We start from the raw sequence: 125,544 nt of genomic DNA on the forward strand, positions 1-125,544 counted from the left end.
GAGTGTAACTGCTGGACCAAGCACCTATCCCCACCTCAGCCGACAGTTTTCTGGAGAAATTCTAACAATTCCTGACATAGCACTGCTCCCGCACATCTGAGTTTGCTCCCCCCCACCCCCCCGCCCCCGACCTCCACCCCACCCTCTGGCTTCTGCAACTCTGGCTTGGACATCTTTGGGGCAACCTTAGAGGGATGGAGGCTAATTTCTGGGAAGGAAAGGCCATGTTCTCAAATACCACAGCAGATTGGAAAGCAGCTGCTAGATCAAGAACCCGTCTCCACCAGAGCCCATGGTTTCCTGAAGAATTCTAAGAAGTCTGCTTGCGCCTGGATGCTGGTGCTTCTTGGGGAGCACGTGGTGACTGGTAACCTGACTAGCCTTAAATTTGTGGGCCTGTGGAGGGCCTGTCCTCTCAGGAGTTCAGGTAATCTAAGAAACACTTTAAATGCGAATAATATGTGTGCCTGTCCTACATGACCCTCAAGTTATTGGGAGAATTTGGCTTGTTCACAGGTGCACACACACATACAAATGGCACAGATACTGTGTTCTGAGTGGCAGCTTTTACCTTTCTGGGGATCATTCAGTAGCACGGCTTTCAAGTAAGGCTTTTGTGAACCTGGTTCCACCTAATTTAGTTATATTTTTATTGAATTTATTGGAGTGACATTGGTTAATAAAATTGTTTCATGTGTACAATTCTACAATTCATTATCTGTATATTGTGTTGTGTGTTCACCACCCCAAGACAAGTCTCCTTCCATCACCATTTATTTTCCCTATACTCTCTTCTACCTCCTTTCTTTTGGGTAATCATCATACTATTGTCTGTTATTTTTATTAACTACAAATGTAATATATACATACATTTTTCTTGTATAAAGTTAGAATGCAAAATGAAAAAAACCCTCCAAAACCCAACCCCAAACCTTCCTTCTATTCCTCTTCTTAAAGGAAGTGTTCGGAAGTGGGTGTTGCCCTAGCAGGGAGCTCTGTTGGTTGGAGCATCACCTCATATACCAGAAAGGTTGCTGGTTAGGTCTCTGGTCGAGGCATATACAGGAGGCAAGCAATTTATACTTCTCTCTCACATTGATGTTTCTCTCATTCTCTTTCACTCACTTACTCTCTAAAACCAATAAACATCCTTGGATGAGGATAAAAAAAAGTGGGTGTTTATCCTGACAAACTGTTTTCTATGAATTTACAGACATACCAAAATATATCCTTTTCGTTCTAGCTGGTTTGGCTTAGTGGTTAGAGCACCGGCCTGCAGACCGCAGGGTATCAGGTTCAATTCCAGTCAAGGGCACATACCTTGCTTGCGGGCTCGGTTCCTGGCCCCATCAGGGTACAGGAGAAAACCAATCTCTCACACCTATGTTTCTATCTCCTTCCCTCCTACTCTCTAAAAATCAATGGAAAAAATATCCTTGGGTGAGGATTAACAAGAAATATATCCTTTTCATATATATGGTATTATTAGTGTATGCAAATTTTGTTATTCACCTAACATGTAGGTACCTGTAGATTTATCTTATTCTTTTGAACTGCTCTATAATTTTCCAATGTATGGGTGAAATAGATTAATTAGCTCTAACCGTACTGATAGGTTTGTGGGTTGTGTAGTCTTTTGTTGTTACAAAGAGTGCTAAGTGAATGCATGTCTTTTATTTAGAACACCAGAACTATAGGGTGTCCCCCAAAAATGTATACACACGCCCTAGCTGGTTTGGCTCACTGGATAGAGTGCTGGCCTGCAGACTGAAGGATCACGGGTTTGATTCCAATCAAGGGCATGCACCTTGGTTGTAGGCCAGTGATGGGCAACCTTTTGAGCATGGAGTGTCAAACTTCGCCAAAAAACTGAGCATAACTCGGGCAGTGTGTCACTTTGAGGAAAAAACTAACTCCAAGACTCTAGTCGCAAATGTTTCATCCTCAGGAGCAGCAAATGTTTCATCCTCGGCATGCGGCCGCGTGTCATCAGAAATGGCTACGCATGTCAGTGCTGACACGCGTGTCATAGGTTCGCCATCACTGTTGTAGGCTCAATCCCCAGCCCTAGTCAGGGCGCATGCGGGAGGCCACCAATCAATGTGTCTCTCTCACATTGATGTTTCTCTCTCTGTCTCTTCCCCCTCCCTTCTATTCTAAAAATCAATGAAAAAATACCCTCGGGTGAGGATTAACAACAAAGAAATGTATACACACTTTAACAGCTGATAGCTCCATTGATGTTTCTTTCTTTTCAGATTTAACCCATTGGAATTAATAATGGCAGCCAGACTCAGCTTTGAACAAAGGAAATTCATCCTAAAATGCTACTGGAAGTTTGAAAATGCAGTTGAAGTACAAAGACAATTTATGAGGGATTTTCAAACAGGTCCACCTACGAGACTTACCGTCACTTGAAGCCAATGGGACTAGTTTTCAGAATGTTCACAAAAAGCATTCCGGAAGACCACAGACATCAACAAGCCCCACAGAGCAAGAAAGGGTACTGGAAAAGAATCACCAAAGTCCAAGAAAATCTGTGCGGCAAACAAGTCGTGATGTAGAAATTTCAAAATTGTCCATCGTATTTTAAAGCACTACCATTGGAAAAGTGACTTCCAAGATTAGTCCATGCAATCAATGAAGATGATCAGACCTAAGAGTGGAGTATTGCAACTGGTACTTGGCAAGATGTGTAGAAGATACACACTTTCCAACAAAGACTGAATGAAATAATGAGGCTACATTTAAATAGTTCAATTAACCACTACAACTGCACCTACTGGGGACCTGATAATCCACATGTTATGGTGGAACATTGCCAGGGCTGACCAGCAGACCCTGAGCAATGGATGAACAGATTACTCTGACAGGTTTCTGTGAAAGAGAGGGCTAAGGGACTCTTTTACTTCAGTAGTAAAAGCAGTCCTGTTCACCTGCCTCGTTGGCTTTTTGTTGTAATAACAGCTTGAACTCAAATTAACCTCTAGATACAATCAGCAGGGCAAGTATCCTTGAGAAAGTATATGTTTCTACAAGGTCAGGTCTTTAAAAACTAAACATCCCATTTACCATTGCAACAACAAAAATAGGATACCTTGAAATAAACTTAACCAAGGAGATAAATGACATGTATTCAGAAAAACTACAGGACATTGAAATAAATAGAGGAAGATACAAACAAATGTAAGAATATACCATGTTCAAGGAATAGAAGAATTAACATAATCAAAATGTCCATACTACCCAAAGCAATCTATAGATTCAAATCAATCCCTATTAACCTTTTGCACTCGGATGTCGAGTGTGACTCGACACGGTTAGCATTGGTAGCAGCTAGAGAAAAAAGCAAGCGAGTGCAAAGGGCTAAAATACCAATGGCATATTTCAACAGCATTTTTGGAGAACAAATACTACAAATATATATGGAACCAAGAAAGACCCCAAATAGTCTCAGCAATCTTGAGAAAGAAGTACAAAGTAGGAGGGATGATATCAAATTATACTACAAAACCATTGTAATCAAAACAGCTTGGTACTAGCACAAGAACAGGAATATAGATCAGTAGAACATAACAGAGACCCCAGAAATCGACCCAAGCCATTATGCTCAATATTTGAAAAGGGAGGCAAGAACATACAATAAAGACAGTCTCTTCAATAAAGGGTTGGAAAATGAAATGTATTTTAATAAACACTGCCTTTATAATTATTCAAAGTATATATACATTTTTTGGGGGACACCCTGTGTATCTGCAAGGTAACTTTATATAAGTAGATTTATTGGGCCAAAGAATATCCCTCTTTTAAATTTCTAGAGCTATTGATCATTAATATCCATAAAAATTGTGTCAATTTACACCCTCACAAAGTGTATGAGGTTCTGTTTTGCTACAGTCTATCACAGAATGTCAGTAAACTGATGTGTGCAAAAAAGAAGCGCCTCATGTTTATTTGGGTGAAAACATTTTGGAAATAGTACATGTCTCTATCTTGTTAAGCTGAAGTATACTCAACTGTAATTTAACCTTTTCTTAATGATTCAGGTTCTTTATTAGAAACTATATTTTTGTAGGTTATAAAGTCTGATGATTGTGTTTATTAAAATTACTAGTGGCCCGGTGCACAAAATTCGTGCACAGGGGGTGGCAGGGGGTGTTCCTCAGCCCGGCCTGCACCCTCTCCAATCTGGGACCCCTCGAAGGATGTCCTACTGCCAGTTTATAGGGATCAGGCCTAAATGGGCTGTCGGACATCCCTCTCACAATCCGGGACTGCTGGCTCCTAACTGCTCACCTGCCTGCCTGATTGCCCCTAACCACTCTGCCTGCCAGCCTGCTCGCCCCCAACTGCCCCCTGCTGCCAGCCTGATCGCCCCCAAATGCCCCCCACCAGCCTGATCACCCCCAACTGCCCCCCGTGCCAGTGTGCTCACCCCCAACTGCCTCCCCTGCTGGCCTGCTCACCCCCACCTTCCCTCCCCACTGGCCTGCTTGCCCCCAACTGCCCCACCCCCCACCAGCCTGATCACCCACAACTGCCGTCCCATCCTGGCCTGATCACCCACAATTGCCCTCCCCTCTTGGCCTCTAACCGCCTCTACCTCGGCCCCGCCACCATGGCTTTGTCCAGAAGAACGTCCGGAAGGTCTCCTGGAAGGTCTCCCAGTCTAATTAGCATATTATCCTTTTATTAGTAGAGGCCTGGTGCACGGGTGGGGGCCGGCTGGTTTGCCCTGAAGGGTGTCCCGAATCAGGGTGGGGGTCCTGCTGGGGTGCCTGGCCAGCTTGGATATGGGGCTGATGGCTGTTTGCAGGCTGACCACAGCCTCTACAGGGTGGGGGTCCCCACTGGGGTGCCTGGCCAGCCTGGGTGAAGGGCTGATGGCTGTTTGCAGGCTAGCCATAGCCCCCGGCGACCCAAGCTCCCAGCCCTTCCTTTTTTGCTTTTTTTTTTTAGCACCTCCTTGAGCGGAGGCCACGGCCGGCTGGAAGCAGGTATCTGGGATTTATTTATCTTCTATAATTGAAACTTTGTAGCCTTGAACGGAGGCCAGGGCCGGCCAGAATAGGCGGGAAGCTTGGCTTCCTCCATCACCGGGGGCAACCCAAGCCGCCTGCTCACTCCAGCTCCGTGGCTGCCGCCATCTTGGTTGGGTTAATTTGCACACTCGCTCCTGATTGGCTGGTGGGCATGGCTTGTGGGTGTAGTGGAGGTACGGTCAATTTGCATGTTTATCTTTTATTAGATAGGATTCTTAAAATAAGAATAGATTTAGGGTGGGGTCCTGAAGGTTTCTCCTATGAGTAAAACACATGAGCTTTGGTATCTGCCCTAAACTTTTCATTTCCCACTTTCATGCTTTAGAACCTTTCCTTTAGATTATTGAAATAGTCTCCTCCTTTATTGTATTTGATAAACTTGCACTGAACATTTATCCCATCTTAGATGCAAAGGTACAAAGATGAATCTCAAGGAGCTCATATATAAGTGGTAAAAAACAGAAGTTAGTAATTAATATAGTGTGATAGGTGTTGGTGTAGATAAGATGTTATGGGAAGAACCCCACAGGGAACTGGCCTTGGTTTGGTAATTAGGGAAGTGAAGGAATTCAACTCTTTGGTGAAGTGACAGATGCTTTCATTTGAACCAAGTATCAAAGGATGCATAAAAGCTAGCTAGCTAGTGGGAAAAAGAGAGTATGTATAAGCATTCCAAGCAAAATAAATAGTGGAGGGAATTCAGGTGCTCAAATGTGAAGAGACTTCTATACCATGTGAGAAGTTTGGAAATATTCTTAAAGAGATAGTTGGTCATTTAACTCTATATTCCATCGTTCCATACTATGAGAGAGCTTTTTGAAACAATGTTATTAAACCTGAATTTGGATTTCACCTGTATTTCTAGCTGTATCACTAGATTTCTCCATGCACTGACTGTGCCAGCTAAACAGAATGCTTGCTGCTTCCCAGACATGCTGCTCCATCAGGACTGCAAGTCCTTCTTCCCTTATCAGATCCATACAGATCTGCCTGCAAGGCTCAAATGCCACCTCCACCAAGGTGCTTCCCTGAACTTTTTCTTCTCTCACCCCTCTAGGTCAGTGATTTTCAACTGATGTGCCACAAGAATTTTTAAGATATGCAATACCTGACCATTGAGTCAGGGGCACTGACCTCTTTTCCTTAGACTGTCAGATTTAAAAAATGACAACAGCCGTGTATCATCTAGCGGAGTAATCGGATACTCAGACATATTCTCTGAGACACTGAGTCAATATCCTATGTTGCTTCCTTAGGGTTTTTAGAGGTGGCAGGGAGGATAGTTGGAAACTGATAGGACAGGGGTACCAGGTTCTATTTGTCAATTTAGAGTAGCCCTTTGTATGTATCTCTTACTACCCTATAACGTATATACTTATGGTTCCTTTTTAAAGTGCTGTGTATTAACCTGTGAGCTTAATCAAAACCATGGCTATGACGCCCTAGCCAGTTTGGCTCAGTGGATAGAGCATCAGTCTTCGGACTGAAGGGTTTCAGCTTCCCTTCTTTCTGGTCAAGGGCACATGTCTCAGGTTGCAGGTTCAATCCCTGGCCCCAGTTGGGAGGCAGCCAGTCAATGCGTCTCTCTCGCATCAATGTTTCCCTCTCATCTCTCCCCCTCCCTGCCACACACTCTCTAAAAATCAATGAAAGAATATCCTCAGGTAAGGATTAACAACAAACATGGCTATGACTAGAAAGAGGTATGAGAGATTTCTGGGGTGCTAATAACATTATCTTGCCTTACTTGGGTGCTAGTTACTTGGGAGATGTTCACTTTGAAAAATTTATCATGATGTAGTAGTCTCTTAATTTTACATGACCTCCCATTTATTTTAGAATCCCTTGCTTAATCTTGCTTTACATAATTTACAGCCAGCCTATCCTGACTGGCAGTTTTCTTATAGATGGCTTCTATGCTGCTTGTCTTGGTTCTTCCTTTCCCTCTATGGACAGGCCTCCTCATTTGAAATCAGTAAAACATATCTTTAAAAATGTACTGCTATCAATCCTATTTCCCATTCCTCTGATTCTGAGGGTTCAGAGCCCACAGCAAATCCCTAACGTCTTTTATTAGTGACAGCTTCCTTCCTAGCTCTGGACTCTCAGGACTCCCCCTCCTTCCTACAAGAAGTGGATGGTTCTCTATATACATGTATGTGTCAACTGTCTTTGACCTCAGCTTTATTTTCCCCAAAAATTGAAGTCACAGCCATGACTTCTATATTGCCGCAGGCTCTGTCCTGCAATGCTGAAAAATATTGCTCAGTCTTTACAGTTGACAAGAATATTCTTTCCTAGGAAATGTAGTATATTGGCTTTTGAGGGGAAATCAGTGTTTAAATTTGAATTAAGAAGAAACAACTTCTTTGGATATGAGTCTGAGGAGATAGGGAAGAAGAAAGGGAAGAATATAGTTATTTCAGGGTTGTGATTGATTTTAAGATATTTCTTCATTATTTTAGAAAGAGCCAAGAACAATACGTAGTAACTGCTAAACTACAATTTTCATGATTCAGAGAATGCAAGAGGTCTTTCTTTTAATATAACCATATGATATTTGTAGTCATCTGAAATCTTTAGTTTCAGGGAAATGGAAAACTTTTCTTTGAGGGATCTACAAGTTCGAACCTGCCCCCCTCTAACCAAGCCAAAAATGGTTGACATTCACAGCCCAGTAGAATATGTTACAACTATCTATCCATACTGATCAATTTTAGAAGGTGCTGCTGTCATGTGATGTGGTTTCTTCTTTATGTGGCATATTAACTAACAAAAGGGAAGGAACGCGAAATTAACTGACTGCCATGCTGTGTGTGGCCTGGTGAATAAACAAAAAGTAATGTGGGAGCCCTAACTGGTTTGGCTCAGTGGATAGAGCGTTGGCCTGCGGACTGGGGGGTCCCAGGTTCGATTCCGGTCAAGGGCATGTACCTTGGTTGCAGGCACATCCCCAGTAGAAGGTGTGCAGGAGGCAGCTGATCGATGTTTCTCTCTCATCGATGTTTCTAACTCTCTATCTCTCTCCCTTCCTCTCTGTAAAAAAAATCAATAAAATATATATATTTTTTAAAAAGGTAATGTGGGAGTATTCAGTCAACAATATTTATAAACAAGTCCTATACAATATGACTACATAGCAAAAGACTAGATCAGCGATTTTTAACCTTTTTCATCTTATGGCACACAAACTACTAAAATTCTATAGCACACACAAAAATATATTTTGTCGATCTGACCAAAAAAATCGGTATTAATTTGATTCATTCACACTGAACAGCTATTGTTGTGTTGACTGTTGTCTTTTTTTACTTGACAACCTAAGAAAAGAGATCAGTGCTCTAACTAGTCAGGTATTGCATGTTTTAAAAGTTCTTGCAGCACACCAGTGTGCTGAGGCTAGATTGTTGAAAAATCCCTGGTCTAGATTGTCTTATTTTAGGAAAGTCTAAGAAACAGAGTCCAGAATGGGAAGTGGGGTGGGTTGGGGGATGAGGAACCTGATTCAATCTAGCACAGTAGGCCTCGGCCACCATCCATGCAAGTAGCCAGCAGAAACAATCAAGCCCAGGCACGGACCACAAGTAGCCAAAACCAGCTTTCAAGCCTTCCCCAGAGGGGCCAGAGTAAGTGGCTGTGAAGCTACATCCACTTACCTACTCAGCTGACTCTAGCTCCCACCTCTTCTGTTCTTGTAAGCACAGAGCTGGCTGACAGTGGGAGCACCATAGAGCCTGCATATAGTAAATGTGCAAAGTTTCTTCTACCATAGCTGCTGCTAACACCACCACTGTTACATTATGTGAACACACACTGCCCTTAACCACAGGGTTCATGACAGCTACTTTGGCTTCACTCTAATGATAAGGACTAACGTTGACTGAGGTCTTATTTGCCAGGCAGTGTACCAAGCATTTTTTTTTTTTTTACTTACAACACAACAACGATGCCAAGAGGCATGGACTACTATTACTAACTACTCCTTACCGATAAGGAAACTGAGACTCAGGTTGTTACTCACTCAGTCATTCAGTCAGGTGGAGAGCTGAAATTTGAAGCTAGAAGTTCTGAGTTCAGACAGAGCCCCACTCTTACCACTATCTGGTACGGCCTCTCCACCTGGCCTGCTAACATTTTATTACCAACTTTCCTCTATTAACGGAGCCCTCTCAACTCCCCAGGCACAGTGATTCATCACAATTCTCTGGGTATGACACTCTAAGATTCAGAGGTTCTCATTTGTTGAAATCAGACCCAGGACCTACTGTGTCAGGGAGTGAGAATGATGGCACCCTTCTGCTGCTCAGAGGGAGAGAGCTAGGAATGGCAGTCCACCCCAGGTCTCATGAGGATGAAACTTACAGGTAGCCCTGTTCTAGGAAGAACCAGAAGCATCAAAATGTCCCCATTCTTGGCTGGCTTGACAATCCATTTTCCCACCTTGACCTCTATGCACTGTGGTTTACTTTGAACTTCTGTGGGTATATCTTTGATTTTCAAATTTCTATTTCCTGTTAATTCTATCTGTTCCAAGAGATGACAAATATGAAATTTACATTCATTAGAAGATAAAAGCAAGCTTTGAAATGCAAGAAAAATAACATCTGAGTAAACAGTCATAACATTTACATTCAAGTTCTATTGCAAGAAACATTTAAGGACTATAAGTTTCATTAAACGGTTCCATATTTTTGTTGAAATATATAAAAATATTTTCTAAAAATATGACATAAAAGACAATGTAAAATTCATATTATACAGAAACATTTAAGTTCATCCTCAAATGTTCCTTTTTAATAATCTAACTGCAACTTTCAGGTCTAGAGGGAAAGAGTCATTTTAAACCTCCTTCTGTGACCACTGTTTACACATTTAAACTATGGGGAAGAGTCTATTAGAACTTAGCTTTTCAACTATTTAAAATAAAAGCAAGACACAAATCAGGATGCAGTCAGATGTGATATGAGAGCCAAGACAGTTCTTAAAACCACGAGTTGCATTAGGTAGAAACCAGAGTCTAGAAACTCCAGTTTTCTTCTTCCGTCATTCCTATTGGTAATTCCAGAAGTCCATATCATGCTCCCTTAAGTTTCTTATTGTTATCTTCACGTTATACACAGATCTCACAGTGCATTATACTCCACACATTTTGATGGATCTGTAGGAAAGTGCTTCTGGCAAATCGTCATTAACCTCTTCAATCCCTAAGAAAATAAAGGTTGGTTATGATACAGTTAAACTTTTCTTAATTGTCCTTTACTCACTCCTGTTTACCAATATCCCCATTAAAATGTGGCAGTGTGGCTCGGTTGGTTGAGCATCTCTCCAAGCACTGAATGGTTGCTGGTTCGATCCCGAGTCAGGGCACATACCCAGATTGTGTGTTCGATCCCCAGTCAGGGTATGGGAGGCAACCAATTGATGTTTCTCTTAAACATCGTTGTCTGCCTCTCTCTCTCTCTTCCCATACTCCTCCCTTTAAAAACAATTTTAAAAAATAATATTTAAAAACAGAATTAATCAAAATAATTTTTAATAAATAAAATAAAATATAGCAGTCCCCAGCAATTACCACTCAGATGTATAATTAGAGAGATGTTTATTCATGTATGTATACCCAGAGATATGTACAAGATGGTCATAGCAGGATTGTTCACAATAATAGCAAAAGAACCGGAAATAACCCAAATGTCCATCATAGGAGAATAGATGAAAAAGTATGCTCACAAATGGAACATTTTACAGCAGTCAAAATGAATTAACTAGACATACATGAAACAGCTCAGCCCTTCTCCACCAGGTTCCAGTAGAGAATTAAGCCCCACTGCCTGGCATAAAGCATCCATTGTACGTAATGAGACAGCTCCTTTCCTGTGTTATCTAAAGGGTGCTACATATGTACCATCTTTAAAAAACATAATAGGCATGCCCAGCTGGTGGGGCTTAGTGGTTGAGCATCAACCCATGAACCAAGAGATTGCTGGTTTGATTCCCAGTCAGGACACGTGCCCAAGTTTCAGGCTCAATCTCCAGTAGGAGACATGCAGGAGGTAGCCAATCAATTATGTTTCTATCACTCTGTGCTTCTCCCTTCCTCTCTCTCTAAGATCAATAAAAACATTTTAAAAGAAAATAGGCAGTCAAATCATCATCTGTGTTTGTGGTCCAGATGGGGAATTCTGGTTGAAAACAACTGATGGACGTAAGTCTTAGAAATAATACTGAATGTAAACAGCAAGTGGCACCCTAGCCGGTTTGGCTCAATTGATAGAGCATCGGCCTGCGGATTAAAGGGTCCCAGGTTCGATTCCGGACAAGGGCACATCCCTGGGTTGCAGGTTCGATCCCCAGTGTGGGGCATGCCAGAGGCAGCTGATCAATGACTCTCATCATTGATGTTTCTATCTCTCCCTCTCCCTTCCTCTCTGAAATCAATTAAAAAAATACTTTAAAAAAAACACACAACAGCAAGTGGCAAAGGCTGCATACAATATAATAGCATTTTAATAAAACTCAAAAACAAGAAAAAATAATATATTGCTTTATAACATGGCAGGATTATTTTTGAAAAAGCAAGACAAGCCAGGCTGGTGTGACTCAGTGGTTAAGTGTAGACCTATGAACCAGGAGGCCATAGTTCCATTCCCGGTCAGGACACATGCCTGGGTTGCAGGCTCAATTCCCAGTAGGGAATGTGCAGAAGGCAGCCAATCAATGATTCTCATCATTGATGTTTCTCTCTCTCTCTCTCTCTCTCTCCTTCTCCCTTCCTCTCCATAATCAATAAAAATATATAAAAAAAGAAAAAGCAAACATAAATTCAAGATAATGGTTACTTCTGGAGTACAGAAGGAAAATACAGATCCATGAACATCAAAATGCTCTATTTCTTAAACTAGGCCTTTATTTACTTATTTCTTTATTTTTAAAATCCCCACGCAAGGACATGCTTAGAGAGAGGAAAGGGAAGGGGAGGGAAACAGAGAAAGAGATACATCAGTTGGTTGCCTTCTGTACACACCCTGACCAGGGATCAAACCCACAACCTAGGTATGTTCCCTGAACGGGATTCGACCTTTCGGTGCACAGGACTATGCTCAACCAACTGAGCTGAGCCACTCCAGCAGGGCAAGGCCTTTAGATAAGTTTTGTTTACTTTTAACTTACATAATACATTTAATAGTGTAAAAACTGAGTACAACATTCCCAATGTGGTCTGGCCAATCTTGCAGAATTCAGTACTATGCTACTGCACGGCCTTTGTTCTATACCTTTGGCATCTGTGTTATCATGGCCTTCAGTTCTTTTTAGACAACTACAATACACACCACAAATTCCCATGACCTCACAAATTTCCAGTGCTTTCTATTTCTTCTGCAATTAGGCCAGTTATTCTCTAGTCTATAACTTTATAGTGATAATTATACCTGATGACAAGCACCGTCATTCTTAAAATTCATTCAGTCTCTTGCAACTCATCCTTCAGTCTGTGATCTTTTAAAACCCTTAGTTGGCATTCCATTTTCAGTTATTCCTCTTAACTTTCTCATCTACCAGTTCTAAGTCATGCAAATTAGAATAGTTCTGGGAAGACTTCTGCAACCAGCAATGAATCCTATTAACTATTTTATCTACCAGCCTCCAAATGTTCTTATTTGCAAGGAGAACCACTGTCAAATGTCTTACTGAAATCTATGTATCTACAGCAATATTGATTAGTCACTAAAAAAAAATAACATCTACCAAGGACAGCAGCACTTAATTTTAATTACCTTCAATGCCATTTTTGGCACAAATTATTTTAAGGTTTCTCAGTTTAGTTCACAAAAATTAAAATCACCCAATTTCTATCACAATAACAAGACTAATGAAATCCATAGGTTGACTATGTTCAGGCCTATATTAGATATTGAATAGCCTGATACTTATTTAGTATTATCCCCAAATTAATTTTCTGTTCTTAAAAGAAGAAAGAGCTTCATGACCTAGTAGAAAAGCAGAGTATCTATCTATATATATAAAAGCCTAAGTGAATGTTAAGACCGGTTGACTGGTTGCTATGACGCACACTGACCAGAGGGCACACGCTCAATGCAGGAGCCACCCCCTGGTGGTCAGTGTGCTCCCACAGCCAACCTCCCATGGCCGTCCAACCTCCCGTGGTCCCTACCCCCCAGCCGACCAGCCCCAGTTGTCCCTGATCAGGGTGGCCAGCCAACCTCCCGCAGTCCCTCCCTACTGCCGACCAACCTCCCATGGTCCCTCCCCCTGGTCTGGGCAAGGCGGCCCCAATAGGCTCGCTCCAATGGCCGGCCAGGCTGAGGGATCCCACCTGTGCACAAATTCATACACCAGGCCTCTAGTCTATATATATAAAAGCCTAAGCGACCGTCCAACCAGTAGCTATGATGCGCAATGACCACCAGGGGGCAGATGCTCAATGCAGGAGCTGCCCAGCTGCGGTGACATGGCAGCTGTGGTTCTCGGGTGATGCACCCGTAATGAGAGGAGGGAGCCCAATTCCAGGGTGCATCACCCGAGAACTGCGCTCTCGTATTCCGGGGCCCCTCGGGGAATGTTGGAGAGCTGGTTTTGGCCCGATCCCCGCAGGCCAGACCGAGGGACCCCACCGGTGCACAAATCCGTGCACCGGGCCTCTAGTGTGGCTATAACTTCACAACCCAGCACCAGAAGAGCATATCTGGAATCTAAGGAGGAAAGGTAAAAGAAACACCTTGAAATCATTTTTAAAAATGCTAATATATGTGAATAACAGGTACCTGAAACATCATCCAACATTTAGAACTCTTAATTACTCTGTAATTACCTAAGTATTCAAACAACTCTTAAGCTCAAAATAATAAAACAAATCATAACAAAAATTCCTGAAAAATCTCTTTGGTCCCATAGTAAGGAGATAACACAAATATAAATTATTTCTATGTATTGTTCTGTAGAGTATTCATTCAACTGCAAATATTCAGTGAGCACCCACCATAAGACTCTGGGGGTATAATAGTGAACTATATTCTTAACTTGTGGAACCAACACTAAATTATTATGTATAATAATGTAACATAAGCTATCATTAGGCTTTACAGTGGCCATATCATATTACTAATTTTATATTTATAGCCCCTAAATTCCCCAATTTTTCCTCTTATACAATGCTCCTATCATATATATGCTTGAGAAACGAGGTTATTGGATCCAAATTTATTTATGCAATCTGTCCTTTTCTTCAGTCTGTCAAGAATTTTTACGACGACAATTTCTTTTCTACCTTAGCACACACCTTATCCCTTTTAGCTTCTTGCTGTCTACAAATCTGATAAATATACCTCTCTGTATAATTATCTGAATCAGTCATTAAAATGTTGACCGGGACAGTACTGAGGTCACTAAGAACTAATGGTGTATGTAACTAGCATGCACCAAAGTAGACATGGCTTCCCTCACTTAACAAGCTATGAGTCATCTGACTATATTGTCTGTCATGTCTATATATGTCCACAAAAATATCATTTGGTTTAGGTCAAACACATTCCCAAAGTTCAGATATAGTATGTTTGCCATTTTCCCTAACCATGTTGGGGACAAAAAGAATTTTTTTTAATGAGAAGGTAGTAGTTAAAATGGATGAACAAGTAAGTGGGTAATGGTCACTTAACATTTGAGATCTTGCTCTCCATCATATGTCATCAGTTTGGCTCAAATAAACAAATAAGTAAATAAATACTAGGTATACTTTTTAAAAAACAGTTTCTGGGGATGTACCATTATTTAAAAAAGAAATGCTCTTTAATTAAGACAATTTATCTAATTATATGAACTCTTACACTATTGCTCTGACCAGTGTATAGCTGAACAAACTAAGCAAATTTAATCATTGGAATTGTTTTCTATTGGTAAAGCCCAAAACCTTTTTTTCCTAACTAAAAGCTTTATGCCTTTAATTCAGTCACTGGTGGTAATTTGAATAAATGAAAATGTCCTAAAATTTTCATAAGTATATTTGAACCCTACAAATTCTACAGTTTACATCAGGAAATAAGATTGAAATCATTTTTTTAAAAAATATAATTTTATAGATTTCAGAGAGGAAGGAAGAGGGAGAGCGAGATAGAAACATCAATGATGACAGAGAATGATTGATCAGCTGTCTCCTGCACACCCACTACTGAGGATCAAGCCTGCAACCCAGGCATGTGCCATTGACTGGAATCAAACCCAGGACCCTTTAGTCAGCAGGCCTACACTCTATTCACTGAGCCAAAAAAGCTTTTAAAATGCTAATATATGTGAACTAGAGGCCCAGTGCACGAAATTCGTGCACAGGTGTGTGTGTCCCTCAGCCCAGCCTGCATGCACCCTCTCCAATCTGGGACATCCCTCTCACAATCCAGGACTGCTGGCTCCCAACTGCTCGCCTGCCTGCCTTCCTGATTGCCCCTAACTACTTCTGCCTGCCAGCCTGATCACCCCATAACCACTCACCTGCGAGCCTGATTGATGCCTAACTGCTTCCCTGCCAGCCTGTTTGCCCCTAACTGCCCTCCCCTGCAGGCCTGGTCACCCCTAACTGCCCTCCCCTGCAGGCTTGACCACCCCTAACTGCCCTCCCTTGCAGGCCTGGTCCCTCCCAACTGCCCTCCCCTGCTGGCCTGATTGCCGACAACTGCCCTCCCTTGCAGACGTGGTTCCTCCCAACGGCCCTCCCTTGCTGGCCATCTTGTGGCAGCCATCTTGTGTCCACATGGGGGCAGTCATCTTTGACCACATGGGGGCAGCCATCTTGTGTGTTGGAGTGACGGTCAATTTGCATATTATTCTTTTCTTAGATAGGATAGAGGCCTGGTGCATGGATGGGGGCTGGCTGGTTTGCCCTGAAGGGTGTCCCAGATCAGGGTTGGGGTTCCCTTGGGGCATGGGGCGGCCTGGGTGAGGGGCCTGTGGTGGTTTGCAGGCTGGCCACACCCCCTGGCCACCCAAGCAGAGGCCCTTGTATCTGGCATTTATTTATCTTCTTTAATTGAAACTTTGTAGCCTTCAGAGGAGCCAAGCCTCTTGCTCGCTCGTGGCCGCAGCCATTTTTGTTGGGATTTATTTATCTTCTATAATTGAAACTTTGTAGCCTTAGGTGGAGTTCAGGGCCGGCCAGGGCAGGTGGAAAGCTTGGCTTCCTCCATTGCCGGGGAAACCCAAGCCTCCTGCTCTCTCTGTGGCCGCAGCCATCTTGGTTGGGTTAATTTGCATGCTCACTCCTGATTGGCTGGTGGGCGTGGCTGGTGGGTGTAGCAGAGGTATGGTCAATTTGCATATTATTCTTTTATTAGATAGGATAAGACCTAACACAAATGAACATTTATCACTTGGAATTAAAATACAAACAAAAAAGATAATCCATTAATATGATAATAATTGTTCTCTGGCACAAATTTGAAAGCACTTTATGCATTTTAAGTGAATTTTAAATTTTAAGTAAACTTTCAGAATATCATCTTCAAGTTTTAGAATTAACATCCAGCAAAAGCCATTACACAGATACAACCTGGGATTCTTGACAACCTGGCAAATGCTAAGAATAGAGTTGATTTTTCCCACTACAAAGAAAAACTGAACCAGTTAACAATGCACATGAGTTCATGTGAGGTATATACAACTAAGAAAATAAACTATAAACACTTTAAAGTTATTTGTGTAGGGAAGTATTGTTGTTATATGTTACTTAAAAATTATGTTCATTAAAGCCAAATTTATACTATTCAGACCCTTTATCCTAGTAGATGTTAAATCTACCTTAAAAATATCAAGATTGCAAAATACTCTAAATTTACTGCTCATCACTAAACTTCTAAAGCAAACTGCAATAGTCTTATTTCAATGCTAAGGTAACTAAAAGCATAACCCTGTACCCTGTATGCATCATATATGAAACTTTGAAAGTTTTTATTTTATTCAGTAAAGATGTTTTAATCACAAGTATTTATAAGACATGAACTTAAGCCCTGGCTGGTTTGGCTCAGTGGATGGAGCATCGGCCTGCGGACTGAAGGGTCCCGGGTTCAATTCCAGTCAAGGACACATGCCCGGGTTTCGGGTTCAATCACCAGTCCAGGGCGTGCAAGAGGCAGCGGATCAATGATTCTCTCTTATCATTGATGTTTCTATCTCTCTTCCTCTCATTTCCTCTCTAAAATCAATAAAAATATTTTTAAAAAAAGAAATGAACTTAAATCCTATCATGCTATATCCTATTTGCTATAATTCCTCTGCTCTCAAAATATACAGTTTTGGAATTAGAGAATGTTAACCTCCAGAGAAATGTCCTTTCCATCCAAACTGCTTACCTGAATATATTTCCGCTGTGTTTCATCATTTAAAACATGTGCAACATGCTTGGAGAAAATCTTTTCCCTACCCGTTCTGGCATGGATACCAACCATAGTGACACCAATGGGCCAAGGGGCATTTCCAATGGCCATCTGAAGATAAGCATCATTAGCCTAGAAAGAAAAATTAAGAAGAGATCAGAAAAGCAGAAATAATGCATTGGTCCAAATTTTTATTTCAAGTACTTCACAATTCTTGATGCTGTAATTTTCATCCATTTCTTAAGCATGTTGAAAATATTACCATCCTCCTTATTCAAACAAAATAAATTAAAATATGGAATAACTGACTGTCCTGCCCAGGCCACAAATGTCCATGGAAAAACAGAAACCAAAGCTAATCTTGCGAGTAAAAAGACAAACATTCCTCTGCAGCCTCTGTGCACTGACAGTTGATGCATTTCAGACCTGGAATTATCAGGTCGGTAATTTGATGGACTGACAGAAACTCTAGTGTGGATCTCCTTTCAACCTAGTCTTCTCCCCGCGTGGTCACACAGAAGACAGAGGCTGACTAGTTTTCCATAATCCAACCTGAAACCATGTCCACTCCCTGAACAGCAGTCAGACCTCTGAGAGCAGTGGGAGCTCTGCACGCTGGGACTGTTATACGGGGTATGAGGCCCACGGCAGATGTATAAACAGAGATTAAACACTGGCCCAGGAGTCAAATAGCTAAAGGATGAGATTGGCCCTCCAAACCTCCCACCTGGCAAGAACCTTAAAATAAAAGCTACAAAATATAAAGACAGAAACCAATGAAGACAAATGGCTACTTTTCTAAACCAAGCCTGGCGATTTGTGAAGAGGGAAAAGAAGAAAGCAGTTAAATTCTAAAAGACTCTGAGGGTCTCAGAGAAGCCTACATAGCCAGGCCTCAAAGAGATTTTAATTTAAAAACATCAAACACCTATGTGTTTGATATTCGCTGTTGATTTTTTTAAAAATCAGGTACTACAAATAGATTAACTGAAAGATCATTTCTACCCTAAAGATAAATTTGAATTTGCTCTTTTCAAATTTTTTTACTTTTTTCGCCCAGTCTCAGTCCGAACACACTCCATCATCTGGTTTCCAGAACTCAGATTGCGCAGTGGTCTTGTCATCATTGACCAGGGCTAAGAGTTACAGCAGAAGAGGTCTCCCTAAGTCTCCCTCATCTCTAGCTTAACGGGTTGCTCATTTCTCTGTCCCGCTCCCCGGTTCGCCTGACCTGTTATAATCCTCTTAGGCTCTGGGCAAGCGTCGCTGCCAATTATATAAGGGGCCCAGTTATATAAGGAAAATACTGTGGGTTCATCTGGGGGCTGCATTGGGGACCTGGGGACACCCCTGCCCTACGACCCTCGCTGCAGCATCCCCATACCAACCTCCTGCTCCCACTTTGCGACCCCTGCCACCCACTATTGGCCTAACTTCTCAATTTTTTTAAAGCTTAATTTTAAAAAGGCGTACACACATTTTTAACACTGATTCCCATGTATGTTAATTTTAATACTTGATATTAATTGAAAATTTCCAATATTTAGTTTCCCTAAATTTCCAAAGAAAACTGCCAAATAGGTTATTTCTTGGTTCTTTCTGTAGTTTACACAAAATAAACTTGCACTTGATTCTCATATGTGAGAATGAGAAATGTAACAAGAGGAAAGGCAAGTGATCTAAACTCTTTCTGCAGTGATGTGACCTCACCATCCGTTCCAATGCAGTCCTTAGTAAGCAGCATGCAATTAACAGAAACTACCCAAGAATAAACTTTATAGCCATAAAACAAAAACATTTTCTTTGATGAAACTAACTGGCTCTCCTATAGAGGGAATAAAAACAATACCTTAGGTTTATTAGCATGAGGCTCTGATCAAGGAGACCACCCAATCACCCAGGAAGGCCAGCGGTCCCTTCTCAGAAATAAGCAATGTCGTTCCCACATTTCTGTCAGGGCCTGTCTCCTGTTCTGGAGCTGTCACTCTAACTGCACTGAAATTCTTACCTGCTACTCGCTTTACTGGTGCACTAGGCCCTTCTCTTCTTGGTCCCCTCCACCAGCTGACAGCCTTCCACTCTCTCCTTTCTAAACTCTGCCCCAGCAGCACTTGGACACCAGAGCTCTTCCCCCTGCCACCTCCTCCCAGAGCCCATCCAGGAGGAAAGACACTGAAACAAGGGGAAAGTCTTCCCCTCCAGGGGTCTGCTACTGCTGCAGTCCTGAAACGGAGGAGATGAGCGCTAGGAGCCTGACTTGGAACATTTCTTCTCATAGAAGGGTGGTCAAATTCCACTGTATCATCAACACTTCAGCTATATTACGAATTAAGTCGATATTTATAGCTACATAGCATTGTTTCTATGGGAAAATTTGTTCCAAGCTATAACCAACAATCTACAAGTTTCTAAATTCTGTCCCATTCATGAAATGTACCTTGCCCACATCCAGTACATGATCTTAAGAATTTTTACACCTATTTTAAAAATGACAAAAAAATACAGTGTGGTCTGAAAGTTTAACATTGAATGCCCCACAATAAAGCTCACAATACATAAGAAAATAAAAGGTTTTTGTTTTTGGTAGGTTTTGTTGTTAATCCTCACCCGAGGCTATTTTTCCATTGATATTTTAGAGAGACTCAAAGGGAGGGGTGAGGGGAGGGAGGGAGGGAGGGAGGGAGGGAGGGAGGGAGGGAGGGAGAGAGGGAGAGAGGGAGAGGGGGAGAGAGGGAGAGGGGGAGAGAGAGAGAGAGAGAGAGAGAGAGAGAGAGAGAGAGAGACATCGATTAGTTACCTCCTGCACGTGCCAGGACCAGGGCTGGGGAACAAACCTACAGTGGAGATATGTACCCTTGACTGGGAATCGAACCCGAGACCCTTCGTTGTGCGGGCCAATACTCTACCACTGAGCCACACTGACCAGGGCAAAAGATTTTTGTTTTTTAACTACTAATTCATTTTACATTTCTTCTTCAGTTTCCTATGTAAAACTCTCCCACACTAAATGAAATATAATGTACACAACGTAGATAGACAAATAACCATACTTCCAATGCACAGCATGATAATGTACCTTCACATATTCTCTCTGTAACATGAATTTAATAATATCTGTTATGGATTCTTTAATATCAGCAGGAAGATTCTGGAAAAGAAAAAAAAACATAATTAAATTTGGAAGCTACTCTGTAGTTACAGACTGCATTTATTCTAATTTTATATTTTCTATTTTTAAAAATCAGTTAATAAAAGCATTTTTTGAGAAAGCTTACCCTTTTCCGTAACTTTCTGAAAAGGGGTCTGAGATAGGACTCAGTCTGTTTCTGAGTAGCACTGTTCAGTTTACCCTGCACACTGCGCTTCACATAATCTTCTCTGGCATTCAATTCTTTAGCCCAAACACCAAGAAGAAACTAATGAAAGAATGGGTAAAATTAGACTACAATGCCATCCAGTTGTTGAACAAGTTTACAGTTCCCTAACACAAAAAAACAGTTAACTGTCATCCTTAGAATAAATTTCTCAACTGATTATAATACCATCCACTAATATGTAATGAATGAACTATACCTGCTTATTCTGTCATATGTTTTGAAGAAGCGCTTTTGGCAATTCATAAACTTTCCTATTCTCTATATATTCCTAGCTCAAAGATAATCCATTTTCCCCTAAAAATATTACCTGAGTAACTATCTGATGGAAATAAACTTTTATTTGCATTTTTATTACATAAAGTTTACCTAGATCATCAGCCATATTACCATATGTGCTGTGATATTTAATGAATCCCCCAAGTGTGTTGTTGTAGTATTTGGACTTTCTCCTTTTACAGTAGAGGCAATAATTCAATTAAAAATTCCCACTAAAGTGCCTAACTAAAAGAGCAGGAAAGAAATAAAAGGAACAGAAATAAAAGAAACTATGACCCATACCCTCCCCTGTCCCACCCCGGAAAACTACCGCAAGCAATGCCCCTTGGGTTTACCTATATACAGAGCACCCTTCTAGAGGCAGTTAAACAGTGAAGGCTGAGGAGAACATACTCCCCTAGTGGCAATCCCTGTGTAATCCTATATAAGGACAGGCTGTCACTCTCAGAGAAAATTTAGTTCATATTACCCTGTCCCCATGCCCTATCTGGCTCCCTATGATTTCCTCAATCAATGCAGAATCTTGATGACTAATATGTTGTCTTTAAATTGTAAATGCAAGTAAAAGCATATCTTGCATTTAAATATCATGGCCTGAACACAAATAATTTATGACTAAATGCTGAAATGAACCTGGGATTTGCACACACTCTACCTAAAATATTAAAGACAGAAATGCTGAGAAGATGGAATGAGCATATCATAGGAAGAATAAATAGCTATATGTAGAAATGAGAAATGAAATCCCTAAAAGGTTACTGATGTGTTTGCTTTTATCACTACCAATGTCTTCTTACCTCCTTCCTTTTGTTACTGTCATCCCCTCTCATAAAAGGTTCTAGAACTCTACCCTCACTACACTCCTTCCTAGAGAGCTGTAAAAAATGTAGAACTGCCCAAACATCTTGTTCATCCCACGGCTGTAATTCTTTTCTTTGTGTTTACGTTAATAAGTCAGTTTTTTTTTAAACTGCCAAGAGGAAAGAAATATACTGTCTTTGATTAACCTCTATATCCAAGTACATAGCAATATCATAAACAATGTACATGCCAGAAATGTTTATTGAGATTTCCTTTCCCAGACTTTAACTCTTAACAATCCAAAAACAAAAATATTTAACTAACCAAAATGTCCTCCTTTCTTAGCTTAAAAGTACATACCTTAAGGAATTTGGTTATGATGTCCATGTCTTTATGATCATCACCTTTTCCTAAAGATTCTCCCAATGCCTGAAGAAAAATAATGCTCCTGCTCATTAGTAAAGAGCAACAAATGAATATATGTTATCAACACCAGTCTAAATATGGCTTTTTATTACACAGACTGTCCAATTTCTACTTAAAAACCTAATGGAATTTCTAAATAAAAATTTAAAAAAAAACACTAATTTGCCACTTAAATTTTGAAAGCATGTTCTCTTTTATGAATCAAAAGACTGAAGAAGGGGTAAGGGGAGTGACTGCTAATGCATATGAGATTTCTTTTCAGGGCAACAAAATTGTTCTAAAATTAGATTGTGATAATTGTACCATTCCATGAATATATTAAAAACCACTGAACTGTACACTTTAAAATGGTAAATTGTGTGAGATGCAAATTTCTCAATAAAACTGTTAAAAGGAAGAAAAAACAACACACTCAGAACTGGTTGCTCACATCAGTTATTCCAATAAAATTTAGAGTTCATAGATAGGTGCTGTGGTGGTGGTTGGGAGAGTACAATTAAAAGGACATCCTCCTCAACTATGACATCAGCATGTGCAAGAGCAAGGAATGAAAGGGGAAAAAAAACACTTCACACTTTATTAAGTATTAAGAGCTTTAAACTAAGCCATAGTTTGTTGAGGTATATATTTAAATAATATAACACTGCTCTTTAATTATGATTACATATATCACTCCACATTCAACACACTGACAAAAATCAGAAAACAAAAGATTGCCCAGTGTTGACAGGGATTAGGAACGTGTGACACACCCTACTGGTAGGGTACAGACTAATACAGCCATCTAGAGAGCAACTTAGCATTACTTAGACAAGTTAATTGTACATAAACCCAGCAATCCCACTTTTGAGTCCATAGGGGTGATGTACAAGATTATTCTTCACAAAGCTGGGATCTGGGAGCAATCTAGTTGTCCATATTATGAGGGAACACAAGTAAAAGGCAGTGAATACCACAAGATGTAAAGTATTAGCAGTTAACAGCAAAGGTTTAGACATACATAAGGCATCAAGGATGGATTTTAAAAACAGTTCAAAGTGTGAAAAGGAAAAAGCAGAAAGAAGAATTTTACAGTACAATACCATTTATGGAAATAAAAAACACATGCTCACAAAACACTACTAATTATAAAAGACTAACAACAAATAAAATAATGCACATCAAACATATTCGAATGACTACTTTTAACGGCAGAAAGTAGGGAAATGTGAGTAGAGAATAAGAAAAAAGAGACTGAATGAATGAAAGCATGATAGTATGCTCTGAACAGAGTAATCTGATGAACTCAACCATTTGTTGCAGGGAATGAAAGGTATAACGGGAGATGAGGTAAGGTGGATGTAGAAATTACCTCTAACTCTTCAATTGTGGTGTTTTCTTCATGAACTTTCAAGTCATTCTGTGTGTCTTCCTCTCCAGGTTCTTGACCACCCACAAGTTCATTGAGGTATTGCTGATCAATCTTATCCAAAGCTGCTTTCAGATCATTCCTCAATCCCTGAGAAAGGTGAAAAATTATACCTAGTTTGAAATTTCAGCGATCTTTCACTTGATTTTTCACTAATACTAAGTATAATTTATCTCAGATTACCAGTCAAGAGGGCAGAGTAGGTAAACACTGTACTTGCCTCCTCCCGTGACCATATCAAAATTACAATTTAAATGGTACAACAACCATTACTGAGAACCACCTGAAGGCTACTATTAACTCCAAAACCTTCGAAATGTCAACAGTATAAAACTAGTGTCTCCTCTATATCATAGGCTAGCAACTACATTTCTAACACCAGCAAATTCCACATTCTATTAACACCCAGTTTGTGACTATTTAATAAAAATGAAAGCCTTAAACCCTGGCTGTTGTCACTCAGTGGTTAGAGCGTTGGCCCGAGCACCGAAGGGTCGTGGGTGCAATTCCCGGTCTAGGGCACATATCTGGGTTGCAGGCTCAATTCCCAGCCCCAGTCAGGGTATGTGCAGGAGACAACCAATTGATGTCTCTCTCTCACATTGATGTTTCTCTTTCTCTCCCTCTCCCTCCTTCCCTTTCACTCTCTAAAAATCAATGGAAAAAATATCCAGGGGTGAGGATTAACAAAACAAAAACAAACAAAAAAGAAAGAAAAAACGCTTTAATCTGGACCCTTAACTTACACCATATACAAAAATTAACTCAAAAGGGATCAAAAACCTAAATCCAAGAGCTAAAACTATAAAATGCTTAGAAAACATAGAGGGAAAGCTTCATGACATTGGATTTGGAAATGATTGCTTATATACAACAGCAAAAGCGCAAGCAACAACTACAACAAAAAATAGAAAAGTTAAAAAGTTTTATGCATCAAAGACACTATCAATAGAATGAAATGATAACCCAAGGAAAGGGAGTAAATATTTGCAAATCATATATCTGATAAGGATTGATATCCAGAACACACAGAAACTCCTACAATTTAAAAACAGAAAACAACCAACAGGATTAAAAATGGGCAAAGGACTTGAATAGAACAAGACATGCAAATGGCCCATAAGCAAATGAAAAGATGCTCAACATCACCAATAAGTAGAGACCACAATGAAATATCACTTCACACCCATTAAGATGGCTATTATAAAAACAAACAAAAAACACAGAAAATAACAAGTGGTGGCTAGGTGTGGGAACCATGCCAGGTCCCCAGATAGTCAAGGCCGGTGGGAGCACAGAGGCCTTGTTATTAATACGCCAGAATAGCCAAAGGCCAATCTGAGCATAATCCTAAATGGGATGTTCAAGGACTCTGAGCCTGGGAATCCTATTCAGACCAAGATACCCTGAGCAGCTGCAAGGCCATAGCACTCCAATGGTACACTGTGCCCTTCAGTAGCCAATGTGATTGATGTAACTATTGGCACAAAGCCTTCTTTGTCTAAATAGTATAAAAGTAGGTTACTGACCAGCTAGTAGGCTGGAGTATGGAGAGAGAGCAGCTAGGCTGGAGTGTGTGAAGAAGTCTGCTAGAGAAAGCAGCTGGGCAGGAGAGACAGGAGAAGCTGCTGAGCCAGAGAGCTCAGGTACCACTATGATGTGAGGCGGTGAGTCTAGGAGGCAGCGTGTGGCTGCTCAGATAATAGCTGTGGTTACAGAAACTGATGCTACTTTATGGGAGATCTACCAGCTGGTGTTCGGCTGCCTGCCTAAATGGACTTTCCTGTGAGGACTGTTCTTGTCTGATGGCTACTGGCTTCTGCAATCGAGACTCATTCTTATATACCCACAACCTCTCATGGCTTCTCCGTCTAAGACCGCCTGGCATTCAAGGAGGTTCAGCCCTAGGCAGGGGGGCTCAGACCCAACACCTGTATCTACTGAGCAGAGGATAAAGGAGGAATTTGGACTAAGTTCCCAACAGTTAGTACAGTGGTAAGGGTTCAAGTAGGAACCAGCCCTGGCATAGTCGAATGGGAGAATTTAGAAGACTGTATGGACTCAAAGCCACTCAGAGCACCAGAGCTTGTGCCAGGCTCTAGCACTGCTCTGACACTAGCATATAAATAAATGGGACACTTTGCACTGCTGGAAATGTAAAATGGTGGAGCTGCTGTGGGAAACTGTTGGCTATACCTCAGAAAGTTAAACATACCCACACCAAGATACATTATAATTAAAATGTCTAAAAATAAACACAAGGAGAGATCTTAAAAGGAGCAAGAGGGGAAAAAAAACTTGTTATATACAATGAAACATGCATAAGACAATCAGCAGATTTTTCAGCAGGAACTTTGCAGGCCAAAAGGCAGTGGCACAATATGTTCAAAGTACTGAAAGAAAAAATTTCCAACCAAGAATACTCTGCCTGGCAAAATTATACTTCAGAATTGAAAGGAAGATAAAGAGTTTTCCAAACAAGCAAAAATTAAAGGAGTTCATCTCCACTGAACTGGCCTTAAAAGAAATTGTTAAAGGGATTTTTCAAACTGAAAAGAAAGGGAGCTAATTAATAAGAAAACAAAATGAAAGTATAAATCTCATTGGTAAAGGTACATACAGAGTAGGTAGTGAATTAATCATGTACAAAGCTAGTATGAAGGTTAAGACAAAAGCAATAAAAATAATTATAATTACAGTAATTAGTTTAGGGATACACAAGATAAAAAGATGTAAAATGTGACATCAAAAACATAAAACATGGGCTGGGTGAAGTAAAAATGTAGAACTTAAGAACTTGTTCAAACTTGTTCTTACCAACTTAAAACAGACTGTTCCAGCCCTAGCCGGTTTGGCTCAGCGGATAGAGTGTCAGCCCGTGGACTGAAGAGTCCTGGGTTCCTTTCCTGTCAAGGGCACATAACTTGGTTGCAGGCTTGATCTCTGGCCCTGGTTGGGCTTGTGTGGGAGGCAACTAATCAATTTGTCTTTCTCATATCGATGTTTCTTTCCTTCTGTCTCTCTCCCTACATACAATGGAATATGTTTTAGCCTTTTTTTTAAAAAGGGAAATTCTTCCCTGGCCAATTGCTCAGTGGTTAGAACACTGGCCCACAGATGGAAGGGTTGTGGGTTTGATTCCTGGTCAAGGGCATGTACCTGGATTGTGGGTTTGCTCCCCAGCCCCAGTCGGGGCGTGTGCAGGAGGCAATGAATCAATGTGTCTCTCTCGAACATCAATGTTGTTTTTTTTTCTCTCTGTCTCCACCTTCCTCCCTTCTACTCTATTTCAATGGGAAAAAAAAAAATCCTCGGGTGAGGATTTTAAAAAAAGGAAATTCTGACACATGCTACAACATGGATGAACCTTAAAGGTTTTATGTTAAGGTAGAAGACTGGTCCAGTAGAGCCTTCAGATGACCTTAACCACTCACCTAACTGCAATCTCATGCAAGATCCTGAGACAAACACTGCCCAGCTTAGCCCAATCAAACCACAGAACTGTGGGAGATAATAATAAATTATCTTAAGTTACTAGGTTTCAGGAGGATTTGTGACAGTCATAGATGACTGAAAAGATTTTATAATAATAAATTGTTTTAAGCTACTAAGTTTTTGGTGGTTTGTTACATAGCCATAAATAACTACACCTGTTTCTTTTTTTTTTTTACACCTGTTTCTAAGTAATTGATAGAGCAAGTAGATAAGTTAATAAAGCTTCAGAATCTCTGAACAACACTATTGTAAATGACATTTATCCCAAAGCATAAAAAAGAAAATAAAAGACTCTTTTCAAAAGCCCATGGAATATTAACCAAAAGAGACCATATGCTGAGCCATAAAACAATATCAGAACTCTAAATGTAAAAGCTAAAACTGTTAAGCTTTAAAAAAAAACACACACAAAAAAAACAGAAGACTATTTCTTCAAGACCTTGGGACAGGCAGAGGTTTCTTAAGTAAAATACCAAAAACAATAACCATAAAACCAAAAGCTGATAAAGTGGACTTCACCAAAATTTAAAACTCCCCCACAAAAGAAACGAATAAGAGAACAGGTAAACCGTAGACTAGGACAAAATAGTCACAAAATATATATCTATATCTCACAAAGGACTTATATCCAGAATAAATGAAGAACTTCTACAATTCAAAAATAAAAAGACAACCTAAATAAAACATGAACAAAAACTTTTAATACACACTGCACAGAGAAAAATATAGCCTATAGAAGTCCATGAAAAGATGCTCATAATCTTTAGTTACTAGGGAAATGTGAAAACAACCACAATGAGATACTACTACACATACAAGAAAATTGTTAAAATTTAAAAGACTAACAATAAAAATGCTGATGGCATTTGGAAATATTTGGCATTTCTTATAAAGTTAAGCATACATTTACTCTTACTATCAGCAATTCCACTTCTCCATATTAATCCAAGAGAAATAACATAGGTTCAAAAAAGGTTTGTATAAGAATGTTCAGAGCAGTTTCATTCATTACAGCCCAATGTTGAAAACATATTAGGGTATATTCATAAGACTGAATACCATCAGCAATGAAAAGGAACAAACTACTGATAGCCGCAATAACACGGATGAATCTAAAAAACGTTATGCCGATCAAAAGAAGCCAGACACTATAACTTCATCTATAAGAAATAACAGAACAAGCAAAATTAATCCATGGTGATAGAATTTTAAAAAGTGGTTGCCCATGAGTAGAAAAGACGGAATAGGGGATTGGCCAAGAAGGGGCCCCGGAGAACTTCCTTGGGTGATGAAAATGTTCTGTATCTTCACAAGGTTGGTGGTTACAAACTTGGATGTATTTGTCAAAATGCACTGAACATACATAAAGTAGGTACTTTAAAAAAAATTTTGTTTAACTTATATTCACCAGCAGTCACCTGGCAACTTTTTCATTTTTTCCTCTAATAATGCAATTGGTCAGACATCAGACTCCACACTATTCTAGTTTATGTGGTACAGTGATATTCTTCTAGCTTTGGTCTGACTTCTTACCTTGTTAACTTCTGGTGTCAGGATCTCTATTTTTCTTAAACGCTGAAAAGCATCATAATCAGTTTCTCCAAATAGTCTGATTGGTTCTCCTCTTTCTCTTAATCTTCTGATAACCTATTTTTTTAAATCAAAAGATAGTAGTAATTCCTTGTTATTAGTAATAGCAATTCCTATTTTAGGTGACCAAACACTTATTTTGAAATGCCAGTTGGAAAAGTTATGTTTATTTTTTCTTTAATTTTCCATGAAAAAATATACTGAGTCATTGTCACACCTTAAACAGTCCTAATGGGTTATGTTTTTTGGTTGGTTCAGTAAAGTAAGAATTCGTATAATCGAATACATAAAAAAAAAATATTAAGATGGTAGCAAGTGATAATATTCATATAGAGAAGGAAAATAAAGGTTGGAGTCAGTTGATAACTCAGCTGATGACCACAGCCAATGTCAGCATTGCAATACTACTTTTAAACCAAACACTGTCCCTTAGGAGAGAAAGTGGGTATGATCAGGATGGGGCACATGCGGGGCTATTGAGGGGCTGATAATACTATTCTATTTCTTGACTTAGATGATAGTTATACAGGTGTTTAATAATTATCCATTATATTAAACACATGTGTTTTATACACTATATACATGCTATAGTTAATAAAAAGGAGAAACAAAAATTATAATTAATAAGTTTATCCAAATAAAAAATAAATACCAAGAACTTTACCTAGGAACACACTTAGAAACCACTGGTAGGGCTCCCAATGGATTAACTGAAGCTTGATATTAAAAAGAAACTTAAGAGGTCATCTATTGCTTTCTCTAATCAATGCAGAATTAACCCCCCAAAACAACTGTCAGGTCACTGTCTGACAAATGACAGGAATCACATCTCTTCATGAAATAGCCCACCCCATTTCTGGATACGTTTTGCTTCTCAAAATAAACTAAAATCTACCCCCCTTAAACTTCTACCCATTTATCTTAGCTCTACTTTATGGAACCACAGAGAATACTCAATTCCTTTTCAAAATTAGAGCTGTGGTCAATAAACTCTTTTAAAAGTATTTAGGCTAATTATTCAAAATACCTTCCTCTAATTTTCACATGACAGCTTCCAGAGTTAGCCATCCTTTTCTCTGAAAGTTTCATTTTGTTCAAAGTTCACTTTTGTTTTGTACCTTCTGAATAGTCTGAATTCTTTATATCACATAAATATCCTTAAAAAATATTTTTAAAGAAAATGATCATTGATCTTGACTAGGGTATGGGCAAACACTACAGGTGGGAGTATAAACTGGTATAACTGGGACAGAGCACTCTGGTAATATGTATCAAAGTCTTAGAAATGTACATATACTCCAGATATCACACTTCCAGAAGGTTTTCCAAAGGAAATAATCATACATTATATGCATGCAATCATGTTTATAGAAGGATATCCCTCTTAGTATGTTTCATAAGAGGGAAATGCTGAAGTAATCTAAATGACCATAAATAAAGAACTGGCTTTAAAAATATGGGAAAGTATATGGTCATAAAAAATTATACATATATATATTTTGGCCTAGAAAGATATATTTAAAGAAAGTAAGTTATAAAATAGTACATTAGTTAAAATAATTTAAGTATAAATATTTAGAATATATACATTTAAAACAGTGTTTAGCCCTAACCAGTTTGGCTCAGTGGGTAGAGCACCAGCCTGTGGATTGAAGGGTCCCAGGTTCGATTCCGGCCAAGGGCACATGCCCGGGTGGTAGACTCGATCCCCCCCAGTCCACAGCAGGGGGTGTGCGAGGCAGCTAATCAATGATTCTCTCTCATCGTTGATGTTTCTGTCTCTCCCTCTCCCTTCCTCTCTGAAATCAATTAAAATATATTTTTTTAAAAGTGTTTAGTTTTTAAAGTTTAGAATGATAGATACTTTAAAAAGTTTAACATAATAGTATCAAGAAAAGCAGAGGTAATTTACTAGTAGAACTCCATGAAGAAAACTGGCTAGCTGCACAGTAACTGAGTTCAGTAAGTCATTTTATATGGGAAATAATGACAAAAAAATATTGGTAGAACTAAAGATAAATGTAAATGTTGTACAGTTTTTTGGTGTGTGTGTGTGTGTGTGTTTTGTTTTTATGAAACTCTATATAGAAACTTACCTCTTGCCTAGAAAGGGTCATTGGTAATTTTTCCTCTGCCAGTTCAAGTTCTAATACTGGATTCGATGAAGTTAATGGTGTCTGGTCATCCTCTTTTGGCTGTATCTATATTAACAGAAAAAAAAAAAAATTCAGCTTTTAAAATATAGTTAATATTTATCATTCTTTTAGATTAGCTGTTCAAGACAGTTAAACATGTTTTAAATATTGAAGGTCTTCTAAATGTCCCTCCGAGGAAAGAGCTCATAATAAATATCCAGCTTTTAAGAGTTTACTAGTATCAAACTTGTCAATTTCAGAGACAGCACACATAGAAAGCATGCACATTGGAGACAGCATTCTTGCTACAGAAAAGTGACATTAAGTGTAAAACAGCTGAAACTTAGACTCACTTTCTCCTTCGACTCTAAAGAATTTCCTTTTTTTTTCCCCCCCCGAAAAACAATCAACCTGCTTCACCTCTGTGAGAAAATCATCCTACAGGGCTGCCTGATTCTTGCCCTGGGTTTAAAATGAAAGTCAAAAGGCAGGAACTGCTTTCTAACAAACCCGTGAAGCCTCAAGAGCCAGCTTTTTCCTACCCTACTTTCTGAAAGGTATTATTCCAAGTGCACAGAAATCACTGTTGGACATGTAGAAAAATTGCCAATGCTACACAGAACTTTTCCACAAAACTGAACTACAAACCTTGTGAGAAAATGAAAAACAGCACCTCTCTACTCATACCACACAAAGAAAAGAGTGAACATTCTTGTTGACATGAACCTGCAGGGAAAAAAATCTCTTCATATATTTTCTTGAGTCTGCCGCCCAAGTCATAGTTTGGGAAAATTGAGTTCAGCAATTTATAAGCCCCATTGTGTGGTCTGTAAAAAGATATTGAAACATGGTTTCCCAACTGACCATAAGACAAATCTAAAATGCCAAAAGAAGATAAAAAACACACACAAAAGAAGATCAACTTTAAGGAAAAATTCATTCAACTAAGAAAGTCTAAATGGTTAAAATTAAATTATATAACTTATGATTCTATAGTTTATGATTAACAGTTAAGTTTATCAGTATTAGGATTGTAACAGAAAATTGAGATAAAAACTAAACTTTCATATTTTCACAAACCAAATCAGCATCAAGCCTTAAAAAAATGGGAACTGGTTTCTATAAAGGAATGAAAGTAATACATGCAATATTTTCATTATTACCAAGAAGGAAATACTAAAAATGTTTAAGAAAGACTCTGTGCTTTCTTTTTAAGCATAAAAACGGGTCATTTCTCAAAAAATCTTGGGATGAAAAGTAGTTTTAATTAAAGAATGGCAGCTGGACTCAACATTACAAGCAGTACTTTACAGTAATTATTTTGCTTCAGTGCTTTCCTCTATGTATGCAAGGAAGTACCGCACCATCACTGAAGCAACCTAAGCAAAGCAAAACTGCCACCAATGTTTTAAATTCTTTTCCTACCTTATCAAAAAGTTGAAAGGTTGAAATTTATGGATCTTGGAAAACAACAAGTCAGCAGACTATACCCAGGGTAAGTAATTCTTATTCAAAATCAAACTGGAGTTAGACATAGTTAGGGCAAGCAAAAGATGAGAATTCTTTCTGAATATGTATCCAATGGTTACAACACAAAACATTATTTTAATTTCCTAAATTAGAAGCAAATTAAATCAATATATTCATGGAAAATATCAAAATACCAATATAAATTTTCATATTTTAGAAACCTATCAGAAATATAACTACATTTTTAAAACTTGCCCTCTCCCAACACTACAAAATAAAACCAAATGCACATACATACCATTTGCATTATTCATGCGTCCCTCTAGAAATGCTATGCCAGATAAATTAATTTCCAGAACTTTTAACATGACATGCACAAGAGTATTCTTTTATATTGGTGTTTCACAAGCAAAAAGTTGATTTCAAACTTATGATTTAGCAAAAGAGAGCCTTCTGAAATTTGGTTTAAAAATTATTAAACTAGATATAGTCTTTTAAAAATAATTTAAACATAACTTCACTCATAACCTTTAACCCCTCCCAATAAAAAAACCCCAATGTTATTCAACTAGGTAATCTCAAAGATAATTTCAGTCATGCTTCTAAAATGTACAGTCTTCCAGACAACTCATTTGTTTTGAACAAATATTTCAATATTACATTTTCTATCTAATAGACTGAGCAGTGTTTGAAATGTATTTCCTTATTACACAAAAGCATATAAACGTTATACGGCAATATACTTCAGGCAGAGGTGCTTCGGACAAAAGGAATTATTAACAATGTAAATGTAAAAACTGGTTTAAAATATTCATGAGAAAGCAGGGAAAATACCACTGCTAATACCATTGTTATTGAATGAATAAAATGTTTTTAGCCCTTTAAAAATGGACTTTTATTGGGAGAGGTGGAGTGAGGGAGTGGTGAGGAGATGAAAATGAGGCAGTATCAGATCCAGGACTTAATTTAAAAAAAAAAAAAAGGAAAGAAAATCAAGCTTTGATCTCAAGCCACTTCATGCTGTCCACAGAAGGCCAAACCATTCCAAGCCAAAAGTCATGCATGTATTTTTCTGAATTCAAGATAAAAAAATAAAGAAAAACAAAAACAAAAATTCATACCTCTCCAGATGGCTTCTCATTTATAGGCTAATGTATAACATTGATAAATTGAACAGAGATCAATAATTTTGTCACTTTAACAACAGCTGTATAAATTTAAAATCAGAAATAAGACAATGTAACATAAAAGCAGGGATTCATACCTTGTAGCCACATCTTTCGTAATATGCTTCCTCTTCTTTTTTTGTAAGTTCACTACGCTTGAAATATTTTTTATTTTCCTATCGAAGAAGAAGTGAGTTAATAATATACCCTTGCATAAAATTTAATGTTCCCTAATCAACAACCTGAAAACACTCTTCAGTTTTTCAAGAAATGGTAAAGGTTTTTGGTTGCATAGAAATTACATTGATTTTCTGAACACACCACCTGTCCTCAACCTCTAGTCTAAATTTGAAGTACATATTTTTCTTGCAGTATCATTTTAACAGGCATATCCAATAGCAAAGAGAAGAAAATAATAATCTTTCCCAAATGTTCACACTTTTGATTTAACTTCCCAATATTTGAGTTCAGTGATAATCTCTACAAATGTATTTATTATGAACCACATAAAATAGAATGGTTTAATTTTTTCTATCAGAAGTAATCAAACAGAAATTATGGTATCTATAGCTAACATCTTACATCTCATTACCAAGAGAACTCCAAGAGTGTGTCCAAATTCTTTTCATCATCTAAAAATCCTACTGTATCAATTAACTGTATTTTATTAAGTCTTAAAATTGAATTAACCAACTCTTAAAATAATCTAGGCATTTTAAAGGCATTTGTTTAAAGGCATTTGTTTTCATATGATTTGATGTCAAAAGAGACAAGCTCTAAATCTATTATAATGGTGAAAAAAAAATTAGTTCTTTCTATACTAGTACTATATATAAAACTATCCTTGTTGTTAAATCTACAGTCACTAATTTGGAGGCTTGTTACTATCTACAGCTCTTATTCCACTGATGACTTGGCTCAAAGATGTTGCCTTGCCTTGGTCAGTGTGGCTCAGTTGGTTGAGTGCTGTCCCATGCAACACAGGAGGGCGGGTTCGATTCCCGGTCAGGGCACATCCCCAGGTTGCAGGTTTGAACCCCGGTTAGGAGGCAGCCAATCGATGTTTCTCTCTCACATTGATGTTTCTCTCTCTTCCTCCCTCTCTAAAATCAATAAAAACGTTTTTTTAAAAGCTACTGTCCTACTTTATTAGTAATTATAATAGTATCTCAATACTACCTCAGGTATTTAGCTCCTCATAATCCACAGCTCATTCACTCAGGCAATGACCATAATGGATGCTAAGACCATTACAAGAAAGGCTGATGGTGAACAATGGAAAGACCAGGCTGCCAATACTTGAACCCACTGATCAAGTTTGACATCAAGAAAACATTATGCACCTCCCTATGTGATACACATAGGAAGTATACAGCACCACTGACACAGCATTTTTTAAAAATTCTTTATTGTTTAAAATATTACATGTCTCCCTTTTCCCCCATTGACCTCTCCCTGCCCACTCCCACCCCCCAGCACAGGCCCTCATCCCCCTACTGTCTGTGTCCATTGGTTATGCTTATATGCATGCATACAAGACCTTTGGTTGATCTCTTACCCACTCTCCCACCCTCTTCTGCCCTCCCTTTAAGGTTTGATGGTCTGTTCGATGCTTCTCTGTCTCTGGATCTCTTTTTATTCATCAGTTTATGTTGTTCATCATATTCCACAAATGAGTGAGATCATGTGATACTTATCTTTCTCGGACTGGCTTATTTCATTTAGCATAATGCTCTCCAGTTCCATCCACGCTGTTGCAAATGGTAAGAATTCCTTCTTCTTACAGCAGTGTAGTATTCGTTGTGTAGATGTACCACAGGTTTTTAATCCACCTATCTGCTCATGGGCACTTAGGCTGTTTCCAAATCTTAGCTATTGTAAATTGTGCTGCTATGAACATAGGAGAGGAGTGCATATATCCTTTCTGATTGGTGTTTCTGATTTCTTGGGATATATTCCTAGAAGTGGGATTACTGAGTCAAATAGGAGTTTCATTTTTAATTTTTTGCGGAAACTCCATACTGTTTTCCAGTCGCTGCACGAGTCTGCATTCCCACAAGAGTGTACGAGGGTTCCTTTTTCTCCACATCCTCCCCAGCACTTGTTGTTTGTTGAGGATACCCATTCTGACAGGTGTGAGATGGTACCTCATTGTCATTTTAATTTGTATCTCTTGGATTAGTGACTTTGAGCATGTTTTCATGTCTCTTGGCTTTCTGTATGTCCACTTTTGAAAAGTGTCTATTTCGTTCCTTTGCCCATTTTTTTAATTGGTTTATCTTCCTTTTGTTAAGTTGTATGAGTTTCCTATAAATTTTGGAGATTAACCCCTTATCGGATGTAACTGGCAAATATGTTCTCCCATACATTGGGCTCCCGTTTCATTTTCTTGATGGTTTCTTTTGCTGTGCAGAAGCTTTGTATTTTGATGTAGTCCCATTTGTTTATTTTCTCCATTGTCCTTGAAGATATATTGTTAAACATATTGCTATGAGATATGTCTGATATTTTGCTGTCTATGGATTCTTCTAAGATTTTTATGGTTTCCCATCTTATGTTTAAGTCTTTTATCCATTTTGAGTTTATTTTTGTGTGTGGTGTAAGTTGGTGGTCTAGTTTTATTTTTTTGCACATATCTGTCCAATTTTCCCAACACCATTTACTGAAGAGATTGTCTTGACTCCATTGTATGCTCTTGCCTCCTTTGCCAAATATTAATTGAGCATATTGGCTTGGGTCAATTTCTGAGTTCTCGGTTCCAATGGTCTATATGTCTGTTCTTATGCCAGTACCATGCAGTTTTAAGAACAGTGGCTTTGTAATATAGCATGATATCTGTTAAGATACAGCATTCTTGCCAAAAAGGTAAATATGAATCTAATAAAATATTTAGGTCTAACTCCCAGTTTACCAGAAATGTAGGGAATAAAGGACGAAACTAAATAACACCAAAGGAAACAATGAAACACTGAAAAGTTTTACAAACTAGCCCCACTTTCTCCAACAAGTTAATGGCATCAAGAAGGGGTGGATGGAGCTGGGGGGAATAAAAATGTTCTCAATGAAAAGAAACCAAGAGTCATAATAAACAAACACAATGACTGCAGAGTGTGGATCTGATTCAAACAAACCAACTATAAAAAGATATATATGCATATATTTTAATTCAATAGGAGATATTTGAACATGAAAAGAGTATCTGATAATATTACAGACCTAATTTCAACTTTGTTTAGGTGTCACTTTGTTTATGTAAAAACATTTTTTTAAGTGACTTTAGAGAGAGGAAGGGAGAGAGAGGGAGAGAAGCACTGAGGATCATCAATCGGTTGCCTTCTGCATGTGCCCCGACCAGGGATCGAACCCGCAACCCGGCATGTGCCCTGACTGAGAATCAAATCCACCAACCTTTGGTGCATGGGACAACGATCCAAACGAGCCACACCAGCCAGGGCTATATAAAAACATATTCTTATTTTCTAGAGTTACCAATCTTTAGGTGAAGGGGTAGACAGGGGCTCATTATGATTATGTTTTTGTGTATGTTTAAAACTTTTGTAATAAAGTTTCTTAAGTCCATAAACTCAATAAACATTTACCCATACCAAGCACAGCTTTATAGATTTAACGATGAAGAAGATATTACCTGGGGTAAGGAACTGATGGTATCATCTGAATATCATACTACCCTGAGAAAGGTAGAGCAAATATTAATCCCACAGTAGAGGTAAGAAACCTGAGCATTAATTAGAAAGATTAGATGCCCTATACTGTTTGGCTCAGCGGATAGACTGTTGGCCTGCAGACTGAAGGGTCCAGAGTTCGATTCCAGTCAAGGGCACATACCTCAGTTGCAGGCTCCTCCCGGGCCCAGGCCGTGGTCGAGGCTTGTGCAGGAGGTAACCAATCGATGTGTTTCGCTCACATCGATATTTTTCTTTGTCTTTCCCTCTCTCTTCCACTCTCTCTAAAAAAAGTCAATGGAAAAATATTCTCGGGTGAGAATTAAAAAAAAGAAAGATCAGGTGACATTCCCAGAATTTGTAAGCCTCATAAGTAACAGAGGCAGGACTAGAACTCTGGTCCTTAAATCCTTTGTACTGTACAGGATTCCATGCTACAGTTCTTCACTCCCCAAGTGATATTTCAGCATCATAAACTGCTCCTTTTGAGTATGTAGCAGGTAATTTACATATTTCAAATAAATAAGTTGACAAACACATATGGTATCCCCTCAGAAAGAGCAGATATAAAGGAAGAAAGTAAAAGGACCCTCCAGGCCAGAGTCCATGGTTTAATCTATAACTACTGCGGGTCCAGTGCACAAATTCGTGGACCTTGAAAGGAACCGTGGGCCACGAGGCTGTGGTGGGTACAGGGGCGAGTCTCGGCCCATCCTCCACGCCCCTGCCCGGCCCCCACCCAGCCCCTCCTGCTGTGGCCCCTGGTCCCGCTGCTGCCACTCCCACACATGGATGGCGCAGAGTGATTGGGGCTGGCGCCAGCAGCAGGTGTGAACAGGGCCTGCGCCCTCAGCAGGTACGAGCGGCGGCTGCTGTCCTGATCGCCCCTCAGGAGCAGGGGGAGATGGAGAAGCCCCCAGGAGTGATCGGGGCCAGTAGCCACCACTCGCACCCGCTGCCAGTGCCTGTTGCCGGTCCCAATCGCTCGGTGCTGTCAGTGGGTGTGAGCAGGGCTGGCACTGGCAGTGGGTGCGGGCAGGGCCGTCGCCAGCAGTGGGTGCAAGCGGGGCCAGTGCCAGCAGCAGGTGCAAGCACCAGGCAGGACTGTGGCATGCAGGAGCAAAGAATTTTCAGTAACCACCAGAGGCTTGCCCCAATGACAGCAACGAGTGCCCCACCTTGGTCTGGCGCCCCTGCTCACTTGCTCCACCATCCTGCCACGGCCAACGCCCGCCATGTTCTGCACTCTGCCACATGCTGCCGACGCCTGCCATGTTCTACATGTGCCCCCTGGTGGTCAGCGCACATCATAGCGACTGGTTGTTCGGTTGTTCTGCCATTCTGTCTATCTGCATATTAGGGTTTTATATATATATAGACTAGAGGACCAGTGCACGAAATTCTTGCTCAGGGGGAGGGGGGCCCTCACCCCAGCCTGCACCCTTTCCAATCCGGGACTCCTCAGGGGATGTCCGACTGCCTCTCGCAATCCAGAACCGCTGGCTCCTAACCGCTTGCCTGCCTGCCTGCCTGATTGCCCCTAACCACCTCTGCCTGCTTGCCTAATTGCCCCTAACTGCTCCCCTGCTGGCCTGATTGCCCCTAACTGCCTCTGCCTCACCCCACACCTGGGACCCAGGATTCCCTCCTCCAGCTGGTCGCAGGCATCTGGGATGTAGGCTTCCCTCCCTCTGGCCGGCCGCAGGCTCCCAGGACCTGGGCCAGTTTCACCTGGCCCAGCGCAGCCACAGGAGACCGTGGGCAGGTGGCCTCACCCAGGCTGCAGCCGCAGGTACCCGGGACTGCGGGGTGGGCGGCTTATCCCTCTCCCAGGCCGCAGATGCAGGTACAGCCACTGGCACCCGAGACTGCGGGGTGGGCGGCTTGTCCCTCTCCTGGGCCAGGCCGTAGGCACAGGCACAGCCACAGGTGCTCAGGACGGCGGGGCGGGCAGCTTGTCCCTCTCCCGGGCCACAGCCCCAGACGCTGGAGCCTGGGACCACAGGGTGGGTGGCTTGTCCCTCTCCCAGGTCACAGCCCCAGCCACTGGCACCTGGGACCGCGGGGCAGGTGGCTTGTTCCTCTCCCGGGCTGCAGCCTGGCTAGTCCCCATTCCTCTCTCCTGAGCTCATTTGTGCCTGGCTGGTCCCCATTCCTCTCTCCCCAGTGTTGAGTGTCTGAGCTGTTACAGTGTGATGGTGTGACAACCATTTTCATATTAGCTCTTTATTATATAGGATGATATCTTTATTTTATTTTAATTTCTTTATTTATTAAGATATTACATATGTGTCCTCATCCCCCCATTACTCCCAACCCTTCCCACTCATGCCCTCACCCCGCTGTTTTCTGTGTCCATTGGTTAGGCTTATATGTGTGCATACAAGTCCTTTGGTTGATCTCTCTCCCTTACCCCCACCCTCCCCTATCTTCCCTCTGAGGTTTGACAGTCTGATCGCTGCTTCTCTGTCTCTGGATCTGTTTTTGTTCATCAGTTTATGATGTTCATTATATTCCACAAATGAGTGAGATCATGTGATATTTATCTTTCTCTGACTGGCTTATTTCACTTAGCATAATGCTCTCCAGTTCCATCCATGCTGTTGCAAATGGTAAGAATTCCTTCTTTTTTATAGCAGCGTAGTATTCCATTGTGTAGATGTACCACTGTTTTTTAATCCACTCATCTGCTGATGGGCACTTATGCTGTTTCCAAATCTTAGCTATGGTGAATTGTGCCGCTATGAACATAGGGGTGCATGTATCCTTTCTGATTGGTGTTTCTGATTTCTTGGGATATATTCCTAGAAGTGGGATCACAGGGTCAAATGGGAGTTCCATTTTTAGTTTTTTGAGGAAACTCTATACTGTTCTCCACAGTGGCTGCACCAGTCTGCATTCCCACCAGCAGTGCAAAAGGGTTCCTTTGTGTCCGCATCCTCGCCAACACTTGTCGTTTGTTTATTTGTTGTAGATGATACTGCGGTATCATCTCACATCTGACAGGTGTGAGATGATACCGCAGTGTCATTTTGATTTGCATCTCTTGGATAATTAGTGACTTTGAGCATGTTTCCATATGTCTCTTGGCCTTCCTTCTGTCTTCTTTCGAAAAGTATCTATTTAAGTCCGTTGCCCATTTTTTGATTGGATTGTTTATCTTCCTTTTGTTAAGTTGTATGAGTTCCCTGTAAATGTTGGAGATTAAACCCTTATTGGTGATAACCTTTACTTCCATGTCTCAATTTCATTGACACACTTAACAAAATCTTAAGCCTAGAATATCAATTCTCAAAATGTGGTTCACAGGCTTCTGAGTGTCCCCTAGATCTTTTCAGAGATTCCGTGAGGTCAAATTTATTTTCATAATATATACTATATGTGCCACTTTTTCACTGTGTGCACACTTGTATTAATGGTACTAAAGCAATGGTGAGGAAAACTACTGGAATCTGAGCATACATAAAGGCTAAGTACCTTATTTATGTAGCAGTGGTCACTGTATTCCTCACCACCATACACTGCCAGGAAAATAGAGAGGCCAGTTTCTCTTTTGTCTTGATAAAGTACAATTTTGCTAAATCTCAACCCTTGAGGAGTACATAGCCTTTAAATATTAAATATGATGAAATAAGATATGAAACATACAAAACACTTCTGCTACATAATGAAGTGGGATCATTGTCTCAAAGAAAAGCACTTGTGCAATTGATTATTCAGATTTGCATACTGGACATTTTCTCAAAACTGAACAAAGCAAGCCTGTCAGTCACTTTAAGGAAAACAATGACAGTACTTATCAGCTATGATAAAATTCCATCTTTCAAGCGAAAATTAGAATGGTAGAAAACATGTATCCATCACTGTAAACTTGATGGTTTCCCAATACTTAACTGTTTTTCTGATGAACTAAAAATAGTATTAGCAAATGTGATTTATTTTATATCATCTAATGAAATAACATCAACATTTAGAAGATCTGCTGAACTCAGCAAACCATAATGTCACAAAGGCAAGATGTTACAAAATCATGCACAGGCAGAATATCTATGAGCAGAATAGATCAGAACAGATATAGAACAGAATATATCAATGGATTTTATATATAAAAAGTCATTAATATGTGTCAGAATCCAGTCTTAACTAATCTTTAAGAAACTTACCATTTGTCTATTTTTGGTGAAATATTAAAGGAGAACCACAATTATTTGAAAAGGATATTAAAATACTCCCTTTTCCAATTACTTATCTGTATGAGGATGAAATTTTATTACATAATTGAACAAAAACAGCATATTGCAGCAGGTTGAATGGAGAAACACAAAGGAGAATCCAACTATCTTCTAATATGCCAGAGATAAAGAGATCTGCAAAATTGTCAAATATACCACTCTTCTCTCTAAATTTCTTTTGTTTTGGAAAATATAGTCAATTTTCATAAAAATGTATTATTTATGTTAACTTATGATGGATTTCTATTGTATTTCTACATGGACTATATATCTAAACATTTTTAATTTTCCCAGTTTTAATTTCTAATAGAGTCATTATTAATAAATACACCCTACATAAACAAAAGTTCTCCAGAACTATCAATAAAAAGTCTGTGAAGGGGTCCTGAGACCAGTAAGTGAGAACACTGTCCTTGAAGACTCTTCTTATTGGCATTCTCCCCACCTGCACCTAGTGAGCCTTTTAAATGCAGGGAGCCCGCTTGGGCCTCAATGGGGTTCACTGATCCTGGTGTAATTCACTGTTCAGTTTTCTGTCCTATTGTCTACACTGATCGTTACCCATTCTCTATTCTCTCAAACCTCTTATCCCTTCATTTCTCCCCTCATTTTCAGCAAATGACTAAGCCAATCTAAAAAGAAATGAAAAGCCATGAAACAAGAATTTCTCCAAATTCCTCCCAGCACCAAACCTTACCTGGATCTATAGCAATCCCTTCAACATTTCAGAATGGAAGGGGAAACCATCCTCCTAACTAAGGCCAATCCTTTCCAAATGTATCCTATCAATTCCTCCTGCCTTTCTCAGGGAAGTCTCATAGAAGACTATTGCAAGTAAAGTGGTAAACAAGTGTGAGGAAAGGCAAGTTCAAGGAACTGAAAAAGTTCAAAAGTTCAGTAGAGCTAGGAGGTAACAGCGTGGAGATTTTCACCAGCATAGAAATTACTAGTTCTTTTTTTCTTCTTCTATTTTTTGCTTTTAAGAATTACTAGTTCTTGACCTTTTTTGAGTCAAAGATTCCTTTAGTAATATCATACATAGGAGAAAAGGAAGAGGGTGCATTTATATTATATACCTACATGTTAAATTTTTTTTATAAAATTTCAAATTTCAAGAAGCTGATGGATATTATGAAGTCCATCCAAAGGCTGCATTTAAGAAACCCTGAAATAGATGATAACTGAAATCTAGAGGTGGATATAAGATTAATATAAGAGAATATTCAGTGTGGAGAGAAAGTGGCCTAGGCCTGAACTTTAAAGAAAACCAACATTTACGGGACAAAAAAAAATCACAATTTAAAAAAAAAAAAAAGAAGAAGAAGAAGTCTTTCAAGAAGATCAAGAATAAGCAGCCTGATAGGTCAAAGGAAAAATAGGAAGCTATGGTAGAAGAAATGCCACGGGAAGAATGAAGGAGGAGGACCAGCCAAGAGTGTCAAATGCTGTTGTTAGTCAGAAAAAGGGAGGTCACTATTGTCACAGTAACACTGTGGGGGCAGAAACCAGTTTGTATCTGGTGAAGGAATGAGTGAGAATTAAAATTTATTTTAGGAATAAAAATAGCCCTAGCAGGTTTGGCTCAGTGGATAGAGCATCAGCCTGCGGACTGAAAGGTCCCAGCTTTGATTCCGGCCAAGGGCGCACGCCTGGGTTGTAGGCTCGATTCCCAGTGGGGGGCGGGCAGGAGGCATCTAACCAGTGATTCTCTCTCATCATTGATGTTTCTCTCTCTCCCTCTCTGAAATCATGTAAAATATATATATTTTTAAAAAGATTAGCCGAAACCGGTTTGGCTCAGTGGATAGAGCGTCGGCCTGCGGACTGAAAGGTCCCAGGTTCGATTCCGGTCAAGGGCATGTACCTTGGTTGCGGGCACATCCCCAGTAGGGGGTGTGCAGGAGGCAGCTGATCGATGTTTCTCTCTCATCGATGTTTCTAACTCTCTATCCCTCTCCCTTCCTCTCTGTAAAAAATCAATAAAATATATTTTAAAAAAAAAAAGATTAGCAATCAAGAAAAAAGATGCTGATTAAAAAAACACACACAACAACAAACCTTTTTAAAAATGGGAGAGACATTTTTATGTTTCAGTGCTGATGGAGATAAGCCAGTAGAGAAACTAAAGATACAGGAAGAAAGGGGATAAGGTTCATGATGATGCAAAAAAAGATGAGCTGGGATCCAATGTGTAGGTAAAAGGTTTGACCCCAAACTGTAGCTGATATCTCATTCTATTCAACAGAGAAAAAGAGGAGAGATTTCTGGCCTTTTGGCTTCTTCTTCTTCTTTTTTTTTTTTTTCTGTAAAATTGAATGCATGCATGGTCTTTAAATAAAGAATCAAGCATTACTGTCTTTTTAATCCTCTGAGGCAGAGTATAGTACCATGCATACGAGAAACATCCAATAAATATAATTCTACACAAATCCTCATAACTAATAACTAATGAAACTTCTAATTATGTCCCAACAGCCTAGTTTTCCACATAAATGAGATGTTGTATTAAGTGAAGATTCACCAAACCCGGGGCTCCTAAGCATTGGTATTCGAGCAATTACCTCATAGTAGTTACACCAGACAGAATGTTTTAGGACAGGTGATAGGCGGCTTAGGAGGCTTATCTTAGGAGCTTCTGCAGTTTAACAAAGGGGCAGTCACAAGGTGTTTACTATTTCAACTGTCAGACTAACAATAAAAAGCTAAGACATCACTTGAAATGACCAAGAATACAGGTGTTTTCCAGCTAAAGATAGAGCAATGAAAACAATTCAGTGATCTCCAATCAGCATTTTTAAATGAAACAGAATGGATTAAAATAATAAAACAAATTATAGAATCACATGTAGTTAAGGTAAGAATTATCTCATGAAACTTTTTTCATATATATCAGAACAAAATATAAAAAAATATTTCTTACTGTGGCTGGAGCAGTGAAAACGTATGAAAGTTACTGACATTATGATGCAGAAAGATAAAGGCTATAGAGTAACAGTTTCTATACAGTTATAAATTATACAGCTATAAATCAAAAGACTATTCCCATGCATACAAGAAAAGATGTCTAGTTACACATATTCTCTTATACAGGCATGCCTCGAAGATACTGCTGGTTAGGTTCCAGAACACTGCAATAAAATGAGTCCTGCAATAAAGCGAGTTGTAACTTTTTTGCTGGAGGATCTTCGCCTTACATTGTAAAAAATGCAACATCTGTGGGGCGCAGTAACGTGAAGCACAATAAAATGAGGTATGCTTGTATTATTCAAGAGCACTCACTTACCTGATCCTGCATATACACACATTATAAACCTGGGGGGAGAGTTCAGCTTTTTGTGATTCAATTTTCCCTCTAAAGTACTTAAATTTAAACATCCTGACTTTCCTAACATCAACTATTTATTCCAACATCTAAATTACTTTTTTTAAATACTCTCAAATCACTTATCTGAAGAAAAAGGTCCCTGAAGATATTAAGTTACAAATATGGACAAGCTTTCCTCCTCTATCTACTAAATAATATTCTATTTAATGAGCTCTGTATTGCTAAGTATTTTTCAAGTTTCACTGATTATGAAATCAGCCATCCACCAAACAATTCCAACTTACACTACATCTTAATATATTAATATTACATTACATCCGAGGACCTAAGCAGATATTCTCAAAGTGTGGTTCTCAGACCCTGGGATCCTGAAGATCCTTTGAGAGAGTCTTCAATACTAAGGTACTGTTTCCCTGTACCCTCCGTGGTCGTTTGTACTGAGGGTGAAAGGCAATGGTAAGTCTCCTGGTGCCTTGGCAAGTATTCCTAAAGGACTTCTCATTTATAAGGAAGTATGATGGTTGTCTGATGAGAAAGCACTTGTGTGATTAAACTGCAAGCTAAACCAGCTGCTTTTATCATGGAATATCATTTTCACAGGAAAGAATACCTACAAACTATAGTAATTCAGACTTAACTTCCAAAAAGTGAACAAAGTGAACCTGCCACTTCTGGGAAACAACTGATAGTATTTGCTGCCCATGATAAAATTCCAACTTGCAAGCGAAAACTAAAATTGTGGAGGTCTTAGACCTGCCGTCATGAGCTTGACAGTGTTCCAATACATAAAGAAATTTCTCGTGCCGAAACCGGTTTGGCTCAGTGGATAGAGCATCAGTCTGCGGACTGAAAGGTCCCAGGTTCGATTCCGGTCAAGGGCATGTACCTTGGTTGCGTGCACATCCCCAGTAGGGGGTGTGCAGGAGGCAGCTGATCGATGTTTCTCTCTCATCGATGTTTCTAGCACTCTGTCCCTCTCCCTTCCTCTCTGTAAAAAATCAATAAAATATATTTTAAAAACAAAGAAATTTCTCGTGATGTCGCTGTTGATATTAAATATGTAATTTTTAAAATATGGTGTAATGAAATATATCAACATCTGGAAGATCTGCATGACTCTGAACCAATACTTTTCAAATCATCAATGAATTAATATATAAATGTCTTTAAAGATTCTCAGCTTTAATTTCTAAATATCGATAAACACTTAAACAAAAGCCCTTTGGGATCCTCACTAATTTGGAAGAGTGTAAAGGGGTCCTCAAACCAAAAGCTTTGAGAACCGATGATCTAAGTTACTGTTATGCAATAAAGTCATGGAGCTGAACTTAAGTTCCTAATTCTTCCTCCTCTTTCTCCACTGTTTCTCCAACAGTTTTAGCCTCCCTTTCAGTGAAGAGCCGACCGACAGACTTTTCTATGTGTATTGCGGGTGGGGGTGATGGAGAATGTAATAAATAACCGGTTTTACGAGTCGGAAGGAATCAAATACTTTAAAAAGCCAATTCCGAGTCTGCCCTTTCTCTAGGTTTCAGTGGGGCACACGCCCTTGGTAAAACCATACAGGTGAAGGACCAGAAGGACCGGGGCAGAATTCCCAAGAACACCGACAGGTGGGCGTGCGTACAAGGCACCGAGAACCTGCGCGGGAATAAGGGGCAACGGTGGGGGGATTTTTGCCAAAATCCTGGGTTTTCCTGCAACTCCCCCACTTTCTCCGGAGGCTGCCGAGTAAGGAGTGGAGGGGAGAACCAGAGCAGGAAGAGGGTTGGGGGGCGGGCAGGGTCTCGCTAACCCCGGCCTCCCGCAGCCCTCTCAGTACCAGTCCTGACTCCGGGGCTCCCCTCTGGCCGCCCCCTACACACCCCGCGCCGCGACCCCAGGCTCCTCACCACCAACAGGTTCCTGTCCTCCACCAGCTGCCGCTTCCGGAGGATCTCCGACTTCAGAATGTCCATGTCGTTGCCCGGTTTAAGCTCGAGGTGCTCTCTCCGGCTCCTCCGGCCAAGCCTCACCCGGCCGGGCGCAGCGGGTACGCGGAAACCGCAGCCCAAACACTGGAGCCCTGCACTGACAGCAGCCGCTTCCGGCGGAAGCTGAGGTGAGCGACGGGAGGAGAGAGAGCACCCAGGGCGCCCGTTGTTGACAGAGCGCTGTGGAGGAGCGGCCCCTAGCGGCGCCATTGGGCAGCGCGCCTGCGGTGGTCACTTAGTACAAATGAACACGAGTCTTCTGAATTGTGAGGAGGTCTACCCGCTTCATTTTAAGGATGATATTATACCTGCTAGTTCAGGCCCAAAAACCTCCTAGCAGAAGACCCCAATTATGTTAAATAAGACCATATCCTTACTTATTATACCAGAGGTTCACATCAGAGTTTCTGAAGTTACCTGCTTGCCAAAATTAATGTACTAGTGAGTGAGGAAAAATCTGAACACTGTTTCCAGCTCATTAATATAAAGTAAAAGGGCAGTGTTCATTGCTAGCCTGTTAAATTCCATCTAAAGTTAACCAATTACATCCATTGAAATCTTTTTCAGAAGTAAAGTTGTCTTTCCCACCCTAACTGCCTCACAGGAATACTGTGAAAAATCATAGGATGACAGATGTTAGAGCAAGTTCTGAACTAGGAAGTGTAGCCCTCACGTAAAGTCTGATCATAATGACCCTTATCCTCTGTTGTGGCTCACATCACCCCTCCCACCTGCAGTCTTCTCCAACCCCCTCCCCACACCCCCACCCAAATCTTTCCCTAGTTCAAGGAGCTCTCCACCAGACCCTGAACTGGATCCTTCCCTTCCAACTCCGCTTTTGCCTGTTGCCCATGTCCTCTTTGTCTCCATACCAGCGATTTTCATCTCCTGGCACACATAAACTAATTACTAAAATTCGCCAGCACACCAAAAATATGTTTTTCTAATCTGACAAAGAAAAAGGTATAATTTTGATTCATTCACACCAGATGACTATTGTTATATTGTTTTTTAAAATTTGACAATCCAAGGGAAAAGATATCAGTGCCCCTGACTAAATAGTCAGATACTGCATGTTCTAAAAATTCTTGTGGCACCTTGGTTGAAAATCACTGCTCCATATTCCTACACTATGCTTGTCATTGTTCTTATCTGGTTTCCAAGCATAAAATTTGGAAGGCCCTAGAGCAGTGGTTCTCAACCTTCCTAATGCCGCGACCCTTTAATACAGTTCCTCATGTTGTGGTGACCCCCAACCATAAAATTATTTTCGTTGCTACTTCATGACTGTAATTTCGCTACTGTTAATGAATCGTAATGTAAATATCTGTGTTTTCCGATGGTCTTAGGCTCTACAGCAGTGGTTCTTGCAACCCACAGGTTGAGAACCGCTAGCACCCAGTCACCACAACATGAGGAACTGTATTAAAGGGTCGCGGCATTAGGAAGGTTGAGAACCACTGGCCTAGAGGAATTTCTGTAGACACCCTATGATAATTGAGAATGGAGGAGAAGACTAAAAAAAAAAAATTCAGGAACATAAAATTCTGCATATAAAGGGTGTCCCAAAAAATGTATACACACTTTAACAGCTGATTTTAAAATTTTGAAAGTGAAATATATTTTAATAAACATGCCTTTATAATTATTCAAAGTGTATGTATACATTTTGGGGGGACACTACATATACTAACATATATATGTGTGTGTGTATATATATATATATATATCCAGTCTCACTGACTGAAGCAAATAAGGGTTGATAGGCTGATAATGATTAATCTTAAATGCTAGGCTAAGAAAAAAAATTAGACTGAAAATCTTAAAATATAATAACATAATTACTAGAATTTTTTGCAAATGTAAATAAACTTCTTTTAGACTTACTGAGAAACGTCTCATAAGTAAATTCTATTAAGTTAGAATATGTGAGAATATTATATCCTTACTCTAATTACAACTTTGTATAATAATAAATATTCTTTTTTAATAATTAACCTCTATACTTTTTAAAAAATATGTTTTTATTGATTTCAGAGAGAAGAAGGGAGAGTGAGAAAGAGATATAAATATCAATGATGAGAGGGAGTCATTGATTGGCTGCCTCTTGGCACGGCCCCTACTGGAGATCAAGCCCACAACTCGGGAATGTGCCCTGACCAGGAACCAAACCGTGACCTCCTGGTTCATGGGTCAACACTCAATAATCTTAATGATGCACTTTAGCTATCAAAAGCACATAAAAATTGTAAATATGTATATGTATGTATTTTAAGGAAACAGGATTAATATATTTTTTAAATAATATCACCTAAACTACATGCCTAAACTTGTGATTGATGACCTAATATGAATAATGTATTACTCAAGAATTATGAACAGTGACTTTGTTGTATTGAGTAACATGATATTATTATTAATATACTGTTTTAGACATTTGTTTAAAATTCTAAAAAAAAAAGATGATGTAGTATCGTAACACTAGGACCTGGTCGGCAAACTCATTAGTTAACAGAGCCAAATATCAAGAGTACAACGATGGAAATTTCTTTTGAGAGCCAAATTTTTTAAACTTAAACTTCTTCTAATGCCACTTCTTCAAAATAGACTCGCCCAGGCCATGGTATTTTGTGGAAGAGCCACACTCAAGGGGCCAAAGAGACGCATGTGGCTCGCGAGCTGCAGTTTGCCGACCACTGCACTAGGTGGTGGTAACTGATTTTAGAAATTAAACTGTCAAAATATTTCTAACATGTATTTTTTGAACTAAAAAACCATTTAGTGCTGCTTACATTTCAGAAGGAAAGGAGGGAAAAATTTGCAAGGCTCTACAGCAGGCGTCCTCAAACTACGGCCCGCGGGCCACATGCGGGTGTTTTTGCTGTTTTGTTTTTTTACTTCAAAATAAGATATGTGCAGTGTGCATAGGAATTTGTTCATAGTTTTTTTTAAACTATAGTCCGGCCCTCCAACGGTCTGAGGGACAGTGAACTGGCCCCCTGTTTAAAAAGTTTGAGGACCCCTGCTCTACAGTACCATTTCTACCCATGTGGGCTGTTCACTCCCACTCCAACCTTTTCCTTTGAATGCTATAATCCAATAATTCTCAAATTTGTTGGTCTCGTGCCCTTTACACTCTTAAAATTTTTTGAGCATCCCAAGAGCTTTCCCTAATGTGAGTCATAAGAAAATAATGATCAATGTTTTTCTTGTTAGAATTTAAGACTGAGAAATTTAAGAAGATATATTGAGTCATTTAAAAATAACAATAATATACCCAATGCTTGTTAATATAAATACTTTTGATAAGAAAATAACTATTTGACAAAACAAAACATGAGTAAGAAGAATTACTTTGTTTTAAATCCCTTTTAATGTCTAGATTATTAGTATATAGCACGATCCTCATATTTATTTATAGATTCAATCTGTTGAAATATAACATATCAGCCCTGGCCAGTGTGGCTTAAGACACATGCTGGGGTTTCAGGCTTGATCTGAAGTAGTGGACCTGCAGGAGGCAGCCCATCAATGTTTCTATCTCCCTCTTCCTGTCACTTCCTCTTTCTGAAATTAAAATATATTTAAAATTTTTACTGGGAAAAAGTACAAATAAGCAAAAAATATAAATGTAAAACTGCTATAACCCCACCTGTCAGGCCATATTGGCAGACAACCCTTATATACTTTATCTGCATATCCTATATAATAAAACCCTAATATGTAAATCAACTGAATGGCAGAATGACTGGTCACTATGATGCACACTGACCAACAGGGGGCAGATGCTCAACACAGGAGCTGCCCCCTGGTGGTCAGTGCGCTCCCACAGGGGGCGTGCCGCTCAGCCAGAAGCTGGGCTCATGGCTGGCAAGTGCAGCGGTGGTGGCGGGAGCCTCTCCCGCCTCCACTGCAGGCGAATAGTAAGGAGCGAGGGGTCCCAGAATGCGAGAGCCCTGGACTGCGAGAGGGATGTCGAACTGCCAGCCTAAGCTGGCAGGCGGACATCCCCCAAGGGGTCCCAGACTGTGAGAGGGTGCAGGCCAGGCTGAGGGGACCCCCCCAGTGCACTAATTTTGTGCACCAGGCCTCTAGTCTATATATATAAAAGGCTAATATGCTAAGTGTCCAACCATCCAACTGGTCGCTATGATGCACACTGACCACCAGGAGGCAGACACTCAACACAGGAGCTGCTGAGCTGCAGTGACTTGGCAGTAGCGGTTCTTAGGTGACACACCCTGAAACCAGAGAGGAGGGAGCCCAATTCCTCCCGGTGGGCTGCGCGATTCCACCTTTGGCTGTGGGTTATGTTGTTGCTGGGGCACTGTTGGCCCCGAATCTGGTTTACTGTACATTTGCATTTGCGTTCCACACCCTATATGACAGCAACTTTGCAGAGTGCCCTTTCGCACTTCAGGACCCCTCAGGGGATGTCAGAGAGCCAGTTTTGGCCTATCCCTGTAGGCCAGGCCAAGGAACCCCATCTGCCAGAGGGACCCCACTCACTCCACAGAGGCTGGGGAGGGACCGAGGGAGGTTGGCTCTAGGGCGTGTCCGGCCTGTCTCGCCCAGCCCCACCCCTCTGGCCACCTTCAAATGAATTTCCTTTCAATGTGCATGAATCCATGAACCGGGTCACTAGTATTAACATAATTTTAAAACAAAAACGGGATTCTTCCATATAAATTGTCACCCCAAATAATTGAATTTCACTGTCTTTATTATTGATTATTTAGTTCTGCTTCTAAATTTTTGCTATTGTAAACATTATAGAGCAGGAATAACTGTAGAGGACGACATAGAAAGAAAGAAAATGTAGGGGGTGGACAAAAATTCTGAAAAATAGATAAAACTGCTTAGAGTTACATAGAAGTGAATAAAAATCGGTCAAACTGAATGATTTTTATGGGAAAAGTATCACTACACACAGAGTTCCAGGGAGTAATCACTTTAATCACTTTTTATCAAATTATAATTTCGGTCAAACTGTCATCTTAACTAAAATGTTTTCTTGCCGAGACTGGTTTGGCTCAGTGGATAGAGCGTCGGCCTGCGGACTGAAAGGTCCCAGGTTCGATTCCAGTCAAGGGCATGTACCTTGGTTGCGGGCACATCCCCAGTAGGAGGTGTGCAGGAGGCAGCTGATCGATGTTTCTAGCTCTCTATCCCTCTCCCTTCCTCTCTGTAAAAAATCAATAAAATATATTAAAAAAAAAAATAAAATGTTTTCTTCCCAGTGTATGGCCACTCATTCATTTTCACTCTTCCTGGTCCTCCTCAGCCTCTGTCTGTCTTGTATGCGATGGCTTTTCATTCTAGCCACTTCCTGCCAGCCTAAGCATCTCCCTCATCTCCTTTCTTTCTAGAACATCTGCCTTTCTAATTTCTCGTTTTTGACACATTCTACCATTTACTTTCTGCCCTCCTCTCTCCAGGATGCTGAGCACAACTTGTTTCACTAGGTGTCCCTAGGTAAGTTTGCTCTCCAGCCTGGACTGGCCCCCTGTGCCTCTTGTCCCTCTTCTGAATCTCCACAATTTGTTTATCCTTCCTTCTAATTGCATATCCTGGGTTACCGTCCTCCATCTCATTAATCCTCACATTCCCAGTTTGCAAACTAAGAGTAATATTAGTTACTTTGGACAAGAAGTGGAAGAATGATGTCTCTAATATATTCAAAGATAAGAAGGAAAAAGATTTCCTCCTGAAAATTGAACTAGAAAACTCCCCCAAAATGAAGGTGACTGCATCTATGGCCTGTAAATCAAAAAGTTGCCTGTCAATGTGTGACTTAATGATTTGGAAATGCACAAAACAAGCAGGAGGAGGGCAGTGGTAGTCAAGCCTGCAAACTGGAGATGTCCGGCAAATAAGAGAGGCTTGGGAGACAGCAGATTGCACTTGGAGCGTCCCAAGGCTTCCTGCCTCCTCGGTCTCAGGGCTCTTGCCCACCCACCGGTGCTTGGATCAGCGGGTAGGAGACCCAGTCCAGACATTTTCTGTCTCTGAGCCAGAAGCTATCAGAGACACTCGGTACATTCATTTTATTTCTTAAATGTTCAATGAACATATCATATTTCAAGAACGACTTTCCCTCTCCTTTTTTATTGCTAATATTTGAAGAGTTCTTTTTTTAAAAATATATTTTATTGATTTTACAGAGAGAGGAAGGGAGAGAGATAGAGAGTTAGAAACATCTATGAGAGAGAAACATCGATCAGCTGCCTCCTGCACACCCCCCACTGGGGATGTACCCGCAACCAAGGCACATACCCTTGCCTGGAATCGAACCTGGGACCTTTCAGTCCGCAGGCCGACGCTCTATCCACTGAGCCAAACCGGTCAGGGCACATTTGAAGAGTTCTTGAAAGCTTAGCCTGAACACTCCAGTCCCAAGCATGCTGTCTTACTGCCAGAAGGTTCCCCTTCACGTGGTGGTGGTGGAGGTGCCGATCCCTGAAGCCCTGGGAATAACATTATTACAGGACTGAGGATTTCTGTCCAAATGCAGTACAAAGATGTTATTTAGAATTTTTATATGAAAATCGTAATTACACAAAATCCCATTTTCTCTTTTCCTCTCAAATTTTTTATATCGTTTTTCAATTGTGAGATTTACAATATTTATGTAACCTTAAACTCCATGTCTAGTGTTCCCTTAGTCGTACAGTTAATTCAGTGCTTGTTACCATTTCTTTTCTAGCAGCTTTCCCATTTATCCCGCCTGTGGTGATTAATGTTCAGCATTGTGCATACAGAGAAATGGTTTTGAATTAATGAGAACTAAGGGCTGGGAGGGATTCTCCCTTTCCCTTCTATTACAACACAATTGGCTCCCAACGACGATCTTTGCAGCCCAGGACCACTTCTCAGGAAAGCTCTCCTGGGAGGCTGAAGTTTCACAAACTTGCCTCACTGTGACCTCTGGGCAGAAGAGGACGCCTGCTGAAGGGAGATGCAGTGCGGCCCTCCCGCCGGGAGGGGGCGCCATGGCCAGGCGAGTGCGGCGAAAGGGAGTGCCTCTCTCCGTGCCGCTCGCTTCCCTGACCTCGCGCCCGCACGCGCCCTGCGGACTCGGCGTAGGGGTTGGCGCCGGCTGCGGTCCGGGCCGTCACGGGCTGACGCTGAGTGCGCCCCCCTTCCCTCACCGCGGCGCCTGGGCCTTGGTGCGCCGCTGCGGCCCATGGGGAGGGTCGGCCTGGCCGGCCGGGTAAGTGGCGCCTCCCCGGGGGCGCCGGGACGGGAGGCGGGGCGGGAGCGCCTCCCCGGGGGCTCCGGGACGGGAGGCCGCGGCTTTAGGCCACGTCGCAGTGGGGCGGGAGGTCCCGGGCCGGTCCCCCGGCCGCCGGCGCCCTCGGACTCCAGGCGGACCCCCCCCCCCCCCGCCCCCTCTGTTTCCTTGGCGCCCGCCGCCGCTTTCCTTTATTTGCCTCAGGTCACCGGGCCTCGGGCTCTTCCTCTCTTCTCCCCATTCTGTACCGTCTGCCTGTCTGTCCGCCTGCTTTGGGCCCGAGGACGTTTCTCTCCGCTCGGTGGGCCATGTTTGGGCAAAGTTGCCGGGTCCCCGGTGGCCAGGCCGGTGTCACCTGTGGCCGGCGCACTCGCTCCCTCTGAGCCGGGGGGTGCAGCGGAGGGAAGCTTTTCCTTCCTGGGCCGCGGAGCTCCACCAGTCAGACCCTCAGAGACGCGGGGTTTCCTGGCAGGAAGACGTGGCTCCGGTGTCACCGCCGTCCGTGTGCCTTTAAAGCGGTGTGTGAGCCTCGGTGTTCACGCAAGCATCTCTGAAGCCTCACCTCTTGCCCAGACCATATGTTCTGAACAGCAGTTGCAAGATGAGCAAGATTCTGTCCCTGCTCTCAGAGTTTGGTCTCTACGGAAACAGTCATCTGAACCCATGCGTGGACTACAGGGGGGTCTGGAAAGGCTTCCAAGAGGGAGTGATGCTTATAACTGAGTCTTGGAGGTGTTTTGCTGGATGAGCAAGATGGGGAAAGGTTTCCTGCAGAGGAAAGAAGTGGAAAGGTAGCTTCTGCTACCAGGAGCACCATAGAGCATTCTGGGAACCGCCAGCAAGGCAGAGAGAGGTTTGAGGAGAGGTAGTCAGGTCCGATTGAAAAGGTTCTTTGAGAAGTCAGTAAAGGAGAGCCAGCCTTTGAAGGTACTAATTGCTAGAACCAGGCGAATGGATGGAAAACGGATTCTGGATAAGGGCAAAATGTACATATATGCAGGTAGATGAAGACTGTATCTCCCAGCAGCAGGTGGAGTTTTTAAAGGATGCAACTCAGTTTCCACATTTTTATGGGATAAAGGTTGCAGACATTTTGCCTACAAGGATATTCAGGGAATATGCAGTAATAAATTAGTAACTTAAAATGGAGTGTGTTTTATTTTTAGAATTTTATCAAATGTGTTGCAGCCCTAGCCGGTTTGGCTCAGTGGAGAGAGCGTCGACCTGCGGACTGAAGGGTCCCAGGTTCGATTCCGGTCAAGGGCACAAGCCGGCGTTGTGGGCTCCATCCCCAGTGGGGGGGCCTGCAGGAGGCAACCAATCAACGATTCTCTCTCATCATTGATATTTTTATCTCTCCCTCTCCCTTCCTCTCTGGAATCAATAGAACAAATGTATATTTAAAGAAAAAAATTTAAGAAAGAAATGTGTTGCAGCCCGTCTGGTGTCGCTGAGCCTGGGCTGGTGAACCAGGAGGTCACAGTTTCCTGATCAGGGCTTGATCCCAATAGGGGTGTGCAGGAGGCAGCCAGTGGATGATTCTCTCTCATCATTGATGTTTCTCTCTCCCTCTCTAAAATCAATAAAAATAGATTTTTTTTAAAAAAAGAAATGTGCTGCAAGCTGTACAGTTTACAATAGATTGTGAGATAGACAGAAATATAACCTGGTGTAATAGAAGTGTTAACAGTGAAGAGCTATTCTGATTGTGGAGCTCTCTGATGACTAAGGATAGCTTTTATGGAAAACTAGAGGCCCGATGCATGAAATTCATGCAAGAGTAGGCCTTCCTTTCCCTGACTGCCCGCACTGGCTTCCCTCTGGCACCGGGACCTGAGCTTCCCTCGTAGCTCCAGCTTCGTCTGGAAGGACATCTGGTCTAATTAGCATATTATGCTTTTATTATTATAGATAAGAATTGGGGGGGAGGAATTTTTGTGCGTTCCCAAATGTAACTTTATAAAGTGGATTTCGTTTTTTTAATTTTTAGAAAGGAAGGGGAGAGAGAGAAACATTGATTTGTTGTTCCACTTATTTATGCATTCATTGGTTGTATGTATCCTGGGAATGATGAAATTCACTTGCCCTGGCCAGGTAGCTCAGTTGGTTAAAGCATCATTCTGATATGCCCAGTTTTAGCATTACTGTTTTGGCATATCAGAACCATGCTTTAACCAACTGAGCTACCTGGCCAGGGCAAGTGGATTTCTTTTTACCTGGTTTGTTGTTGTTTTTAAATGTGTTTTTTATATTAGAGAGAGCGAAACATCAATTGGTTGCCTCCTATACCCACCCAACTGGAGATTGAACTGGCAACCTGGGCATGTGCCCTGCCTGGGAATCGGTGCACAGTTTAATGCTCTGCCAACTGAGCCACACCAGACAGGACTTACCTGGTTTGTTTTAAATTACCTTCATGATCCAGTGCTAGTAATCCCTCTAGTCTTTCATAATAGTAAATTGTGAAGGATGTTCTATTATACACCTAACTTACAGGTGACTCTCGTGGACTTTGTTTGGAATATACTCCAGCCTATGTTATTTTGGTAATAATTGAGTCTATGAAAATTAGTGCGAATATTAAACTGTAACAATGGTATGAGAGGTGGAGGTATAGTGAAATTTTAAAATTCTTTAAAAAGTCATTGTAACTCTTTCTATGAGGCAGATGCTTTGTGTTACTTATATTTTTTTGTGGACATCAACGTGCATTGCACCTCCTCTTTCTTTCTGTCGGTATATACTTCCCATATTCATTTTCCCTTCATGGTACCTGAATATCTATTTAGTGATAAGAAGGCCTCTTACCAAGCTTGCTTCTTGAGGTGCTCAGAACTCAGGCCTTGATTTATTATTAGTTGTATGGTTGTAGTATTTTTTTGTCCCATTAATTATAGTATACTATTTAAAATTTACCATACTTTTATCAAATACCACTTACCATAAGTTAATATCCTGAAAAGGCAGATCTGCAGATCTTATCCTATATAATAAAAGTCGACTGAATGGCAGAATGACCAGTCGCTATGACGTGCGCTGACCACCAGGGGGCAGATGCTCAACGCTGGAGCTGCCCCCTGGTGGTCAGTGCGCTCCCACAGGGGGAGTGCCGCTCAGCCAGAAACCAGGCTCACAGCTGGCGAGCGTAGTGGCGGTGGCAGGAGCGGGAGCCTCTCCTGCCTTTGCATCAGTGCTAAGGAGCAGCGAGCCGAGCGGTAAGGAGCAGTGAGCAGGCAGGTAGTAAGGAGCAAGGGGTCCCGGTCTCCGGGGAGCAGGCCTAAGCCTACAGGCGGACATCCCCCGAGGGATCCTGGACTGCGAGAGGGTGCAGGCCAGGCTGAGAGTCCCCCCCCCCCCCTGCAGTGCATGAATTTCCTGCATTGGGCCTTTAGATGTTTCATAATAATGTGATTTAAGTAGGTACATTAACATTTTTTATCCATTCACGGATATAATTAGAAAATATTTATAAAGCACTTACAATTTTCCAAACATGGTTCTAAGATAGAGATACAAGGATGAAGTAAAAAACAGCCCTTATTTGAGGCATAACATGTAAAAGTTGCCCAGATCCAACTATGTTCAAGGGAAACATTGGAGATAGAGCCTGGCCAGTGTGACTCAATGGTTGAGCATCAACCCATGAACCAGGAGGTTACTGGTTTGATTCCAGGTCAGGACACATGCCCAGGTTGTGGGCTTGATCCCCAGGACACGGCAAGCAGGAGGCAGCCGATCAATGATTCTCATCATTGATGTTTCTGTCTCTCCCTCTTCCTTCCTCTCTCTCTCTCAAAATCAATAAAACATCTTTTTTTTTAAAATAAAAAAATTGAAGATAGTTTTATGTATGAGTAGTAGTCACCAAAGGCTTCCAAGATGCTCTTGAAAGATAAATAGGTGGGATACTTCTGAGAAAACTTCTTTCATGTTCTTTTTCTGCCAGTGGGGCATTTTTAGAAAGCATAGTTTGCCAGCTTAGGTAGACTCTTGAAAAGTCATTGTTCTAGCAGAACCATGTTTACTGTGTTTGTTCTTAAATGGAGCATATATGAAAGATATGTTGACCAAAAGGTGGAGTTACAATAAAAAAATGAAGTAAATAACAGGTATGTTAAGTTGTAAAAATCAGCTCTTTGTATTTGCATTTGATCCTGGCTTCTTAAGGTATATCCAAATGTTAGAAAGTGCTGCTGTTTTATTTCCTGGCACAAGACTTCATGAAGTAAATGTGTTATATCATCTGAGTTAACATCTCAGCTTGAATTAAGTTCAGGTCCTGGCTGTTTGTGAGTGCATTTGTTACATTCAGTGGTAGCAATGGGGAGAATGAACAAATCAACTATGATCCTATATAATAAAAGGCTAATATGCAAATTGACCGAACAGCAGAATGACTGGTCAATATGACACGCACTGACCTCCTGGTGATCAGTGTACTCCCATAGGGGGAGTGCCGCTCAGCTAGAGGCCGGGCTCACAGCTGGCGAGTGCAGCGGCGGTGGCAGGAGCCTCTCCCACCTCTGCGGCAGCGCTAAGGATGTCCGCTAAGGATGGCCTGGGGAGCGGGCCTAAACCGTCAGTCAGACATCCCCCAAGGGCTCCCGAAGGGACCCCCCCCCCCCCGAGTGCACAAATTTCGTGCACTTGGCCTCTAGTATTCTATATAATGAAAGCCTAATATGCTAAGTATCCGGTCGGCTGTTCAACCAATCAAAGCATAATATGCTAATGATATGCTAAGGCTGCTCAACCACTTGCTATGACGTGCACTGATCACCAGGGAGCAGACAGTCGACCATCGACCAGTCGCTATGACGTGCACTGACCACCAAGGGCAGATGTTCCGACCAGTAGGTTAGCTAGCTGCTGGGGTCTGGCTGATTGGGACTGGGTGAGATGGGCTGGACACACCCTGGAGCCCTCCTGTGGTCCCTCCCTGGCTGGCCAACCTCCCATATCCCTCCCCAGCCCTGATCGTGCACCGGTGGGGTCCCTTGGCCTGCCCTGCACCCTCTTGCAATCTGGGACCCCTTGGGTGATATTGGAGAGCTGGTTTCGGCCTGACAGCAGAACGACCAGTCGCTATGATGCACACTGACCACTAGGGGGCAGGCGCCTAATGTAGGAGCTGCCCCCTGCTAGTCAGTGCGCTCTCACAGGGGGAGCACCGCTCAACCAGAAGCTGGGCTCACAGCTTAAGCCGTCAGTTGGACATCCCCCGTGGGCTCATGGACTGCGAGAGGGTGCAGGCCGGGCTTAGGGACTGTCCCCCCCACTCCCCCGAGTGTATGAATTTCATGCACTGGGCCTCTAGTTTTGTATAAGTGCTTAAAACACCTAAAATTAAAAAACTATGCACACCTCTTAATGAATAGATGCAATAAAGCGATGTAAAAAAAATTACATAAAGGGAGGAAAACAAGGAATTAATGAGAATGGGATTCAGGTTGCTGCTCACCCCAGGGCCAGGGAAATCACTGGAATGGGATGGCGTGGGGGGAGGGGGTGGTTCATATGAGTTGAGTATAGGTCCTTGTTCAAATCCTATGTCTGTCTTGTTTTGGGTGGTAAAGTCACTGATGCTTGTAGCAATATAGTAATTAATTAAAAGCAGGCCATACATGCATGGATGGATGATGAATGTGTTGTTGCTGTAAATAATGCAGTCCAGTAGATTTGTTGTTTTAATAGATTTTTATTGATTTCAGAGAGGAAGGGAGAGGGAGAGAGAGATAGAAACATAAATGATGAGAGAGAATCATTTATCAGCTGCCTCCTTTACGCCCCCTACTGTGGATCAAGCCCACAACCTGGGCATGTGCCCTTGACTGGAATCAAACCTGGGACCCTTCAGTCCGCAGGCCGACTCTCTATCCACTGAACCATACCAGCTAGGGCAGTCCTGTAGATTTGAAGTCTAGTATAAACAAGAAAGCTCTTCTGCATTTACTGTCATGCTGAGATCTGATTTATGAGCACTTTGTGGCAGAAACTAGGAGATGATGCTAAGATGACATCAGTTTTAATATTTAAAGTGTTTTTGAAGGTTTTGAGAATAGAAGCAAGGAACTTTAACATAAGATTTTGCTGTATAATGATTTCTGAAGTTTGCACATAAAGGTGAATCAAATGGAATTGTCAATAAACCATCTTCAATTTAGAAATAGAGACAGGAAGTATGGTCTCATGAAACTTTATTAATTCAGCCATGAAATCCTTGTTAAATATTGGATTTTTACATGAAAGAACTCGGTTGGTGGTAGAGATGCTCTACACCAGCAGTCATCAACCTTTCGGACCTCTCGTACCACCAGTGGTTGGCGACCACTGCTCTACACTGCTTGATTTTCTATTTTTAACTCCAAAATTTGGGAAAATATTTCTATGAGAGATTATTCTTACAGGTTGGGAGATGTATGAGAGTTAATTAAACAACAGCCTGTTATTTTTCACCCCCTCCTCATTGTGGCTTCTTCCTCCCTTTTACCTAGTCTTTTTTTTTTTAATTGTAGTAAAATATATATAACATAAAATTTGCCACTTTCACCATGTTTAAATTAAAGCACAGTACTGTGGCATTAAGTACATTCACGTCATGAGATCATTACCACCATCCATCTCCAGAACCTTTTGCCTACCTACTCTTTCTAGTGGAATTTGTGGGCATTGTGTGGTTTCACTGCTGATTCATGTGGCTGAATAGACTTTATTTAAATATTATTTCAACAAATGTTTATTAATTGCCTGCTCTGTGCCAGAAATTGGAGATGCAAAAATGAATAAGCTAATTTTTCCCCTTCATCGTTTAGTGGGCATTTGGTTAACCTGTTTCCATTTATAAATACCTTATCTCATGAAGTTCTCAAGTTTTTGGTGAAGAGATATTAGAAAAAAGTAGAGTTTGGGTTGCAAACCAATATTGATCGTAAAAATTTGTCTTTATCTTTGTAATCTCCCAGAAAGCTTCTTTTAAATTTATTTCCCAGAATGTGATAGTCTTCCCTTGTCTTTATAAGAATAAAGACAGACAGAACAAATGAACCCATAGTTTTTACTAGTCTTTGGTTTGGTGACCAATTGGATGAAGAGGGCTCAAAAAAATTAAAGTAGGATAGATGAAAGATACATGGACATTTCTGAAGTACATTTTTTTTGTGTGTGTTTGTTTTATCAGAGGAAGGGAGAGGGAGAGAGAGATAGAAACATTAATGATGAGAGAGAATCATTGATTGGTTGCCTCCTGCATGCCCCCTACTGGGGATGTGCCCGAAACCAAGGTACATGCCCTTGACCGGAATTGAACCTGGGACCCTTGAGTCCGCAGGCCGACACTCTATCCACTGAGCCAAACTGGTTAGGGCTGAAGTACATTTTTTTGAGAACCACAATATTAAGCCAGACACTCAACACAGCATTTTTTTTTCTTGCTGTTGCTCTGAGTTTTTTCAGATTAAATTTAAAGTTTAAGGATATCGTGTCTAAATTTTAATTTAGATAAGAATGATTAGTGCTGAATACCAGGTAGGCTAGGGGAAAGTAGACTCCAGAGGGATTCCCTCTAAAGCTTTGAAGGCAAGGTTGTATTTCAGCCATACTAAATTAAGAAATGGAGTTCATTACTTTTTCTTCATTTAGTTTTAGTGACTCAAGTGTAACGTGACAAGGCATTGCCAAGTTCCTGAATAAAATGTTCACTGTGTCTGGCACTGAAGGCAGTGGGCATTTCCCTGGATGTGCTCTCTAGGAAATTGTACATGCTTCTATCAGCTAAGCTGATGAGTTGTCACAGAAGCCTTAATGTAGGCATCTCTGGATTTTCAGGTCATTCATTGGAGCAGCCCCCAGTACCCTGGACTCTGCTTTTATTCATCCTGCTTCTGTGCTACCTTGGGGCCCTTTCATTAAGAAATAAAAACAGAGCTTTTAGGTAATCTGAGGGTTTGAATATTGAGAAGCAACGATGTAGTGGGGCACTGATTTCCAGGCAGAGAGAGCTACAATGCTCAAAACCAGAACAGCTATTCTGAGGGAATAAAGTTGGTATCTACCCCTGTCACCTCCCACTCCACACAAAGTGAAACCAAGGTCAGCTAAAGCAGTGGTCAGCAAACTCATTAGTCAACAGAGCCAAATAACAACAGTACAACGATTGAAATTTATTTTGAGAGCCAAATTTTTTAAACTTACACTATATAGGTAGGTACATTGTTATTAACTTAATTAGGATACGTGGTATTTTGTGGAAGAGCCACACTCAAGGGGCCAAAGAGCCGCATGTGGCTTGCAAGCCGCAGTTTGCCGACCACTGAGCTAAAGTGTTGGGGAAGCGGGGTCTTACAATACCTGTCATAGAAGGGTAGAGAAGTAAGCATATGCCTGAGAGAAATTTTTGCCCTTGTCAGACGTAACCCTGGGGGGAATTTCCTTCTTGTCTATGTCTCTTTCTCTTCCTGAGACATAGACACAGGCAGAACAGGTTTTGTATAACAGTTTTTAAAGCAAAATGCTGTCTGGGCCTGGAAACTGTCAGACTTTTGGATGTGTTCATAAATAGGAAGTTACCTATTTGCAATTTAGGGATTTAAAAAAGTTGTTTTCCGTCTGAGAAAGATTATATCTTATTTTGAGAAGTGGGTCATGTTGTGGGTTTCAGAATGTTAGGGTTGTTTTTTTTTAAGTTGGCAGTAGGGATTTACTTGCAAGGGCTGTGGTGTTCACCTGACTGGGTTTGAAATGACTTGGGGCAGGTTTATCTCCTGAAGTCTCACCCAGTTCCCCATCTATAACCTAGTTCTAGGCTTCCTCAGCAAATACTGCATTTACAACCACCTGCCCAGATAAGGTTTAATAAATGTTAACCATTGTTGTCTTCTTTTTTAAAAATATATTTTTATTGATTTCAGAGAGGAAGGGAAAGAGAGAGAGAGAAACATCAATGATGAGAGAATCATTGATCAGCTGCCTCCTGCATGCCCCCCACTGGGGATTGAGCTGGCAACCCAGGCATGTGCCCTTGACCGAAATCTACTCTGCAGGCTGATGCTCTATCCACGAGCCAAACCAGCTAGGGCAACCATTGTTGTCTTCATTTTTGTTGTAATCTTGTATTCCTCTATTCTGCAGGGATATTGTGTGTTGATCATTCACATGTAGATCGATTATCTCTTTGTAACCAATGTCATGAGGAAGTCAGGCTATTTAAGATCTAACCCTCTACACTTCTCTTAACAAGCAATAATAAAATATATCCTTTGGTTAACCTACTTCTGTGAGATCATTTCTTTGTGTTTTTTTTAAATTTCTAAGCATATGTTTAAATTTTTTTCTCTATAAAAGGGTAGCTAATTGTGCTGAGTGAACCTAGTGTTTTTGGGAGGCTTCTCCTTTTTGCTATTGAGACCAAATAGAATTTTAAAAATTGGATATATGTAATTAATAGTGTCCTGAATCTAGAACCTTTCATCTTTAGCTCATTATATGCTGTAGAACAGACTGGTTTCACTCACGAATTCCTTGACCACATGATCTTATTAATTATAGAACTTCATTTTTAAAATAATACGTGCATATTAGAAAGGACGCTTATTAGTGATATCAAATGTCTTGGCTTTTGTCCAATGTTCCTGGGCTAGGGGATCTCTTTAAATACATTTTACCTCTACAATTCCTTGAAAATGAGTTATTTTAACACAAAAAGATTTTTTTATTTGTTAATCCTTACCCAAGAATATTTTTTCCATTGATTTTTAAAGAGAGTGGAAGGGAGGGAGGAAAGAAAGGAGAGAGAGAAAGGTGAGAGACACAATTGATTGGTTGCTTCCTGCATGCACCCCACCTGGGGCCGGGATTGAACCTGCAACCCAGGTGCATGCCCTTGACTGAGAATTGAACCCATGACCCTTTGGTGCATGGGCTGACGATCTAACCACTGAGCACACTGGCCAGGGCAACATGAAAAGATTTTAAATCTTTACTGTATTTTGCATTTTCTAAACCCTCCCCTTGCCTTTCAGCATTAAACTGAAAAGATGTCACTGTATGATGACCTGGGAGTGGAGACCAGTGACTCGAAAACAGAAGGCTGGTCCAAAAACTTCAAACTTCTACAGTCTCAGCTTCAGGTGAAGAAGGCAGCTCTTACTCAAGCAAAGGTAAGATAAGCCCACAGTGTGAAAGGAGAAGTCTACAGAGCAGGTTCCTCCTTAGATTAAGAGTAATATGATTTTAGCTTGCTCTGCTGCCTTTTTATTGATTATGTAGGCTTAAACATTAATGGGGAGAGAGGCTCTATGTAGAGAAGAATAAGGAGCTTAGGGTCATTTTGCTCTTCCCAATTCCTGGGAATAGAACTATTTCAGGGATTCCAATGGAGAAAGGTAATACTCTTGGTTTCCAACAGTGGTACAGGTTTTCAGACTTCAGTATGTCTAAGATTACTGAGAATTTTGTTAAAATATTGCTTCGGTGGTCATGTTCCTGATATTCTGGTAAATTCTGGTTCTAGGTTGGGGCCCATGGGCGTTTGCATTTTTTGTAATATTCCTGCTGTTAGTTGTAGGTGGTTTGGAATCAGCACTTTGAGAAAGGAAGCTCTGCAGTCATTAGTAAGCTGTAATAATGAGTTTGTGTTATTGAGGGCTCAGATTGGTTGTGAATGCGTCAGGTATATGTAGTGCGGGAGTCATTGTTTTGTTCTAGTTGTATACATGTTGGGCATTGGCTGCATCCTTGAAATTATTCAACATGTAAAACATTAAAAACATAGGTGCCCACTGGATATTTGATATTAAAATGTTACTGTCAAATACTTTTAGGAACAGAAAATAGAAAAGCAGAATAAAAATATTCTAGACATATACAAATTAAAAACTACTTGGGATAATTCTTTATTACCAGTTTAAAAATTGTCAGCTTTGTGAATTACTTGTAGCCAATCTTTTAAAATCCTAGATAATTTGTTTCTTCCTGCCTAGTACTTTAGGATCACTTTCTCTATCCAGCCAGTGCATAATTATAAATAGGTTAAAAATCAGCTTGAATAAAATAAAACTGAGAAAAATAGATTCTTCCAAAAAGAAATATATTAAAAAACCATAAAATTTATGGATAACACACTGATTTTTCTGTACCATTATTTTACTCACATGGAAAGTAAAGAATTGGGTGCTAATAAGCTAGGAATTATGTTTTTATATGAAATCTAGACTCTTAGACATCCTCTGTAGTATCTGCTTCAGACTGTTTAATTTATGCTTATCATCTTTTCACTTCCCCAAATACATTAACTTCAGGAAATCTCTTAAGATTTCAAATAGATTTTATAATCCATCAAAATAAAGAGTTGCTTATGAAATCATTTCTGCTAACTTTCTAATATCTTTTGCGATTGCTGTGTGAAATTAATATTGTGTTTCTCATTAAGGGAAGTGAAGATACATTTCATTGATTCTCTTAGACTATTTAATTTACTAATTAATTACTCAGTACCAGGTTGGCATAACCAAATCTGTAAAGGTATTTGGTAGAGAAAATGTTACCTACAGACTGAAATTGTGGTTTTATCTGTGTCTCCATTTTAAAAACATATATCAGCCAAAGCCGGTTTGGCTCAGTGGATAGAGCATCGGCCTGTGGACTGAAGGGTCCCAGGTTCGATTCCGGTCAAGGGCATGTACCTTGGTTGCGGGCACATCCCCAGTGTGAGGTGTGCAGGGGGCAGCTGATCGATGTTTCTCTGTCATCGATGTTCCTAACTCTCTGTCCCTCTCCCTTCCTCTCTAAAAAACCAATAAAATATATTAAAAACATATATCAAATAGAAAAATGTATGATTCTGATACCACTCCCCTCCATTGTCCTTTATTTTATTTTATTTTATTATTTTTTAAAATATATGTTATTGATCTTTTACAGAGAGGAAGGGAGAGAGATAGAGAGTTAGAAACATTGATGGGAGAGAAACATCAATCAGCTGCCTCCTGCACGCCCCCTACTGGGGATGTGCCTGCAACCAACATACATGCCCCGGACCTGAATTGTGCCCCGGACCGGAATCGAACCTGGGACCTTTCAGTCCGCAGGCCGACGCTCTATCCACTGAGCCAAACCGGTTTCGGCCCCTCCATTGTCCTTTAAACTTTGGTTTTTACCTTGTGAATTGTAACTTATTGATTGGATTACATTTATTTGCTTGAAATGATAAGTGATGTTAAATTCAAGAGAGATGGTGGCTTATTTTGAGCCTTTTGTAGTGATTGATAACAATAAAAATGTATAACACTTTAAAACTGCAAAGGGAGAGGGAAATTAAATCTTTAAAACCAAAAGATCAGGTAGACACCTCTGTATTCACATGGTCATGATTAGCATCATTAACAGACAACCTGAGTTGTGTGCCTGCTGGGGTGAAGTAGCATGAAGCACACCACCTCACCTATGACATATTCTTGCCAAAGAGCACTGCTCTAACCTAATCAAGATTTAACTTAGTTTTCAAGAATTGTAGGGCATAGATGAATAAGTGAAACTAGACCACCAGGAATTTATCAAACAGATATTAGAATGTGCAGCATTTTACAAGACAGTATCAGAGGAAAAAGAGGAGACAAAAATGATGATTACAATGATGACAGCAAGGAGGGAGATTTTTCCTAAGTCAGAAGACTTAAAAACCAAATGCATTGTGAACTTTTGGTAGGATCCTGGTTCAAAATAAAATCAACTATTTAGAAGACATTTGAGGGACAGCTTGGAAAACCTGAATATGAATTGGATAGGAACTGATACAGGGTATTATTGATTTTATTAGGTAATAGTGTAGTGGTTATGTAAAAGGATGTTCATAATTTTAGCTGATTAAGGATAGTGTCCTGTGTCTTCAAATTTTCTTCAAATGGTTCAACGTAAAATATAGGTGTAAGGTAAAACAAATACGATAAAATATTAACAATGGTTGATGGTATATGAATAATCATGTTTTCTTTAGAAAAAAAATTTTTCTGTAGGTTCATAATAAAATAGGTAGGGCAGGATTTTATATTCTACTGGGAGGGGAAAAAACTCTCATGTTTTGCCCAGGATATAAAAAAATACCCATTCCTTGTGAAAGATCCACACTAGTCAAAGCATAATATGCTGTTATAGATTTGCCCTCCAGGTCAAAGGAGAATCCATTGTAGAGATGATTTCACATGCAAACTTAAATAAAACTGACCAAGTTTACTATAAGTCTTTTACAGTGGAGAAAATTTGTTTTGTTAAAAAAAAAAAGCCAATGAAATTAGTTTGTGGTTATAGTAATAATTGAATTAAAAGGCTATTTTAAGATTATGATTTTCTTGTATCCGAAAGGTTCATTACAAAGACTCCCCCAGCCCCCAGCCCCCCCAAAAAAGCTTTGTTATAAATAGTATGAATTTTAATTTGAAGCTTCAGTAAACTCTGTTTTTCAATGACTTTAGAGCCAGAGAACAAAACAAAGTACAGTCCTTGCCCCGGTAATCGACCTAAAGCGAGGCGGCTCTTCAGATGACCGGCAGATTGTAGACACGCCGCCTCACGTAGCAGCTGGCCTAAAGGTAAGCCCGTCCTCTGACCTTGACAGTCTTTCCTGCTAACTGTATGTCTTATTTCATGCATATGTCACTCTGGACACGGTCTCTTTAGTAGATGTTTGCAGCCTAGTCAATATCATTTTCAACTTAGTTTTTACCTCTGTTTTATCAAGTTTGAAACATTTAGCTATTTAAAATAGTTTATTATAGAATAATCAGAAACTAGAGATATTCGAGAAGAAAAACAAATGACTTCAATCCTACCCAGAAGTTAAAAACTTTAGATTTTGGAATATCTTCCCATTCTATGCCTCTTCTACCTACTGTTTCCTAATTTACTTATTTTGCTTAATATATTGGGACTATCTATCTCTGTAAAAAAGTATAGGACTGTATGTTCATATTAATGGCTTTACTATATTCCCTTGTGAGGGTATACTGTAGTTAAATTTTCTTAATGCTAGATATATAGTCTTCCCCCCCCCCCCCCCCAGTTTTTGCTATCATAAAGAATATTAGTATTCATTGTTTTGTTGTAGATTAAAATAAGGACAATTCTACTGTCCTACCCTTTATTATCCCAATAATTTTGCATAAGCTTAAAAACTAAGAAACAGACATGGACAGTTCTATAAATGGGTTAAGTGAGGATAAGGAAGATCTGGGAAAGGATAATTCCAAATCATAGTTAAAACTACACAAAATGGGGGGCAAATGAATTAAACATAATATATAGTTAAAATTACACCCACTCTTTAGATATATACACATTTATTCTTCTATAGATGGCAATCAAATAATATGACTGCGGTAGTTTAAACATACCAGGCGCACAGGTTGCTTGATGAGAAATGACCAAAGGTTAATGATAGAATATGCTATTATTGCTAACTATTTCTTAGCAAGGTACTCTTCCTACCACCCCCTCCCCCCCCCAAAAAAAAGGACACAGTTCCAGCCGCATGCCCTTTCCCTTCTTTATTTAGTTTCTCATCCTCCTCAGTTTTGACTGTTCTGGTTTGGAATTCTTTCTCCCCTCCCCCCCCCCCCCCACCTTGCTTTTATTCTCAGGCACAGCATAGCTGAAGCTCTTGGTAGGATTTCTTGGCTGGAAGAACTGATACTACTACAGGCTAATAGTCTGTATAGAGAGACGGGCACCCCACAGTGGAGATGCTTTGTGGGGGGTTCTTAGTCACTTAACATTTTTTCCCACAAACTCAACACCTCTAAGTTTTTCTAGCTATATCTACTCAGAAGCTGATTCATCATCTTCTGTTATTGTATATTGATTCTAGAACCTATAATATTGTTTCCACCCCCAAAAATCTAATCAATAAGCATTTTTTCATGTTATGTAGTTTTTATAACCAGTTTTAATTTTTTTAGTTTTAGTAGTTTTTAAATTTATTTTAGAGAGAGGGAAGGAGAGGAAGAAACACTGATTTGTTGTTCCACTTATTTATGCATTCAGTGGTTTATTCTTGTACTAGTATGTGCCCTGACCAGGAGCCTTGGTATATTGGGCTGCTCTAACCAACTGTGCTACCTGGCAGGGTTCGTAACCAATTGTTTAAAGAATATATACTTTTTTATTGATGTTAGAGAGAGAGGAAGGGAGAGGGAGAGAAACAGTGATGTGAGAGAGAAACATCTATTGGTTGCCTCTTACTAGTACACGCACCCCAACCAGGGATCAAACCCCTGGGCATGTGCCCTGATCGAAAATTGAACCCACCACCTTTTGGTGCATGGGGACAACTTTCAACCAATTGAGCCACACCAGCCAGGGCATAACCAATTTTTTTTTTAATTTAATAAATCTTTATTATTCAGATTATTACAATTGTTTCTCCTTTTTTCCCCCCATATCTCCCCTCCACCAGGTTCCCACTCCCCCTCTGCCCTTACCTCCCCCCGCTGTCCTCATCCATAGGTGTATGATTTTGTCCAGTCTCTTCCGTACACCCCACACAGACATCCCTTTCCTCCTGAGAATTATCAATCCACTCTGATTCTATGCCCCTGATTCTATTATGTTCACCAGTTTATTCTGTTCTTCAGATTTTTAATTCACTTGACTTTTAGATTCACTTGTTGATAGGTATGTATTTGTTGTTCATAATTTTTATCTTTACTTTTTTCTTCTTTTTCCTCTTCTTAAAGAATACCTTTCAGCTTTTAATATAATACTGGTTTGGTGGTGATGAACTCCTTTAGCTTTTTCTTATCTTTGAAGCTCTTTATCTGTCCTTCAATTCTGAATGATAACTTTGCTGGGTAGAGTAGTCTTGGTTGTAGGTTCTTGCTATTCATCACTTTGAATATTTCTTGCCACTCCCGTCTGGCCTGCATAGTTTCTGTTGAGAAATCAGCTGATAATCGTATGGGTGCTCCCTTGTAAGTAACTAACTGTTTTTCTCTTGCTGCTTGTAAGATTCTCTCTTTGTCTTTTGCACTTGGCATTTTAATTATAATGTGTCTTGGTGTGGTCCTCTTTGGATTCCTTTTATTTGGGGTTCTGTGCGCTTCCTGGACTTGTAAGTCTATTTCTTTCACCATGTGGGGGAAGTTTTTGGTCATTATTTCTTCAAATAGGTTTTCAGTGTCTTGCTCTCTCTCTTCTTCTGGCACCCTCATAATTCTGATGTTGGTACGCTTGAAGTTGTCCCAGAGGCTTCTTATACTATTTTCAACTTTCTGGATTCTCTTCTCTTCTTGCTTATCTGGAGGAGTGTCCTTTGCCTCTTTGTATTCCAAATCTTTGACTTGATTCTTGCGTTCCTCTAGTTTGCTGTTGGGTCTCTGTATAATATTTTTTATTTCAGTCAGTGTATGTTTCATTTCTAGTTGGTCCTTTTTCATATCCTCAAGGGTCTCATTAAATTTATCGGCCTTTTCCATGAAATTCTTGAAAAACCTTATAACCGTAGTTTTGAACTCTATGTCCATTCGTTTGTTCTCCTCCATTTCTTTCTTTTGGGATCTGTTTCCTTGCCTCCTCATTTTCACTGCTTCCCTTAGTTGGTTAGGGTAGCTTTGTGTACTAGGTGTCCTATTGGTTTAATGGCTCAGCCTCCCAGTTACCTGAGGTGGACGCTCTTGGTGCACCCCTTAGTGGACTGTGTGTACAGCCTTGTTGTAGTTAAGTCTTGATTGTTGTTGGTGTCACTGGGAGAAATTGACCTCCAGGCCAATTGGCTGTGAGGACCCGTTGTGTCTATAAAGGAGGAATTGCTGTGCTGGAGACACGTTTATGGGGTGGGACTTGTTCCAGTAGGGCTTTGGCGCTCACTGAGTCTGCCTCTTGAATGTGTCCCTTATGAGAGTGGTTGAAATCTGGTGTCGTTTCACACCGACCACTAGATGTCCTAGTTTCTGAATCTCTAATGGGGTGCAGGTCAGCTACTGTCTGAGGCCCCCAGCAGGAGCTTCAGCAAGAACTAGTTTTCTCCTCTTTGCTTGAGTGGTTTTGGAGCAGTCTGACTGGAGCTTCAGTTGATTTGGTTAAGCTGCCACAAGGCAGGCCATTTATATGCTAAAGCCGCTGTGTGGAGCCTGGGCGGGTTTGAGAATGCGGGGCAGGGTCTCAGGGCGTCAATAGGCTAGGGCGTGGCAAACTGGCGATGGCTGCCGTCAGCTGTCTCTGCCTTTCCGCGTTTCCCAGTCCCCGCGTCCCAAGCTCCAGTGCAGTAAACAATGATTGCTGGGCGCACCTCTGCAAAAAAGTCACTCTCACTTTCCGACCTGATGGCCGATAGTCCAGCTTCTCCCCGTAGGTGTCTGGGTCCCCCGCATGTCCCCAGAAACTGGGTTTCAGAGTGATTGGGAGCTTGTCTCCCTTCGGGTTAAAAAAAAAGCCGCGTGCCCCGTTGCCCGCCACCAGCCTGCTACGCGCGCCTCCGTACCTAAGCTTTTCCGCGTTTGTTCTCCTTTCTTTTTCCTTCTTAGTTGTAAATCTACCATTCAGCCAGCTTTCCCGTGGTTCTGGGTGGTAGACGTTTTGTCTTTTAGTTGTATTTTTAAAATTGTTGTGCGCGGCGGCAATTTAGTTGTTTAACTTTGCCGCCATCTTGGTTCCCCCCATAACCAATTTTTAATTGTAAAGTATTTCCATCAAGTGAATGTATTGTAACTTATACAAGTGTTTCCTAACTCTAGAACCAACTAGCCCTGCTTTTATGTTGTCATCATAAATAACACTTTAATGCACAGCTCCATAGAGAGTGCTCTATGCATGTAAAATTATTTTCTTAGGATAGACTTCCTGAGGTGGCATTCAGAAATCAGTCATTTTCATTGCCAATTTGTGTGTGTGTGTTTTAAAAATTATATTTTTATTGATTTCAGAGAGGAAGGGAGAAGGTAGAGAGATGGAAACATCAATGATGAGAGAGAATCACTGATCGGCTACCTCCTGCATGCCCCCTACTGGGGATTGAGCCCACAACCCTGGGCATGTGCCCTTGACTGGAATCGAACCTGGGGCCCTTCAGTCTTCAGGCCGACGGCTCTATCCCAGTGATGGCGAACCTGTGACACGTGTGTCAGCACTGACAACGCGTAGCCATTTCTGATGACACGCGGCCGCTGAGGTGGCCGCATGCCGAGGATGAAACATTTGCTGCTCCTGAGGATGAAACATTTGCGAAATAATGTTTTTTCCTCAAAGTGACACACTACCCGAGTTATGCTCAGTTTTTTGGCGAAGTTTGACACACCAAGCTCAAAAGGTTGCCCATCACTGCTCTATCCACTGAGCCAAACCAGCTAAGGATTCTTTATTCTCTGTAGCATTTAAAGAAGGATGGCTCATTGTTAAAATTAGCAGGGTTTTTTGTTTGTTTGTTTTTAATATTTTTATTGATTTTAGAGAGGAAGGAAAAGGGAGAGAGAGAGATAGAAACGTCAATGATGAGAGAGAATCATTGATTGGCTGCCTCCTGCACACCTCCTACTGGGGATTGAGCCCGCAACCCAGGCATATGAGCCAAACTGGCTAGGGTAGTGGTTGGCAAACTCATTAGTCAACAGAGCCAAATATCAACAGTACAACGATTGAATTTTCTTTTGAGAGCCAAATATTTTAAACTTAAACTTCTTCTAATGCCACTTCTTCAAAATAGACTCGCCCAGGCCGGGGTATTTTGTGGAAGAGCCACACTCAAGGGGCCAAAGAGCCGCATGTGGCTCGCGAGCCACAGTTTGCCGACCACGGGGCTAGGGAAAAAGCTCTTATATTAGTTTTGTGTTCAAAATGAAATACATTTTACAACCTCTCTGCCTTTGATAGTATTGGGCAGTGTGCCTCCTGAAAGAGATGCAGAATGGGCACTCAAAAATACTAGTCCTAAGCTATGTTTGTTTTAGGTGCCTGTGGAGACCAGTTAAGGCCTCTTATTTTTAGAGATAATAAGAAAGAGTTATGCTAAGAAAACATGGAAGAAGAAAGTATGGAGGTTTAGGAAATTTAGGCTGTACATTAGATTGGAGCTTCTCAGAACCAGATAGGGTTCAAGAACACCAACCTAGGGTAAAGCCCCATTTCTAATCATGTATCTTCTAGTTAGCTGTACTGTCTGCCTTTTGTCTTTCTGATTTCTTTGTTAAGACTACCTCTTTTCTTTCAAAGAGTAAGTAACTCCAGTTTCTAAATATTTAGAAGAGAAATGCATAATGTTATCATCTGAACCTGATCTTAGTGGACCTTAAAAAAATTAATGAGCCTGGCCAGTGACCTCAGTGGTTGTCAACCTAGGAACCAAGAGGTCGTCGCCTGTTTTATTCCCGGTCAGGGCACATGCCTGGGTTGCAGGCTGGATCCCCAGTAGTGGGTGTGCAGGAGGCAAGCGATAGATGTTTCTATCTTCCTGTCCCTCTCCCTTCCTCCCTTGCTAAAAAAATCAATAAAAACATATGTAAAAAAATTTAATGAAGACATCCATCTGTGTCAGAATTGGCACAAGAAGTGCTGTCTACCACGGAAGGGATGTATTCCAGAGCATTAAAAAAGCCCAAGAGGCCCTGGACCGTGTTAGAGAGCATCGGCCCAAGCACCTACGGGTTTCAGGTTAGATTCCCAGTCAAGGGGCATGTACCTGGGCTGCAAGTTTGGTTGAGGTGCGTGCAGAAGGCAACCAGTTAATGTGTCTCTCTCACATCAATGTTTCTCTTCCCCCACTTCCCTCCTGCCCTCCCACTCTCTCCCCCTCCCTTCTACTCTCTAAAAAAATCAATGGGAAAAATATCCGCAGGTTATTAATGACCAAAAGAATGATTGTTATTTATGGATTGTTTGGTTTTTAAGTTTTCACGGAGATACATAAAAACAGAAGTATTCATTGTTTACTATATAAATAATCAAAATTATTACTTAAAAGTAGTGGCAGTTTGGAAATTTCAGAAAAGTACCATAGGATATTTAAGGAATTAATACTGAACTAAATTCATTATCATGGTTTTGCTGCTACCTGGTGAGTTGTGTGACCATGTCAAGTCACTAAACCTCCTTCAACATTTGTTCCCTCATCTATAAAACAAAGGAGGCATGTAGATGTCATCAAGTCTCCTTCCAACCCTCATATTCTTTTACTTGAATTCTAAAATTTTAAGACATGAGAATGATACGTTGGCATTTTTATCTTCCTCAGGATCCTGTACCCAGTGGATTTTCTGCAGGAGAAGTTTTGATTCCCTTAGCTGATGAATATGATCCTATGTTTCCTAATGATTATGAGAAAGTAGTGAAGCGCCAAAGAGAAGAACGACAGAGACAGCGAGAGCTGGAAAGACAAAAAGAAATAGAAGAGAGAGAAAAGTAAGGCTTGTTTGGATTCGGGGCTATTTTACATTTGAAATATTTATTAGAATGTTAATGAATGAACTTCATTGCTGTCTGTAAGGCTGAAGTTAGTTTTTATGAAGTTAGTTTTTTAACATCCCAGCATTAAAACAAAAAACATAGTCTAGAGCAAATTTCATGTATAGATGCAGAAAACTTAAAGTATATATTTTGGGTGAGTTGTTAGAAAAGTACCTTAGAACAACTTTAACCTAATGTTGAACAATAGTTTCTTTCCTTTGCTATGACTCTTCAATAGTCAACTATTCAAAATACTTAAATTGGCCCTGGCGAGTGTGGCTAAATTGGTTGAGCATCTTCCTATGTACCAAAAGGTCACTGGTTCAATTCCCAGTCAGGGCATATGCCCTGGTTTCGGGTTTGGTTCCTAGGCCAGGTGTGTATGGGAGGCAACTGGTTGATATTTCTCTCTCACACTGATGTTTCTCTCCCTCTCCCTTCCTTTCTCTCTTAAAAAGAAAAAAATCAATAAAAACATTAAAAAATAAGCTGATATACCAATATGAAAAAAAATCACAGACTAAAAATACTTAAATTGTTATCTTTTTAACTATTTTTGTGCCAGATGGAATTTTTTTAAAACATGCATCTTGTTAAAAATATATATGTATATTTTTAATGATTTCAGAGAGGAAGGGAGAGATAGAAACATCAGTGATAGAGAATCACTGATTGGTTGCCTCCTGCATGCCCCCTACTGGGGATCAGGCCACAACCCCAGTATGTCCCCTTGACCAGAATCGAACCTGGGACCTTTCAGTTCGCAGGCCAACACTCTTATCGACTGAGCCAAACCAGCTAGGGCAACACATGCATCTTTTATTTATGTTTTTTTATAGTATGGGCAATAAGGCCCAGCTGGTGTGGCTCAGTGGTTGAGCATTGACCTATGAACCAGGAGGTCATGGTTTGATTCTCAGTCAGAGCACATGCCTGGGTTGCAGGCTCAATCCCCAGTGTGGGGCGTGCGGGAGTCAGCCAATCAATGATTCTTTCTCATCATTGATGTTTCCATTGTTTTATCCCTCTTCCTTCCTCTCCGAAATCAATAAAGTTTAAAAATAAATAAATAAAAATATGGGCAGTAAGAATGTGATTGCATTTCTTCTTTGTAAAACATTGCATATTAATTGTTAAGTAGTATATAAAATATGCCCTGGCTGGTGTGACTCGGTTGGAGCATCGTCCTGTACACTGAAAGGTTGTGGATTCGATTCCTGGTTGAGGCTTGTACAGGAGGCAACAGATGGATGTTTTGCTCTCTCTTTCTCTTTCTGTTATTCTCCCTCCCTCCATCCATCCATCCATCCTGTCCTCTCTCTAAATATCAATGAACATGTCATTGTGTGAGGGGAAAAAAAGTTTGTAAAATAGTAATACAGTCTTTCTCATTATTTATTGAATCATTTCATGTAATGAAGGCATGTTCTCGAGCAGCGATTTTCAACCCTTTTCATCTCATGGCACACATAAACAAATTACTAAAATTTTGTGGCACACCAAAAAAAAATACAATCTGACAGAATATGATCTGGCAAAAAACAATAGGTATAATTTTGATTCACTCACACCAGACTATTGTGTTGTCTTTTTTTTGACAGTCTAAGGGAAAAGAGGTTAGTGCCCTTGACTAAATAGTCAGGTATTGCATGTTTAAAAAATTCTTGTGATATCCAGTGTGCTCCTCACACACTGGTTGAAAATTGTTCTAGAGAATTAGAATTGTTAAACTATTACCTATGTTGATATGCTTTAAAATTGAAAGAGGCAAATACCAAGTAAACTTTTGTCTTGCTATTTATATACCCATTAAATGTGTTCAGTTCATCTTCTGGTTTTTCTCACTTGTCATACTTGAGCTACTTTAGTCTTCAATCAGTTGTTTTTGCACACACCCCTACTTCCATTAATAGTTTAGTGTGAAAGAGAGGATTTGGGTATTTTCTAGCCAAGATAAAGTCAAGGTGATGTCCTTGAGTTCACATCTCTAAATTGGCTCATCTGTAATGAATTTGGTTCTTTTATTATCACAGGAGGCGTAAAGACAGACATGAAGCCAGTGGGTTTTCAAGGCGACCAGACCCAGATTCTGATGAAGATGAAGATTATGAGCGAGAAAGGAGAAAAAGAAGTAAGGCATGAACATAAATATTATATTTCCAACATGGTGCAATTCCACTATTTGCTTTTCATATTCAATTTGATATAGTTCAGTTGACATTGATTTAGGTCATTTTCTCTCTGGAATTCCAGCAATCCACATTTGCATACAGTCTTAATTTATATTGCGTTTTTACGTATATTCTCTTTTGAGCTTCCCACCCACTTTCTAATAGTTATTAAGTAGATACTTTGAGCATACCTTGAAATATATACACATAGTTTTTTTTACCTGTAGCATAGTCACACTGACCTATTCTCTGTGTCCAGCTTCATTGCTGTTAAGCATTGAATGGAGAGTCAAAGCATTCGTTTCCAGAACGTTTGTCACTAAAAAGCATGAATCTGAGGATATCACTTAGCTTCCCTGGACGTAGGTTTCTTTCAACGTCATCTGAAGAGCAGGAAGATAGAGAATTTGAACTAGTTAATAAGACTCCTTGTAGTTCTAAAATTTTACAAGCTGAATTGTAATTGAGTTAAGACTAAATCCTAAAAAAAAAAAAAAAAAAGACTAAATCCTTAGTGATTACTAGACAGTTAAGCAGTGTTTGTTCTTGGGAGAATGGAATGCTTATTTTAGCTTCATCATGTTTTGATTGCTGGGATTTCCTTGATTTAATTGACCAATTTGGTTGATAGATTGAGGGTTAAGTGAGAAATTTAAATCTTCTACTTGTCTGCTAGATCCCAGTCTCTGTTCTAAACCCTCTCATAGATTATCTCCTTGATGCTACATGACAACTTGGAGTGGGCTCTGTGATTTATCCCTATTTTAAGGGTGGGAAATCTGAGGCACATAGGGAAGAAGCACTTTATATAATACTAGAGGCCCAGTGCACGAATGTGTGCATGGGTGGGGTCTGGCTGCCGGGGCCTATCGGGCTGGCCGGGAGGAGGGGCCACAGGCGGTTGGCTGGCTGGCCCCGCCCCCTGGTCAAACTCCCTGTAGAGGGGACAATTTGCATATTAGGCTCTTATTATATAGAATTATATAGAATGGGTCCACTGTTCATCTTGTCCGAAATCTTCATCTACCTGAAAACCTCATTATAATGTAGTCATCTTTAACATAAGACCTAAGAATTCTGTTGTCATGAACCTGGAGTATATTTCCACATACATGATCTCTATTTTAGGATCAGCAGTTTGGCAAGCCTGGTCTGCCCAAGTGTATAGCCAAGTTTTAGGGTTTAAATTTTAAAATACTAATTGGGTTGGAAAGGAATCCTACCTAATAATAGAGTAATATGCAAATTGACCGCACCCTCGCTACGCCTAAACCATGCCCACCAGCCAATCAGGAGCAAATATGCAAATAAACCCAACCAAGATGGCTACAGCCACTGAGAGCGGGAGGGAGGCTTGGGTTTCCGCGGTAACAAAAGAAGCCATCCTGTTGCTGGCCTAAGCCTCCACTCAAGGCTACAAAGTTTCAATTATAGAAGGTAAATAAATTCCAGATACCATGGCCTCCTCTTGGGTCGCCAAGGGGAGTGGCCCACCTGCAAACCACCACAGGCCCCTCGCTCAGGCTGCCCCACGCCCCAAGGGAACCCCACCCTTCAGGGCAAACCAGTCAGCCCCCACCCATGCACCAGGCCTCTATCCTATCTAATAAAAGAGTAATATGCAGATTGACCATCACTGCAACACACAATATAGCTGCCCCCATGTGGTCAAAGATCCTGCCCCCATGTGGACACAGGATGGCCACCACAAGATGGCCAGCAGGGGAGGGCAGTTGGGAGGCACCCGGCCTGCAAAGGAGGGCAGTTGGAGGCGATCAACCATGCAGGGGAGGCCAGTTAGGGGTGACCAGGCCGGCAGAGGAGGGAAGTTGGGGGAAAACAGGCTGGCTGGGGAGCAGTTAGGCATCAATCAGGCTGGCAGGCAGAAGCGGTTAGGGGCGATCAGGAAGACAGGCAGGTAATCAGTTGGGAGCCAGCAGTCCTGGATTATGAGAGGGATGCCCGACTGCCCGTTTAGGCCCGATCCGGGATCGGGCCTAAACGGGCAGTCGGACATCCCTCGAGGGGTCCCAGATTGGAGAGGGTGCAGGCTGGGCTGAGGGACACCCCCCCCCCCCCCGCGCTCCGTGCACCAATTTCGTGCACCGGGCCTCTAGTAAATCTATAATAATTTAGAATTCTTAATCTTCCAATGCAGATATGAATTAAATGTATTTATAGAATACCTACTACACAACACAAAAGAAAATCAAGCTCATGGATACAGACAACAGATTGGTGGGGGGTGAGAGAAATGGGTAAAGGGTTCAAAAAGTACAAGCTTCCAGTTATAAATAAATCATGGGGGTGTAATGCATAGCATGGTGACTATAGTTAACTATATTGTATTGCATATTTGAAAGTTGTAAGAGAGTGGACCTTAAAAGTCCTCATCACAAGAAAAAAAATTGTAATTATGTATGATGACAGATGTTAATTAGACTTATTGTGGTAATCATTCTGCAATATATATAAACATTGAATCATTATCTTGTATACGTGAAACTATTATTATTTGTCAATTATGCCTCAACAAAGAAAAATAATACTTAGTACATGCTGAATATTATCAGACACTACGTTGTTTTTATAATGGGAGTAAAGTTAACATTTGAGTGTGCTCTGTGTCGGGTATTATGTTAAGCATTTCATATTTGCTATCTCAATTAAGAAATGTTTGGTTTTTATTAACGTTTTTAGAATCCAGCATATAGGTTGAATACTTATTGGTCTCATCTTTTCAGCTTATAGATCGGCTGCCCTTTTTGTAAGGAGGTATGCCTTTTCTGTGAAGGCCGTTTAATTTCTTGAACATTAGCGATATTGAGTAGTAGGGAAGTGATGGAATTATGTCCGTTATGTATACTACTGGTAAAAGGTGATGTTTATATTTTAACCTGATTAGTAGCAAATGTTTAGTAATCATCCTGAATTTTTCATACTGAACTCATTAGAGGTAATCTCAGAATCAATCAGTAATCACTTGGCAAGATTAAAAAAAAAGTATTTCAGAAGAAATACAAGATTTTATTCCTATTTCTCCTTAAGTATTTTGTCTAGTCCAGGCCTGTTAATCATGATGCATATATGCTGGCTTTGGAGGAATTTCTTCTGTGAAACATTTCACGCTGTTGCAGCACTGGTTTTGTAATCAATTTTTTTGTTTGTTTGTTTACACCTTATTTTATGGACTATTTCATTGGTGATTAAGTTATAACACACTAGAGGCCGTTGCACGATATTCGTGCAAGAATAGGCCTTCCTTCCCCTGGCTTCGCTCCTGGCCACCCAGGAGCCGCCAAGTCCCCGCTCCCGGCCGGAGCACTGCTCCTGTAGCTCCCTCCACTCCCACCCTCCCTGCCCCACATAGCAGGCGTCCCACCCCGCCAGGCCACTCTGCACCTGCATATGCAAATTAACCCACCATCTTTGTCGGGCTAATTTGCATACTCATGATTGGCTCTAGGCGTAGTGGAGGCACGGTCAATTTACATGTTTGTCTATTATTAGGTAAGATATGTTAAGGCTTATACCTAATGAAAAATTCCTTATATTCTCCATTCTTGTCAGCTAGCAAATGGAGTTATTTTGGTTTGTTTGTGTCCACCATTCTCTGTCCAGGAAACATGAGCAGGAATGGTAACCACACAAAACAGATTCTATAGAAACCAGAAGTACCTACATTTCCAAATAGGTGTTTAGTTCCAGGAGTGTGTTGTATTGTGGGAGAAAGCTTGGAATCACTGGGAGCTATTGCTGCCCACTAATTCTCCTCTGATCATTTTCTCCTATGAAAGAAAAATGGACACAGTTATACCTAATTCAAAGGTTATTAAGTCTAAATGAGATAATGTATATGAAAAAATTTGGTGACTAGCCGTGGGCAGCATGGCTCAGTAGTGTCAGCCTGAGAACCAAAGGGTCGCAAGTTTGATTCCTGGTCAAGGGCACATGTCCCTGGCTCCAGTTGGAGCGTGTGCAAGAAGTAACCAGCTGATGTGTATGTGTGTGTCTCTCTCCCTCTCCCCCTTGTCTCCTTCCACTTTCTCTAAAAAAAATCAATGGGAAAAATATCCTCAGATGAGGATTAACAGAGAATCTGGTGACTGTTGGGTTTTTTTTTTTAATCCTCACCCAAGGATATTCTTCCATTGATTTTTTTAGACAGAGTGGAAGAGAGAAGGAAAGGCAGAGAGAAATATCGATGTGAGAGAAACACATCAATTGGTTGCCTCCTGCATGTGCCCCAACCAGGGCCCGGGCTGAGGAGGAGCCTGCAACCAAGCCTGTGGGCCCTTGACCGGAATCAAACTTGGGACACTTTGGTCCATAGGCCAATGCTATATCCACTGAGCCAAACCAGCTAGGACTTACTGTTGGTTTTTTTAAAATACATTTTTATTTATTTCAGAGAGGAAGGGAGAGGGAGAGAGAGAGAGAAACATCAATGATGAGAGAGAATCATTGATGGGCTGCACCCTGCACACCCCCCACTGGGGATCGAGCCTGCAGCTTGGGCATGTGCATTGACCAGGAATCAAACCCCGTCCCCCTGGTTCATAGGTTGAAGCTCAATAACTGAGCCACACTGGCCAGGCTATGTTACTATTTTTTAAGTAACCTCTAATTCTCTGGGTTATGTTCTTATATCTTAAAATTCATTTATTAACTACACTAGTGTCCTGGTGCACGAAATTCATGCACGGGGGCAGGGGGCGTCCCTCAGCCCGGCCTGCACCCTCTCCAATTTCGGACATCCCTCTCCAATCCGGGACCGCTGGCTCCTAACTGCTCACCTGCCTGCCTGCCTGATTGCCCCTAACCACTCTGCCTGCCAGCCTGCTTGCCCCCAACTGCCCCCCCCCCCCCCGCTGGCCTTTTTGCCCCCAACTGTACTCCCTTGCCGGCTGATCACCCCCAACTGCCACCCCCTGCCGGCCTGCTTGACCCCAACTGCCCCCGCCGGCCTGATCGCCCCCAACTGCCCCCCCCCGCCCCTGCCGGCCTGCTCACCCTTAACTGCTCGCCCCCAATTGCCCCCCCTGCCGGCCTGCTCACCCCCAACTGCCCCCCCCCCCGCCACCGGCCTGTTCGCCCCAACTCCCCTCACCCTCCACCAGCCTGATCACCCCCAACTGCCCTCCACTCTTGGCCTGATCGCCCCTAACCACCTCTGCCTCAGGCCCACCACCATGGCTTTGTCTGGAAGGTCTCCCGGTCTAATTAGCATATTACCCTTTTATTATACAGATTCTAGGGCTCTTAAATGCCTACTATGAAAAAAATAATTGTGTTTGTCTGGCTTTTTCATATTCTACATTTTTAATCCTAGATTCAGATATTAAGTTCTTTAGATATTAGCTGGAGGGATGAAGTAGCAGTTCTATCTCCTTCCGTTCCTCCTTTCCTCCCTCCCTTCTCCCCTCTCCTCCCCCTCCCCCTTTCCTTCTCTCTCCTCCCCCTTTCCTTCTCCCCCTTCCTACTTCTTCCTTCCTTCCCTTCCCTCCCCTTCCTACTCCTTCCTTCCTTCCTTCCTTCCTTCCTTCCTTCCTTCCTTCCTTCCTCCCTCCCTCCCTCCCTCCCTCCCTCCCTCCCTCCCTCCCTCCCTCCCTCCCTCCCTTCTTTCCTTCCTTCCTTCCTTCCGGGATATGACAAATTATGGGGAAGTATGGGACTTGGTTGGAAAGTCTATAAGGAAGAACCTCTGAAAGGTCAGGGGCCTCTAGGGGGACCTTGCCAAAGGTGGCAGACTCTGCCTTGACTTTTCCAAACAAGTCTGAGCCCCCAGGTGTTTTACTGGAATCTTTATGTTTAGTCTTTAGACATCCTTGCTTAACCTTTTGCACTCGGATGTCGAGTGTGACTCGACACGGTTAGCATCGGTAGCAGCTCTTTTTATACTCTTTGAATGTATCAATAATTTGAAATATTAAAAAATCCAAATAAATAAGTTTGTATGAAAAGAAACTCCAGTTTTTTATTCTACTGCCGCGCTTTGTAAAATCTGGGGTATTTGAAAAATTAAATCCCGAGTAGAATAAAGGAATCGAGAAAAAAGCAAGCGAGTGCAAAGGGTTAAAGGACACTGCAGATGCGTTTTCTCAAGGATACTGAGAAAGGATACTCTACTGATATCTCAAGGATATCCTGCTAATAGTATCTAGAAAGGATACCCTGATGATATCTCAAGGATGCTTAACCTGCTGATAGTATCTAGAAGTTAATTTTAGTTCAAGCTGTTGCTACAATAAAAGCCTAAGGAGGCAGGGCTGTTTGGTTTCTCAAGCCAAGCAGTAGCAGTCCCTTAGCCCTCTCTTTCACAGAAACGTGTGTCAGAGCAATCATTTATCCGTCGCTCAGGGTCTGCCAGTCAGCCCTGGTAACAAATGGTATATATCATAGTCCTTGAGAGTCTGGCATCTGAAACGTTCCTTTAATCGGTGGAATTTTATATTTTTGCAGGTATGGGCGGAGCTGCCATCGCACCACCCACTTCTCTTGTAGAGAAAGACAAAGAGTGTATGTATCTATGTCTCCCCTTCTTTTATTTTTATACAAATCTTTAACCCAGCCATGGCCAGTCTTAGCTTCTATCAGCCAGGTTTCCTGAATATAAAAGGAAATTGCTCCAAAGCCTGTCCTCTGGCCTGAACCCTGAGGCCCAGTGTGGGTCCTTGAGACTGCTGTTCCCTTTCATTCCTTGTACTTTAGAAGTTTTAATGCCAGGCTCTGAGTCTTGGATTTTTATACAGTGGTGTGCTTTTTTGTTGTTGTTTTAATATATTTTTTACTTGTTGATAGTATTACAGATATCTCCCATCCCCCCCTCCCCTTTATCCCCTCCTTCTAGCCCCTACCCCCTCTACTCCCACCCCAGGTTTTTACTACCCTATTGCCTGTGTCCATGAGCTATGCATATAAGTATATAAGTTCTTTGGTTTATCTCTTTCGTTCTACTGTTGTTGTTGTTTAAATATATTTTGATTTTTTACAGAGAGGAAGGGAGAGGGAGAAAGAGTTAGAAACATCAATGAGAGAGAAACGTCAATCAGCTGCCTCCTGCACACCCCCTACCAGGGATGTGCCCGCAACCAAGGTACATGCCCTTGACCGGAATCGAACCTGGGACCCTTGAGTCTGCAGGCTGACGCTCTATCCACTGAGCCAAACCAGTTAGGGCTACTGTTGTTGTTTTTAAATTCATTTTGTCTTCTCCAACATTTCATATTTGGAGTTAGGCTAAAACAATAATAGCTCCTCCCTCAGTTTACAATTTGTGTCCTCAGTGTTTTAGAGGCTGTTTAAGTTCATGACCTTCCACAAGGTGGCAGTACCTTCCTGATTAGATTTTTTTATCCCCTGCCATTAGTTTTGATTTCATCTCACAGGTTGTGTGCCTTCACTTACATTGCCAGAACACCCCACCCACTGTTTCTTCTCCCAGTGATCTGTTCTAGGAATTGAACTTTGATATATCATCTAGGTCATTTTCCTATCCTCTGGGTTGGACCATACCTAAACTATCCCAAGAAAATATAAACATCCCTAATGCTTTTTAATACCTGTTGCACTATTTATGTTATCTTTTTAAAGAAGATAATTTAAAAAGTTTTGTTAAGTATCTTTTGTGTAAAAACACCTAGCAAACCATAAACACAATTGAAACCAGACCTTTTTTTTTTTTTTTTTTTTTTAGCTTCCTTGTTGAAAATCATTGCTGTAGCTAGGTTTCAAAATCACTGCTCTGGTACATGGTCCATAACCTCAATGAGCTTTATTTTATGCTAGGCTAGTGAAATAGATTAGAGTCCAAAGACAGGTATACAAGATGCTATGGGAATCAAAAGAGATTTCATTTGGATCTATCTGGAACATACAAAACTCTTAAGCACTCAGATAAAAATGGTCATTTAGAACACTGTTGAAGGATAACATTTCAGTAAGGTATAAAAAGGACATTTAAGATAACAGCTGGAACAAAGCTAAAATTAAAAAAATATTACTGTACCTCTATAATTTTAAAAAGTCATGTAGAGGCTGTAAAATGGATTTTGTTTTTTCTCCTTATAGTAAACTAAAAATGTCAGTTAAATTAGTTTAAAATAACTTATTTATACAAGTGCAGTTTGGAATTTTTTTGTAGTATTTTGGTAAACCTATTTTATTTTTATCCAATAGTACCCCGAGAATTTCCTTATGAAGAGGATTCAAGACCTCGCTCACAGTCTTCTAAAGCTGCCATTCCTCCCCCTGTGTATGAGGAGCAGGACAGACCCAGATCTCCAACGGGCCCTGGCAACTCCTTCCTCGCCAACATGGGGTAATGGTTCCAAGTGCTGTCGTCTTGGCAGGTGTAAGAAGGACGAGACTCATTGTGAAGGGTGGGCAGCAGTTTGTTTGAAAGTGAGGGCGTTCTCTAGTTGTAGGAAGATGCTTGGTGTGTTCAGTCACACAATGTCATTCTTGAGAACATGAGTCACATGGAGGATATTGCAGCACAATGCTATCATATTCTCCACAAAACAGCCTTCTGATGTAAGTTTCAGATGATTTCATTGCTGAACATTATATTCTCTAGGTAGGAACAGTTTCTCGTAATTATTTACATTTATTTTCAAAACATTTGCAAGTAAAATGTGGCTTATGAATTACACCTGACTTATACTATTTCCAAAGGGTGAGTGACATCTTTATTTTTTTATAAAATGGGCCATTTGCTTTAAGGTCATGATTCTGTACCTTTGCTCTAAAAACTTAAGTCATTCAAACTATAATTAGAGTGTTTGCTTGCATGTAAAAATCAATTTTAAGGTTGACTTTCAGGTGTGGCTTGTGGAATTTAAAATCCCCACTGGATTTGCTGTGCATTTTGGTTAGATCAGTGTTTTATGTTTACTTTGTTTCTTTCACGCAATGAGAGACTATCAAATGAAACTGCGTTACACTAAGGCCTTTGTTCTATGTTCTTTAGAAGGACATTGCCTATGATAGAAATGCTGTGACCATAGTAATCACACTGATCTGCCCTCGCCTATGTGCATATACTTTGATTCTTAGAGCCCTTGAGAGGTGACTAGTCAAGAGTTGGAGTAGATGGCTGGGGTTCCCGCATTGTGAGAGGATTTTGAGTTTCTGACCTTGGTATCCATTTCCCAGACTTGTGTTCTCTATGGTAACTACTAGCCACGGTTGGCTATTAATTTAAAATGAATACAATTTAAAATGTAGTTTCTCAATCAGTGGTCTCATCTCAAGTGCTCAATAACCACACAAGGCTAATAGCTACCCTATTGGTCAGTCCCCATCATTGTAAAATAGGTCCATTGGGCTGCCCTAGAATGTATGCTGGAAGGTGGATAGACATGAAACTGTTGTGTTTTTTTCTGCTGATGATAAAAATTACAGTAAGTAAATATCTTACTGAATCCCCTTTTAAAAAGGAATTCAATCTTTAACTTATGCCTAAGAAAGATGCAGTGTAGTGCAATTCAGCAGTTTCAGTCTTTTCTTTTTAGCCCTAGAACAGTTTCAAATGAAATTTTAAAAGGAAATCACATAAACATGAAGTAATGTAGGTGTAATTCTAGTTGAAGCAGGGGTTTTTGGTTCAAGCCTTGAGTAGCAATGGTCACTGGGGACACTCTTGAGACCTGTGAGGCATCTCCAAGTGCAGTTTGAAAGTTACGGTATTAGAGAAAGAGCAGTGGACTTAGAACTACGAGTTGTGGGTCCCAATTTCAATTTTACCGTTAATACCTATAGAAATAATTTCTAATATTATGTCTTGTTTTTGTTTCTAATCAGCTTTAAGCTAGCCTAGTTGACTAATCTGGGCTTCAGTTTATTTTCCCATCGATTAAGTAGATGATCTCTAGGATCTCTTTATAAAATCAGTTATTGAAAACTCTAGAAAAATGCAGTAATTTTCATCATGAAACTATACTTTTTTGACAGGCACATTTTAAAATTTTTATGGCTTTAAATAATTTTTATTTTTCTACTGCAGTTGACATACAATATTATATTAGTTTCAGGTGTACACCCCAGTGATTAGACATTATGTATTACTTTTATTTTTTTATTTTTTTATATATTTTATTGATTTTTTTACAGAGAGGTATAGAGAGTTAGAAACATCGATGAGAGAGAATCATCGATCAGCTGCCTCTTGCACACCCCCTACTGGGGATGTGCCCGCAACCAAGGTACATGCCCTTGACCGGAATCGAACCTGGGACCTTTCAGTCCGCAGGCCGACGCTCTATCCACTGAGCCAAACCGGTTTTGGCATAGACATTATGTATTACTAAGTGATAACCCAAAGAAATCTAGTACCCATCTGACACCATACATAGTTATTGCAATATTACTATTTTTTATGCTGTACTCTACATCTCCATGACTATTCTGTAACTACCAATTTGTGCTTCTTAATCTCTTTACCTTTTTCACCCAGCCCCCCAAATCTCTTCCCATCTGGCAAAAAGTTCTCTCTCCGTATATATGTATGTCTGTTTTGCTTATTTATTTTGTTCTTTAGATTCTACATATACCGGTAAGTGAAATCATCATATGGTATTTGTCTTCCTCTGTCTGATTTATTTCACTCAGCACAATGCCCTTTATGTCCATCCATGTTATTGTAGGTTGCAAGATTTTATCATTTAAACTAATCATTGATAGATATTTACTTACTGCCATTTTATTATTGATATTTTTTATTTTTTTTTTCTTCCTCTTCTGAAAGAAGATCCTTTAACATTTCTTATAATACTGGTTTGGTGGTGATGAACTCATTTAGCTTTTTCTTGTCTGGGCAGCTCTTTATCTGTTCTTCAATTCTAAGTGATAACTTTGCTGGGTAGAGTAATCTTGGTTGTAGATCCTTGCTTTTCATCACTTTGAATAGTTTTACCAATCCTTTCTGACCTGCATAGTTTCTGTTGAGAAATCAGCTGACAGTCTTGTAGGAGCTCCTTTGTAGATAAATGCTTTTCTCTTGCTGCTTTTAGAGATTCTCTCTTTGTCTTTAATCTTTGGCATTTTAATTATGATGTTCCTTGGTGTGGGCCTTTTTGGGTTCACCTTGTTTGGGATTCTCTGTGCTTCCTTGACAGGCACATTTTAAAAGTAAACTGTGGTCATAAGACATACATCAATGAATGAAATCTGAAGAACAATATAAATATAAACAAACAAAACAGACTCATAGATATGGAGAACAGACTGATGGTTTCCAGAGAGAAGGTAGTGAAGGGACCGTGTGGGAAAGGTAAAGGGATTGAGAAGTACAGATTGGTAGTTTCAAAATAGTTATGGGGATATAAAATACAGCATGGGAAATATAGTCAATAATATTGTAATAATTATGTGTGGTGCCAGGTGGGTACTGAAAATTTCTGGGGAACCACTTTGTAAAGTACATGATTGTCTAACCCAGGGGTCCTCAAACTTTTTAAACAGGGGGCCAGTTCACTGTCCCTCAGACCGTTGGAGGGCCAGACTATAGTTTAAAAAAAACTATGAACAAATTCCTATGCACACTGCACATATCTTATTTTGAAGTGAAAAAACAAAATGGCAAAAACACCCGCATGTGGCCCTTGGGCCGTAGTTTGAGGATGCCTGGTCTAACCAATGTGCTGTATGCCTGAAACTGATAGAAAATAATATTAAATGCAAACTGTGATTGAAAAAAATATTTCTATAGCAGTGCAGGTACTAGAACACATAGGAACGCTAATGTTTTGTAACAGAGGTATTTATGCTATAGCTGATGACCTTAAGTGTAAAGGACCTTCCTCTTTTCTTCCTCCCAGTGGCACGGTAGCACATAAAATCATGCAGAAGTATGGCTTTCGGGAAGGCCAGGGTCTTGGTAAGCACGAGCAAGGGCTGAGCACAGCGTTGTCTGTGGAGAAGACGAGCAAGCGAGGAGGCAAGATCATTGTGGGCGAAGTCACAGAGAAAGGTGGGTCCTCCCCAGAAGCAGTGAGAGGTGCAGTCTAGAGGCAGAGGACTGGCCCTCTTGAATAGAATAAGAGAATTACTGATTATGATGCATTCCAATTCTGTGTTGTGGTTCATCATCTTTATTTGTTCAGAATAGATGTAGAGATAGGAAGGCCCATAGGAGAAAAAATAATGACTTTGGCAGAAAATGAACAGTACTCAAGAAAATAAGTTCATGGCTACTTCTACTAGGCAAAGAATCTTGTTAAATTGATAAGATCATAGTTATGTCTTTTTGTTTTTAAATATATTTTTATTGATTTCAGAGAGGAAGGGAGAGGGAGAGAGATAGAAACATCATTGATGAGAGGGAATCATTGATTGGCTGCCTCCTGCATGCCCCCCTATGGGGATCGAGCCCACAACCCGGGTATGTACCCTTGACTGGAAACGAACGCAGGATCCTTCAGTCCTCAGGCCGACGCTCCATCTACTGAGCCAAACCGCCTAGGGCCATGGTTATATGTTTATAGCATGAAAGACAGAGCCATATACAGTACATTAGTGATTATATCTGCTATATTCCAATTTGTAAGTGTTCTTATTGGTAGATTATGCCTAGTTGGTGTTTTTTTATATCTCATATCTATATCTCATTTTTGTTTTCTCAGTACACAGCTTTAGTAAGGATCCAGTCAGCCTAGAGCCACCCTGATTTGTGGGAATATCTGCAATTAGCCAGTGGCTGGCTAATTAACTGCTTATTATATTAGACTAGTGCCCTTTGACCACTTTCCAAGCCAAGACTCTCACCTATAAGGGTTGGGATTGATGTGCTCTGTCAACCCCTTAGGAAGTGAACTAAGCAAAAATTGTAGGTAACCAGGGAAGCTAAAAATTTCCAGAAATTATAGTAAAAACCTATACCAAAGCAAAGCATATGCTTCCATTACAGATAGGGCTATATTTTTTCTCAGCCATAGATGATTATAGATGACTCCAGGACATAAGAGGGTTGCTATTAAAAATAAATTATTCATTGTATCTTGAACTCAATGCTATAACATATCTATATCTCATTGTTTGTTTTCCTACAGATGTAGCCAAGAAGTCAGATTCAAATCCATTAACTGAAATACTTAAATGTCCTACTAAAGTGGTCCTCCTGAGGGTAAGAAGCAGAAGGAAGCAACCTGTTTGCCCACATTGATTTATGTGTCACTCCACCCTAACCTATCCCTGTATGCTTTCAGCACCACTGATACCATAATAGATAAAGAAAACTGAAAAGAATACTTTTGCAAATGATACTTTTGGATAGACTCCACATAAGACTAGTAGAATTTTTTTTTTAAAGGTCTTATTTATTTATTTATTTATTTATTTTTATTATTTTTATTTTTATTGATTTTTTACAGAGAGGAAGAGAGAGGGATAGAGAGTTAGAAACATCGATGAGAGAGAAACATCGATCAGCTGCCTCTTGCACACCCCCCACTGGGGATGTGCCCGCAACCAAGGTACATGCCCTTGACCGGAATCGAACCTGGGACCCTTGAGTCCGCAGGCCGACGCTCTATCCACTGAGCCAAACCGGTTTCAGCCTAGTAGAATTTTTTACTAATGATTCTTTGCTAAAGATAATATTTAAGACAATAGTGATTACTTTAAAATATTTGAAATTATTAGATGTTTATCTTAGTTTATGTATTTTGATGGTTGCATAATTGCTCTTGTAAGTCTATGGAGGTTAGTGTATATTTTTGTTTTTTTAAGAAATAATTTTGGGGGACTACAGGGATGAAAATTTTCATTGTCTTATTTGAGATGGAGAGAATTTACTACCATAAAGTTATTTATACATCTTATTTATATATTAATAAATTATACTTGATACTTGAATTTTTTTATTTTTGTTTATAGAACATGGTTGGTGCAGGAGAGGTAGATGAAGACTTGGAAGTTGAAACCAAGGAAGAGTGTGAAAAATATGGCAAAGTTGGAAAATGTGTGATATTTGAAGTAAGAGAGTTTTCTTTAGATGTTTATAAACTGTTGTGATTGACAGGTTACAAAACATTTTCTACAAATAGAGATGTGTGCTGTGCTTAAATAACATATTGTCGTACTACAGGAGGTGACAGGTGTTGGTTATACTTCTCTTACTAAAATTATAAAAATTTTAAACATAAAGACAAGAAGGACTTCAAATTTTATTTGGAGAAGAAATAAACATTTCATTTTATGATTGAGGTTTAGTTTGGTGATTAAAGACTGATTATAGTATGCTCAATAGTTTAGTTACTTGGACATGCCTTTGGTTTCATTCATTTGACAAGTATATATTTAGTGCCTCATATATCCAATACTGTATTGAGAGCATTGGGGATGTTCTGTGCTCTCAGTGATATGTTCAGTTGAAACAACAAAACAAATACATATAAAAATAGACAATATTTTGTTGCTAGATTCAGTAGTTATTGACTATAAGTACTGGCGTTGAGAAAAGGTTTAGATTAAAAACAACAACAACAACAGAAGGTTTTGTGGCAATATCAGATGCCAGCTGAGCTTTGAAATGAATGGGTAGGATTTGGATAGGTGGAAAAGATATTCAGATTAGGGTCACAGCTTCTGGGAGACTGACGAGGGCTACAAAATGGAATGGTTGAGCATGTTGGGGATTAGCAGGAGACATGTTTACATAGGTGGAATGGGACCATATGCAAGGCGTAGAGAGTATGACAAAGGGATTTAACCTATAATGAGAGGCAGTTAGAATACAAATCTTTTTTTCTTAAATTTCTGCTCTCACTTTTGCTTCCTTTCTATATCATATTGCCATTTGTTGACCATATAATTATTTGTTTACATGTCAGCTGACATAGGACCTTTACAAGATCAGACTGCTCTACTTAGCTGTGTATTCCCAGCACCTAACACTGTGCCTGTCATAAATAGACCTTCAACAAATTTTTGATGTCAATTTGTAGTTATTTCCTTGGTATTTGACTACTTCTTATTCATATGTGATGATAATTGACACACTTATTCTGATAGAAATCATTAACGGAAGAAAACTCATATTTAGTGATATCTCAAATATCTATTTATCTATTATACTTTCACTTTTTTCCAGATTCCTGGTGCCCCTGATGATGAAGCAGTACGAATATTTTTAGAATTTGAGAGGGTTGAATCAGCAATTAAAGGTAAGTTGTACAACTAAATATAAAGATAAAAAAGTTGATCTTGTTAGAATTAAAACATGTTCTTGTAATGTCTTAAAAGAATCTGTATTAACTGACTGTCTTTTTGTTTGCTTTTTAGCTGTCGTTGATCTGAATGGGAGGTATTTTGGTGGACGGGTGGTAAAAGCATGTTTCTACAATTTGGATAAATTCAGGGTGTTGGATTTGGCAGAACAAGTTTGATTTTAAGAACTAGAGCACGGGCTACAAGCTGCAAGCTGAGCAGAGAAGAAAAAGGCGACAGCCAGTCTGCATGGCTGGGTACAGAGACTCTTGCAAGGACTGCTAAGATAAACGTTGATTAATCCCTTTTTTATTTTGTGGTTTTTTTAATATAGTATAAAAATCCTTAAAAAAAACAAGAACAATCTGTGTGCCTCTCTGGTTGTTTCTCTTTCTTATTACCACTTCTGGGTAACTAACTTTTTTTTTGCCTAGGATTTCATGATAATTCTCAAGTGCTCCAGTGATAACAGCATTTCTTGCACTAAAAATATCTAGAAAGTTCTGGGATATGGGGTTGTATTAAGTTATCTTTTGCATTTCTTTCATTTTTTTTTTCTTTTTTTGATTCTTTATAATAACACTTGCAAGTTACTGTAGTTTCATAAATTCTATAATAAACTATCATCTTGGCATTGTGCCAAAGGTGAAAATGTTTGCTTTCTCTAACAGAGAAATTCTTATTGATTCCGGTCGTAGAAAAAAAGTCTTTAAGACCCGAACTACGGTTAAAGAATTGTGAACCTACCATGACCTGTTTGGATGAATCATTTCGATTAAACTAAGTCAGACTGTAGGGTTTGTGATGGACTTAGGATACAGAAATCATGAACCTAGCAATTCTAGCGTAGTCTTCAGGGTAGATCAGAAATGGCACGTTAATTCAAAACCTCACGGGTACATTGTAAATGTGTGCCCATAATGTTTTGGAAATGGTGGTTCCTTGGAGTCACATTTGCAGTAGTGTTAGTTCTTATATATATTTTAAAATTTATAAAGTTCAGCCACATCAGCTACTTAAACTGTACTGCCAATTAATATAATTCCAGAGTTATGAAAATTGTACCACTGAAGTACAGTGGTATGTGTGGCTTAAAAATTAACAGGACCATGAAAAGAGACAAAAATATTTGGTGCTGGGGTTCATTGCTAGAGCAGGAAGTGTTTCCAGAATATTCTTGTGCCTGTATTCTGGTCCTTGCTTGCCGGAATATTGCTGAAGGACCTGCACCTATGTTGTCTCTCTAGGTTATTGTGACATGAAAGCGTGTTGTGACCCTTTGGGGAAAGAAAGCACTCACCATTTCTTTACATTCCATGGACTTGATTTGAGACCTAAGGAATATTCTGACCCTTTTTAAAAAAGGATTTTCTCATGTTTTTACTTTTAAAGAAATAAAAGAATAATGTTTTCTCTTTTGTGGTATTATTTTACTGAGTAAAATTTAATTGACACTTGGTTTTTGTGATAAAAATGCACATATTTTATAAGATAAGTTGGGTTAAAGATTAAAATATAAAAGGATTACATAATTGAATACTGAAGAATCAACAGCAGCCCTGAAACTTGAATGGGTCTACCTATGGACTTAGCTACTGAATAATGCCTTTTTTGGCTTACAAGTACTTAACTGTGCTTATGCTGCATGATTAATATGATGGCTTAGTTTAATTTGTATGAACTCTAATGTTCTTAAAGTATAAGTTTCAAACTACCTTTTATATCTGCATTATTATTTTGTTGCATAATAACATCATTGTTCATTTGCATTTAGGTGGCTTTCCCCAACATTTTCATGAACAACCAGAGAAGTAAAATGCAAGTAACTAAGTTTTAGTAGCATGGACACAACTTAGTGAATATCTTTCTCCCCGATCTTTAATTATTTTTAATTTATCCATGACTGCATTAATTATTTAGCGCATTATTTGCAATGAGTTTCTGATATTGGAATAATTTCTAAATCTGCAAAATAGTGCTTGAGAGATTTTAAATTAACTAGTGGCCCGTTGCACCAAATTCGTGCGCGGGGGGTGGGGTGGGGGGTGGGGTGGGGGGGGGCGGTGTCCTTCAGCCTGGCCTGCAGCCTCTCCAATCTGGGACTCCTTGGGGCAGTTGGACATCCCTCTCGCAATCTGGGACCGCTGGCTCCTAACCACTCACCTGCCTGCCTGCCTGATCACCCCTAACCACTCTGCCTGCCAGCCTGATCGCCCCCAACTGCCCCTCCTGCCGGCCTGCTTGCCCCCAACTGTCCCCCCCGCCAGCCTGCATGCCCCCAACTGCCCTCCCCCCCCGCCAGCCTGCTTGCCCCCAACTGCCCCCCCTGCCGGCCTGCTCACTCCCAACTTCCCCCCCTGCCGGCCTGCTTGCCCCCAACTGCTCCCCCGCCAGCCTGCATGCCCCCAACTTCCCCCCCGCCAGCCTGCTTGCCCCTAACTGCCCCCCCTGCCGGCCTGATCACTCTAACCACTCTGCCTGCTAGCCTGATCGCCCCCAACTATCCCCCTTGCCGGCCTGATCTGATCGCCCCCAACTGCTGCCCCCCCTCTGCCGGCCTGCTCACTCCCAACTTCCCCCCCTGCCGGTCTGCTTGCCCCCAACTGCCCCTCCTGCCAGCCTGCTTGCCCCCAACTGCTTCCCCTGCTAGCCTGCTTGCCCCCAACTTCCCCCCTGCCAGCCTGCATGCCCCCAACTGCCCCCCCTGCCAGTCTGCTCGCCCCTAACTGCCCCCCCCCCCCCGCCGGCCTGATCACCCCTAACCACTCTGCCTGCCAGCCTGATCGCCCCCAACTGCCCCCCCACCCGCTGGCTTACTCACTCCCAACTGTCCCCCCTGCCGGCCTGCTTGCCCCTAACTGCCCCCCCCTCGCCAGCCTGATCACCCCTAATCACTCTGCCTGCCAGCCTGATCGCCCCCAACTGCCCCCCTCGCCAGCCTGCTTGCCCCTAACTGACCCCCCCCCCCCCCCCGCCGGCCTGATCACCCCTAATCACTCTGCCTGCCAGCCTGATCGCCCCCAACTGCCCCCCCACCCGCTGGCTTACTCACTCCCAACTGTCCCCCCTGCTGGCCTGCTTGCCCCCAACTGCCCCCCCTGCCGGCCTGCTTGCCCCCCCCTGCCAGCCTGCATGCCCCCAACTGTCCCCCCTGCCAGCCTGCTCGCCCCCAACTCCCCCGCCCCCCCAACTGACCTGATCACCCCAACTGCTTTCCCCTCATGGCTGGATTGCTCCTAACTGCCTCTGCTTCAGCCCCGCCACCATGGCTTTGTCTGGAAGGTCTCCCGGTCTTATTAGCATATTATCCTTTTATTATAGATTTTCAATATTAGCTAACTAAAATTCAAATTTAACTTGAATATAAAAATTCCAATATAAATTAAAAATTAAAGGTTCAGTGTAATAGACATTTGTCCCTCTTGGCCCACCTGTGATCTTCTGGAAACCTTTCCTGTGTTTGGGGAGTTTACTGCATTCACTCCCTTCCTTAAGATAGAGACTAGAAACTTGCTTTGCCAGTCTGTCTCAAAACTAAGGCAGGCACTGGGTCCTGGGCTCTTTATATCAGACGAGAGGTGCGGTGCACGAAATTCGTGCACTCTGTTGGGGGGGTCCCTCAGCCCAGCCTGTGCCCTCTCACAGACTGGGAGCCCTCAGGGGATGTCCGAGTGACGGTGGGGAGCAGGCCTAAGCTGGCAGTCGGGCATCCTTAGCGCTGTCGTGGAGGTAGGAGAGGCTCCCGCCATCACCACTGTGCTCACCAGCCGTGAGCCCGGCTTCTGGCTGAGCGGCGCTCCCCTTGTGGGAGCGCACTGACCACCAGGGGGCAGCTCCTGCATTGAGCATCTGCCCCCTGGTGGTCAGTGCGTGTCATAGTGACCAGTCATTCCACTGTTCAGTCAATTTGCATATTAGCCTTTTATTATATAGGATGTGCTACCCCAAGGCTTCAGCTTGGAGCAGAGCTTGTACAGGAGCCGTTCTCTTACTAGCCAGGGTTGGCACAGTGTAGTTTAGTTTTTGGACATTGGTAGCAGAGACCTTGTCATCTCATAGTGGCATGTATTGTAGTAGGGCCACATGTGTTTCAGGGAAGTCTTTGGAGCAGTTTCTAGATGTGATTTATTAGTTTTCTTGCTTTATATAAAACCTCCAAATGTGACTGGGGTCTGTCTAGAGCAGTGGTTCTCAACCTTTCTAATGCCGCGACCCTTTAACACAGTTCCTCATGTTGTGGTGACCCCAACCATAAAATTATTTTCGTTGCTGCTTCATAACTGTAATTTTGCTACTGTTAATGAATCGTAATGTAAATATCTGTGTTTTCCGATGGTCTTAGGTTCTACAGCAGCGGTTCTCAACCTGTGGGTCAGAACCCACAGGTTGAAAACTGCTAGCAGGGTCGCCTAAGACCATCGGAAAACACAGAACAACTGACTGATAAACAAGTTGATACTGGAATTGCAAATGACAAATCCTAAAAAATGGAGATGTAGGACAGGAGAACCCATTATCCTAGGTTAGTTGGTGAAACTAGTTATTAGTTAGCAAACCATCTTGCCAAACTGTTAACTGTACTTCAGGGTTCAGACCAGACTGCTGTTAAGGGAAATAATGGGGGAGCTGCAGAATGTTGGCATGTGTCTGGCCATGCAGCTGTGTTGATGCCAGATTGCATAGGTTCAAATCCTGGTTTGGCTTATTTTGCTGTGTGACCAGGTACCTCACCTGAAAATAGAAATGCTAATCATTCCTACTTTTTAGGATTATTAGGAGGATTAAACAACGCATACATGGAAAACAGTATCACAAAAGTGTTGAAAATGAGCCATTGCAAGCTGCAAAGTCCTTCAGGAGACCAATTAAATCAGACTAAAGGAAGGTGGTTTGAAAGCAGTGGAAAGAAAACAAGAGCCTTGCTAAGAGAAACTGTTTACAACCTGTATAGTCTGAGTGGACTGAGAGTTGCAAGGCTTAGAGCAGGCATCCTCAAACTACGGCCCGTGGGCCACATGCGGGTGTTTTTGCCGTTTTGTTTTTTTACTTCAAAATAAGATATGTGCAGTGTGCATAGGAATTTGTTCATAGTTTTTTTTAAACTATAGTCCGGCCCTCCAACAGTCTGAGGGACAGTGAACTGGCCTCCTGTTTAAAAAGTTTGAGGACCCCTGGCTTAGAGTCTGCTGACTTGAGAAAACCTACCATAATTGAAACAACCAAGGGGCCCAGCAGCAGCTGTAGCAGGAGTTGAGATTAGAGATTGTGGTCTTGTAAACATGGGATTGAAGATGTTACTTTCCCACTTCAAATGATGGCTTTGAATTGACAATAGCCAGTAAGGTATGGAGAAGGGACTGGACAGAGCCCCAGATACCACGTGCTTCAGGACAAAATGCTCAGCTTAAAGACCATGAGTAAGATCTTTGTGTTGACTTGAGCATGGAATGTGTAGGTATCCTAATTCTTTTCTGCCTTTGTATGCTAGGTCATTGGTTAAGGGTAGATAACCTGGCTTTTTAGCTGTAGGTCAGCACCATGTAGGGCCACATGTACCTATCAAGAAAACTGCATTTCACCCAGATACTTGGGACTGGAAGAGACTTGAAGTCATCTTCCATAGGTTGGGGGTGAGTGCCCTTAAAGTTTATGTATGGGGAGAACAATGAATATTTTTGGGGGAACCAGAGAGGTCAATTGTGGTAGACAGCACATATCCCCAAACTCCTCCTCCTCATCTTACGCCTCTCTTTTAAAGGCTGGAAAAGTTCTTACGTGGAGCTAGGGGTGGCCATGTGCCATTTCTAGCCAATGAAGTGTAAGTGGTAATGTAGGTTACATTTAGGTAGTTTTACAAATACTTTTTACTTTCCTGGTTAAGCCATGGCAGCCATTTAGCAAACTTCAGGTGATTAACCAACATGCCAAGGATGGTGGGAGGAAAGGCCTGGTCACGTTAGTGAGGTGCTGCAAAGCCCTAGGTATAACTTCTGGGTGGAGAAACTGAGCCACTGTCTGGTGGTTTCTTAGGCTTGAAGGCAAATTTACCTCTTGCTGATATAGTCTATCTGCTTCCCAAAATGTGTGGAATCAGAAGCAGGGGTTGGGGGGTTTGCAGATAATTAAAAATCACCTATTAGTATAAAACTTTACAGTCTATATTTACTCATAGTTTGCTTTTCCTATAAGTAGTCCCTACCTAAGCTAAAAGAGTATTCAGTTTCTTGTTTCATTTGAATTCAACAAGCATTTTTTGTCAATTGCTATATGTATAGGTATTGCTTTTAGGAATAAAAAAATGAATAAGGTAGTAATCCTTGCTTTCAGAGATTATAGTTTATTTTAGAGAGACAGACACACAAAGGCAACACAGTACACAGTAAAACATGCCAAAACAAGATGTGGCTTGACTGAGCTTTTTAGGGTTAATGACAGTTTTTATCTTTAGTCCCAGCATCTGGAACACAATAAGTTGGCAGTAAATCTGCTGATCCTATATAATAAAAGACTAATATGCTGTGTCCAACCATCTGGTCATCTATTCAGCCAATCAAAGTGTAATATGCTAATGATACGCTAAGGCTGCTCAACCGTTCGCTATGACCTGCACTGACCACCAGGGGGCAGACGCTCCAACTGGTAGGTTAGCTTGCTGCTGGGTTCCGGCCAATCAGGACTGAGCAAGATGAGCCAGCCACACCTTGGAGCCCTCCTGCGGTCCCTCCCCGGCTGGCTAACCTTCTGTGTCCCTCCCTGGCCCCGATTGTGCACTGGTGGGGTCCCTTGGTCTGGCCTGCGCCCTCTCGCAATCTGGGACCCCTCGAGGGATGTTGGAGAGCTGGTTTTGGCCTGATCCTGCAGGCCAAGCTGAGGGACCCTACTGGTGCACAAATTCGTGCACTGGGCCTCTAGCATGTATATAGTACTGAGAGCTCAGAAATGACTGAGCAGATTTGTTAGGAGTGGTAAAGTCTAAGGTGGCAATCAAGAAGAGGTGATTTTGCTAGGTCTTGAAGGAAGAGTAGGGATTGCCAGCTGGAAGGCAAGAAGAGGGCTTTTCAGATGGAACTGCAGGGGAAAAACAGGATTAATGGTACCATCCCTATCTGTCATTGCTGCCTTGTGGTCTTTGAGCACTGGGCTAGTTCTGATTTGATCTCCTCTATTACTCTTCTACCATATTTAAAAAAAATAAACTTTTAATTTTAGATACAAAGGATTATTGTAACAATAGTACAATTCTCTTACACTGAGTTTCCTGTATTACTAATATCTTACATCAGTATGATACATCTGTCATAATGAACCAATATTGGCACATTATATATTTTATAGAATATGTATATTACTAGATACTAGAGGCCCGGTGCACGAAATTCATGCACTGGTGGGGGGGGTGGTCCCTCAGCCCAGCTTGCACCCTCTCCAATCTGGGCCTCCTCAGGAAATGTCCGACTGCCGGTTTAGGCCCAATCCCTGTGGAATCGGGCCTAAACCGGCAGTCGGACATCCCTCCCACAATCTGGGACTGCTGGTTCCCAACCACTCGCCTGCCTGTCTGCCTGATTGCCTTTAATCGCTTCTGCCTGCTAGCCTGATCACCCCCTAACCACTCCCCTGCCAGCCTGATAGACACCTAACTGCTCCTCTGCCGGCCCAATCACCCCCAACTGCCCTCCCCTGCTGGTCCAGTCGCCCCCAACTGCCCTCCCCTGCTGGCCTGGTTGCCCCCAACTGCCCTCCTCTGCCGGCCTGGTTGCCTCTAACTGCCCTCCCCTGCTGGCCTGGTTGCCCCTAACTGCCCTCCCCTGCTGGCCTGATTGCCCACAACTGCCCTCCCCTGCCAGCCATCTTGTGACCACATGGGGGTGGCCATCTTGTGCGAGGGCGTGGCGGTCAATTTGCATATTGCCTCTTTATTATATAGGATTAGACACTATTCACATTTCCTTAGTGTCTATCTATAGTTCTTTTTCTGTTTTAGGATCCCATTTAGGCTAGTACATTCCATTTATTTAGACTTATTTTGTTAGGCTCCTCTTGGCTATGATAGTTTCTTAGACTTCCTCTGTTTTTGATAACTTTGAGAGGTTTGGTACTAGTCAAGTATTTTGTAAAATGTCCCTCAATTGGGATTTTCCTGATGTTTTTCTTATGGTCATACTGGGGTAATGTTTTTTTTTTTGGAGAGGAGACTACAGAGGAGAAATGCCATTCTCATCGCACAATATCAAGGGTAACACTAAACATCACTACGGATGTTTACATTGATCAACTGACTGAAGTAGTATTTGTCGGGTTCTCTACTGTAAGTTACTCTTTCTTCCTTTACATGCGCTACTCTGGAAGAAAGTCATTATGTACATGTACTATGCTTACACTTGAGGAATGGATTTTATGTTCCACCTCCTTAAGGTGGAGTAGCTATATATATTGTTTGGAATTTTGATGAAAGATTTGTCTATTCTCCCCCCCCCCCCCCCCCGTTTTATTCATTCAATTATTTATATCAGTATGAACTTTCAGATATTTATCTTTTACTCCAATATTATTTTATGGCTCCAGTTGTTTCAGCTTTGGCTATTGGAAGCTTTTTCAGTTGACAACTGGATCCCTTTGGCCTTTGACATCCCCCTTATGGTGTAGTGTTTGATAGTTGTTTGTTCTTAGCACTTCCTTACTCTCTGGTACTACAAGATGCCTCAGGCTCATCTTGTCTATTTCCTGCCCCAGTCCTAGAATCAGCCTTTCTTCAAGGCTGGAGAATGGTATTAGGAACCAAGATCTGAGCATTAGGTGTGCTCATCGCTATTGGGGTGTTCTTGCTTCTAGACCCTCTCAGCTAATAGAGCAAGGAAATAGATATGTGTAGAATAATCCATGCATATGTGACCATCTGTATATTAAGGTAAACATGAGTTAACACTGATGTTTCCAACTCTGATTCCTTGCTACATGTATCATCTTGCCTCCTCCCCCTTGCTTATCTGTAACCTCCCATTCCAACAGTGAGAAGCCTAACTCCCACCTTCTGCCATCCATTTACTTGTTCAGTTCCAATACATACATGCATAGCACTTTCAGAATCGTTGATCCGTATCCTTGTGGGAAATGACTTTATCAATCTGAGTACAGTGCCTAATGCACAGTTTATCATGCCTTTATAGTCTAACAGACTTCACTTGTTTCCAAAACTACTTAGTCAACCCTTTATTCCCCGCCCCCACCCTTCAGTAAGGTATATGTTTGTAATACATTTAGAATTATTTGTCACATTCTGCATTTCAACTTGGGATTCCCAAACAACTAAATGAGTTTTTAAAAATGTATTTAAATACATTAAGATTTTCTCTTTGAGCTGTAAAGTTTTAGAGGTTTGACTAATGCTTTAATGTCTTGTATTCCCCATTACTGTATCATACAGAATGGTTTCACTGCCCTGAAAACATTCCCTGTGCTGTATCCAAATATTTCTCCCCTCCTCATGCCTGGCAACGACTTCTCTGTTTGCTATCTTTATAGTTTTGCCTTTTCAAGAATGTCATATTATTGGAATCATATAATATACAGCCTTTTCAGACTGGCTTTCTTCACTTAGCATTGTGCTTTGTAGAGTTATCCATGTCTTTTTGTGGCTTAATAACTTGTTTTTTTGTTTTGTTTGATAGCTTGTTTTTTATTGCCCTATTAAAGGACATCTTGGTCACTTCCCATTTATTCCCCTATTAAAGGACATCTTGGTCACTTCCCATTTGGGATAATTATGAGTAAAGCTGCTGTAAACATTTGTATGCAGTTTTTTTTTTTTGTGGACATCAGTTTGTACATTAGTTGGGTACATATCTAGGAGTTTGATTGCTGGATTGTATGGTTAGACTGTTCAGTTTTGCCTCTCCCATATTTTCTTTTTTTAATAATTCTTTATTGTTGGAAGTATTACATATGTCCCCTTTTTTCCTCATTGACCCCCTTCAGCCTGCCACCACCCCCACTCCAGGCCTTTATCACCCTATTGTCTGTGTCCATGGGTTATGCCTAGATGCATACCAGGTCTTTGCTTCTCCCTTATTTTCAAACTCTTCCTGTACTGGCTACTTTTTTGAAGCATATAAACATTTTTAAATTTCTTCCTTCTTTAGGGAAAAAAATCAAACCCTTGAATTTTTAGCTTGGTCTACTTCCCAGGACTCCTACTCCTTTTCACAGACTTTTCAAAGAATCACCTACACTTACTGTCACCCCTTCAATTCATCCCACACTTAAGGAATGGGGACTATGAGTTAGACCTTTGCTTCCATCAGGCCTCCTCAATTGCTGTTAAAGATCATCTAATGGGATCTGTTTAGTTCTCTTTCTTCACCTTTTAAGGCATTTGACACCGCATAACCACTCCTTTCCTGAAGCCTGTGACCACTCTTCCTGTCAGTTTCCCTTTATCTCTCACCCTTCACCCTCTTCCTAGATGAGTTTACCTACTCTCTTGGCCTTTAGTTTCTACTGTGACTAACACAAATCTTTATCTCAGTCTCATTACAAAGCTTCAGATCTGTATGCCTGTTAGATGTTCCCCACCCACCTCAAATACTAATACATCCCAAACTGCACTTGTTACCGTCCTTAGCTAGTTATTGAAAGGAAGAGAGCAAGGAAAGTCAGAATTGATATGTTACATACTCTGACTTAATTCCAGGAAAAGAAACCATGATATACAACTGGCGCAGCTGAGAATAACATACAAAATGTAATACTATAAATGCTAATTTGTTTTCTAATGCTGCTTTGTGACTAATTTGAAAGGATGAATAGAGAGGGATAGGAAAGGGTGTTCTAAGGCTATAAACTTTCCATTTTCTAGGGAGTTAGGGGGTTATTAAAATTCTCTTTGTCTCTCCCATGTTGGATTCTCTGTGCTGGATCCTACCTCTTCATTTTTTAAAATTTTTTTTTATTTCCTTGCTCCTTTTGGTAAAACTTATCCTCTGGAAGTTTCCTGGAAAAAGAGACATGAGAGAGAAAATTTTTTTTGAGACCGTGCATCTGAAAATATCTCAATTCTGTTATCATACTTAGTTGATAATTTGACTAAATATGTAATTCGTGGTTAAAAAACATTTTCCCTCAAAATTTTGAAGGCATTGCTACATTGTCCTCTTCCTATATTGCCGGGAAGAAAATCAATGCCATCCTTTATGATCTATTTTTATAATCTCTGGGAGGTTTTGGAGCCTCAAGTTTTGTGATTATGTGTCTTGATGAGCATCTATTTATATTGCTGGGCATTAGGGATGAACTCTTTCCATCTGGAAATTCATGTTCTTTGAATTCATATGCTGTAAATTTTTCATAATATTTATTTAATAATTTTCTCTCCTTCATAATATCTTCATTGTATCTCTACCTGGAGCTTTTATTAGTCAGTTTGTTTCTAGATTGGCCTTTCTATCTTTTTTATTTGCTGACCTCTGATCAATAAGATATAGAAGTGCTGAGTCCTGGACCAGAACCTTAAGAGTCTAGATGTATCTAAATTATAGGGCTGCATGTATGTTTTGTTTTTTTTAAAATATATTTTTGTTGATTTCAGAGAGGAAGTGAGAGGGAGAGAGAGATAGAAACATCAATGATGAGAGAGAATCATTGATTGGATGCCTCCTGCGTGCCCCCCACTGGGGATCGAGCACGCAACCCGAGCATGTGCCCTTGACCGGAATCGAACCTGGGACCCTTCAGTCCACAGGCCAATGCTCTATCCACTAAGCCAAACCAGCTAGGGCTGCATGTGTGTGTGTGTGTGTTTTTTAAAGTATTTTTATTGATTTCAGAGAGCAAGAGAGAGAGAAACATCAATGATGAGAGAGAATTACTGATCGGCTGCCTCCTGTACACCCCGCATGGGATTGAGCTCACAACCCAAGCATGTTCCTTGACCGGGAATCGAACCGTGACCTCCTGGTACATCGGTTGATGTCCAACCACTGGGCCACATGGGCTGGGCTGTTTTATTTTTTAAAGCATGATATTCTAAGGATTTTTAGATCTTTTGAAGACCAGTGATTTTAATAATGACATTTTATATAAATGCACATATATTGACAATATAGAAAAAAATAGCAATTTCCTTTTAGAAATGTATTCTTACCCACTTCTGTTATTAAGATAATTGCTAAGTGAAGAACAACACATAGACCCTATTCTGTGAAATACTGTTTAGTAAGCTTCCTTTGTTTCTGTTATCAGCTAGACAGTTACAAAATAGATTTAATGTTTTAAAAGTAACCTAAAACTTTTTTTTTAAAGTGTGAGAACGGGAAAGATTAGGGAAATATTTTATAAGTAGAACACCTTGGGTTCAGACAACTATGATAACAGAGGAAAACAGTGTTGTTACATTATTGTCCCTTTAAAAGGTATAAGGTCTGCAGATATTTTTAAATATGTTTCAGGACACCAGCTACTTCCAGATTTGGTAACAGCTGGGTTTTTTTCCTTTAGCAACCACCTTTCCTCTCCTCTGCACTCTCACACAATATTAAAAATACCTCTTTCTCTCTACCATTATCCTCTGCCTGTTGCACTTTGCTCCCATTGCTTAAGTGTCCTGTCCAAGTAGAAACTTTTCAAAGTTTCTGATAAGCTAAGGCACTGTCCCCCATGGAAGGGTTTATAACAGAGCCTATGGGACAGGTGTGTGGCTTTTGAAACTAGAAGTTACATGAAGGGAGGAAGTAGGTGCATAGTAATGGAGCTGCTAAGGGAATATTATTACCGATTTATCTTGGAAAAACAGAAGGAACAAATAGAATCAAAATAAGATAATTTGAAAAAAGTCTTAAGCTAGCAAAGACACACTTGGCAGTTATTTACAGTACTGTTTTTAGGGTCATTATTAAGAACGAAAAAAAACCCAAAACCATACTGATGCTGTATCACTTCGGAAATAAACTAATGGCAAGTCAGTAAACCATCCTAGATGAGTATGGATATAGGTATTTTATGAGGAGCCAACTGTATTGAATCATAATTTTTACTGAAATTTGGGTTGAAACGTAACTTTAAGGCTATAAAAACTATTTTCAGTTTTTAATTTTAGTCAGAATAATAATAAAGTCACTGAGTGCTCAAAGACTCATAGCAAATCATAATGGCCCTCTTCCCCACCAATCATGTTTCCCATAGAAAAACGTTGCACTCTTGTAACTGTCTTTTTATGGTATTTATTTCCCTATTTCTAACTCCATTGCTTATAGTACTATTTCTTGATTTATTATTTTTGAACGTATTTCTAATGATTTTTTTTGTTATCAGAGAAAGGAGGATTTATTCAGCTCTCTAAACCGAACTCTTCATGTCCCATTTCTCTTCCTCAATTCTTCTAATATATTTACATCAAATTTTACTTTAACAAAATATATTTCCCTAGGAACTTCATGAGAATGTTGTTTTTTGGTAAAGCAATAGTCACTGCTAACTTACTAGTACATACGTGTAATTCACTTATGATCCAGGGAATATTTTATGATTATTTTCTTATATAACTTTTGGGTTTTCCTAGAAATAATAATAATTGCCCAGTTTTTAAAAATTGTTTAGTATATGTACTTAAAATTTTAAGGTTTTTTTTGTCATTCTCCCGTTGGTTTTTATCTGTCATTCACTCTTTTCTCTCCAGGTCAGCTATATCAATTAGTCTTATCAGCTTTGTATTTTTCCTGCAGATGCCCCCATCAGTGCTCTGGCCTTCTGCCCCAATTCAACAGATCACTTTCTAGGTCGTCACATTGCCATCTTGAGACTTTCTGGATTGTTTTGGTGTTGGTCCCTTATTTTTAGTCTCCTCTCTCCTGTGTTCTTTTTCTTTTTCTTTCTTTCTTTTTTTTTTATTCTCACCCAAGGATGTGTTTATTGGCTTTAGAGAGAGAGAAACATCGATGTGAGAAACATCGATCGGTTGCCTCCCATACGTGCTCTGACTGGGGATTGAACTTGCAATCTTTTGGTATACAGGATGACACTCGAAACACCTGGCCCAGGCATGCTACATTCTTGTTTTAACAAAATATATTTCCCTAGGAACTTCATGAGAATTCTGTCATTTTTAGTATGGCTGAAAATGTTTTTATTCTATCCACATCTTCAATTTTTATACTTATACTAGGGGCCCGGTGCACGAAATTTGTGCACTGAGGAGGGGTCTCCTCAGTTCAGCCTGCCCCCTCTCACATACTGGGAGCCCTCAGGGGATGTCCTACTGACGGCTTAGGCCCGCTCCGGGCCTAAGCTGAAGTCTGGCCTCCCTTTGTGAGAGACAACCAGGCTGATCAGGGAAAGGCACCAGCCCCATCACCCCGCTGCTGGAGCCACTGCAAGTCACCGCAGCCACCAAGGTGTTTTCATCAACACGGACTCCAGTCCCTTCACCAAGAAAAAATGACAACTTTCTTTAGGCATTTTCAAGATGTGTCTTTCATAGAACATGACATTTCTTTCTTTCTTTCTTTTTTTTATCCTCACCTGAGTATATGTTTCCATTGACTTTTAGAGAATGTGAAAGAGAAAGGGAAAGACAGAGAAACATCAAAGTGAGAATACTTAGATTGCTTGCCTCCTTCATGAGCCCTGACCTGGGCCCCAGCCAGGGAGGAGCCTGCAACTTAGGTACATGCCCTTGATCAGAATCTAACCTGGACTCTGCGGTCGGCAGGCTGAGGCATTATCCACTGAGCCAAACTGTGTAGAGCAGGTTATGACATTTCTTATCCCTCCAGCAGCGGACCTTCGTTTTTTTCTCCAGGAGTGTGGTGGAAAAGCCCTAGATCACCTTTTTGGATTCTTATACCCAAGTTACTAAGAATATTACCAGTGGCATACAGGGAGCTTAGCCAGTGAGCGGTCAGAAAAGGTATTTCCTCTGTAGTTCACACCTATCTTCTGTGATCTCCAGCTCTGCCCCTGCCAAGGCTAAAGCCTCCAGGCCTTGGCAGGGGACCCCAGGCTGGCTCGATCGCCAGGCTCCGCCCCTGGCCAAGGCCTCAAGCCTCTGTTTGAGGCTCGGGCCCTGGACAGGGACCCCCAGCTGGCTCCGATCGCCCTGCTCTACCCCCAGTCAAGGCCGCAAGCCTCTGTTTGAGTCTCGGGCCCTGGGCAGGGACCCCCAGCTGGTTCCGATTGCCCAGCTCCACCCACGGCCAAGGCTGCAAGCCTCTAGGCTTGGGCTCTGGGCAGGGACTCCCAGCTGGCTCCAATCGCCCGCAGGGGACCCCAGCTTGCTCTGATCGCCAGGCTCCACCCCAGCGGCCAAGGCCGCAAGCCTCTTGCAGAGGCTTGGGCTATGGGCAGGGACCCCCAGCTGGGTCCAATCACCCGCAAGGGACCCCAGCTGGCTCAATCGCCCGGCTCCACCTCCAGCCAAGGCTGCAAGCCTCTGGCTGAGGCTTGGGCCCTGGGCAGGGACCCCCAGCTGGCTCCGATCGCCTGCAGGGACCCCCAGCTGGCTCCGCTCGCGGGCTCCACCCCCAGCCAAGGCCTAAAGCCTCTGGCAGAGGGTTGGGCTCTGGGCAGGGACCCCCAGCTGGCTCCAATCGCCCTCAGGGGACCCCAGCTGGCTCCGATCGCCAGGCTCCGCCCCAACGGCCAAGGCTACAAGCCTTTGGCCAAGGCTTGGGCTCTGGGCAGGACCCCCAGCTGGCTCTGATCGCCCTGCTCCGCCCCCAGCCAATGCTGCAAGCCTCTGTTTGAGGCTCGGGCCCTGGGCAGGGACCCCCAGCTGGCTCTGTCCCCCGCTCCATCCAAGGCCAAGGCCTCAAGCTTCTGTTTGATGCTCGGACTCTGGGCAGGGACCCCCAGCTGGCTCTGATCACCTGTGGGGGACCCCCCGCTGGCTCCGATCTTCCCCCTCTGATCTTCGGCTCCAATATCCCAGTTCCAACAACCACTGCTCTCTGAGGCTGCAGCCATCTTGGTTAGGTATATTTGCATATTCGCTTTCTGATTGGCTGGTGGGCGTGGCTTGTGAGTGTAGCGGAGTGATGATTTGCATATTACTGTTTTATTAGATAGGACTAGAGGCCCAGTGCATGAATTCATGCACTGGGGTCCCTCAGCCTGGCCTGCAGGATTGGGCCAAAACCGGTTCTCTGACATCCTCCGAGGGGTCCCAGATTGTGAGAGGGCACAGGCCAGGCCAACGGACCCCACCAGTGCATGATCGGGGCCAGGGAGGGACGTGGGAGGTTGGCCAGCTGGGGAGGGACTGCGGAAGGGCTCCAGGGCGTGTTCGGCCAGTCTTGCTCAGTCCTGATTGGCCGGACTCCAGCAGCAAGCTAACCTACCAGTTGAAGCATCTGCCCCCTGGTGGTCAGTACATGTCATAGCAAGTGGTTGAGTGGCCTTAGCATATCGTTAGTATATTATGCTTTGATTGGTTGAACAGACGACTGGGCACTTAGCATATTAGGCGTTTATTATATAGGATGTGGCTGGTTTCTAAACAGTGTTCCATCCGACTTCTGAGATATTACTCCATTTTATATTAGTTCTTATGGTTAGTATTGAGAAGTCTGATGCTACTCTGGTTTTTCTTTAAATGTGACATGTCTGCCCTGGTTGGTATGGCTTATTTGGGTGTTTTCTGTGACCAAAAGATCACTGGGTTCGATTCCTGGTCAGGGCACATGCCCAGGTTGCAGGCTCGATCCCTTGTGTGGGGTGTGCAGGAGGCAGCCAATCATTGATTCTTTCTCATCATTGATGTTTCTATTTCTCTCTCTCCCCCTTTCCCTTCCTCTTTGAAATCAATAAAAATATATTAAATAAATAAATAAATGTGACATGCCTTTTTCTCTCTGGAAATGTTTGGGATCTTTATTCTCAATATTCAGAAACGTCATGATGTGGCTGGTCCTTTCAATCTAGGAACTTGTGTTTTTAAGGTCTGAGAAGTTAATCTTGTATTGTGTATTAAGTATTATTGAGTATTATTATTGCTTCATTTAGTTTTTCTTAAACGTCAAATATTTGATCTTAAACTCTTTTTGAAATGTTATTTTGATATACTGTCTCTTTTCCTTCTTTCCTTCCTTTATTTATTTATTTGTCTTTTTTTAACATGACATCCTGGTCTTTCCTTTTTGTCCCTATACTTTATCTCTTTGAGGATGTTAATGAGGTTTTCTTTGTTTTATTATTTCAACTAATATTTATTAAATAGCTACTATGTACAGGCAGTTGTCTAAGCACTTGAAATACATATGTAGTCAAAACAAGCAGCAATAACAAAATAATAAGCCACCCTGACTTATGGAATATTTCTGGTTGCTTACCCTAATATCCACTTATATACCCTTTCCTTGGAGAGAGCCCCAAGTTTTAGCTGGATACAAGCTGTTCAAAAAAGGTTACATTCCTCAACTGGTATTTGGGTGGTGAATCCTTGCCCCCGCCTCCATTTAATTCAGCAAACTTTTAAAACTCCAATTTACCCCTTAGCTGAGTTGGTGCCCTCAAACTTAGAGCTTCCCGGATTATCTTTCATATGTCTGGCAAAACCCCTGATCTCGGGTCCTGTATACTTTTCTGTCCTCACCTCTCACCATCCCCCCCATTTCAGGTCCGGGACAGTCACACTAAACTTCTGCTCATGTCGCTTTAAAGCATTTGTTCCACTTCACCCTGGGTAATTTCTGCTTATTCTTCAGGCTTTAATGCTTAGTTTATCAATGCCTATTAATACCTATGTCAACCTGTATATATGTCATATGTATACATGTGAGTACACTCCACTCTAGGTGTGAGCTCTGTTCTCATTACACCGTTTTGTCAGCCTATATCATAGCACTTGTCACACTGTGGAGCTTGCATGGCTGCAAATCTGTACCCTTACTAGACCATAAAATTCACAAGTGCAAAAAGTGTCTATCCTGCCAATATGCCCAATACCAGCTGGCACATAGTAGGCTCTGAAATATCTATTTAATGAATAATAACTTCTTTGAACTCTGAACATTTTTGGTGTGGCTTTTGGGTAAAAAAATTATTCTTTTAAAAAAAATTTATTTTATTGTTTAAAGTATTACATATAGTAGTACATATATCTCCTTTTTTTCCCCCATTGACCTTCCCCAAGTCTCTCTCCCCTACCCCCTGTCACATGCCCTCATCCCATTGTCTTGTGTCCATTGGTTGTGCTTATATGCATGCATGCAAGTCCTTCAGTTGATCTCTTTCTCCCCCTCCCCAACACTCCCCAGCCTCCCTGCTGTAATCTGACAGTCTGTTAGGTGCTTTACTGCCTCTGTATCTATCTTTTTGTTCATCAGGTTATAATGTTCTTTATTTCCCATAAATGAGTGAGATCATGTACTTTTCTTTCATTGCCTGGCTTATTTCACTTAGCATAATGCTCTCCAATTCCATCCAGGTTGCTGCAAATGGTAAGGATTCCTTCTTTTTTATGGCAGCATAGTATTCCATTGTGTAGATGTACCATAGTTTTCTAATCCACTCATCTGCTGATGGGCATTTAGGCTGTTTCCAAATCTTAGCTACAGTGAATTGTGCTGCTATGAACATAGGGGTGCATATACCCTTTCTGATTGGTGTTTCTAGTTTCTTGGGATATATTCCTAGAAGTGGAATTATTGGATCAAATGGGAGTTCCATTTTTTTTTTTTTTGAGGAAACTCCATACTGTTCTCCACAATGGCGGTACCAGTCTGAATTCCCACCAGCAGTGCATGAGGGATCCTTTTTCTCCGCATCCTCATCAGCACTTGTTTGTTGATTTGTTGATGATAGCCATTCTGACAGGTGTGAGATGGTACCGCATTGTCGTTTTGATTTGCATCTCTCGGATAATTAGTGATTTTGAGCATGTTTTCATATGTCTCTTGGCCTTCCTTCTGTTTTCTTTCGAAAAGTTTCTATTTAGGTCCATTGCCCATTTTTTTATTGGATCATTTATCTTCCTTTTATTAAGTTGTATTAGTTCCCTGTAAATGTTGGAGATTAAATCTTTATCAGTGATAAATTTGCAAATATGTTCTCCAATACAGTGGGTTTTCTTGTTGTTTTGATGGGGTTTTCTTTTGCTGTGCAAAAGCTTTTTATTTTTATGTAGTTCCATTTCTTTATTTTCTCTTTAGTTTCCATTGCCCTGGGAGCGGTATCGGTGAAGAAATTGCTTCAGCATATGTCTGAGATTTCTCTGCCTGTGGATTCCTCTAGTATTTTTATGGTTTCCCGTCTTATGTTTAAGTCCTTTATCCATTTTGAGTTTATTTTTGTATACGGTATAAGTTGGTGGTCTAGTTTCATTTCTTTGCAGGTATCTGTCCAATTTTCCCAACACCATTTATTGAAGAGACTGTTTCGGCTCCATTGTATGTTCATGCCTCCTTTGTCAAATATTAATTGAGCATAGTGGTTTGGGTCGATATCTGAGTTCTCTATTCTATTCCATTCGTCTATATGCCTGTTCTTGTACCAGTACCAGGCTGTTTTGAGAACAGTGGCTTTGTAATACAGCTTGAAATCTGGTATTGAGATCCCACCTACTTTGTTCTTCTTTCTCAGGATTGCTGTGGCTAATTGGGGTCTTTTTTTAAAATCCCGGATGAATTTTTGGAGAGTTCTTTCTAGGTTTGTGAAATATGCCATTAGCATTTTAATGGGAGTGCATTGAATCTATAGTTTGCTTTGAGTAGTATGAACATTTTAATGATGTTGATTCTACCAATCCATGAACATGGTATGTTCTTCCATCTGTTTATGTCTTCCTCTATCTCTTTTTTCAGTGTCCTGTAGTTTTCTGCGTATAGGTCTTTTACGTTCTTAGTTAAGTTTATTCCTAGGTATCTTAATTTTTTTGGTGCGATGGTAAATGGGATTGCTTTTTTAGTCTCTCTTTCTGTAAGTTCACTATTGGTGTATAGAAATGCCATAGATTTCTTGGCATTAATTTTGTATCCTGCTACATTGCCGAATTCATTTATTAACCCTTTGCACTTGGATATCGAGTATGACTCGACACGGTTAGCAGTAGAATAAAGGAATCGAAAAAAGCAAGCAAGTGCAAAGGGTTAAGTCTAATAGTTTTTTGATGGAGTCTTTAGGGTTTTTTATGTACAATATCATGTCATCTGCGAATAAGGAGAGTTTTACTTCTTTTCCAATTAGGATGCCTTTTATTTCTTCTTTTCTAATTGCAATGGCTAATACTTCCAGTACTATGTCGAACAGGAGTGGTGAGAGTGGGCATCCCTAGTGGAGAAATAACAACAGAACCCACAGAAATACAAAGGATTGTTAAAAAGATACTATGAACAACTCTATTCCAACAAACTGGACAACCTGGAGGAAATGGACATATTCCTAGAAAAATACAACCTTCCAAAACTCAATCAGGAAGAATCTAAACAACTCAATAGGCCAATAACTATGGAAGAAATTGAAGCAGTCATCAAAAAGCTTCCAGCAAACAAAAGCCTGGAGCCAGATGGCTTCACAGGGGAGGTTTACCAAACATTCAAGGAAGAACTTAAACCTATCCTCCTCAGACTATTTCAAAAAATTCAAGAAGAAGGAACACTTCCAAGCTCATTCTATGAAGCCAGCATCACCCTAATACCAAAACCAGATAAAAACACAATGAAAGAGAATTATAGGCCAATATCCCTCATGAACATAGATGCCAAAATCCTCAACAAAATTCTAGCAAATCGGATCCAGCAGTACATGAGAAAGATCATACACCATGACCAAGTAGGATTTATCCCAGGGATGCAAGAATGGTACAATATCTGCAAGTCAATAAACATGATACATCACATAAACAAATTGCGAGATAAAAACCACATAGTCATATCAATTGATGCAGGAAAAGCATTTGACAAAATCCAACACCCATTTTTGATAAAAACTCTCAGCAAGGTGGGAATAGAAGGATCACACCTCAACATAATAAAAGCCATATATGACAAACCCACATCCAACACCATACTAAATGGGCAAGAACTAAAACCATTTCTCCTAAGAACAGGAATAAAAAATGATTCTTGACCTTTTTTTTAATCAGTTGCGGGAAGTCACCCACTGCCGATACTATCATGAGAGTGCGCCAAGGAATGCAGAAGACCGATGGACCTTGGGCATTAGCAGGGCTGACGTTAAGCACCTCATCTGTTGAGATAGTGGTGGCTCAAGATAATTCTCTAACCTGATAATCCTTTTACTGTTTACCAAACTTTACCTTTGATATGCCTGTATGCATTGCTAAAGGGAAAATGTGTATTCAAGTAAATAAAAAGTGGACTGGCCAGAGGTCAGTGTGATCTTCATGAAAGAGATAACCACCTGGCCCTCACCCCTTAATAATTCATATTTCTTGTCTAGTGTTTTTATTTGTGCATCGGCCCCTCCTTCAGATCCTGAACCCAGCCATGCAGGTCATGGCAATCAGTAAGTGATTTTTTTTTTTTTTTTAGTAAGTGACCTTTAGTAAGTTTTAAGAGAATTAAAATATATTTTAGTGAACTCAAAGGAAACTTTTGATTTTATTTTTAAAACTTTTTTAGTTTCTCTTCTAACTCTGCCATCACTAAAAAAGGGTTTCTGTACGTATGGGGACATTTGAAGTGTGGCAGTGATTCACCTGAGGCATTAATGTAATTGAAAACAGATGAGTGGAGTCATGCATTGTTGGGAAAGGAGGAACTTAACCACACATTCTCCTCGATTCATTGTTGCTGCACCAGAGAGGCATTAATGGGTCAGGTTGTCAGTAAAGCTTATGTTTTCTCTTCAGGTTGGCACTGGGTCTTTATATCATGATGAGAAGCAAAAAGTGAGGATCTTGTTAGCTGCATTGAAAGCACTTCTCACCTAGTTAACTTCACCTGGCAATTATCCAACTAAAACTGGTTGTTTTCTTTTTGGAGTTAATGCAATTTTATATCTGAAATTTTGGAGCATGGCCTTGTTCCTTTAGCTACTTTAGCCAGGTCTAAAATATATGCCCCAATTAGCACTTGATTGGTTTCTGGGATAGCCCAAAGGTCCCTTGCCCAGAATGGGTGGTTCCAGGGGTAGATAGAGAAGGGAGAAGAGTGATCAGGAAAGATGGAACAAGAATGAAAGAGAACCTACCTGGTATATATTAGAAAGTAAACCGAGTACTCTTATTAATCAGTCAGTTTTCCTGGTCTGTCCTCCTTTCCTCCTATTGCATTTTTTATCAAATTGTGAAGAAAGGTGGTCACAAAGAAGACTGCTGAATCTCAGCAGCAGGTGAAGTGAGGAAGGTTCTGGGCAGAGTTCTTTATCACGTATAAATCAGTGGAAGAAAGCCATTTTCCAGCAGAACTTGCATTCTCGAGTGAGCAGTGACATTAGAATCAAGTGGGAAAAGCAGTCTGTTTTTCATGATGACTATATAAGGGTTAGTGAGGCCTCATATTACAAAGACAACAAACTATAACAGTAGCTGTAACTGTTTTCTGGGGTTGCCATTGCAAATCCCCACAAACCAGGAGGCTTAAAACAACAAAACTTAATTCTGTCTCAGTTCTGGAAGCTGCAAATCTGAAATCAAGGTGTCAAGGTGCTTTCTGAAGGCCCTAGGTCAGTGTTTCTCAACCTTCCTAATGCCGCGACCCTTTAATACAGTTCCTCATGTTATGGTGAGCCCAACCATAAAATTATTTTCGTTGCTACTTCATAACTGTAATTTTGCTACTGTTATGAATCGTAATGTAAATATCTGTGTTTTCCGATGGTCGTTCATTTTAGTAAAATGCTTTAAAATCCTTAGTCCAAGATGGGTGTTTGTCTAAAACATTTACTTTGAAAAAGTTTAAGGACTGGGATATGAAGAACCTTAAATATACCAGAAAGAATGCTTCTCCCAACCGACATTTGATCGTTTTTTTGTTTTGTTTTGTTTTTGCTTTTGTTTTTTAATATATTTTTATTGATTTCAGAGAGGAAGGAAGAGGGAGAGAGAGACAAAAATATCAATGATGAGAGAGAACCATTGATTGGCTGCCTCCTGCACATCCCACACTGGAGATTGATCTTGCAACCTGTGCATATGCCTGGACCAGGAATCCAATCGTGATCTCCTGGTTCGTAAGTCGATGCTCAAACACTGAGCCAACTGGCCGGGCAACATTTGGTCATTTTAAAGAGGACTGAAAAGTATTTAAAACCACCCTCTCTGTATAGGATCACTGGGGTAACATGCCATGACCCACTCCTTTTTTTCCCAGCTGCCCCTAGGAAACGCATTTTCTGCTTCCCAGTACCCAAATTATAATTCTGTGTAATGAGATAGAATTAGAAATATCTGAGGTCTTTCAGGGAAAGCTTTTACTTTACTGGTAAAAGGGAAAGATGACCTAGTGCTACTCCTTTGTCCCAGTTCAACCTTGAGTGATGTGGCCCTGATGCCTGGAGATGCAGCAGTGGTCAGATTGTGGGCAAGAAGGCCACGTACCGTGATTGGTGGAACAGAGCACTACAGATTCACTGCACCAGCCCTGGACTGCTTACCTCCGGACTTCCTACACCAGAAAGAAGCCCTTTCTTGTTTAAGTAGATTCAGGTTTCTGTTACTTATAGACAGACATCCCTAACTGATACAGAATTTGGTATCTGAAAATTAGTGACTTCCAGGATCATTTTTAAATTTAATACAGGACTTAGGAAGAATTGTTTATTTAATTGTATTTTAACAGATGTTTAGTATAGTCTCAAATATGGTGTCTGTCTGCTGGCCAGATCAGGGGGGTGGGGGTGGGGGTGGGGGTGGGGCCAGACTCAGAAAAGGAACAGTGGCCTCTGCCAGCACTTCCTCTCTGAAATCAGCTGTCGTGTCCCCCCTCCCTCACCCCCCCAGCTCATGGCCCAATGCTGGACAATTCAGTTCCTCCCCATTTGTCTCTGGTGCCTTTCAAGCTGCTGCCCCAGCACTGGAGCTCAGGATTGAGTCTGACTGCCGGCAGAGGATCCAATAAAAGACACCAGAACCGGCAAGAAGATACATGCATGAGTCTGTAAATGCAGAGTCTCCACCCCACCCCACCCCATCCACCAACACTGATGCCTTGCTGTGAGCACGATACACTATGCAAAGCCACTGAAATCTACCAACTGTTTCTTCTAGCAACTTCCCTCTCTGATACAGACGGGCAGCATGCCAAACACTCACACAGTCACACTTAGAGCATCCCTCATTGAAGGTGAACCTTGACAGTTCATTAGCTCTCAGAGGCATGCACTTCTTAAGTAAACATCTATTATTCCTTTTCTTTCTGTGTATCAGACACTGAGTCACAGAACAGGAAATAGAGAAGACCTGATTTTAAACAAATGTTTACTGAGTATTTTCTGAGAATTGGCAGAAACAGTGACACAAAGAGGGACGAGACGTATTTGGAGTCCAAGCCACACAGAAATATGAATCCATATTCAGCAGCAAAGGTAGCTTTGTGATCGACTGACTCATTCATTTAACAGTTAAGCATCTATAGTGAACCAGGCTCTTGGAGCTGAAGATATAAAGATGAATGTCATGGCTCTAAGCTTTGAGGAGCAGTCTTCCAAACATCCATCGTTCATCTATCCGGTAAATGTTCATTTATCTACTATGTACCCGGCGGGTTCAGAGCACATGTCTTGAGAGGAAACATTCCGTAAAAAGGATTATGCACAGTCACTCTGTTTTTGAATAGTATCACAGGTGCCAGAAGTTGGATTTAGGGAGAATAAAATGAGTGGGGGACCTGGCCTAAGGCACTTCACAGGGTCTTCCAGCAAGAATGGCCAGGCTCTCTCCCTGTGGGGTGACTAGACACTCCAGTGCAACTTGGGCCACCAGCCTCTCCCTCTTATTTCGTGTCTGTCTAAGCACTTTCCCTGGAGGTGGTGTTTTTCTGTTTAAATCCCTATTTTCTTAGGGTGTTTGTCTCTTGTCAGTTTTCCCAGTGCCCTTATTTCCTCTCCTTTGCTTCCCAATCTGCCTTTCGGTCCCTTATTCAGAGAACTGTAATGTCAGGCCTGGGACGTCCCCTTCAAGGACTCCCAAGTCAGTTTGAAGTAGAGATTACTGAGGCCCAGAGAAGGGAAGGGGCTTGCCCAAGGTGAGCAAGTGTGTTGGTGATAGGAGTCGGCACTAGATCCAGGTCTCTCTATACCTGACGCTTTTGGTAGAATGCACCAGTTATGCCTTGATGAAGCCCAGGGAACAAGCTGCTCCTCTGAACCACAACTATCCTTCTGAACAGCCCACACTCTTCCTCAGAACCACTCTCTCCCAGCTCAGAACTCACAGATCCCGTGGGAGCGGCCTCAAACCCTGGAACCTCTGTGATGGTGCCTGTGGCCCCACAGCAGTGTTGTCTTATCCTTTGGTTAGGACAGTGGTCGGCAAACTCATTAGTCAACAGAGCCAAATATCAACAGTACAACGATTGAAATTTCTTTTGAGAGCCAAATTTTTTAAACTTAAACTTCTTCTAACACCACTTCTTCAAAACAGACTCGCCCAGGCCGTGGTATTTTGTGGAAGAGCCACACTCAAGGGGCCAAAGAGCCGCATGTGGCTCGCGAGCCGCAGTTTGCCGACCACGGGGTTAGGATGTTCTGTTCTGCCTTTCATCCAGAGTAATCAGTATTCTTTCAGAAAATTGCCCTTTTGCCTAAGTACTTTTGAGCTAGATATCTGCCCTTTAGAGCCCTGAGTTCTGATTATCTCTTAGGCCAGTGATGGCGAACCTATGACACACGTGTCAGCACTGACACGCGTAGCCATTTCTGATGACACGCGGCCGCTGAGGCGGCCGCGTGCCGAGGATGAAACATTTGCTGCTCCTGAGGATGAAACATTTGCGACTAACTCCAAGACTCTAGTCGCAAATGTTTCATCCTCCCCTATTAGACACTCTGTGCCGGAGGTCTGTAGGCCAAAACAACAGAAGTCCAGCACAGAGTGTCTGGTTCTGGGACTTCCGGTTAAGCTGGGATCTTTGTCCTCACTTCCGCCGGCAGAGCAGGGAGCAGCGGAACGCAGCAGGGGACGCATCTCTGGGGGCCCTGCCATTACCAGTAACCAAATAACAGTTAACCACAGCAACCATTATCTACTGTTCTGGGGTGTCATGGATTTCTAATTCATCATTACTGAGATAAGTGAGGGGGAGGCTGGGAGAGGCGAGGGTTTGTGGCATGCTATAGGTGCCGTTTCCTGCCATTAAAAATAGCGGCAGCCATTTTAATTCACATAAGGAACACCATCTTGCTCCATAGTGCAGACTCCCTTTCACCACTATTACTGTTGTGCATCCTTATTAACCCCTATTTCTGCTTATTAACCCTGCCCTTTCCTAAAAGACAGTTATATGCACCATTTTGTGGTTAGTTAGGCTAGTTAACCCCTAATTGCCTGCAGGCCTAACAAGCTATCTATAATTCTATCTTCTGTCACTGCCCCCCTGATGGAGAACCCAAAAAATAAAAAACTAAGGTTAAGTAAAGGAAGTGGTAGTAGCAGTGGCCGACTCTTTCAAGAGACATGGACCGAGATGTATGGCTTTATAGAAAAAAAATGGCAGATCATTTTGCGTTCTATGTACTGAAACGGTAGTAAGCAGAACGTGGAATATAAATAGACATTTTGAAACTAATCATTCCCAGCTCTTGGAAAAAAGTGAGGATGAAAGGAAGGAATACATTTCCAGGCAGCTACATCTTTATAAGAGCCAATCTAATTCCATCCTTAAATTTATGAAAGGCTCTACAAATTTAACATCTGCAAGTTTGAGCATTGCTCACTCTATAGCTCAGCATGGAAAAGCGCTCAGTGAGGGAGAATTTATTAAAGAAACTCTCCTAAGATGTGCACCAGTTCTATTTCACAATATGCAGAATAAAGATGCAATTATTAAGAGAATATCTGAGTTACCACTCAGTAGAAATATCATAAAAGACCGAATAATGAGACTGAACACAAACGTACATCAATTAAAGAGAGACATAAGGAAGTGTAAATATTTTTCGATCTCTCTTGATGAAACTACTGATGTCACATCACATGCTCAGTTGGCCATTATTGGTCGATATTCTGATGGTCTCACAATGAGAGAAGAGTTGATAAAGCTAGTATCAGTGTCAACAAGTAAATCAGGAAGCAAAATATGTAAGGTTGTTATACAAACATTTTGTGACCTAAGCATTGATATCTCTAAAGTTGTGTCAGTGATGACAGATGGGGCACCAAATATGGTGGGGAAAAAAGTCAGATTTGTCAAATTGTTTACAGAAGCTATTGGACATCCGATTGTGCCTTTTCATTGTATTATCCATTAGGAGGCTTTATGTGCCAAGGCAGGATTCACCGACTTAAACGACTTAATGTCAGTTGTTACAAAAATAGTTAATTTAATAGCTGCTCGCCCCCTTCACAAGCGAGAATTTTCGGCACTTTTACTGGAGGTTGATTCCACCTACAGTGGACTGCTGATGTACAATAATGTAAGATGGCTGAGCCAAGGCAAAGTTCTTGAGCGCTTTGTGGAGTGCTTTGAAGAAATTAAGGTATTTCTTGACGATAAGGATCTGGGAAACTTTCCTCAGCTTAATGATGAGAAGTGGGTCAACACCCTGATGTTTTTTACAGATCTCTCTGTTCATATTAATGAACTGAACTTAAAGTTACAAGGTTTTGGCAAAAGTATTGACGTTATGTTTGGATACATAAAAGCTTTTGAAAGTAAAGTTAAAATTTTCAAGCGAGATGTAGAAACTAAAACTTATAAGTATTTTCCTCGAGTAACAATGTATTTTGAGAAGGCCAGTGCAGCTGTACAAAATGAAATGGAACTCTTGCATATGAAGTACCAGCATGTTTTAGACTCGTTACTTGACCAGTTTAGTGATAGATTTAGTCAATTTAGAAGTCTAGAACAGACCATGAAAATAATTAAGTATCCTGATGTAGTAGTCTACAGTAGTTTGGAATTAAATGGTTTCCAATGGATGCAAATTGATGATTTGGAGATGAAACTTGCAGAATTTCAAGACAGTATCTGGGCTCAGGTGTTTGTCGACTTGAGGTTAAAGCTTGAGAATCTGGAAAGGTGCCACTTGGAGAATCAAGAGGAGTGCCACTACGAACAAGAAATTTGGAGTGCCTGGAACCGACTACCAGACACTTTTAGCACCCTGAAAAATATAGCAATGGCTTTACTCACAATTTTTCCCTCTACATACTTTTGTGAGGCCTTATTCTCAGCGTTAAATAATATCAAACCCAACAAAAGAAACAGATTGACAGATGAAGTTAGTAGTGCTTGCTTGGGCCTGAAGTGTACAAAATACCAACCTTCAACTGAAGATTTAGCCAATGAAATTCAGCAACAAAAAAAGTCACTAATAGGCAGGTTAGTTAAAGAATTCCCCCTCCCCGTCACTTATCTTAGTTCACGGCACCCCACACAAGCTAAATAATATCAAGACCAACAAAAGAAACCGACTGATGGATGAACAAAGAAGTCACTAAGCAGGTAAGTTAAATATTTAGTTTTTGGTTTATTAAATACAATTATATATAACAATTATACATTTATGTTATTTAAACTATAAATATTGCGAAATAATGTTTTTTCCTCAAAGTGACACACTACCTGAGTTATGCTCAGTTTTTTGGCGAAGTTTGACACACCAAGCTCAAAAGGTTGCCCATCACTGTCTTAGGCGCTAGTGAAGTGCCCTTACTTCATGGACTGATTTAGACTCATTTTTTCTTTAATCCTCCACAGGCCTGTCCCTCTCCAGTCATTAGCTGTCCTTCCATCTGTGCAGCCTGTGCCTGAGGAAACTGCACACTGGCCAGGCCAAAGCCCTGAACACAATCACTGATGCCTCCAGAATATGACACCATTTAGAAATTAATTCCCTGGCTAATTCTTGAAGCCAATGTTAAGTAAGCAACAAATGCTTTGTAATAGTTTAAAAGCTCATCTCAACTCTCATCTGGAAACTCCCCTGTGGCAGATCTATAATTTAGCTTTCTCTTTAGTTTTAAACATTTTATTGCAAAAATAATATAACCCACAATTCAGAAGGCCTGGAAAACCATTATGTTTTTTGCCATCCTAATGAGGGTCTTTCTGGTCTGTAAGTAACCTTAGTGCTGTAGGTTAACCTACAGGACCTCTAGCTTGCTGGTAATGACATAATTGTAACTTGATTAGGTAAGTTTCTTTTAACCCTGGAAAAGTTTATATAAACAGAGGAATGTGAAACAAATTCAACTCAGGCTTTTGCTATTTTGGGGTTAAGTTTAAGTGACCTGTATCTATTTGGTATTTTAAGAACTTGCATTTTTAAGAGAATGTGACAAATTTGAGTACCCAATGGACTGACCTTGTGATTCTAGTTTTAAAAATGTAATTGAGTGATTGATGTAGTCCAAGTATGTCAAACTCAAAGGCTAACATGGGCCTAATAAACAAGGTTTAAGTTTACGTGGGCCACAAAAAAACAAAAGCTTCAATCTTCATAGAAATGTAGGTTTATTTCTATAGAGACATGCTGAATACAAGGGCTGAAATGAGTAATCGTTAACGTAAAATAATAGGACATTTTAATAAAAATAAATATTTTTCTTGAATATTAACCTATCAGACACTGAGTAACTGCACAAATTAATAAGCATAATGTAAATAAACCTATTTTTCTTGTTCTCCGAAAGCAAAATATTTCCTTTTGCGCACACCAAACAAGTCAGTCCAAGACTAATGACGTGGCAATCTGCTGCTAAAATATTTTCTGCTACTATTAGTGGAGAGAAATGGTGTGCCTGCATAAGGCGCGTAAGGGAAATGAATGCAACACGATTATAGTAATTAGTCATTAGCGAATGTTGTAATTCGTTATTAATAATTATGTATAACAGGATATTGTAAAACTTAAGTTACGAAATTTTTATTAAGACATTTCTTAAATACCATTACATTGGCTGGGCCACAAAAATATTCGTTGTGGGCCGCATGCAGCCTGCAGGCCGCGAGTTTGACATGCTTGATGTAGACTTGTCATTTAAGTTAAAAGGTGCAATACAATTCTATTAAGATTATAAGCAGTATGAGAACATTTAAGGCAACTTAGCATTCACCATATGTAGTTGGTTAAGAACGTGGGAAGGCTTGTGAGCAAACTGAAGTATTCTAAACAATAAAATGTTAACTTCATAAATGTGGTTTAAAATTGTTAAGGCAGTTTAAATAACTAAATTTCTGAATGGGACCAGTTGTCAAGGTTTCCCTTAACAGTAATATATGTTACTACTTTTTATCAAAGTTATAAGTAGACTAAAGCCTTTAAGTTCAATCTAAAAGCTTAAGGAAAACCTAACACTTTAAATTTTAATAAAATGAATATTAATTGAAAATAAAAATAAATCCAAGCAGTCTTTTGTGTGTGTGTGTGTGTGTGTGTGTGTATGCCACCATAAATTACAGTGAAAATATACAAAATGTTTGTCTAATGTTAGAAATTCAGTATTTACTTTTTAAGCAGTCGTTTGCTCCTTACATTCTGTCAACAACTAATATTCTGTACATTTTACAGATGGGGAAACAGAGGCAGAGGAAGGACTCAGTGGCCAGACTGGAGGCACCAGGAGGCAGAACAAGAGCCAGCGCTGCACTTGGTCACAGGGCCCCACCTCTCCCCCACCGGCCTGGCTTGCCCACTGTTTAGTTGGCCTCTATAGTGTCCTTATTACAGGTAAAGTGAAACCCCACAATGAAGAATCACCCTTTATCTCCAGAAGTGATTATGTGACTAATTTGAAATCTCTGTGACTCCTTGTTTTCCTCCTCAGCATCAATTCTAGGACCAAAATGGGGCTGGAAAGCTACCACTTGGCCTGAGAAGTTTAGTCTGATTTCTGGGAAAGAGGCAGCCTGGCTCCTTAACTGTAAATAGGTCATTAAGAATAAGAACAAGTGGATGTTTCTCTCTCCCCACCCCCTCTATCCGCTTTCCTCTTTCTCTCTAAAATCAATTTTTTAAAAAAGACTAAATATATTGGGATTGAATGGCCCTCAGTCCCAGCTGAGCTAACACTCTGAGGACTGTGACGTCCCTCCCAGAGGACAAAGACAGGAGGAGAGGACACAGCTCCCTGGAGAAGGGCAGTGTGGCACAGTGAGAACAGTGGCATTGGTCAGGAGGCCTGGATTTAGGTCTCTGATCTGCCTTTGGCTGAGCAGCCAGGGCAAACCACTTCCTCTAGCTGAGGCCAGCTCCATCTTCAGTGAAATGGGGTGAATGGCCGAAACCGGTTTGGCTCAGTGGATAGAGCGTCGGCCTGCGGACTGAAAGGTCCCAGGTTCGATTCCGGTCAAGGGCATGTACCTTGGTTGCGGGCACATCCCCAGTAGGGGTTGTGCAAGAGGCAGCTGATCGATGTTTCTCTATCATTGATGTTTCTAACTCTCTATCCCTCTCTCTTCCTCTCTGTGAAAAATCAATAAAATATATTTAAAAAAAAAAAAAAAAAAGAAATGGGGTGAATGTTTGCCTCTGCTTGAGTCAAAAATTTGTCAGGGTGTTATGAAAAAAAAGAAAAAAAAAGAAAAAGAAAGCTCTTTGTAACATTAAAAAAAATTAAAAAAAAGAAAGGCCTGATTATATATTGATGGGAATGGGCTTCAGAAGAGCAAGCCCGTTACATTTTGAGTCATTTAGAACTCTGATATTTCCAATGGCTCTGTTTGCAATCCAGCCCCATCATTGGGCTCAGGGAGTATCAGAGGCCTGAGTTAGACCCTGTGAACAGCTCACAAAGGCCTACCACTGACTGTGTAACCTCATCTCAGCTCCTCTTTCCTTCTGAAGAAAGGAATAACTGTTCCCGACTAGTAGGGAGCTGGTCTGGCTCAGGGCACATGTTCCCAAGTGCCCCAGCTGTAACTGCTTGGTGTGTGTAAAGTTGCAAGGACAGTTGAACATGGACTTTGAATCAAGGACATTAATCAAGGATTTGAAAGTAATTGCCTCCTATAGCACTGCCTGAGTAGTTCAGTTAGTTAGAGCGTTGTCCTGATAGGCCAAGGTTGTGGGTTCGATCTCTAGTCAGGGCACATACAAGAATCAACCAATGAATGCATGTGGAACAAATAAATAGCTCTCTCTCTCGATCTCTCTTTCTCTCCCTCTCTCTCTCCCTAAAAATCAATTAATAAAAATTAAATATAAAAAGAGAAATGCCTCCTGGAAACTAAATCCTGATTTCTGAAAATTCAACAGAAAGGGAGGATAATTAAATTCCAATACAGTCAGGGCTGCACACAGAAGTAGAGTTTAAACAGGAGGATTGCCCTAGCCAAACTCCGGTCGGCAAACTGCAGCTCGCGAGCCACATGCGGCTCTTTGGCCCCTTGAGTGTGGCTCTTCCACAAAATACCACGGCCTGGGCGAGTCTGTTTTGAAGAAGTGGTGTTAGAAGTTTAAGTTTAAAAAATTTGGCTCTCAAAAGAAATTTTAATCGTTGTACTGTTGATATTTGGCTCTGTTGACTAATGAGTTTGCCGACCTAGGCCCTAGCCGGTTTGGCTCAGTGGATTGTGCGTCAGCCCATGGACTAAAGCAGGGGTCCTCAAACTACGGCCCGCGGGCCACATGCGGCCCGCCGAGGACATTTATCCGGCCCGCCGGGTGTTTTTGCCGCCGCTGCCTGTCCTGTTTAGCAGCCGACTTAGCAGTGTGCATAGGAATTTATTCATAGTTTTTTTTAAAAAAAAAACTATAGTCCAGCCCTCCAATGGTCTGAGGGACAGTGAACTGGCCCCCTGTTTAAAAAGTTTGAGGACCCCTGGACTAAAGAGTCAAGGGTTTGATTCCAGTCAAGGGCACGGTACCTCAGTTGCAGGCTTGATCCCCAGGCCCAGTAGGGGCATGTGTGGGAGGCAACCAATCAATGTGTCTCTCTCACATTGATGTTTCTCTGTCTCTCACCCTCCCTTCCACTCTCTCTAAAAAATCAATGGAAAAATATCCTTAGGTGAGGATTAACAAAAAAATAAAAATAATAAATAAATAAGAGGATTATTAGGAGAGAAAGGCGGCCCTCTCTGAGAATCAACCTTTAGCTGAATCAGGTCAGACTGACTTGGGGGGCATTGGGCAGCCCATGTCCTCATTGCAGTCCATTTCCCACTCCCTCGATCATAGCTGCTTGCCAATTCATATCCATGTATTTGGTTTAAGAAATTACTCTCTGTGGTAGGCAGGATTCTCATATGGCCCCCAAGATTCCCCGGCCTGTTGCACATAACACCTTTTCCAGTTACTTAGTCAAACACTAATCTAAATACTGCTGGATTTGCAGATGTAATTAAGATTCCTAATTAGTGGCCTGGGTCCTTTAAGGCAGAGTTTTCTCTGGTTGGTTTGGAAAGAAATCAGAGTTCAAAGCATGAGAAGGACTCAGCCTGGCTGACTTGAAGATGGAGGAGCCATATGGCAAGGGATGCAGGCAGCCTCTGGATGCTGATAGTAGCCCCTGCTGACAGCCAGCAAGGAAATGGGGACCTTATTCCTACAACCACAGGAACTGAATTCTGCCAATAAGAATGAGCCTGGAAGCAGGTTTTTCTAGAGTCTCCTGATGGTAATTCAGCCCAGCCAACACCTTGATTTCAGCCTCATGAAACCCTGAGCAGAGAATTCAGTCTTGCTGTG

At 41.0% G+C, this 125,544-nt stretch overlaps 2 protein-coding genes across 3 annotated transcripts; one reads left to right on the forward strand and one right to left on the reverse strand.

The window, feature by feature from the left end:
- Positions 1-9,661: 9,661 nt before the first annotated feature.
- On the reverse strand, positions 9,662-46,869 carry LOC307098053 (pre-mRNA-splicing factor 18). 2 transcript variants are annotated; one of them, XM_079768468.1, is made up of 11 exons: positions 46,693-46,814; positions 37,407-37,527; positions 33,659-33,736; positions 30,886-30,990; positions 28,733-28,846; positions 23,648-23,794; positions 22,231-22,299; positions 20,692-20,832; positions 20,493-20,564; positions 17,393-17,548; positions 9,662-10,246 (listed from the first exon to the last, which is right to left on the reverse strand). In XM_079768468.1, the coding sequence occupies exons 4-11, from the start codon at positions 30,904-30,906 to the stop codon at positions 10,166-10,168; spliced, it is 801 nt and encodes a 266-aa protein (XP_079624594.1). In that variant the 5' UTR covers positions 30,907-30,990; positions 33,659-33,736; positions 37,407-37,527; positions 46,693-46,814; the 3' UTR covers positions 9,662-10,165. The 2 variants fall into 2 exon arrangements, with proteins under 2 accessions (XP_079624594.1, XP_079624593.1); XM_079768467.1 differs by lacking the exon at positions 37,407-37,527 and having other exon boundaries at positions 46,693-46,869.
- Positions 46,870-53,824: 6,955 nt separating this feature from the next.
- On the forward strand, positions 53,825-93,276 carry RBM17 (RNA binding motif protein 17). The gene is made up of 12 exons (XM_079771852.1): positions 53,825-53,986; positions 64,024-64,161; positions 67,471-67,587; positions 74,214-74,380; positions 76,459-76,556; positions 83,059-83,115; positions 84,775-84,916; positions 88,416-88,567; positions 89,646-89,719; positions 90,472-90,570; positions 91,688-91,760; positions 91,879-93,276. Exons 2-12 carry the CDS (start codon positions 64,039-64,041, stop codon positions 91,980-91,982), a joined length of 1,206 nt encoding a protein of 401 aa, XP_079627978.1. The 5' UTR covers positions 53,825-53,986; positions 64,024-64,038; the 3' UTR covers positions 91,983-93,276.
- Positions 93,277-125,544: the final 32,268 nt, after the last annotated feature.

The sequence above is a fragment of the Cnephaeus nilssonii genome (genome assembly GCF_951640355.1).
Source record: "Cnephaeus nilssonii genome assembly, chromosome: 1".
In the NCBI taxonomy this organism is placed as follows: Eukaryota; Metazoa; Chordata; class Mammalia; order Chiroptera; family Vespertilionidae; genus Cnephaeus; species Cnephaeus nilssonii.

What these genes read in the sequence shown, in the direction of transcription:
- LOC307098053 (XM_079768467.1), bottom strand. Translation starts at nt 46,758, where the DNA reads ATGGACATTCTGAAGTCGGAGATCCTCCGGAAGCGGCAGCTGGTGGAG. An exon ending in AGGACAGGAACCTGTTGGTG is followed by an intron (nt 33,737 to 46,692) that starts GTGAGGAGCCTG and finishes CTTCTTCGATAG; the next exon opens with GAAAATAAAAAATATTTCAA. An exon ending in TGACACCAGAAGTTAACAAG is followed by an intron (nt 23,795 to 28,732) that starts GTAAGAAGTCAG and finishes CACCTTTCTCAG; the next exon opens with GGATTGAGGAATGATCTGAA.
- RBM17 (XM_079771852.1), top strand. Translation starts at nt 64,039, where the DNA reads ATGTCACTGTATGATGACCTGGGAGTGGAGACCAGTGACTCGAAAACA. An exon ending in ACGTAGCAGCTGGCCTAAAG is followed by an intron (nt 67,588 to 74,213) that starts GTAAGCCCGTCC and finishes TATCTTCCTCAG; the next exon opens with GATCCTGTACCCAGTGGATT. An exon ending in GAAATAGAAGAGAGAGAAAA is followed by an intron (nt 74,381 to 76,458) that starts GTAAGGCTTGTT and finishes TTATTATCACAG; the next exon opens with GAGGCGTAAAGACAGACATG.